At 39.9% G+C, this 121,896-nt stretch overlaps 7 protein-coding genes across 9 annotated transcripts; 4 read left to right on the top strand and 3 right to left on the bottom strand.

Annotated features, from left to right (window-relative positions):
• The first annotated feature begins 7,887 nt into the window (after positions 1–7,887).
• On the top strand, positions 7,888–32,896 carry si:dkey-234i14.6. The gene is made up of 5 exons (XM_017689626.2): positions 7,888–8,735; positions 17,918–18,094; positions 26,551–26,769; positions 30,377–30,590; positions 31,454–32,896. Exons 1-5 carry the CDS (start codon positions 8,262–8,264, stop codon positions 31,630–31,632), a joined length of 1,263 nt encoding a protein of 420 aa, XP_017545115.1. The 5' UTR covers positions 7,888–8,261; the 3' UTR covers positions 31,633–32,896.
• Positions 32,897–39,267: 6,371 nt separating this feature from the next.
• Positions 39,268–44,491, bottom strand: pdia3 (protein disulfide isomerase family A, member 3). The gene is made up of 13 exons (XM_017690190.2): positions 44,187–44,491; positions 42,756–42,834; positions 42,480–42,597; positions 42,114–42,221; positions 41,860–41,989; positions 41,523–41,639; positions 41,277–41,402; positions 40,876–41,058; positions 40,564–40,672; positions 40,352–40,480; positions 40,111–40,190; positions 39,958–40,015; positions 39,268–39,789 (listed from the first exon to the last, which is right to left on the bottom strand). The coding sequence occupies exons 1-13, from the start codon at positions 44,318–44,320 to the stop codon at positions 39,673–39,675; spliced, it is 1,488 nt and encodes a 495-aa protein (XP_017545679.1). The 5' UTR covers positions 44,321–44,491; the 3' UTR covers positions 39,268–39,672.
• Positions 44,492–52,246: 7,755 nt separating this feature from the next.
• ckmt1 (creatine kinase, mitochondrial 1) lies at positions 52,247–63,433 on the bottom strand. The gene is made up of 10 exons (XM_017690194.2): positions 63,341–63,433; positions 60,713–60,926; positions 59,848–60,046; positions 58,525–58,620; positions 58,125–58,346; positions 56,725–56,810; positions 54,548–54,671; positions 53,341–53,475; positions 53,095–53,220; positions 52,247–52,609 (listed from the first exon to the last, which is right to left on the bottom strand). The coding sequence occupies exons 2-10, from the start codon at positions 60,862–60,864 to the stop codon at positions 52,496–52,498; spliced, it is 1,254 nt and encodes a 417-aa protein (XP_017545683.1). The 5' UTR covers positions 60,865–60,926; positions 63,341–63,433; the 3' UTR covers positions 52,247–52,495.
• A 5,899-nt stretch (positions 63,434–69,332) lies between these two features.
• isg20 (interferon stimulated exonuclease gene) lies at positions 69,333–72,796 on the top strand. Its single transcript, XM_037540782.1, has 4 exons — positions 69,333–69,402; positions 69,892–70,599; positions 71,108–71,302; positions 71,420–72,796. The coding sequence occupies exons 2-4, from the start codon at positions 69,916–69,918 to the stop codon at positions 71,615–71,617; spliced, it is 1,077 nt and encodes a 358-aa protein (XP_037396679.1). The 5' UTR covers positions 69,333–69,402; positions 69,892–69,915; the 3' UTR covers positions 71,618–72,796.
• Positions 72,797–75,382: 2,586 nt separating this feature from the next.
• rlbp1b (retinaldehyde binding protein 1b) lies at positions 75,383–79,201 on the top strand. 2 transcript variants are annotated; one of them, XM_017689637.1, is made up of 9 exons: positions 75,383–75,447; positions 76,109–76,153; positions 76,682–76,810; positions 77,242–77,446; positions 77,644–77,822; positions 78,006–78,164; positions 78,436–78,546; positions 78,624–78,760; positions 78,988–79,201. In XM_017689637.1, exons 2-8 carry the CDS (start codon positions 76,142–76,144, stop codon positions 78,750–78,752), a joined length of 924 nt encoding a protein of 307 aa, XP_017545126.1. In that variant the 5' UTR covers positions 75,383–75,447; positions 76,109–76,141; the 3' UTR covers positions 78,753–78,760; positions 78,988–79,201. The 2 variants fall into 2 exon arrangements, with proteins under 2 accessions (XP_017545126.1, XP_017545122.1); XM_017689633.1 differs by having other exon boundaries at positions 78,624–79,201.
• Positions 79,202–79,487: 286 nt separating this feature from the next.
• Positions 79,488–92,130, bottom strand: abhd2b (abhydrolase domain containing 2, acylglycerol lipase b). Its single transcript, XM_017690195.2, has 11 exons — positions 91,891–92,130; positions 91,528–91,602; positions 90,442–90,667; positions 89,950–90,125; positions 88,710–88,877; positions 88,190–88,373; positions 87,092–87,184; positions 86,883–86,984; positions 86,465–86,534; positions 86,276–86,360; positions 79,488–81,605 (listed from the first exon to the last, which is right to left on the bottom strand). Exons 3-11 carry the CDS (start codon positions 90,651–90,653, stop codon positions 81,403–81,405), a joined length of 1,293 nt encoding a protein of 430 aa, XP_017545684.1. The 5' UTR covers positions 90,654–90,667; positions 91,528–91,602; positions 91,891–92,130; the 3' UTR covers positions 79,488–81,402.
• A 2,697-nt stretch (positions 92,131–94,827) lies between these two features.
• On the top strand, positions 94,828–116,059 carry mfge8b (milk fat globule EGF and factor V/VIII domain containing b). 2 transcript variants are annotated; one of them, XM_017690197.2, is made up of 10 exons: positions 94,828–95,007; positions 103,080–103,205; positions 103,336–103,467; positions 109,787–109,900; positions 110,263–110,444; positions 110,674–110,829; positions 111,051–111,195; positions 112,150–112,352; positions 113,633–113,788; positions 114,233–116,059. In XM_017690197.2, exons 1-10 carry the CDS (start codon positions 94,926–94,928, stop codon positions 114,374–114,376), a joined length of 1,440 nt encoding a protein of 479 aa, XP_017545686.1. In that variant the 5' UTR covers positions 94,828–94,925; the 3' UTR covers positions 114,377–116,059. The 2 variants fall into 2 exon arrangements, with proteins under 2 accessions (XP_017545686.1, XP_017545687.1); XM_017690198.2 differs by having other exon boundaries at positions 94,829–95,007; positions 112,168–112,352.
• The last annotated feature ends 5,837 nt before the right edge of the window (positions 116,060–121,896 follow it).

Below are 121,896 nucleotides of genomic sequence, written 5' to 3'. Positions count from 1 at the left end.
AGCATATGGTCTCACAAGGGGTCTGAGGATCTCATCTCGGTACATGATGGCAGTCAGGCTACCTCTGGCGAGCACATGGAGGGCTGTGTGGCCCTCCAAAGAAATGCCACCCCACACCATTACTGGCTCTGGCAGTGCTCCTCCTGTTCCTCCTTGCACAAAGGTGGAGGTAGCGGTCCTGCTGCTGGGTTGTTGCCCTCCTACGGCCTCCTCCACGTCTCCTGGTGTACTGGCCTGTCTCCTGGTAGCACCTCCAGCCTCTGGACGCTACGCTGACAGACACAGCAAATCTTCTTGCCACAGCTCGCATTGATGTGCCATCCTGGATGAGCTGCACTACCTGAGCCACTTGTGTGGGTTGTAGAGTCCGTCTCATGCTACCACGAGTGTGAAAGCACCACCAGCATTCAAAAGTGACCAAAACATCAGCCAGAAAGCAGAAAGGTACTGAGAAGTGGTCTGTGGTCCCCACCTGCAGAACCACTCCTTTATTGAGTGTGTCTTGCTAATCGCCAATAATTTCCACTTGTTGTCCGTTCCATTTGCATAACAGCATGTGAAATTGATTGTCAATCAGTGTTGCTTCCTAAGTGGACAGTTTGATTTCACAGAAGTTTGATTTACTTCGAGTTATATTGTGTTGTTTAAGTGTTCCGTTTATTTTTTAGTAGCAAAATACATAGGGGGACAGGGGGACACACATAACCCATGTAGAAAAAAACAAACAAACCCATGTATTTTTGTGTGTATGTGTGTGTGTGTGTGTGTGTGTGTGTGTGTGCGCCAGTACTGATTTTAGGTCTCACTTTGCCTCAGTGTGTTTTGCGTGAAGTTCCTAATTTTTTCCAGCAGGTGTTTGTTCTTCCTCTATTATCCTGTGCGTCCCTGCAAAAATAATTACCTCTCTGTGCTAATCAGCAGCTTTTGTTGTGATCTATTTCACTGTGATCCGTCTTTGTTCTAATGTCAACAGGAAGCCAGATTAGGTGATGCTGCCCCCTGAATACATTATTGTCATCTAAAGAAAGTAGCAGTAATTTCTATGCAAAGCTAGAATGACATGTTTGGTGTACAAACTGATATTCAGATTCACTGCCTCTCATAGACTCTCTCTCTCTCTCTCTCTCTCTCTCTCTCTCTCTCTCTCTCTCACTCTCTGCTTCAATGTGTTTGAAAGAGGCAGCTCCTTTTCTCTGGGTGTCAAAACTGCATTCAGTGAATGAAAGAATGAGCTGGGGAAGGAGAGAGAGAAAGATAGGATGGACAAGGGCGGGAATGAATGACCAATTTGATATAAACCTGCCTGTCCTCACTGGCAAAACATCATTTTACACCTTTTAAAAATGCCAGCTGCTCTTTACCTTTTGTTAATATTTCATTAAAAACAAACAAAAGAAATGTTGACAAAGAAGCCTTGAATTGATTCTTTTTTGTGATGTCACAAAATCCAGCACAATTACGTATCACTTATACAGTCTACATCAGTTTAGCCCCACCCATTCATGTTAAAATTATAAGAAGTGTTTCAACCCAGACTGTTTTTCAAATAAGGCACCACAATGTAGGGTAGCCAATCAGAGCAGAGGTCATTTACATAAATCAGTGTCAAAGGCATAGTAAAAAATAGCCTATTTAATTCAAAGAGCTCAAAATGGTTGGAAAATAGTCCTGTTAAAATGAATTATGACAATTTTTGGTGCATAAATCCACAAAAATGTCATAAATGGATCTTGTAGAAGACAATTTAGGATATGGCCCCTTTATGTTACATCAACTACCTTATTTCCCTTTTTTTCTCACCATTTTAAGGATTCGTTACAACTATGACACTGTCTATTACAGCATGCATGTATCATAACGTGTTGCTTTTTTATCCATATTTGCAGTAGTACTATGCATAGTACTATACTTGATTTCATACAAATGCACCTTGTGAATATTTGCCTCTGAATCTCACACATCATTACCTTAGGCCATTCTCCCCTCATCTCTCTACAGCTGCTGAATGATGATTAGCTTGGCTGGTAAAAGCTATTTCATTCTGCACCAACGACAGAGCATGGTTTACGTCCAGCTGCCCAGAGGCTAAATGAACGTGAAGGTCAAACCGTTAACGTGTGTGCCGTGTGTGACGCAGGGAGGAAGTATAAACCCTACTGTGTTGGAAATACAGATTCTTAGGACTGTGGTCAATATAACTAAGTCAGATTGGCTCTATTTATATTTTTTCAAAAACTGACATCATTTGAGTGACTGGACAAATTCCTGGCCTGTGCTTCAGTGTGCATGTGATTAACATCAGTGAAAGGATTTGACTCACTGAGCATAGCACTTAAAGAAATGTTAAAAGCTCTCTGTCAGTATAAAGTTTACAGTAGTAGCAGCCAATGAGCATATTTTTATTAACAGTAATGACAGATGAGACTGATGTGTGAGATTTAAGTACATTCAGTCACTCTTAAAAAGATGGTTCTTCAAGGGTTCTTTAGTAAAGACAATGGTTCCATACAGAACCATTTTGAAAGAAGTTCTATATAGCAATGAATAGAATTCTGCTATTGTTGCAAGCTTGACATTGTAAGAATAGCAGAAACCTTTTGGTGCTGTGTGAAATCATTGTCTTTGCTAAAGAACCCTTGAAGAACCACCTTTTTAAAGAGTGTACTTTATAAAAGTCCACCAGACATTTATTTCATTTCATATTCAAAATTGTTATTAAGTAAAAGTTATTTATTTCAGCATCAAGAAAAAAGAGAAAATATACTAAACAGAAAGTCTCAAATACTAATTATAATATCAATAATATTTTCAATACTGGGTCTGCTAGTGGGCTTTATTACAGTTGCCATTCTGTTTGTTAGGCTAGTTTTCAGTTTTTCAAAGAAATCTGCAGGGATATTTTTCCATAACCACCACATCTCAGTCTTATAAGTTGGTTGCATTTTCTGCTTCTTACAAAATAATCTCAGACACATTCAGTGAATGATGACTTCTTGACAGCTTCACATCCTTTCAGACTCATAGTGTAGAGTTGTCTTCTCACAGTGGATGGATGGACAGAAACATCTGTTGATTTTTTCAGATCTGAAGTAGGAGTCGAGCTTGATCTTCTCCAATGATCTCTCAAAGATGAAAGCCTGTCTGATTATCTGGTGACAACCATTTACCAGATCTTGAATGGTTTTCAGCCATCCCATTTTTAAACTCCAGTTGTTCATATATTCTTCTTTGACTTTCTCCCTTCTTTTGCACATGAATTATCTTATATCTAGTCTCCTTAGAAATAAGGCTTTTGAAACAGTGGACAAACAGTAATTAAATCTTGTTTTACAAGCATTGGATTATCTAAAGACACCATTACTTGGTTTGAGAATTCTTAATCTAGTAGAACACAGTGTATGCAGGCTGCAGGTTTTATGTTTACCCCTTGATGATGGCTAAGGGTGTGCCTCATGGATCAATTCTGGGGCCTCTGCTTTTTATTATGTATATTATTAGTCTTTGTCTTAATGTGGCAAATGCAGATTTTCATTATTATGCTGATGAGACATGTCTGGACTCTCCCTTAGAGATAGGGTGAGAAGTTCAGTCACCCGGGAGAGACTCGGAGTAGAGCCGCTGCTTCTTCACGTCGAGAGGAGCCAGCTGAGGTGGTTCGGGCATCTGGCTAGGAGGTGTCAGAGGCAAGTCCACCTGGGAGGAGACCCCGGGGAAGACCCAGGACATGCTGGCGTGACTATATCGCCCAGCTGGCCTGGGAGCGCCTCGGAATCCCCCTTGGAGAGCTAGTGGAAGTGGCTGGGGAAAGGGAGGTCTGGGCCTCATTGCTTAGGATGCTGCCCCGCGACCCGAACCCCGGAGAAATGGAAGATAATGGATGGATGGATGGATGGATCGATGGATGGATGGATGGATGCTGATGAGACAGTTATCTATTGTTCAGGGCCCAATCAAAGCAAAGCTCTGTGTCACCTGCAAGATTCTTTTAAAGACTTTATAGATTTAAACTTGTTTTAAATGCTAACAAAACCACAACAAGGTTGTTTACAAATACAAGGAAAATGTGTCCCCTTCCATCTGTCATCTATTTAATGGAAAATGTGTTTGAAAATGTGGCAACATATAAAAATCTTGGTTTAGTATTAGATAATTATTTGACAGTTAAGCATTATGCTTTTGGTAAAGCAAAACATTTTTTTACCAGCAATTGATTATGCAGATGTCATTTACATGCACGCACCTTTGTATTACTTATGCACATTAGATACTGTTGGTTTTATGGTGGTTAAAGATTTATTACTAATTGTCGTTCAATTACTCACCACTGTGTTCTTTATGGAAGAACAGCTTGGTCCTCACTGACGCTGATTCATTAGTGTATTTTAAATAATAAATCTGTACATGGTTTATTACCTTCCCATCTGGGTAATTGTATGTCTCATAAAGGAACTGGGAATTATGGTCTGCAATCTCAGTATGTGCATCTTCTTAAGATCCCCACTGTACAGGATGAATTAGGAAAACAAGCTTTTAGTTATGCTGCCCCATCTAATTGGAATCCAATCCTTCCCATTAGATTTAGAACTTCAGGATCTTGAAAAGTTCTAAAAACATTCTCTAAACAGTGGAAGCAAAAGTAAACTGCTTGTCAATGTTTTCGTTAATTGTTTGTGGGTTGTTGCTTTTTAATTTTTTTCAGTTTTCAAATTCAGATACAGATTCAAATGAACCATTTTACAGATCACTCTACTCAAACCAGAACCATAAACTTTGTTTGTCTCTGCTGTCTGTAATTCTGTAACAACACTGCAAAATGACTTGTTCTGTAGAGGAAGTGTGCTGAAGATAATGATGTGTCTAGCAATTGTGAATTATCTGAGTAATTCTAACCTTTAAATGTCATTTGAACTAGCATGCATGTATGTGAGAGAAAGTGTGTATATGTATGAATGTGGTTAAGAGACGTGTTAGTGTTTTAATTGCACTGAATTGCTAGGTTATTAAGTTACAGCAGGATACATCTATATTTCTGTAATCTTGTGGTTCTGCTGTGCAGTCACAGTGGCTGCTATGTTGTTATTTATTTTTAATGTTCATAAATTTCATAAATAATAAATTTGCCACAATTTTTTTATAGATGTACCGCAAGTCACTAAGTATTTTTGTTGAAAATACTTACCAAATTGGTTCACCTTGTTCACAGTTTCTGATTGTTGCCCTATCCAGCAGTTGAAAAGGACTACCACTGGACCCATTGGTGACCAGATATTATTAACTTGAGCAAAGCAGTAATACGGAAACTATAGTGGGATGTTCCAGTGCAGAATTCCATATACAAGGGCTGCAGATGTCATTAAGCTCAAAAATGAGCAGTCATCTTTTTACCACATCTGATTGTATCTCCACATTCCTCTCTCTACAGGTTTTAGTGTGTGTGTGTGTGTGTGCATGTGTGTCTCGTTCGTCCCTGATGCAGCTCCCTTGGGTGTGTGTGAGAACTCTGCAGTGTGTTTTTCATTGATCTAATGTAGAAATGGCAGCGAAACTGAAGGTATTTGTTCTGCGCCTCTCTGTTCTCTTAGCTCTGTGCTGATGAGACCTGCTCTGCGATCCTGTCATAGCCAAGCCCATCAGAGAGTGCAACAACCTCTCTGCTACTCAATCCAGTGCTATTTCATTTTTTGAGTGCTCCTTTCTATTGCTACTGCTACAAAGCACTCCAACTGCAATCAGTTTGAAGTCAAAGAGTGAGCCCATGGCAACAGTAGCTAAGAGAGAAAGCCCTCAGGTTGAAGATATCTGAGGTTGCACCTCAACGCCACTCAAAAATTCAGTTTGTGTGCAGGAAAGGCATTGGAGATTTCAATTAACCCCTTAAATGGCTGGGGGCCACCAGCGGGCACAAAGTTTTATTACACACTTCTATAGCTTAAGGATAAGGAAATGATATGCCTTATTATGTCATAAACCTGCAATTCATAGGGGTTAACCAATTAAAATTCATATGTGAAATATTACTTTTCCCTCAGTCTGTTTTGTCTTTGAGCTTCATCGAACCATACAGAGAAAAAGGGAGTTTTCAACCATTTTATTTATCAGGCTTTATTTGGACTTCATTCAGATGGGACTATGGATTTTTTACAAAACAACAGGATTTCTAAACCTGTGAGTATAGTGAATAAATGTATAAAAACGATAAAAAGATGTGTACTGTTAGGTGTTCATTGATGGTATAACTCCACAAATTTCATCATCATAGACCAATCAGATCAAGTTCTGTGACATGTTTCTTCATCATACCAAATTTATGTTGGACATGGGTTAATGGACAAAGTAGTAAAGTATTGAAGTAATTCCTGGGGAGAAATGTGATCTGTGATTAAAAACGTGTGTATTGATGTGTTGCTCAGAAAAAGAACTGGGTTTTTGATCATGATATGAAGGCCTCATCTTATATTTCAAAGATATGCACTTTCTACATGTAATTTAAAAACATTGGGTTGCTGGATAGCACTTATATGCTTAAATAAGGAGATTTTCACAACTTATTCATTGAGATGTAAAAACATAGATTTATTTGATGTAAAATGATTGATTGTAAAAAAAAAATTCTGTTCCTATTCTTTCCTATTTCATTACAGTGGATCATCTGATGTGTACAAATCAGGGGCCACAATGTTTTTTATTATTCAAAGTACAAACAACATAAATGTCCCCTTAAAGGTACAACAGTAGTTTTAAGGTCCAATTGTGTACCTTAAATTGCACTTCCCAATGAAAAGGTATGTATTTGCACCTTTTCATGACCTAGTGTTTTAAAACAGAACAGGAAAAAAGCCTGGAGATGAGATGCGGTGTGTGAAAATACGATTTCAATGGATTATGGTATATTTATGTTCCCTGCACTTATTATTTTTATTCTTAATCATGGTGAAATAGCGTAAAATCAAATGTTTGAAGACCAATTTGTCCTGCAATCATCTGCATGTGCCTCTGGATTTAAAGAAATAAACTGCAACCCAAAGGTTTGTGTCAAAACTATCGTAAAACAGTGCCACAGGAATCAGGCACTGTGTTCATTACCAGTCAATGTAATAACTTTCTGTGAGGGAGCTTTTAGAGGCATTAAGCACTTTGGGCGTCTGGTTCCTATCACCACTGCAGTGAACGATTCTGTTTAAATCTTAGTCAGGATATTATGGAGAACTTTTGAAAAATGGTTGGAATTCCCCTTTAACTCACATCTCTTGCCTACCAGCACCCCATAACTGCTTCATCAGTTTTGCACAGTCACTGGCAGGGCTCTAGTGGAGTATATATAGTATATATAGTTTCATCGACTTGACTCCTTTTGGCCCCTTAGATCAATAATTGCTGAAAATAGCTCTGAGAGGTATGTTTCTAAAGATACTTTTGGTTCATGTTGCAAGAGCCAGAGACCTCCTCATCGCCCTTGGATCTTGAGTGCTGAGTAATAGGCCACGGGCTTTAATGTGGGAAGACAATGCCGACAGTAGGTGCTGCACTGAGGACTGTTTATAGTCATTTCTTGGTCGTTCTAGCTTTAGGTAAGCTACAGTATGTATAACAGAATTACTGTAAAGCTGCCGGGGCGGACCACCATAGGTTTAGGAAGGGTGCCGTCTGTACGCGTTGTAGTTTTTTCCCCCACAAGTTTTCCTGTTCGATACCGCGAACCTAAACATAAAAAGCCCAAAGTCCTTTGTAGCGTCTCTCGTTGCTAAGCGACGCAGAGCGAGTTTTTTCCCCACCTATATCCCGACAAACTATCGTAAAACTGCTTCTGAATGTTATACGGCCTAGTAACCAATCGTTAAGCGGGTGGGCGGGGCCTGTTGGAATGCGGGTGGTGGAAAAGAAAACCACAACGTGTCCGGTCCCGATCGAGGCGAAAGAGCTCGCCTCTCAGTCAGCGCGCGCGCGCACACACACACACACACACACACACTCCCCCACGCTCTCACACGCTCTCACACTGACACGCTCACTCTCGCGCCACAGTCAGCTCAGCCCTTCCAGGAGCGCAGTACAGCGCGCGCGCCGCGCTTTCTCTTCGGTTTTGATGCATCAGGTGAATCCACGCGGTCAGGAGATCTGAGAGTTGTGGAAAGGTCCGTTTTGTTGTGTGCGCTTTTTGTTGTAGCCGGTCAGTGTCACCGCGCGCCTCCCTCCCGCTGCAGCGTGGTCACCGCGTGATGGAAATAGCGTATCTGTCGGGGGAGTGAAGGAGGCAGCCCGCGATGGACGGGGCGGACGGCGCGGCCCCGCGCACCAACTCGAGCGCGGACGGGCAGTACGGGAGCGCGTGCGACACGGCGCTTAGCACGCTGCTGGCCGTGGCCGTGTACGTGCTCGTCAAAGCGAGCCTGGACGGCATTCGGCAGTGGCGCGCGCGCATCTCCGTGCTGGTGGTGGGCTCGGGACCCATCGGGCTGACGGCGGCGCTAGTCGCTGTCCGCACGGGCAAAGTGCTGAAACTCACCGTGCTGGACGAGCGCTACAGGACGGCGCTGCTGTGCAGACCGCAGCAGATCGCGCTGGACCCGCGCAGCGTGCGCTTCCTGCTGGGCCTCGGCGTGGACTTCGACAACATGGAGGGCTGCTGGCACAACGAGCACTTCTTCACCAAGATTGGAGTGTTTCAGGAGTACCTGCTCAGCATACTGGAGCAGAAGAAGCAAAAAGTGGACGTGAAAGTGCACTTAGGCACAAAGGTTAGTGAGGTCATGCTTCTCTGTATTTTTAAGGAGGTAGGACTGGTGTGAGCCAGGGTGCTATATGTATATGAGTTAATCAGGGTGATATCATATGATACTAGAATGGATCATGGTGATATACTGTAATACTAGAGTGAACCAGGGTGATATAGTGTAATGCTGGAGTGGACTATAGTGATACAGTGTAAAACTAGAATTCACTAGGGTCATATAGTGCAATACTGCAGTTGACTAGGGTGATATAGTGTAATGCTGAATTGGATTAGGGGGGTATAGTGTAATGCTGGAGTGACCAGGGTGATATAATGTTGACTGGTTTAAGTTCCACACTGTATATATATATATATATATATATATATATATATATATATATATATATATATATATATATATATACACACACACACACACACACACACACACACACACACACTGTATTGCCAAAAGTCTGCCTTCACATGCATATGGGCTCTTCTGGGAAGGCTTTCCACAAGGTTTAGGAGTGTGTTTATGGGAATTTTTGACCATTCTTCCAGAACCGCATTTGTGAGGTCAGACATTGATGATGGAAGAGGAGGCCTGGCTCACAGTCTCCACTCTAATTCATCCCAAAAGTGTTCTATCAGATTGAGGTCAGGATTCTGTGCAGGCCAATCAAGTTCTTCCACACCAAACTCACTCATCCATGTTTTTATGGACCTTGCATTGGGCACTGGTGTGCAGTCATGTTGGAACAGGAAGGGGCCATCCCCAACCTGTTCCCACAAAGTTGGGAACATGAAATTGTCCAAAATCTCTTGGTTTTCTGAATCATTAAGAGTTCCTACAGTTCTCCTGGAAACCACCAAACCCAGGGTCATCTATTGGATTGCCAGATGGAGAAACGTGATTTGTCACTCCAGAGAACATGTCTCCACTACTCTAGAGTCCAGTAGTGACACTTTACACCACTGCATTCAACGCTTTGCATTATGCTTGGTGACGTAAGGTGTGAATGCAGCTGCTTTGCCATGGAAACCCGTTCCAGCTCTCTATGCAGTTATTCAGCTAACCTGAAGGCCACATGAAGTTTGGAGGTCTGTAGCGATTGACTCTGCAGAAAGTTGGCGACCTCTGCACGCTACGAGCCTCAGCATCTGCTTACCCCGCTCTGTCATTTTACGTGGTCTACCACTTCGTGGCTGAGGTGCTGTCATTCCTAATCGCTTCCACTTTGTTATAATACCACTGACAGTGGGCTGTGGAATATTTAGTAGAGAAGAAATTTCATGACTGGACTTGTTGCACAGGTAGCGTCCTATCACGGTACCAATTCACTGAGCTCCTGAGAGCGACCCATTCTTTCACTATTGCTTGTAGAAGCAGTCTGCAGGCCTAGGTGCTTGATTTTATATACCTTTGGCCATGGAAGTGATTAGAGCACTTGAATTCAATTATTTGGATAGGTGAGTGAATATTTTTGGAAATATAGTGCATTTGCATATGTATGTGTGTGTGTGTGTGTGTGTGTGTGTGTATGTGCATCCGTGTATACCTGTATAAAAAAGAAAGGTTTGCCCAGCGTGTCACACTAAATAAAAATTAATTTTTATATTTGTATTGATTCATTACAGTTATAATAGTAGAAATGGTAAAAAGAATACTTAAAAGAATGTAATTATCACTACAATTTGTTTACAGTGAAATACAATGGCAGGTGGAAACATTGTCTCCAGCAAACCAGTAGATCCAGAAATGATGTTATAAATTTAATTGCCCAGGATTGTGCAGGAGAACAGTCTGGGAGACTAAGGCTTCTGAAGGAAGTTCTGCTCATCCAGATAAAGCTTCTGAGTCTCTCTGGTAAAGCACCCAGCAGGACACCTGACAGAGCAGATCCAGCTCAGAGCACCAGAGGAGTGAAGATGAAAGTGACTGAACCTATTAAAGACTTTGGGCGCCTCTTGGCAGATTTAAAGGCAGCAGTAATCACATCAGCATGCATCCCACGGTGTTTGATTGGCTTGGAAAAGTTTCACATGAAATGTAGCCTCATGTTCTCTTTCGAGAAAGATTTGTAGATTTCTGGACGCCTGCCCACCTTCAAGGTGACAACTGGTTTTCATCTTGTGAGGAAGGAAAAAGAGAGACACATTGGGACAGAGAAAAAGGGCAGTGGAAGGAGGAGGTTAGAGGACGGAAAGCAAAAATACACTCTTAAAACTAAAGGAGCCAAAAGTGTAAGTTTGGAGCTATACCAAAGAGGAACCACTACAGGAATTTTCAGTGAGTGGTTCTTTTAAAGAACTATTTCGTAAATTAGATTTATGAGCATGAAGACCCTTTTCAAAATTTAAAGAACTTTGACGGAATTTTGATACCAATTAAAAATAGGATTTTAAAATAGTACAATATTTGGTTGGATGCTGCATGAACGTGCTGGTGCTGACTGTATTCTGCATAGTGTTGTGTGCAGGAAACAAGGGTTTGCATGTCAAGCAGTCGATTCACCCGTACATTGGCCCCTGCTATTCCACCCCGTTCTGTGGGATTGTTCTGTGCTATCATTAGAAAACAGCCACTGCCTCCGGAACAAGAGTGCAGAGGCACAGCAGTAAAAAAAAAAAAAAAAAACCTGAATGCACGAGTGAGATTGAACAGAGACAGCAGCCTTGAGCAACGCCACTGCCTGGCATGCAGAGGATTAGAATGTGAAGGATGTTCTAAGAGCAGGAGAGTTTTCCATTAAACCTGATGAAGAATGAAATGTTCCTTAAGGGGAAGCGGTAGGTATGGAACGTATGATGAGAAATGAATCTTCAAAGCGTTCCTCTGTGAGATTGGGGAAATGTTGGTTATTCTTCTTTGCAGTGGGAACTTCTACTGACAGACCGCAGAAGGCCAGGGGTCTGCTGCGTGTCTCCTCACAGGTCCATCACTATACAGCCTGCTTCAGGCTCGATTGCAGTCATTTAGGCAAAACTTGTTTTGAAGTTAATGTAGCTAATAAATAATGGAAGCATGTATATGCATATGCATGTATTTAATTTCTTTATTAAAGTACCTTTTTCAAGTATCTGTCTTTTTTCAAGTATTTCCATTTTTTTGACATTCTTTTACTTTCACTCCACTAATTTCTTTTTAACTCCATTACTTTATGCAATAAACTGTGAAGTAAAAACTAGACTTTCCAGAATACAATATACTTTTACAAATAAATTCAACCAATCATAGTATATCTTTCACTTAATGCCTCCCTTAATACCCAATGTCCAATAGGAGCTCAGCAACTGTAACTAGGCCCAGGCAGCTCTGCCAAGCTTTCAGAATGGCTGGAAATCATGTAAGGTTGTGTGGCATTTAAAGATCATTATCAGATACATGATATTGCAGGAGTTGGAAGTGAAATTCAAACCATTTCCTAAACTGAAGACCTGAAGTCTATTAAGTGACACAAGTGGCTGCTTCAGGACGCATGGCCACCAGGGGGCCTCCTAACAAATTCTGGTTTATTACTGTACTGTCATCTTGTCTTGCTGTTGTTGGCAATTGTGTGCCTTTGTTCCTAAGTGACTAATATTTTAATACAAGAATGGTGCTAAAATGATGTGTATGGAATATTTTCAAAGGCATCATTAATGATTTGTGTATTTGTCTGACTGTCCTTCTTTGACAGACCACTTTCAAGCCTTGCCTTGTTTTCTAGGCCCTCCAATCACTGCTTATCAACCATTTTATCTGCCTTTCACTCTTCAGTCTTCAGTTCAGCCAGATGCTAATGTAAATCTCTAGATATGCTGATAAAAATCATGTTGTTATCTACTTCCAAAGATAAAACAGAAATAAAAACATTGGATTAATCTGTGTGGTTGACATCACCATCAGCTGAACTTGCTTATCAACAGCAGTGTCTACTCAAAGATGAGTCATTTTATTGCTTCATTGATCATATGAGCTCATTTGACTGAATAATAATATATGTGTACAAAAATACTTTAGCTGGTACGCTAAAATAGTTAGTCTTCACTGAACCATCCAAATCACTTAAATGAGCTATTATAGCAATGTGTTGAAGGTGCAGTGTATAAAAGTATGAGGAGTCTAGCGGTGAAGCCAAAGCTTGCAACCAACTGAATGCCCACCCTTCCAAGCGTGTAGTAAAACCTGAGAAGGCTGCCATGTTTTTGCTTCTTTTAGGACAAGGATTCACTCTGCCTTGCTTTTTCTTGTGCTAAATAATACATATGAACCTACATTTGTCAAAGTTTGGGTTCTCAAGCTTCTCACACAAAATAGTTAGTCAGCACTGGCAGCAACCACTGATTCTTCCTCCTACGTAGTCTAGCCAGTGCTATAGCATCATCAAATTCAAGCTGCCACCTCAACATAAAAATGTGAAAAGCTCTCTCTAGAGTCAATGTTTGGCTGGTCTGTTCTGGGCGACTGTAGAAACATGGTGGTGCAAACTGGGGTCCTTAGTTGGAAGAGGACCCACTCCCTATGTTGATGAGAATGGCTCATTCTAAGCTAACAGAAACTTGTAGTTACAGGTGATTATACACTAATAAAAACATGGTTTGGTAAACTATATTCCGTTTCTGCTAATAGATAGCAGATCTAACAGATCCCAAATCTCACGTAGGCTGTGCAGTTACATCATTAAGTACATGAAGTACATTAGCTGATCAAACTCAAGCCTAGTAGAGCAGCAGAGTTAATGGCCTTCTTAACTTTCACTTTCACATTGACAGTGGAGTATTTTCTGGGATGGTTCTGTATGTTTTGCCATCAACTATTTTGGAAATACATTTCTGCTATATTCTGCCTTGCAGAAACAGGCTTAACTCACTTAGCCCATATGTTTGTTGTATATTTATGTTGCATATACTTTTATTTGACTACTTTTACTCAGGTACTAGCTTGGTGTATTTTGGCCATTACTGCCAATTAGCCTGGTGCTGCGGCATCCCACAGGAAAGAAAAATCTAAAAAGACATCTCCTTAATGTCCACCCAATATATCTTGGCTGAGTGACTGCATTTGGTTTAAGAGAAAAGAATAATGTAACTGATTTATTTTGCTTAGCTATTGCTTTAAATCTTCAAATCACAGTGTTTTGTAATCTCAGACTGTGAACAGCACTGAGTGATGTGTTGTGTGAACTGACTGAATTTGATGCTGCACTACCCGTGGCAGGCTTTACGTACAGGTGATTGCATTGAGAAGAGGCTGGGCAACAGTGCTGACACAGGAAGAAGGTGAGAGGGAGCAATAAAGCCTTTTAATAGATTCACTGTTCCCCTTTGGTTTTCCTCCCTACTTCTCGCACTTGCTTTATCTCTCTCTGTCTGTGTCTCAGATCAATGCCTGTGATTTGGAGCTGACCTGCTGCTCTCCTCCTCCCCATCTCATTCTTTTGTAAGGGCCAGTAGCTTTTCACTGCCCGCCGCAGGAGCATTCATTCCTGACTGGACATGAAGACGCGTTTATTTTTAGTCGTGACAGACTTTTGTTTGGGTTTCTTCAGCCTTGTTATCTGCACTGTGAGCCTCCTCAGGAGGAGCCCTAAGCAATCTCTGTAGACAATCTGAGACAATTCCTGTAGGGAGGGTCCTACTTGTTCAAGAATTTTAGCAAAAGATATGAGGTGATGATATTATTATGACAGCTACTGGTGTCATCATAAAATATCACATCTCCAAAATAAATCACTTTCTAGGAGAAGAAAAAATGCTGCACTGTAATGTATGTTAACACTTCTATTGATCCATTCCTCATGAAATGTTTACAAAAAAGAAAAAAAAAAGGTATGAGTTAAATGCTTATATGACAGCAATAAATGTTTCTCTGCAAAATTCAGTGACCAGCAGCATTCTGGTATAAAATGATGGTGCATTTGTATATTTACACAACGGTTTGTGTTAGTTGCTCATCCTGTAAACATCCAGTCGCATGCCAGAGAGTCTGCATTCAACCTGTCTCATTCGTACATTAAGCCGTATCTAGTCTTACCTATTTTAAGCCTGCACTGATGTAGCCGGACACACTGAGGGCCTCACATCTAATAAAGTAAACTAGAATTGAGTTTGATTTGATTTAGGGGTCTTTTAGTTGATGAGACGTCCGTCTGGCTCAGTGTGAGTGGGAAGCAATGGCCAAACATCCCACTGCAGTCGTGCTATCACGTCCTTATAATTATCTACACTTTAAACATGCTCCCTATCCTGTCTCTGAGCTGGACATTGATACATGATATAGCCTATATTAAGAATAATTGAATTGTAGATTTCTCATACGCCCACATTTCCTTGGCCTACTGAATTTTTTGTAGTTTTCTTTCATTCTTCTTTTCTTTCTTTAACCAAACTAGTAGTTCCTTACAATGTTGGCTTTGAGACAGAGTAATAAAGGCTGATGATCTTCATGGACATGGTATTTTTCCAACAGAGAACAGAGAACTCTAAATAAATTGTTTAAAAATAACATTTCTGGTAAATGTGTAGCATTACCCCTATCCTGAAGCTATCCCATTAAACCTATGTTTTTAGGTAAGGGGTCACATTACAGTCTGTTCAGTGTCAAATGGGCTGGACCAGAATAAATCTGTTTAGCAGGCCAAAAACACAACTGCTCATTAATGAGTTTGAGATCTGAACAGAACTGAAAAAAAACAAAACATTGAACAAACATCATCTACTAAACAAATGGACAGCCTGACTGAAACTGTGATATAAGATGCTTAGAATATCTCATCTTTTACACAATGTCTTCATGCAAATCTCAAAGAATGGATAGGTGTACGAGGGCATCAATATTTACCTTCAAAAAGAACATGTTAATTGCAAATGTGAGCATGGAATTTTCCTTTTTACTCTTAACTGCTTTAATAAACTGTCAATCATGTCTAAGGCCAAGCTAATAAAAGCTAACTTATCTGTAACATCCTTGTCCTTGTCTTTGTCTGTTAAATCTTGTTTACCTTCCCTCGTGTCTCAGCCAGACTATTTAAGCCCAAAGTCAAGAATATCCGGTAGGAAAAAAGCTGAGGGATCTTTGGGTTTATGTTAACTGAGAAATCCTGCTTTGTGAAAAGTCCCCCTGGCCATGTGCTTTTGATTCATTTTGGTTTTCCTGCCCTCATCTGGCTCCACCCTTTCTTCTTGCCCCTCACCTGTCAGGTCTACAGCCTTGCCTGATGTTTCTTGTTCATGTTCCCAAGTATTTATACCTCTTGTCTTGCTCTTTGCTTGGCATTGTTTGCTACTTGTAGCCCTGTTTGCTCTGTTAGCTTTGTTGGTCTGCAGTTTTCCAGTTTTCTTAGTGTACAGCATCAGTCTTATTTCTTCCTTTATTTTTTTCCCCATGGATTTTAACAAAACCAACTTCCACTTGGATCCTGCTTCCTCTCAAGTTCAATCAATGATATATTAGCTACTACCTTGTCTTAACATTTTTAATATTATTTATCATTAAGTATCATTTTAAACTGGATGTTAATAAATACAATAACTGTGACTGCAGGTTTTCACTCAAAACAAGCTGGAGCACGTCGGGATCCAGAGCTCCTCATCTTCAGCCCACAGACGATGTGGAAAAGCTTTACTAATTAATTCAAAGTTTTACTTTTAATTTCATCCATTTTCTAATTTAAAAGGAAAAGCACATAAAAAAATTGAAAAAACGTTCTTGCAAAAGTTAAAGAAAAGTGAAGAATCAATCTTGTCAGATGTAAAAACCAAACTTCAGCCGCAGCTTCGGTTCAAAGGAAAGAAAAGGCTTTCTTCATTTTTTAGTTCTAATGTGACAAAATGGCGCCCGAAAGCCAAAATGTACAGACACTTCAAAAACCATACATTTTATACCACTCTTGGGTGAGCTTATCACCCCTCCCGGGGGTGAGATCATCGCCCCCCACCTTTTTTTGATACATCCTGAAATCACCTTGGGTACCAATAGAACTGTTTTTTTCAAGCTTTCTTAGGAACCCTTATTTCCTAGGGATATCAACATATACATATATATATATATATATATATATATATACTTTTTTATATAATTCCTTTATCCTGGCACACTAGGTCACCAAGTGTTGGATGCTCTCCTCATTAATTTTGATTAACGGGCTAGTTGCTACTGGCTCTTATCTATTTCTCTCACTAGCGGCTGGCTTATTTTTGCTGAATGTGCAGCACTTCTCAGGCTCCTAGGCCAGGTGCACTTTACCATCAAAGATCTCTTTCATGGCCTACACTATCTGCTCCTGGAGCGGAAACTCCATATTTGGATGTGTTAAGCCTGCTGTTCAGGCAACTGGATCTGTTTGTCTCTGTTTAATGCTCATAACTCTGTCTTTAATCATTTCTAAGTTAATGATTATTACAAAACTTTTATTAAAAGGTGATTTAAGAACATATTTCTTCAAAAACCCCAACAAGCACACTTAATTCTTCTGGTTTAATCAGTTCGTCTTAGTCTTCAAACATTTCATCAGGAGACCTCCTGCTTTGTTGGAGTGAAAACCTGCAGTCTCACCGATTGGACACCCCTGCCTGTCTATTAAAAGTTCTGTCACTGAGCTGCCAGTCTGGAGAAGTGCTTAGAGATGGTTGTGAAGCAGTGATTGGTTGAGGTCCGTCCATACATGCATTCATTCTTAGCAACTGCTTGGACAAGCTTTTCAAAAGTGTAATTTAGCCTGATAAGAATTTATAGCACATGACTCAGTTTTTTACAGAACAACTACAAATGGACCACCACAATGTTTGGAATTGCTAGATAAGGTTAATGCTGTATTACTGGGATGCACTATGTTGTTGTGGCTAATCAAACAAGGCAGGTTTGAAAGGACACTGGCATTACATCTGCCACTATGCTAAACTTGATGGTCTGACAACAGCTATAGCAGATCTGTTGTACCCTCCAAGTCTCATCCATACAAAATATTTGTAGAACAAAATGATTCATTTATATGCATTAAAATGTTACCGTGTTTGAGTTGTGCTTTCTGATCTTGAATGGGATTTTTGCCAGTGCTCTGTAAAGCTAGGCAAACTTTGTAGTAGTTACAAAATAACACACTTGTGGAGGGACCACAAGTAGGTGAATTCCAACCACTGTGTCACTTAAAGCACTCTCTCTCTCTCTCTCTCTCTCTCTCTCTCTCTCTTTCTCTCTTTCTCTCTGTCTCTCTTTCTCTTTAGTTCACAGATGAGTATCTGAGGCGGATCCCGAGTGGAGAATGGCCCCGGGTGATTGTAGTAGCCGATGGCTCTTGTGGGGACTCCTGCTCTGTGCTGGGCATTAGCTCAGAGTACATTGTAGAGTCATGCCACGCCTATGGAGCGAATGCCACCATAGAGAGACTGGACCAGAGACAGGTCAGCTTTACAGACCATTAACTCCTCTAATACAACTGGACACCAGGGAAGTTGGACATACCAGCAGCCTAGGCCTGCTTTCCAAAAACTGCAAGCACATCTTTAAACACTCTCACAGTTAAAGTGACACTCTGGCCAAAATGAAAATGCAAACATCTGTTCTAAACAGGCCTGCTCACCTCCAGCAGAAGTGCAGCAGCAGTCTGTAGGGGGTGGTTTATCTATTTAAAGACTAGAAAAAACACTTCTGATCGTGTACCTTAAAGGTGAGAGAAATGTTTGAAAAACATTGATGTACGAAAACACAATGAGGATAAAAATACAATAAAGGCTGCAATTCTGCACTACAGAACGTTACATGATATGACAAACAGCATATTAAATGGTAGTTTTATGTTAGAATGCTCCTTTAAAATTACCTAAGATTTTAGGAAGCTGAACCAAGCATATAATCCAGTTAAAGGTATAGGTTGTATGAAAGCATCCAGATGTAGATGATATTACAGGAACAATATTGTCATTACATTACATTTCAATAAATGTAAGTATTGTTTTGTTTTTTTATTTTGTTTAAATCAACCAATTGTTCCAACTTCTGTTTCTTTTGTGGCTTTAGCATCCACCATGATTAGAATTATCCTGATATTACCAGCATTGTCATTGTTATCATTATTTAAATAATGGTTGTGTGAACAGGGTTTAGCCAACAAAGCTATAATGCAGAATAAATCAGAGAGAGACAGGCTGGACGCCCCATTATACACTCATATGCAAAAGTTCGGGCACCCCTGCTGACCGTGACTGATGATTAAGTGAAAATCAGATGTGTTACATTCTTGCACTGTTTACTTTCCTTTACCTTCCTCCTGTGCCTAGCCCTATGCTTTTTTGTTCTTTTTGCTCCTGCCATCTCCACTGTCTTGCCTCTTTGTTATCTGTCTCGCCTGTGTGTTGTCCATAGTCCCAACCCCTCAATAATGCCAAATGTTTCTTGTTTCCTCTTTGTGTATTTACACCCCTGTGTTTGCTCAGTCTTCCATTTCCTGCGTGACCTTTTGTTTGCTTTTGCCTGTAAGGTTAGTACTGTGTCACGTCTATTTGTTCTTCCCTTGTTTTATTGTTTCTGTTGTTTTACCACAGACCTTTCCATTCTACTCATGCACTTGTGTTCAACATTTGCAGAGGCTTGTAGACACTGCTCTTCCAAATTATCTTCTGGAATTAAAGGAATTATTAGGGGGTTCATCCCTTTTGCTACAGTAACAGCCTCTAGTCTTCAGGAGAGGCTTTACTCCCGATGTCAGAACACTGTTGTGAGGTTTTGATTGTAATCAGCCACAATAGCATTAGTGAAGTCAGACACAGATGTTTTGGATCACTCCAGATTATCCCGAAGGTATCTGATAAAACTTGATTACTGTAGGGAACACAGTTCCCTTTATACCCCTCTGTCTAATGCTTGACAATTGGCATGGTGACCTTGGGCTCATGCTAACATATGATTACTGCCTGCAAAAAGAACTTTCAGTTCATTTCCTCTGAGGCAGGCAGTGCCTTTCTTTAGAAAATACATCTAATCAACTCTGCAGATCTAAAAGTGAGTTCTTACCTTGATGCTAAATATACTTCAGTGGAGAGGCTGTGGCTGCATAGCTCTATCACTGCATCACTCATGTGGCTTTTTATTTTCATATCGTACTGCTTTAGTTAAATCCTGCATATCAGAGCTGTAGCTGTGAGACAAGTGATAAAAAAAATGCTCAGGCCAGCAAAGGTCAGACAGAAGGCAGATATGGTATCTGATGGAGACTGAATGAAAGGCAGACCAACTGTGGATGCCAGTTGCACTTATTTATTTAATAATCCAGAAACTGCAGCCTGCAGATTGAGTGCTTTTAGCAAGATAGGAGTGACAGCTTGACCAGCTGCCACTGCTGCTTATGAGCGTGGAGTGACTGAGAGATAAATGTAAGCTATTTAGTAGTCAGTGGGGGGTTTTCAGTGACAAATGGGGAGCAGATGGGTTCAAGGAAAGGTCTGCACAGGCTTGATCTTTTATACTCACAGTTAGGCAGCCATACACAACTACCACTACACTGAAGCCTACTGGACTACTACTACTATAACTAATACTACTACTACGGCCACTAGTTCTACTAATAATAATGATGAAAATAATAATGACATTGTATTGGAGACATGAGGGGGTGGGGGGAGGGGTGGTGGGCATGACAGGCTCTCTTTATTAATCACCAGGCAAAAAAACACATACAAACGCAATAGTAATGTGTCATTCATTGCTTGGCTCTTTTAAGTGAAAGTTGGGAGTTGACTTAAGGAGCCATTTTTTTTCTTTTCGTTTTTGTGAAATTAAGATAAAACAAATGCTTTTGTGTTATTTCTTAGCTGGTTCCCAGTGTGGCTCACTACTTATTGTGATTTTTGACTCTAACCTGCCTTGTTGGTGACTGGTTGATGGTTTTTCCTACATTTTTCCTGCCGCTTGAAATTCATACAGTAAATTTACTTATTAACATCTAAAACATTTTTATAACCAATATAATGCAATTTACGTTAATTAGAAATTAGACTAAGGTTTTATTGAAAAAAAAAAGTACTATTAATTTGACTAATCAAGAAATTTGACAGTGTATCTGAATAAAGGACTATTTGGGAACTGAAAGAGTCAACTTTTATTAAATGATCTGACTCACTGAAAATGATCTGACTTACTGAAAATGATCTGACTCACTGAAAAGAAAAACAATGTCTATCACTGAAACACAGGTCATCTCTAGCCATACTATTCCACCCCCTGGTAAACACAACCCACTCTAACTAAAACCACTCCCGAACACATAGCACATTCCTTTAACTGACAAACAACAATATAGACAATATTAATACCCCTTTTTTACTAGAAGCATGCACATTTCATGGCAGTATAGCTGAGCTAAAGCTTAAAGCAGAGCAAAATAAGTCTTGTGTTTTCGTTTGTGTTTGCGTTTTTTGTGTTTTTAGCCTATATTAGGACATTAGCACATACTGTGACATACTTACAGCCAAGATGGTGAAATGCTACTTCAATAAAACAGACATGAAATGTTGTGGCTCCCAAGGTGGTTAGATTTTTTGTTGAAACTTGACATAATGGCTCTTCTTAACATTTGGGTTGCCAATTCATGGTCTAGGCCTATAGATATAATTGCATTCCATATATAATTATAATGGTATCGTTCTAAAAGACGTTGCAATTGATTGAAAAGTAACAAGTAGCAGTCAAAGCGAAGGTGAAGGAGCTCCCTAAAGTTCTCAGGGAAAACATTATTACACACTTGAATGAAATAAACTGCAGAGCCTCAGGAAAGACCTTAAACAGTCTTTGCAGTTGTTCCAATAATATTCAGGTGGAAAGATGGAGCCATAACTGATTGTCCCCAGATAGGTGCACCATGGTGCTCTCAGATTAATGATAAGGAAGATAAGTGTGTGGCCGGCAGTCACTCGATAAACAGTTGCATGATGACCTGAAAGCAGGAACAGCAGTTACACAGAGAACAATAAGCAATGAACTGCACACCAATTGCACTATGTTTCCAAAAGTATTCGCTCAAATTTAGTGACATCCCATTCTTAATCCATAGGGTTTAATATGATGTTGGCCCACCCTTTGCAGCTATAACAGCTTCAACTCTTCTGGGAAGGCTTTCCACAAGGTTTAGGAGTGTGTTTATGGGAATTTTTGACCATTCTTCCAGAAGCCTAGAAGCACATTTGTGAGGTCAGACATTGATGTTGGACCAGAAGGCCTGGCTCACAGTCTCCACTCTAATTCATCCCAAAGGTGTTCTATCAGGTTGAGGTCAGGACTCTGTGCAGGCCAATCAAGTTCTTCCACACCAAACTCGCTCATCCATGCTTTGTGCGCTGTTGCGCAGTCATGTTGGAACAGGAAGGGGCCATCCCCAAACTGTTCCCACAAAGTTGGTAGCATGAAATTGTCCAGAATCTCTTGGTCTGCTGAAGCAGTGGCTGGTTAGTGTAGTGGTTAACACCTTTGCCTTCTACGCTGTAGACTGGGGTTCAGTCCCTGACCAGGGCAAGCACCCTACACTATACCAATAAGGGTCCTTGGGCAAGACTCCTAACACCACCTTGGCCTACCTGTGTAAAATGTTCAATTGCTCTGGATAAGAGCGTCAGCAAAATGCCATAAATGTAAGCAGTAAGAGTTCCTTTCACTGGAACCAAGGGGCCAAGCCCAACCCTGAAAAACAACCCCCACACCATAATCCCCCCTCCACCAAAACTTTACACTTGGCACAATGTAATCAGACAAGTACCGTTCTCCTGGCAACCACCAAACCCAGACTCGTCCATTGGATTGCCAAATGGAGAAGCATGATTCGTCACTCCAGAGAACATCTCCATTGCTCTAGATTCCAGTGGTGGCACTTTACACCACTGCATTTGACGCTTTGCATTGTGCTTGGTGATGTAAGGCTTGGATGCAGCTGTTCGGCCATGGAAACTCATTCCATGAAGCTCTCTATGCTGTTCTTGAGCTAATCTGAAGGCCACATGAAGTTTAGAGGTCTGTAGCGATCGAACGTGATTGGAACACCTGAATTCAATGATTTGGATGGGTGAATGAATAAGTTTGGAAATATAGTGTATCTCTGTTCATAAGCCCACAGCAAAACTCCTCTGCTGAAAAATGAGCATGGAGATCTAAAACATGCACATGATTTAGACAAATCAGAATTCCTTTCAAACCATATGACAAGACAATTCAGCTCACCTTGTTTTGAGAAAGAAGGTTTGCGCACATTAACCAAAGAATACCATCCCCACAGTGAAGTACCGGGGTGGTAGCATCATGATATGGAGCTGCTTTTCTACAAATAGTACTAGAACATTACAGGACATAAGGGAAGTACCAGAACATATTAGAGATTAATTTAATTTCATCAGCCAAGAAAGAAGTGAAGATGTTTCAACACAACAATGACCCCAAACAAAGTACATTTTTCTAAAAAAGAAGGAAAAGGTGCTTGCATGGCCTGGCCAATCCACGGACTATAATCCCATTAAAGATTTATAGAGGAAATTTTGAAATTAGAAAAGTCCCAAGTTCCAAGTGAAATGTGGCACAATTAAACCACAACGCTACAAAAACATTTAATATTTCTTTCCATAAATGTCTCCTATCTGTAGTTGCCAAAAACAGCTTTGCAACAAAGTATTATTGTTTTTAATTTGTATTTTGTCCCTACCACATCTTGGTTTATTCTTATACATACTAAAGTACAAAGTCAAAAGGACGTGTGTAAATGTTAAGTGGACATACGACAGTGTATTAAACAACAAAATCAAGTGTGAATCTTTCATCGCCCTCACTGCATACAGCACTTTTCATTTTAGTTACAAAATCATAAACTGCTTTACACAAGAAAAGAAGCAACACATAAGGATGAAACATCATGGTTGAAATGTTATGTGTTCCTGAGTTGTGTGTATGTTTTCCTGAAAGAGATTGGGGTCAACTGAGGCCAGGGGTTCATGCTCACTGAGTGTCATTTCTGAATCTTCATTTCAGCTGTAATAGAGACCAGTCATTTCCTTATATGACCTGGCTGGGTCACACTGTGCTAACATTTCTGCATTTATTAGAAAACAGTGCCTGCTCATCTAGTAGATTCTGCCTTACATAGGAAATATGATTATTCAGTCAAATTTCCTATCTTCATTGCATCAGTGTAATGTTTGATCGAGTCAGAAAGGGCGATGGTCAGTTTTTAGGCCACCGTTTGACAGAAATAGAAAAGGCAAAATGATGAGCTTTGTTTCATTCACAATAAATGAAAGGGAACTTCTTTACCTCTTACTTCTACAGCTGCATGAAACATGGTCATTTGTCATTGATCTGCTAATGAATAAATGTACCTAGCTGTTTGTGATCTAATTGCCAGGGTAATTTCTGCATTATTACACATGGAGATGAAACACACCAGCATTGTTGACGTCAGTGGAATGATGTTTACATCAGGGAATAATGAGTGCAGTGGAAAATGGTGATCATTCCACTTTAAAATCCAAGTGAAAGGAAGTCAACTTCCTGCGTCAACTAGGTCAGCAACCGGTTGACACTGTTAACACTTAACATTTACGTGCACACTGTAGCCTGACTAAATTCTTAGTCTAAGCAAAACCCGAAACATATAATGAGAAAAAGACTAGTTTATTTATAGTGCTGTTTACATGCACGGCAGCGGAGTCTGACTGACCAACATCAAACACCCCAGAGCACACTACCATGTCAAAATGCCTATGTTCCTTTTTATTCTTTCAACTAAATATCTCATCATCTCTGTTTCTGACAGAACATTTTAGAAGAGGAACATCTCCTCCCCAGGGCTGTTTCTTACTATAAGTGGTATAAACCATATGGGTCCCTTTGAGTATTGAGTCTGTAGTTTTATTATTATTATTACTGTAATATCATTGTTTATTTAATAATTTTCATTTACTACAATTACATTTAATTATATTTAATTGATCATTTTTCAAGGCGGCCCGATGGCGCGATGGGTAGCGCTGTTACCTCACAGTGAGGAGGGCCTCGGTTCGATTCCCTGGCTGGGTGACCGGCGGCCTCTCTGTGTGGAGTTCCTCCGTATCTGCATGGCTTTCCTCCCACAGTCCAAAGACATGCAGTGAGGCAAATTGGACATGTTATGCCTAGTTCACTCTACACGATTTTAGCCTGGTTTTTCAGTCGCCGACTGTTTTTTGTAGATCGCTGTGGTCGGAGGCAAATCGGTGATTACTTGGCGCTCGCTCAGTCGTGTAGTGTGAACGGCTGAAAGACGCTCGCCGAGCCGTCGCCGAGTGGTCGCCGACTAATCGCAGACGCCTGGCAAATATCTAGCATGTTTAATATCCAGCCCAGTCGGCGACTGTGAGTCAACAGCAGCGTCTAGCTACAGCCAATGGGAACGCGTAGAGAGAAGCGCGTCACCGTTGAAGATCTCTCTGCGCGCCAGTCGAGGAGGACACAAACAGAATAACGGCTACAAGAGGTTCTCGCTCTACTTGGACACAAGAAATGGAGGAACAGTTGATGTTCCTTTTTCTTCTTTCTTTTCTCACTACAAATCAGCGCAGTGCCAACTCGGATTACTTGTTTATTGACGTCCATTTTGGAAATGACCTATTTTCTACGTGGTATTGCAAGTTCTCACGAGAGTTTAGTTTTCGTGTGTTCTCTTGTTTTTGGACAGCAGCCAGATGAGTCTGCGATTCCCCAGGGTGATCAGTCATGTAGTGTGAAAGCCACAACAACCGAAAGACTCGCGATTACAGCACAACCAGTCATGTAGTGTGAACAGCCCAAAACCTGACGACTGAAAAAGTCGTGTAGTATGAACCAGGCATTAGGTGTGAATGTGTGAGTGATTGTGTATGTTTTGTCTGTCTGTCCTGCGATGGACTGGGGACTTGTATTCACACCTGTATCCTGCCTTCTGCCCGATGACTGCTGGGATAGGCTCCAGCACCCTCCCTGAGGGAGAAGCGGCTTAGACAATGTGTGTGTGTGTCCACTCACTATACACTCTGTTGGTCCAACTTGTAGACATGAAGTCTGAGAGGGCAACTCATCTGTTGCTGCACAATCTATGTTGGTCATCCTGTAGTCCTTCATCAGTGATTGCAGGACACTTTTGGCTAGATATTTTTGGTTGGTGGACTATTCTCAGTCCATCAGTGATGCTGAAGTGTTTAAAAACACAGCAGTACTACTGTGTCTGATCCACTCAGACCAGCACAAAACCAACACACCACCACCATGTTTATGTCACTGCAATACCTGCTTTGAGGTGGGCCGGTGGGGTCCTGAATATTGAAGAACAGGGTAAAAGGGAACTAGCAAAGCACACAGAGAAACAGATGGACTAAAGTCTATAATTGTAGAACTACAAAAGTGAACCTATATGGTAAGTGAAGCTGATAATATGGACAAAAAGTGTAGATACATGGATGTGTAACGCATGAAGTGGCCAGTCAGTGTACATACACAATATACACAATATATATGTAGTTGTTTTGTTCTGTTTACCTTAATGTTTGTTAATATTTTCTGGGTCAAAATGGATGATGTATTAAATCTTATTCATTCTTACATGCAAAATAATATCATTGAGATCACTGGGGAGCCTCCAAGTAGGATGCTGCTGCGGTGCAACCCTGCAGAAGAAAAAAAATATATATCAAAACTTTGCGAAATCGAAGGTAGATCTGTCCAAAATATATATTTATAGCATGCCAATATAGAAGCATGTATAAAATAGCAGGTTTACTGAGTTGCGTCTAATGTGACAGGGTGGTTAAGTGAATTGAGGATTTTTATGCTGTTTTGGACACTCAAAAGTTGTGTTATTCTCTGTTCACTGTAGGTCCCCACACCTGAGATCAGGGCACACAGCCTGTACTTTGACCTGTCAGCGTACGGCATTGACGCTATTAAAGAACCTCGCAGCTCCTCTCAGGCCTCAGCCAAACCCGGATTTCACCTGAAGATCTACGGAACATTCCGGAACCGATACATGGCCTTGGCCTGCACATCCGCCGACTCAAAGATGATGCGGTTCCTGCGCCACACAGCCAACTCCTCAGTAATACACTTACACTTGCTTCACTTTTATATAATATTGTATTTTATATAATATACTTTTATATAATATTGTTGCTGTTATTAAAAAACCTCTTTACACTGTTTTTTATTCAGCATTGTTTTTTTTTACACCAAAGCTGCTCTTTACATTAAGTGAACATTTCATAACAAATGGTTTAATCTGACTTTGAGTAACAAGTAAGTGTTTTTTCCCCACCTCCTGTAAAGTAACTACAAGGCTACAAGATTCTTGCATTAGTAACATTTTGTCCTTTTAGAAAATCTGTGATTCTCCACTATCTTCCTGAACCTCTCAACTTACATAAGAAATATATTTTCTAACTATTATATTTACCAAATTATATAATATGTTGCATTAAAAGTTATGTAAGCCATTGCCTCCTGATGACAGTCAGGCAGAGCTATGGAAGTGACAGGTTTCCCTGTTCTGGGAGCCGTGTGTGCTGGCCTGCAGTGGGGTTTTCCACATGAGTGGCTGAGAGGTCCGATGAAAGCTCTCTGATGCTTTGTGAGGCTCTCAAACCTGCTCTCCTGCTCCCTCAGGCTGAGAAAAGTACTGTAACCAACCGTACCTTCAGAGGAGTGTTTCAGAGAGAGTACAGCGGAGTAAATGTCTAATCACTCCTCCAGCTGTAGCCAGTGTGGTTGCAGTTGGGTTTATGTTCATCCTGGCAGCTGTAGACAGTGGTGCTGTCTCATACTTTTTCAGCGCATACATTTTTGGCAGCATATCCTAACAGTATGTGTTATATGTTCTGTAGTGAGTGTAGATCACAAACTTAATTGCTAAAAGTTAATTTACTGGATTTTTTGCTGTGCAACTACTGCCATAAAAGTACTTGCTGCTGTCGGGAGAGAGAGAGAGAGAGAGAGAGAGAGAGACAGAGTGACAGACATAAAGAAAGTGATTTAGTTGAGCACTAATTAAAACACATACTATCCTGCTAAAATCACATGCTGGCCCATGGGACATGCATGGATGAATAGATGGATGCATTTGTGGACACAGAAAAAAAGAATGGAAAGAACGAGTGAAAATAAAGGGCAAAGTTTGTGTCACTATAAAGAGCATATAGTCAAGAACAACAGTGAAATAAAGTAAGCAAGAGAGTGCAGGAGATACAGAGAAAGAGAGAGAGAGAGAGAAAGAAAGAGAGAGGAGGAAGAGAGAGAGACGGAGAAAGGGAGGAGATTTAATAAGACAGTGGCGTCACAGCGCTCAGCTGTTACTGTGACAGAGCACGTCATTCACACAGACACATGCTGTTACCTGGTTACAGCTAGAGAGAGTCTATGTGTGTGACGGGTGCAGAAGACAGGAGACGTTACCAAGACACCATGGCAGGAGGGCGGGGGGCAAGGATGTGAGTCAGTGGAGCATGTGGCATTTACTCACTTCTTTGTGTGTGTGTGTGTGCCTAGGAAATGTATGGTACATCATTTTTCACAGTTATCATAATTCCGAAACTAAATTTAGCTAAACGCAAGTTAGGTCAACTAGATACAGTAAGGGTAAAATAAGTATTCAGTCAGTTTTTTGTGATTTAATATCCTTTAAATGCATATATCCATTTCAGGTTGATACACAAATCTGCCCTTGTTCATCAAAGTTACATTGTCAAATCTGAATGTAAAACGAGGGCATGCAAACAGTTTTGTATTCATCGGTTTCATCTTTGGTATATCTGTAAAATAAACGTCATTTCTGGTAGAAGTGTGTTTTAATTTAAGTGTAATAATTTGAAAAATACTTGACTTGCAGTAAACTAACCAAATTATTATCAATATCATTTATAATACCAATAATAAGAATAAAAATAGAAAATACATTCATACTAGTAATGTGTGCACCTGGTGACCCAGTATAAAGGTGGATGTTCTTATTTTACCTACACACTGGTATAAACAAATGCTGCAAGTCTTTCATGTTCCATTTAAAGACATTACATTGTACTTTTGTGTTATACTACTGACACTGCCCAAAACTCTACTATCTTTAAAAAAACTGGGCCTTTTTTTTAAAACTCACATTTTATTCTTCTCAGACATCCTAATTTAATACTTTAAATTTTGGTCAGCAGGGGGGCAGTACACTCACTGCTCAACCTCAAACTCTGTCTATGAGCACAGCCATTGAATGCTGTCATTTTATTGGCTCCCTAACAAAATATCAGCATGAATTATGCTGTGCTTCAGGTAAATGATACGTAATTGCAGCACTGTGGCTGTTGCTTGATTTCATGCACTGAAGCTGATCCATCATTCATACTCAGATCTCTCCTTGTTCAGGCATCACATGAAAGTTTCATGAACCAGACACTTACATGGAAAGGACACTACAGTGTGATGACAATGACCTTAAACATCCCTGCCAGTACTACTGGTTTGATAATAAGCAAGTGGAAAGTCCAGGGAACCATAACTAATTCAGCTCACCATGTTTGGAGAAAGAAGGGTTGCACTTATATTCCCAAGAAAAACATCCCCACAGTGAAGTAGACATGGTAGCATCATTGCATCTCTGCAAATTGTATTGGGCACTACAGCATATCGAGGGAAACATAAATGGAGTGAAGAATCAAGACATATTATGGGAGAATTTAATGTCATTAACTAAGAAACTAAATCTGGGGAGAAGATTAACCTTTCAACAAGACAACAACCCTAAACATACAGGCAAAATAACTAAAAAAGAAGGTGAAGCTTCTAAAGCCCAGTCAATCTCCTTGAATGAACCCCATTGACAATTTTTAAATTCTTCATCAGGGAACCCTCGTAACCTTGTGGAATTGAAGACAAGGACAAATTTTACACCACAATACTGCCAAAAGCTATTTCCTTCTTATTGAAGCAATAATTGGCAACAACAGCTTTTCAATGTATTATTGTTATTAATTTGTGGTGTCTGAATATTCTTTCCCCATCAGTTTTTTAATGTTTTCCAGTTTTCTTCCTAATATAGTCATGTCCAATTCCATTGACTAGTTAGGACTCCCAAATCACAGAATACCACCAGAGAAACAGGAGCGAAGGCAAACACACTCTTCCATTAAATCATGTGAAGCCAACCACCACATTGTTTCAAACTGCCACTAACACAGCAGCATTGGACAGCTGAACATCCTTGGAGGAGAACACTAACATCCAGTACTGTTACATCAGCTAGCATCGCGCTGGATGCGGGAAAGGGGGCTATCATACCCACCCAAAGAGAATGACTATTCCACTCTCAGCCATGAATGGCTGTAGCATTACTGGGCATCAAACTCATGATATCCTGATGATATGGCCAACACTTAGATGGTTGTGCCACTCAGGAGCCGCCAATTCAAGACATCAAGTGTAGAAGTGAACACATGCGCTGGATGTGTCAGAAAATGTCATATAATGTCTGAATACTTTCTATATTTTACAGGACATGAGCATGCTTTTCTTTGGCTGTAACTATTATTGGATAATCTGAGGTTTAGAGCTTTTTGGTTATGATAAAAAGCACACAGACCTTCATAGAAGTGGTCCAGCATTTCTTTTGAACAAAATCTCATTACATTGACATTTACATTGTTGCCTTTTCTCTCCTGGTGTAGATCATGAAGAACATATTCCACCAGTCCTTCAACGCCTATAAGACGGACATTGAGCCTCGACTAAGTGAGCTGACCCTGCAGCGGATGCAGTGCAGCCGGAAGCTATTTGAGATTATGCTGTCCCACCGGCGGGTCTGCGCTGCTTACATTGAGGGGGATAATGTGGCTGTCACTGTGGAAGGAGAGGCTGCCCGCGTGCTCAACTTTGATACCGGTCAGTTTATGGGTTCAGACCACATATTTAACATGTGCTCATAGTAACAGAAGTCATGTTAGACAAAAGCACTGCAGAGTTTAATATCATACTTTTTTAAAACAAGTAACTCATCATTTAACAGCTAACTTACAGAGCCCTGTTGGGGACATCCCATATAAATAAAAATAATGCATGGCCACGACATATTAACACATGGGAACAAGATCCTAATGTGTGGCTATGACTTAATAAGATGTAGGAACAAGATCATATTACGCTGTGGTCAAGACTTAACTGACTCATTCCCATGCCTTATTAAGACAAGCATTAGGATCTCATTCCATGCTTTTACTCATGGCCACAATTTAATTATCTCATTCACACACCTTACTAAGCTGTGACCACACATTATTTTTTTATTTATACAGGATGTCACCTACAGTGCTCTGTACTAACTAGGAAAGTCTGAGTTGTTATAAATTCTAAATTTATATTTTCTTCTATTTAAGATGCTGTTATTGCAAATCCAATTAGGAAAGCATGATCATTTAGTAATGACACTTTTTAAAATGAGATGTGCAGTGTGCACTAGGTGTGCAGTGTCAAATTTCTATTATCCAGTTATGAACGTCATGACCATAACCTTTGCTGTAGACTTTACATTTGCCATTTTGGAGGCATCCTCAGCTGCCTGGCCCTTGATATTTTGAGATTTGGAGCTGTTTTTGGCCACTGTTGAGTACTAAATTATGCTGGGAGCTTTGGATAAAAAGGCTGTCAGACTGGCCATATAGTCAATGTATTACTTGTGACATTTTACATTATGTAGTTTCTGTTATGAGCTTCCCTTTTATGATATGGTATTAATGTTTGTCTGAAAGGTTGTGGTGTGAACCTGGGCCTGAGGGGCTTGGAGTCACTGGGCATATTCATCTACAGGACTGCCACTGCTCAGGACCAGAACGATGTGTTTGAGGCGCTTTCAGCCAAAATCCAGCACTCCAAACAAGTGGCTGAGACCTTCAGACAAACAGGACTGGCCACCACATTGTTTGAATGATTGTGTGTGCCAGAAGCAGATGAGCACACAACAACAAGCTGAGAAAGAAAGAGAGAGAGAAGAGAGCGAGAGAGAGAAGAGAGCGAGAGAGAGCGAGAGAGAGCGAGAGAGAGCGAGAGAGAGCGAGAGAGAGAGAGAGAGAGAGAGAGAGAGAGAGAGAGAGAGAGAGAAAATAAATGGTTTTGTCTCTAAAAGCTTACATGACTTCATGGTCACAGTTAAAGTGTAAAACTGTGTTGTTACAACTTTGTCGTACTTGGATTGTTGTTGATTAGTGTAAGTGCCAAAAAGGACCAAAGTTTGTGTACACGTTCTTGCTCTGTGAAGAATAGGATCTAGTTTAACTTTGGTCAAAGATGACTGTGTTCTTATGGACAGAGCAACCGTCCATGTGAAGTGAAGACTTAAAAGCTTGTGTTGATGTTCTGACACGCACAGTGTCGGTCAGTGTCACAGTGTCATTAGTGTAACAATGACTGCAGTCTGCGCAAAAAGAGAAATTCCACCAGTTTTTCATAATGTCTGTATAATTAAACCATTAAAATTGAAACAAAGTTGTTCAGAGTGGTCTGATGTGAAATGCTCCATTTAACAGAAACAGAATTGTTCACATCGGTGTGTCCGAATAGTGCATGCCTCTAAAAGTTATATGCATTGGTTATGAACATGCTGCTTGATGTCTTATGACAGTTCTGAGATTAAGTTTTGTCCTAAAATATATTTTTAAACACATGCAGGACTCTCTTTTCCAGGCTTACCACTATTTGTCCATTGTCACCCTTACATATAAAAACTCAGGTGTTATTGGTGTTGTAGACATCACTGGTTGCAATCACCTCTGCAAAAAAAATCCAGGTTGGAATTTCTCTCCAATGCACCATGTGCATCAGAAAATTCTGAATTGTTTACATCTCAACCGCTAAATTTTTACAGAAATTGAGAAAAAATCAGTTGAATTCTCATTTAACCCTGTTTTATCAAAAACCCTTTGGATACCTTCATTTTTATTCAAATGCCGATTTCACTGCTGCACACCATTTCTGTCTTGTTTAAGATCTGGTTTATTATTAGTGCGTGGGAGACGCTTTCAGACTGAAACCGTTCACAGCTGCTGTGGGAAGATATTAAGTTTCTTTATTATTGTTGTTGTTTTTATTTACAGACATGCCTGGATACACACAGGTTCTGCACTCAAGTATTTTCATTCTCTGCTATATTTTACACGTATAATGAAACATCTTTGGTTAATAAAATGAAATCTAAATGGCTGTAATTCTGACTTTTTTATGCCTGTAATGTGTTTTGTTGGGTTTGGGATAAAATCATTTTTTATTTTAACTTAAGTACAAAGCAGACAATTTCAGTAGCTTGTGATCATTTGAGTCCATTTTGAGGAAGCAGAAAATAAAAAATGCTAGTAATTAATATTCATACACCTTAAGAAACCCAGAAAACAGCATGTATTTGATTTTATTGCCACCTGGTGTTAACTTCTGAAGACTGAACTGGCAGGAGAGAGTTATTCAGACTGAAGTCCAAAAGGCCACACTTACACAGGACAAACAAGTTTCCCAGTGTACCAACTACATGCTTGTCCAAATGAAGAATCTGAAAATTCAACCACCTTCTAGATGATGCATATTTGCTGGTAAAATGACCCAAAATTTTAAATTTTTCATGCATTGTTCTTCCTCTGTGAGTTTACTGGAGGGATGTAAGACAGTAGGCTGATATGCTAACAAGGCCCAATCCCATTTTTACCCCTACCTCTTGTTTTCCAGTGTCACCTTGCTCCTTGGAACTGATTGACAAGGGGTAGTAGCTGATATATTGCGCTATGATTTGGGACAAACTTCAAATAAAAGAGCCTGAAGAGTTAACATAGTGCCATAAAATGATTAGCAGTGAGCAGGAGAGGCAGAATGGTAGAACATTCCACAAAACCGTGTCAGCTAATGTAGCTTCTAATCATCTGTTAAGCAAGCTGCATATTAGATAAAACCTGCATCCTGATTTCTTAAATGTACTGAATATCAAATAAATTAAGTGGATTTCTTTAAAAATGATCTAATAAAGCAATAAGCCATGAAAGGCTATGGATTACTGTGATTTTATCACGTGAAGTAACACCCAGACTGGTAGACTGGTATAGAAGTGGCTTATCACTTTCATAAAATAGTGGCTAACATGAAATATGATTAATCTCCCCCCTTCTCAGAAAATAATTTGTTATTTTTAGTAGTAATCAACATCAAAAAGTATTCCGCCAAGAAATATAGTTCCTTTAGTGTATGGTATTGTTGCTAAGCAACCATGGACCACTGAATGAGGAGAATGTTGGGTCACCCACCGCTGTATATTGTGGGTACTTCTTTGATTTTGTGTCACATAACCATAAACATATGATAACATAGCACTGTTTAAAGCAAAACCTTTTGCATTATAAGTACTTTTTGGTCACCAAGTTACCACCGCAAGTCTTATTTAGCGCCTGTCCAGCGGCGGCCCTCTTCTCATGCTGGGCCTGAATCTCAAATGGCTCCCTGCTCCCTAAGTAGTGCACTACGTAGGAATCAAAATATTGGATACCACACCCTAATGGTACAAAATACAGCTAATAAATAGTCATTCGGGCCATATCCATACTCAATACATCATGCACTGTTTGACTGTAGAGGCTAGAATTTCTAAACTTTCATAGCTAGCACACTATTAGGGAGTACAGAGCCATTTGGGATTCAGCCTGGGTTGGATGCTATATTAATCATACAGTAAGTACTTTAATTCCAGCCTGTTTAAACAAGATATGAGACTTCATCAATATACTCAGTGGTCCATAACAGCATAAGAGTCAAAGATTATTCCATTAACAGCACAAGGGTTTTTTTGTGTCGTGGGGTAGTAATACACAATACAGTTGTTTTGAAGCGGTCATAGGTGCAGGTATATTCTGGACTTTACAGGCTTCGAATGCGGCTCAGCCAATCAGATTTTAGGACCAGAACAATCCATTTCATAAGTTTCATTTATTTTGACATCAAGCTATGAAAAACATACTTCTATTAGGCTGTTATGGTACCATTTTTTTTCTGTACAGGTGCACAGGTGGGCACTGTACAAATCTCTCACTTGTCAAGAACACTAGTACAGAAGAGAGGTGACCAAGGTTTATTAAAAGTTAATGCAGAAAAAAGCTAACCCAACCTTTGTAGCCTAAGCTAGGAGGCTTACACAAGAAGTTCTCTAGCATTGCCAGCATCACGACCTAGCTTTCAGCATGCTGCCTGACTCCAAGCACAGTATAGTATATGTAGGGTTAGGTTGGGTTATACAATATGCAGGGTTAGGGACTGTGTTGTATGAAATTGTTTATCGATGTGACCTGTAAACTTTGAAATGTTGATTTATGACATACAGATTATGAAATACTACTACTACTACTACTACTACCGTGCACTTTGAGTGTTCTTGTTCTATATATAAGCAATGTCTTTACTAAAGAACCCTTTAAGAACCGTTTTAACAGTGTAGAAGTAGTTAGTAGTTGTAGTAGTTGTCATATTAGCTGCTGTAAAACACAATTCAGTTGGTTACAGGCTTTGTTTCCTCTGTAAACAGTTTTTTTATTATAAAACAAACATTGAGAGACACATTGAGATTTTATTAACATTTATTGATGTTTCTAAAATTCTAACCACAAATTCAGTCGTGAAATTTCCTCACTTCTAAATATTCCACAGGCAACTGTCAGTAGTATTATAACAAAGTTGAAGAGATTGGGAATATTTAGGAGATGGGGAGATGGCTCCATATTCGGGCCTTTGGCTGCAGGCCATATTTTGTCGAGTGTATCAGATGTATGAATTAATATTCCAGGATAAGGACTGAATATCCTACAGACTATTGATCACCCAATACAAATGAACTGAGTCTACAGGATGAGCACAACAGCTAAATCTTCACGCCGCATCAGCAACAGGGAACCTGTAAGGAGGAGCTGTCAGCCGGGACATTTCCAAGACGTTTCCCGTGAACTACAAAGCCAGCTGAATTCGTGAGAGTGTCATGCTGGAGATGCTGTTCACACAAAACGGAACGAGGAATGAATGATCCAAGCTGGCCTGGGTACGTTCGGTATTTAATATTAATCCATTTGCTGCGCACCTGTACCTACAAAGAGTGGCTATGCTAGTTCACTGGGGGGCTTTACTACTTCTAATTACATTGCTGGAGCACATTATTAACGTTAGTTCAGATTAACTCTGCCTTTCATTTTTCACACACTATCGCGCCTCATGGTTTCACAAATCAGATGCACTCCCGCAGGAAATGAAACTGCTGAGAGAAGCGCCGCCGTTATTCCACCTGAAGTAAAACAATTATCTAGGAACCAAAAAAGGAGCGCAGCATTTCACAGGGGCAGAGATAAAGCGCGCCACGTCGCTTTTCAGCTAATTTGCGTAAAGTTAAACTCGGCTGGACTGTGTCGCGTCGCTGACTCCGCCCACTTCGTGCGCATTGAAAATGAATGAGCTCCGGCCGCTTTGTCGCGTCCCGTCGCCGCCGGTCTGAATGCAGGAGGACTGCATTTGCTGCAATCAAATTCATAAAAAAATCAGTTTTATATGTTGTCTTTGTACTGTTTTTCAATGAAATATAGGGTTTAAAGTTTTTTTTAAAGGGTTTTGTTTTAACTTACACTTTGCGCAGCGTCCCAACTTTTTTGGTAGTTCTCTTGAGTATTTGAAAACACTGACACAGGTATTTGCCATATATTGTTGTTTACAGTAAGTTAATGTCAGTGTTGAGGTCATATAGCAATTTTATATCCCTCAATTTCTCAAGCTGTAGATGGAAGTTAAGAGGCAGTTAAAAATGGCTTACAAATTGTTTTTAAGGTTCTTTCAAATCTGAGTTTAATAAAATAATGTCTTACTAAACAGGAGAAAAGAGGTAGAAGCTGAAGCTGAAGGAGACTGACAGTAAGTAAAAGTAGTAGTAGTTGAAGTAGAAGTAGAAGTAATGATAGTAGTAGTAGTAAAAATCCTCCAAAATGCCAAAACGTGTAAGGAGACAACTCCATGTACTGTTGTTTTTTTTGTTTTTTTTGAGTAAGCTCAAATTAAATTGTTAAAGTGGACTGCAGTCTCTAAACATCAGCAGTGGATGAAGTACAAAAATCGTGTACTTGAGTTAAAGTGGAGATACCCAAGGTAAGATATCACCCCGGCAAAAGTAGACGTCCTCCCTTTAGACCTCCACTTGAGTAAAAGAACAAAAGTATTTGCCTTCAAATGTACTTAAGTATCAAAGGTAAAAGTACTTAGAGTAGTTATGACTGTAATGTCCTATTACCATTTTTGTAACAAGACTCTTGCTTTATCAAGTCATTTTACATGTAAATACTCCAGTGTCACTCTTGTAACACCAATCTTTTAATAGAATGTCATTAGTTAGTCTGAAACTGACGTCTATTGAAATGATCATAAGCACAAAACACTGAAGGCAAACAGTTTCCATCAGGTAGAACCGAGTGGCTCTGAAATCACTTTTTACACACAAGCAAAGTTTCAGTTTAGGATTTATTTGCAACTTAGTTACAAGTTTAAGTTTAATAAAAATTTAAAAACTCAGGATCACAAATGAGTTTCCTTTACTAAACTGCATCTGTAGGTCTCATAAACTAGCCAAAACAAATTTACTATAAAATGAAAGTGTTTGTATAAATTCAGAAAAAAAGACGCGTCAGTCATGACTGCATGTGCGTACATGTTTCTATATTGTGGTCTATTTGCACAATTTTACACATGTTACGTCTTTAAATACACATAAACCAAAATGAATGACAGATTTTGCAAAATGTAGTGGAGTAAAAAGTAAGATATTTGACTTTGAAATGTAGTGGAGTGAAAGTAAAAAGTCGCCCAAAATGAAAAAACTTCATTAAAGTACAGATACATGAAAAAAACCACTTAAGTACAGCAACAAATTACATTTCCTTTGTTACTGTCCAGCACTGCTAAACATACACCAATAAGGTAAGTGTGTCTGACAAAGTCTGTACTGTAAGACTTTTGCTGCTCACTTTTTTAACAGGCTAATAGTGATACTCTGTAGGTGACCCTGCCAGTCTGTTGTGAAAGCAGGAGAGGGTAAAGCTTAGCAACCTCGCAGCTGGCCTTAAGTCAAATTTGGGGCATCATATGAGGAGGGATGCACTTATTTATCGCCCACAATTTTTCTGTTATGTTTAACTGAAATCAACCATTTGCCAGCTTGTTAAAATTTACACGTAACTCACTACAACCACAATCGAAATTGCATCTGTGAAAGTGAAACTAGCTGAAGTACTGAACTAATCGGGATCTTGCAGACCTTAACAACAGTTAGTAAAGGATACTCACTTCATTCAGCCAAATAACAGCACATGTAGACTGATTAAACTCTGTTCATTTCTCCTGACCCTGTGGTGCTCAGAAGGGGCCTGAATGAAACTTTGTTCCAGAATACATTATTTTAAAATAAATTACGTTAAGTTTGCCATCTGCTGGAAGTCATTTGTGTTAGCTGTATCAGGGAAGTTGATAATTGTGTGGGGCTGGCTAATTAAAAGAAATTAAAGGTTCATGTCTGATTTTTTTTGACGCACCCCCCAACGTCCTTCAATGTACCACTTGGGGTACGCATACAGTTTGGGAACCACTACCTTATGCCCTAGGAAGACACGTCCTTCACGGAGTTCTCTTTAAATACAGTTTGCACTCAGATTCTTTGCGAGGGCCCATAGCACAAGTTGCAAAGTGTTCCTCTGCACATTGCATGCAATGTGCTATTTTCACCAAAGAGGTCTCCAGATCCCCATGACTTACACAGTGCAGCTTTAAACTAATCGCTTGTGAGAGAAGCAGAGGATTCCTACACATTTATTTGCCCACTATTCATTGTAATAATTCTGATAGTTCAATAAAATTCAGTTTATTACTTAAAACATCTAGTATTGACATTTTCATATGTTGATCAAGTCTCAAAAACAAACAAAAGATCAGAAATATTGATGTATCAGCATTAATCTGCACACATTTTGGTTGAAAGTTAACTACTGTCCTGACGGCATAAGGGCGAGCAATTTCTCATTCAAAAATGCTTCTCCATAAGATTTAGGGCAAAGAAAAAGTGTTTAAATTCAAGTGTTTTGTTAAATTATATGCAAGTTAAAATAATGATGCCTTTGAACTCTTGCCTTGACATAGGTTTTTGAATACCTTGGATGGCAAAGAAAACAAAAGGATCCTTGATCTAATCAGGCCTTACCCATCACTTGAAGCCCAGATAACCAAACTAAAGCGGAATCAACTAAAATCCTATTTTGGATGTACAATAAAAAGTATCAAGTCAATGAAAAAAAAAGACATTTGTGCTTGGAAACATTGAAGGTAAAAGAGGAAAAGGACAATCAGCAAAAGAGATGTATAAAGAATCTGAGGAATCATAAACAAGCTACTCAGAATCTTGAAAACCCATACAGAAGAGAGCATTCAAGAGAAATAGAACCCATATGGTCACCAGGAGTCAGAATCAACTCAACAGCACATTTCGAACACCACTAGGTTTTTGTAAAAGAGAATGCATCACAGCTCTTGGTTTAGTGGGGCTTTATTTCACACTCTTCCCAAATGTACAAAAACGAGATATGGTACAAAAAAAAAAAAAAAAAAAAAAAGGGGAAAAAGCCTAAATTCACCAAACCCCCTCCCCCCTTTTCCATGAGAAAGAAAATGTGACTGTAATTGGTCTCAAAACCAAAGTGCATCTCATTGCAGTACAGTGGGGGAAAAACAAAATAATCTCAATTTGACCACACTGTACCTCTTCCACATATCCTAAATCACATATCTGGCCTCCACAACCTCCACAGTGTCCCCAGAGCAGCTGGCCCAAGAGAGAGCCGACATTGTGTCAGAGCATTCTGTTGTTCACTAAAGTTGGAATATAATTTAGCTCCTCTACATGATTCCCTCCTTAGAATTATTGGTGCTTGTCTTATAACTCTGACTTCTTGCCCTTTGACTTCTTCTTCTTGTCTTCTTCCTTTACCACCAGTTCATTTGTTGCCTCTTTCTTCAGGTAGGAAATAAAGTCACTGACTTCACGGCCTCCCTGAAACCAAACAAAGGGATCGTTATTAGGTTAAAATCCATCAGGTGAGCAGTGCTCTGCTCACAGCACATGCAGGCAAACAGACAGTAAGCATGATGTACAACTGCAGTAACTATTAATGTTCTTGTTTACCAAGAGCAGTAAAACAAAAGGTAGCTAATAACAAACCTCATATCTCTTTGGACTCTGCTTCTGCCCAGCTGGAGAGAAATAGATGGTGGGGAACCTGAAACAAAAACAACAGCAAGCCAGGTCAGAAACATGTTCAAATCAAGAAAGAGTCAAGCTGTGATAAAGCTATAATGCTGTACTTATACATACCCTCTAACATCATATGGAGAAGGCACATCATTAGCTGTGGCATCCATCTTGGCAATGACAACGTTTGGATCATCGGCAAGCTGCAAGAGGGAGGAAACAGGTTAAAGCTACAAAACACAAACAATTCTAGTCTAAATACTTCTATAAATGCCTTAAAAAGAAAGCATAATGGCCTGGTCCCCTTGATTACTGAGGCAAAATTACAAACAGCACAAGCAGACCATGGAGACAGAACACTCACCTTCTCACCCAGTTCTTTGTACTTAGGCTCCAGGCTTTTGCAGTGTCCACACCAGGGGGCATAGAACTCAATGAGCACATCCTTGTTCTCATCATTCACAATGGAATCAAAGTTCTCAGCTACAACAACCTATACAACAAACAACATTAGAATACAACAGTTTTTCTGTACTCATGAAAAAGTAATAAACAAACATTTCTTTGCCAACTTACTTTGACTGGACCATCATTGCTCTCAGGAATGGGCTCGGACTTCAGGTAACGCTTCAGTTTTCCATCGAAGTAATCCTGCAGGAACCTTTCCAGGGCCTTCCCATCACGACTACATAAAACATTCAAAAGTTCTTCAACAGTGTACCATCTTATTAGTTTTCAGGGTCACATCTGTTTGGCAAAGCAGTTGCTACAAAATAAGGTCTTTCCATTCATTGATGGTGTAGTAAGGAAGTACTCATTTAGTATATTATGCCTAGACAGAACCTCAAATCATCGTCCTTTGTTTGGAGCCAATATTATAGCACTTACGAGAACTCCTCCTGCATGACGTATTTGTCTCCCTTGGCAGTTCGGATGCCAACGACAGGAAGCTCTCCACTGCTGGCATCCAAGCCCAGTTCGGACACATCATGACTGAAGGAATTCCTATTGGCCACAGCAAAGCTCAGAGTCTTTCCCTGGTCCAGGAAACTCTTGGCCACCTTCATGACCCTAACAAAAAAAGGAATACAAAGCAAAAGACAGTCAGATTCCACATTCCTGATTAAGAACCAAATCAATTTCTCATTTACAATGATCTTACTGACAGGAACAGATCTATGAATACATGTTTGCGAACACATTCCCTGGGTTACGATCACATTCTAAAGGAAACACCATTAGGACGCAAGTCATTGAAGTTCACTAACAAACTGAACAGAGAGCCCTACCTGTTCCTCCAGTAGTTGGAGCCCTTGGGGTTCTTTTCATAGTCCACATCATAATAGGCCACCAGCAGATCTTTGCCTTTCAGCTGGTCTTTGTTATCATCAGTCATGTGAGGGCAAATTCCAAAACTGCCACACAAAAGAAGAAATTTTTTTTTACTGGATACAGCTGCAACTAATAGTGAATGAGGCAACAATTACAAACTCATCACCTAAACAAATAAACGATATACAATTAAGGAGACTTACATGTTATCCTGAATGAACCTCTTGATCTTGGCATTGGTGAATTTCTCTTCACCAAACTTAACGCTGCTCTCTTCAAATTTGTTATTAAGGCGAGGAGGCCGGAACAAAACAACACCCCTGAAATAACAAAAGTTACTTGAGCAACACTTAATAGTAGACACATGGCTACACATATTTTAAGGTGTACTTATTTGAAAGTGTGCTGTCCTTGTAAAAAGCATTAGAGCAAGAATACAAAAGTATTGTACTTAAGCACTATTAGCCTCTAACCATTTGATAATGTGAGCAAAAGCAAAAGTGAAAGTAAAGAACAGGCGGAAAGGCAAACGCAACTTACTCTCCCTCAACGTTATGTTTCTTCAGAAGGTCTTCCAAGTTAGTGTGAGCAAAACGGTACGACTCTCTCAGGGCACTTGCTGACTTCAGGAACTCGCTTTGGGCAGCGCTTCCACCATCAGCAAAGAATCCTGAAGACATGATTGTGTTTTATCGCAGTGTTACTCAGACTGTATTTTTCTGCTGAAATGCCAAAGTAAAACAATGCCAATATTAGGTTTAATGGAGGGGAAAAGCTTTTCTGAATATGCTCACCCACAACACTGGCATCACGATCTCCAATGAATTTCCCAAAGTCTTCTACGGTTTTGAGCTCCACAGAAGCTGGGCCCGCTTGCTTTTTTAGGTGACTGACAATGCCATCTAAAGATGTAAGCAGACAGTGTGCAAGAGCTCAATATCGTGAGACCCACGGTTATATGTTCAGTTCTGACTGAAATGCAGTGGTTAAACAAGACTATTTTCTCTGCTTATTTCCTCATTCATTCATAAATAAAACAGGGGGTGTGGCTACTGATGGAGCAAGTTAAATTTTTTCATGATTTTTTGCAGGAAGCAAATGAAGGAGATTATTGCATATCTGAACAAAGCAAAAAGTGAAACAGGCAAACAAAGGCACACCTGCAGTTCTTGGACCATCATAACCCCCAGAGTCCTCTCCATCTCTGAAGATCTTCAGGGTTGGGTAGCCACTCACACCATACTTGCTGCACACATTGGAATTGGCAGTGCAGTCCACCTAAATCATATTAGTAACAACATTACCACAATGATTTGGCTTACACTCACTGGTCAAAAGAAAACTGGAGAGCCATCCTGCAGTACATTAAAATATTGGGAATAGTGGAAACAGCAGCCTGGTGGTGCTACATCCAGCATGAAGTTGAAGAGATTTACCTTAGCAAGTGGGACAATGCCCTTCAGGCGAGTAGCAGCTGCCTCATACTCCGGGGCAAGTTTTTTACAGTGGCCACACCTGAAAGGAAAAGTGATGTGGAGTTTGTACAGTTACACGTTTGTGACTCACATTGGACATTTCATCATTACAGCTCAAGTGGTCTTCAGTTAGTTCAACTCATTGGTAAGTCATGCTGGTCAAGTTGGTTCATCCTGCTGCTGCACTACGTGCTCACACAACATCCAATCAGAGACGGCCAACGAAACTTCCCTGACCAATCATGACATTACAACAGAGAGCGGCCACACCTCCAAACATCCTTCAGTAACGTTTCCGCCCTAAACCTCAAGTGAAAGGCTGCGATTTTAAACTTGTGACATGAGCAAGTTAGCTGGGTAAACGGTCATACCAAACTAAAGCACAAACGTGTCGAACGTGCAATGCTTTCTGAAAGTCTGGTGGTGAAATTGAGAGATAAGTCGCATATCAATTTAATAAACTCATCAAGGGACCGAGTCGCACGGCAGCTAGCAAGCAAAGTTCTGAGAGAGCATCAAACTGAACAGCACTGGAAAACCAGACGAGGTCCAGATTTAACTAACGCGAACTAACCACGCTGTAGCTATAACCACGACATGAACTCACAGCTTAACCTTTTGGGGGAAACCAGCTGTGGATAAACCGAGTCTGCCAGCTACGAACAGGAAGTAACCGATATAACTCAACCTGGCTATCTAGGTTAGCTAGTTAGCTAGCCAGCTAACGTTATCCAAGTTAACGTTAGTTAAAGCTTGTTTCCTTGTAATGGGGCATTGAACGTCACTACGCTATTAATCAGTTAGCTAAGCATATCCGAGCTACTCTTTTTACGGAGCCAACAGCAGGTCTGTATTAGTGCATAAGTCCAGCACAGGATAACGCGAAACGGCTAGCTAATGCTAACGCTATTCCTGCGCCGAGCGCATTCTCAGAAAGACAGGCAAAGCAGTTAATAGCTCTAGCTACGCGAGCTATTCAGGACTGAAACTGAAACTAAGCTTAGTCTGTAGGCCCAGCTTTAAAAACAACATGGCCTTTGCTAGTTAGCTAATAAAGTAACAATTCTCTAAACGGGCTTAAAAGAAGCTGAAGTCCGATTCCCATTCTCCTGCTTCTTGTTCGAATTTTCCCGTCCCACCTTAAATGGTGCAGCACTTAACTTACATTCTAGCACCAGAATGTAACCGCATATTAGGTGGGACGGGAAGATGCACAGAAGCAGCCGACTTCATCTTGGTGTCAGTTAAACGTTAACTAGCTTATTGTTAGTTAGCTAGGTTATCTTGGCTAACGTCAAGCGCAGGATGTCTATAACGCTAGATTGGTGTTTCTTCACGAAAGTATAAGTAACCGTTAACTTCCTGCATAAATCCAAAAAGCCTTAAACTTACCAGGGTGCAAAAAATTCAACGAGGATTAAATCGTGGTCTCCAATTCTGCTCTCAAAATCGTCATCCGTGAACTCGAGCACATCACTAGCCCGAGCAACTCCGGCGAGAAATGCGAAAAACAATAAAGTCAACATAATGGAGAGCGTGCAAGTGTGTTTGCAGCCAAAGCAGGTACTTATTGCAACAAAAGTGAAACCCTTATTGCTGGATACCTATCCGGACTGTTTGAGTTTAGGGCCCGGGGAAGCTGGTACCGCGCACACAAGGGAAAGAAAGCGCAAGCGGCGCGGATGTCCGAACCCGGAGCTCTTCAAGGGAACCAAAGTGTGGCAGCAAACCATTGGCCTTCCAGCAGCGTCATACCGGCCCGATCAGCCAATCAGAGCGCTGCACCTCCACATCTCTTCCAAGAGCTTTCCTCCCTCTGTCAATTATAAAAAAGGGATCGATTGGAAAGCTTGCCAAATGTTCCTAATATTATTTTTTATTTAATTTTTAAATCGGATATTTCATCCATGTTATTTTTCACAGTTTTTAAAGAGGACTGCCCCTAATATCACCCAGATTATATTGGAGCATTCCCATTATCCAGGCCTAAACTAGAAGAACCGTCTTTTTTCAGCTTATTAAAGTCTGCCGTGCAAGACAACAGAGCAGAGTGCCCTATATCCGCATATACTTAAAAGAAAATTCGATTAAACTCTGAGCAGTAAGAGATTTAGTCACTATCAATGTAAGTACCTGTCTCAGTATTACCAGCCGAGAGGGGCAAGTCCAACCAGGAGAGGTTGCTTCACAAAGTGGAGACAGTTCTGTCAAAACCTATTCAGAGCTTTTATCTGCTTGAGCAATTTGTGAGTTCAGACTATGCCTTCAACATGTGGTGGTAGTGTGAGAGAAGACTGATTGATGGAGGGGTAGAACTCTAAGAACTTGGGCTGGAGTTCTGGGCAGCTTCAGCCTGAAGCTAGAAGAACAGACCCCCCCATAGATGTAGTAGGACTGAGGAGCAGGGTGGGGATTGCGAACACTTTATCACAAGAACGGAAGGAGAGGATGTGAATTAGTGCCTTAGATTTGGAAGAAGGAGGGGTTTCAGGCATGTTCCTCCCCCAAATGTCAGTTATTTAGTTCCTCCCCCAAATGTCAGTTATTTAGTCAGTTAAGTCAGTTACCCCACTCATCCAGCACACACACTTTTTGTTCCGCTCCCCTCAGGTAGGAGGTTGCGGAGCATTAAGAGCAAAACAACCAGACTGAGGAACAGCTTCTTCCCCGAAGCCCTAAGACTCTTAAATTCCAATTAGACAATCACTGCAATGGCACTTCATGTCCACTTATTTATTGCTGCTGTACTGAATCAGTGCCTCCACTATATCATCCCTACACATGTCACTTTATACATTACCAGTATTAAGATGTACACCTTCTACCTCATACTCATACTGCTGTGGTCCATACTGCTGTTATTTGTCCACCCCCTTTATTTGCACTTTCTATTTAGTGTTTATTGTTTAATACTTTGGGAGTTAACTGGGCCATGAGTACAATGTTTCGTTCCACTTCATGTACCACATGTGATGTGAATGACAATAAAGCCTTATCTTATCTTATCTTATCTTATCTTATCTTATCTTATCTTATCTTATCTTATCTTATCTTATCTTATCTTATAACATAACTACATAAATTGTGTTGACCCATGGTTGGAGACGGTAAGACTTAAGATCTGTTGCTGCTCTGAGTAAAACATATTCCCCGAAGACCTCTTAAATATAGTATACAGGAGAGGACTTCACTTTCAGTCCTGGAGATGCAGCACCCAAATAATGTGCTTGTTCTGTTCCAGTGATGGACAGGACAGAGGGGGGCTTATAAATTGTGCAGCAACAGATGAGCTACGTTCTGCAATTGTAAATCTACAAAGCGCACATATAAAGTAGGTGTTGCCTATAAAAAAGGGCAATGAGTGTAGGTTATTAGGTGTACCTAATAAACTGGAAGTGCATATGTTATGAATATTGTGTCTTTTTAGGCCTGTCATCAAATCAAGTAGAGAAAAGCTAATCAAGGCTGAATTTGTGAGAGCATATTTGTTATCTTGTGCGTGCTTTCCTGTATGACTGTGTCTAATCTGAATGTCAGCTCTGTTTAACAAAACTTTTCTACATGTTCCAAACAACAAAATATTCATCTGCTTGGGAGGAAGGGATTCTCACCAGCTAGTGAGGTTTGAGATCTCTCCCCACAGGACAACTACCATCACTATGGGCAACCGCAGCCAGTGACGCCTGAAGAGCCGCCTTTCCAAACGCCCACCCTTTAACATGTTTGCACACCGGATCCTGGAGAGTATCCTCTAACATGTGTGATTCTGTTGAAAGCCTGATTAGAATAAACTGCCATGTTGCTTGTGGTTAATGCTTGATCTTCACACGTGGGCTGGAGCAGAAAGGGTTGTTGAATGTTAGATACTGGGTCATACTTCAACTGCATTATCCAGCTACTGACAATATTTCTAGAAAATAAAAAATGCATTGCCTTTAATCAATGTGCTCAGAAGTTTGTTCCCAAGTGTCAATGTCCTCCTAAACAATTTGAATGCTTGTCGTGCTTCGAGTCCAGAATGGTGAGGTCAAGATTTATTTTTCCAGCATAACCAAAATAAATGCAAATGATCTGTAAGCATGATGTACTACTTTGCAAAGTTCAGTTCAGTGAGTCTGCCTTTCAACTGCAAAATAATATTGATTTATTAATAAATAAATAGCATTTATTTATTATTTACCTTTTTGGAGTACATGTTTCTAGACCAGTTTCTACCTTTTGTAAATGGTGAACATAGTAACATGCTGAAAAATCTTTTTCAAAGGTACTGTTTGTAGAATAAAAGTTCTTTAATTGTGGAAACTTGCCCCTGAAGATCATAAGTGTAGAACTACTTGTGGCTTTTATTCTGGCAGACAACCTTATGGCCTGCTGTTTTATTTGTTCAGAGATTTTCAACAATATGAACCCAAGACTTCCCCAAGCTGATATTAGATATAGTGGACTGGTTCCTACTTATGCCTAGAATGTTATACAGAAATGGGTGGACAGCTTCTGGCTGTTTTGGAAAAATACATGCAACATCTTGGATTTTGCTGTCACTGTGGTGGTGATATCCATGAAACTGTGTCTCTGTTCTGTAAGTAGCTTTACAAGGAGGTCTGTTTCTAAGACACAGTTTACAATGTCGTGTGACCCATCTGTATTTAATGCCAGAAGTTATTAAAACTAGTTTTTTTATCTGCGCTCGCCCCACTGTTTGTATTTTGCTCTGCTAGTCTGTCCTCCCATAGATCATAAAGGCCTTCAGAGCAGCACAAACAGCATATCGTGGCTTTGTGGTGGTTCTCCACATCCTCTGCTCGTTGTTGGCTGTGGGCATCTCCTAAGCTTTTGAGGTTTGGAGTAACATGCAAATATGCAAATGCTATCCTATGCTTACTGAAAGTATCGTTTTTTAAATTTCTTACATAGACTATGATCTTTATCATCTCCTGCTTGTGTTTGCTTACTTTTACGCTGTGGTGGGTTCAATTCCAAATGCACTTGCTCTGATGCTGAGAAACCTGTTTACAAAGTCTCAAGCAATTCAGTCGTTCATTTTCACTCAGTATTTTAATGCTTTGGAGATTTGGAGATTTGATTGCAAGGCTGCCTGGCACAACACTTCCTTTTAAAATATATAGAGATGTTTTTCAATTTTGTGATAAATTGTCAAAATATTTACACCCAGTACAATAATTATTTGTGGTGAACAGCAGCAAAGTATGCAAACATATGAATGATTTATGGACCGATATTCGCTGCTTTTACTGACTGACTGTATACTTATATGAACCACTGTAGAATCAGTCATTCAGAAAATCATGTTTGCATGAACGAATATTTGCCTAGATCCTAGCACTGTTCAAATTTTCAGTGCTTCACAGTACATCACTCAGCACTTTGCCATTACACCATTCAATTAAAGCCATATCGATACCACAGGAAGCTATAGCAGATGACATTGCTTAAAATTTACACAGAGATCTCTTACCTTGCCTAACATTGCTCAAAAAAAAGTAAGCTTGAGGAGTGGTAATAAACTGATGTGAAGCATAGTTAATTATGTTGAAAGTTTTATTTAAGTTTTTATCTTAGTTTATATGAGCAGAGTGTAAATATGACCTTGAACCTGACATTCATCTGTGCTCTCACACTGCATGCTTTCTATAGCAGTGCTCTGCTCAGCGCCCTTTAGAATTAATCAGCTCAAAGACTTGAACATCTATAAAAATGACTAACTTAATGAAATAAATGAAGAAATGTTATCTCATCTTCAGGCCTTTCACTGCCCATTGTACACTGGGGCATCCAGGCTAGTCTATTCACAAGTGCAAGAACCAATCTTGTAAATATAAAATAAACCGCAAATAATGAAAACAATAATGAAACACCAATAATGAAAAGCCCTCAAAAATTGTGCAAGAAAACAGGACAATTTAATGAATAACCATAGCAATGGGAGCAAATGAAGTCAAACTCTAAACAAAGAAAAATACTGGTTGTATCCAGTGAAAGGCTTGTATGTCCGTTTGTAGACATTTTCAAAAGCATTACCAAGTGACACTGATCGCCTTTTAGCATGCAGAACAGAATCTATAACTGATTGTAAGTGTTGGAATAGCAGTGCTTCTAAGAGAAAAGCAAAGAAAGGCCAAGGGCTTCTAAAGACACTGCCCAGGGGCCTCATGAGACCACAATGTGTCGCAGCCTGGATTTTGTAGTCACTGGTGGGTATGACACTAGGTGTCCAATCAGTTACATGAGCAATTAACAAAATCCACAAACAGAAACTGGATTAGAGGTCTGAAGCTGTAGACCTCTATGTATTGCTAAAATTTCCACTTATGCAAAAAAAGGAATGCACCCATTCAACTCCTGCTGCATGACCATAGTGAATAGCTTCCAGGCTATAATTGATCTTTCCAAAGACGTACTGAGATCTATCCAAAGATAGAATTCAGAGAAAAAACTGACTTAATCAAGGCAGATACGATAAACAGGTGAGTGATGCGTTCATGCTGTCATTTTCTATTGATTAAAAACAATTTGCTGACGGAGCTGAACTATAAAGATGAACCACATATTGCTGTTGTCGGAAGAAAACCTTGTATCTCCAGAATGTTAACTTTACAAAAAAAGGGGGGAACACCTACTTTACCTAATGCAAGTCAACAGAATCAGACTTTATTTCAAGTCATTTTGGGCCAAATCTGCTAACCAAAACTCTTTTGAACCGCAGTGGGAAGCCATTAGAGATTTGTCTGTTTGGCCACTAGATGGCGCAGTCAACCAAAAAGAAATTCAGTTCTCTTCCAGTCGTTTGTCATGCCAAGGATCATGCTCGCGTCGATTCAACATCTCTTCAACATATTCTTTCCACATGTGAGCTTGTGCTGACAAACTAAACAGTCCAATACTTCTGTGTATTTTAAAGACGCTCATCAGTAGAGTAGAACTGTGAGGCTTAGTACTTTATGTCATGCAACATGGAAAACACATATGCATCTCACTTGGCTGGACTGGACTGGATAGAAATGTATTTGTGTACATACATTTGTGAAATGTATATGTACACCGGGTTCTGACCAGGCAAGCACAGTTTTACTTCACTATGGCTGGATCTTTGAAGGGTGAATCACTCTGCTGTGCCGTTCCCCATCCGTGGCCTCTATACAGCAGAAGCGGCTACTGGCAGGAGTCCATTCAGATCATTTCTTTGCCTGACACACAAAACAGACTTAGGGAATGATGTGAGGATAATGGGGTTGCCTATGGGGCTGTGCATTGAGTTTGGCATTCAAACCAACACAGGCCTGTGCTGGCAGTGTTTTGCTTGATAGCAAATGAGATCTGACCTCTGTAATCCAATGTCATTCAGGTAGATTACAGTAGTGATGTGATTATGTTTGCACAATATTACTAAGCATGTTGCAGCTAGATTACAATTGGCTTTCACTTATGATTTGCACATATTTTTGTGCATTTGTGGGGGTACTGTAAGCTAATAATGTATTAAACATTCAAGAGTAAAATCTTTCTAAGGTGTGTGCCTGCAATAGCTCTACCTGTGTTGTATTTTGTATTATATATAATTTATATATTGTCTTGTATTAAGTGAAATATATCTGTAGTATTATTTAATGCTTTGAAAAATGAAATCTGAGGACACCACACTCTGGAATTACACACAGCGGATTTGTTGCCTGTGCTGCTGACACCCCTTGCAGGAGTTCTTCCATAAGACATTTCCATGGCAACAGACCTCATTGTATTCTCAAGCTGAAAAGATTGAGAATAAGCTATTTCATTTGAATGAGCTATAATAAGAACAAATAAGCAACAGCAAGAAAAAAAGCTTATATATGCAGTAAATAGGTTACTAAATGCATACATGTTAGCACAGCATGCTAGAATTGAGATGCCCCTAGTCTGTTGTTCCACAGTAGATGGATCTCATTAGTGTATTGTGGGATAATGGCATTCGTATTTGGTCCCATGTCCTCACCAAAACTGGTTTCAGACTATTATTGAGTGAGAGATGTCAGGTTCATTGTGAATTGTTCTTTTTGGTGTGTTTTATCTGCATGGAATAAAGCACCTGAATACACCTGAATAGGCTCCTCTGGCCTGCTCTCCCTGAGGTCTTGCCCCATTTGCCTCTGTAAAACAGCCGTAACTGAAACCACTGCAAGTGACATACTTCCAAAAAAAAGTGAGTCTGAGGACAGGCTTCTCCAATGTCACCTTGGCAATAGAGTGTGTGTGTGTGTGTGTGTGTGTGGTAAGGAGAGAGCTCAGGGGACCTCTAACACAAAAGAATCTGCCTTTGGTCACATGGTAGCAACTTCAGACAAACTGAACTTTATCCTGGGCTAAATAGTTTACATTACCAACATGAGCAACATAGACCTTAGGGAAGGTGAGTTGACTGCTTTTTTCAGTTTCTGCAGCCTACACACCTTCGCAACATCTTGGGCATACAAGATAATGATGATTAAAAGGATGATGAAGGAAAAAGCTAATGTGGCTAAAAGAAGCTTAAAAATAAAATCTTTTGCATCAAGAAAAAGAAGCAAACTTCAGGCGCCAAACAAGAAGGGATGCACCAGAATTGTGGGCCAATGTGGTCCAACATTTTCATGTTTTTATCTGCCAATATTGATACATAAATATTCATAACATGTAGGAATTTCCAGACACGGAGCCTAAACCTAGAATAAAAAGACTTGAAAACTTGGCACTGCAATGTGACCCAAGACCAGGTTTAATTCATGCTTGGGAAATTAGCCCTACAACTGTATGCAAAAGTTTAGGGGCCTCTGGTCAAATGACGTTTTGTTGATTGTCTAAGTGAAAAAATATAGCACACCCTCTATAGAGAACGCACTTTTACATTTCATTGTGCAATTACTGTTTATTTGCTGAATTTAACATATTGGAGGAATAAGAAAACAAAGCATGTTTGGTCTGTGCAAAATTTATGGCATATTATTTTTGTTTTATTTATTTACAATTACAAATATGTTCTCTGCAGAGGATGTGTGAACTTAATTTCACTTTGAAAATCAATAATATAATCAAACATATACAAACTTTTTAGTAGTCGTAACCAGTTTCACCCGCTAGTTACGTCTCCTCCAACCTCCAATCACGCGATACCACCAGCACCAGGAGGGCAAGGGCAAACACATGCTTCCTCCAGGTCATGTGAAGCCAGCCACCGCATCTTTTAAAACTGCTACTAATGCAACGCAAGTGGAATCAACACACTTGGAGGAGAACACTAACCGCCAATACTGCTACTATGTCAGCTAACAGACACCTGCACTTGCTAGCATCGGGCTGAGTGATGGAGGGAAAGGCCGCCCTACCCACCCTGATGTAAGGCTAATTGTGCTCTCTTGGAATCCTGGCTGTTCAACTTTTGCATGCAACAAAAAAAAATTCTCATGATTTTGAGCAAATGATTCTCAGCAATGGTTATAAGACCTTTATTGCAACACAATCAGTTTTAGTGACAGTACTATGTGACAGAAGTATAATGCCACATGAACACAATCATGAAGTAAAGTACATTCACTCTGTTTGTACAACAGGAGTGGAGCTGCAAAGACACAACACACAAATGGCATGCTGCATGGGATGGATTTTAGAGTACCATAATTTCAGTATGTCATTATGGGGAGGAGTAGAGTAGGGATGAGGTTATGTTCAGTCTACTTAAACTGGCTGATGGCGGCAGGGATCTTGATGTCTTGGCCTTTCTCCAGCCTCTTCTCACACTCAATCAAGTAGTTCACACCATCAATGACCGTCTGAACCAACTGAACCTGAGCACACAAACACACATTATACTTTTGGTGGTGGGAAATATGACAGCATGTTATAGTTACTGTGATAAATTACATCACAATATGTTTTTTTATGAATATTATGTATATGATCAGTACTCCTACAACACTGGACAACCACAAAAACATCATGAAATATACATCAATTATAGAGGACCTGCAAACAACAACAGCAACAACAATCACCAGGTTATAGTAACAGTATGAACTGAAAAGTACCAAGTAGCTGATAAATTTCTTCTTCAACTTCTTCCTGTTCCTTCTTAGTTTATTTTCAAACACTGAATGTAAAAAATGATTGTGATCATTGTGTTTTTGAAATGTGGCACTATTATTTATCTGGTGCATTTTGTCTATTCCAACTTGTTTAGAAACCCCATAAAAACAAAATATCATAATACATTAATCATAATACAAAATACATTTAGCAGTAGACTTCCCAGCTCCTGGATTTTTCACTTTACCTCTGACTGGCCAAGCCTGTCCAGATTGGAGATGTCAAAAGTGCTGCCCACGGCTGCTGTGTCCACTCCTCCAGTGCCTCTTTTTTGCAGCCGCAGGTTATCAAGGATCTTGGGGAAGCGAGGGTCCTGTAGAAACAGAGATAAAAGTTAAACTCAGCAATGTTCCTAATCAAATACATTTAAAATAATGACTCTTCATTAGTCCAATGCAAGAGTTTTAGACCTTAACTAATCGCTATATAATACCTTACTGAGGCGAGGTAGTGTAATATGGACGCCAGCACGCAACCCTGTGCCCAGATTGGACGGGCAGGTGAGGACGTAACCCAAGCGCTCGTTCCACATGAATTCCCAGCCTTTCTCCTGAATCAGCCTTTCAACCTGAGCACAGCACATAACCATTTAGCAGCACACGATCACTGAGGAGGCTGGAGAAATTTCAGCCAGATATGTGCAAATTTGTCACTGAAAATGTTTAACAAAAATACATAAATGTATAGATGACAGCTATACGTGTTACTTAAGATATGGGGCAGATAAAGAGTTATAGTCTGTTAAAGGTACAGTTGGCAAAAAATCAAGTTTGCATAAATTTTCACTAATCCCAGATGTAGTTCATTAGCCAATAGATGTCTGATGTCCACTTTTTCCTTCTTTAGTTTTGGACTAGTGCTATGAGGTATGAACGCTGCTAAAAGACTAAAAGTCAATAATCACGGAAATCACGGAAAATCCATCCCTCAAAATTTCTCCCAGGCTGTTCAAACATCATGCAGGTCTTCACTATGGATGGGCAGACTTCTCACTGTGGTTTAGGACACAGTATCACTTACTATAAGGTGTAAAAATTAACAAAACCTCCCAGTTTAGCTAAACGCTACAGTCGGTTACTTTAACCATTGTCCTAAACCACACTGACAAGTCTGTGACAACTTAATGAAGAATTGGATGCAATTTAGAGCACACTGACAGAAATTAATGGTAAATATTTGGGTGACTATTGTCTTCTAGTGTTTGACAGCTACAATAACCTTAACACAAAACTAAAAAAACATTTCTGTTGGATTCTGTCCAAACCTGTCTTGGCTGATCAATTATATCTGGGGAAGGTTACATATATTTACATTGAGTATATTTGATTTTTTGCTGAACCAGACTTGGTAGGAAAGATCATTGTGAAATTTTAAAAGTACTTTCTCTACCTTTAACAGGTAGAGCTTAAACAACCTTAAAAAACATAAATACACTCTTTAAAATGCAGAGTCTGAACAAACACTCATACAGGGAATTATGCAGGAAAGTTTACAGCTACTGCATATCCACAAAAGGGCATTGCTCCCGGCTGCATTAAACACAGCTGCGCTGGCCGGCACGGAGCTCTGTTTAATAAATAATAGAAGCTTGTGTTGCTTTAGCACTGCCAGGGAGCCAGCAGGGCGACGGGTGAGCTCACCTCTTGGAGGCCCCTGCAGAAACGCTCAAAGACCCTCTTCATGTTGCCTCCTTTCTCCATGGAGATCACCCGAGTGTGGTCCTCCTCATTCACCCACACCAGGAACGTTTTCTCATTATTGTGCCTGGAAGATTCAGATGCACACAAAAATACGCAGTGAACAGCACAGCAGTTAAAGCCTGTGGCTAATAATAGGCACAAAGCTATTTAAGGAATATTCATTCGATATCAGATTGATTGGGCTGAACAACCTGCATCCTCACTTTGAAAAATAAAGATGACAAAAAGGAGTTCTTGGTGAAGCTTGGATGCCATAGAAGAACCACTTCTGGTGGTTTGGCGGTGTATTGTATATTTACTATAGATCCATATTCTTAAATTAATTAACAGAACATATGACATGTGACTGCCAGTTAAGCCTGATATGTTAATTGTTTTAAGATCTAAAGTTAAATTTTAAGGCAAGACACACAAATGACAATTCTGATCCCTTCCATTATTTTTTAGATATTTGGATAAATTACACTTATAACATGTCTGCTATTAAACTGTGATCATATACATGTCAAAGTCACTCACATATAACCGTATTTACCAAAAGTTGGCAACTTTAATGAAGGCTTAGTACTGCCTTCTCTCACAACCACTCACATCTATTTTAAATAGAAGGGTTCTACTGTTGTCACAATGTCGGGCTAATAACAATAGAAAAGATGTTCTGGTGCTATAAAGAACACTTTCCAAAAATGTTCTATGTAGTACCATCTACAGTTTACTCTCCATCAATCTGAGGAATCGTTTCATGATACAAAAAACCTTTAATCTGGGTCCTTTAAGTGTTCATGGTTCTATATAGAACCATTTTCTTCACTAAATAACCCTTTCATCTTCAAAGGAACATTTCATCACATTTCATGATCTTTTTAAGAATGTAGTATATCCAAATATGTCCATTTTATGTGTAATAATGGCAACCTTCATGCAAGCGTTGCATGTTTTCTGAGATCTCATTGGGTAATGCAGTTCCAAGGCTAAATTCCGAATTTTTCTCAAAATCAACCTTTCTCTACATTCAGAACCATTTTCCTGAAGACCATGTTCAGTCCTAACCTGAAGGATACTACAGAAGGATTTCTTCATATTTTGCTAAAATCTACATTTCAGCTAAATTTTATATTACAAAATATATGAAAATGCTCAAAATAACAGTGTATAATATTTAAAACCAATTTTGTCATTTTGTAAAATTTTTCATAAAGAAAAAAAGCACTGAAATTCTAACTATATCCAACGACTCGATTTTTAGAGTTTAAAAAAACATGTGAATGTATGCATATTTGATAAGACAAAATCTCATTTGCATATCCAACCTCAAAACAATACTGGTAAGAATGTCTGTAATCAACTGGAAAATCTTCACTGTGATTCTCTTGCTTTATAAAACTAACCCATCCATCTGTAGTGTCTCGCCTTAAAACTTAACATAATGTAAACATTCTATACCAGCTATTTTTTTTCCCCATAGAACTATATGTCAAAGCCAAGAACCTTTATGTTTAAGTGTAATTTGTTAATAAGCACTTTTCAGAAGGACTAGAATTCAAAGTAATAATTTATAATAACCTGTGTTATTACCTTACAATTTACTGAGAAGACTAACCCACAACTTCATTAAGAGCTAAAGCCTTCAGCACAATTACAGGCAACACGGTGGCTGTCCACAACTATTATTTTGTTATTAACTCCAGTCTGTTGTAATCATTTCTGACTCTCTCTCTAAGTCTTCTCTGCACTCTGCTGAGGTAATGGTGCCCTGTACCTTTGAAACCCATTTGATATTTAATTCAGCTAATTTACAACCTGAAGGCCAAGGGAGCCAAAGAGAAGCTGCCCCAGCAGGCAGAAAGCCGTAAAGAGTAAGAGGATTAATAATAGAGGAGAGGTTGCAGTCCTGAGGACGTGAGTGATCGATCTTGGACGAGCAAACAGAGGAAGTGGCTGCAGGATGCTATATCTGGGCCTGAAACTCATGCTGAGAGTGGGCAGCATCAACGACAAAAGCTGTCATTTCTGCAGCCTTTCAGGCTCGTACTCACTCTGCTGGTCTGAAAGCACTGCAAACATAGAACATATATGGAACATATTAATGTGTGAAATATTAATGACCACGTGCTCACCAGATGCCCCTGGCATCAGGCCAATCTCGTGCCATTCCTGCACACGTCAGAAGCGGTGACACAGGCTTATCAAACAGGAAATGATCCTGCAAGACCAAACGGAAAGGACAATTATGTCACTATAGAAACAGGAGACACTCATGTACTCTTGCAGATTTCCAAGCAGGTCACTTGGAAATAATAAAGAATGGGTTCATTCCTATTTGGCACACATTGGCACAGCTCATTAGCACTTAGAGTCATTAATATGTGAAAGCACCACTGAGGCACTGGGATTAAGGCTGAATTTGAAGGTTTGCCATATGTACCCAAGGATTTGCAATTGGTGTATTCTCAGAGAGAGTGGAAGTTGCTGTGCAGCATATGAGCCTATAGGACATTCACATTGTTGTCTATCAGAGCTGAGCTTAGTGTTCTCCTCTAAGCTCAACAAGGTGCATAATGCTGAGCTGTGGATGGTTGGCAAAGATGCCTATCCAATTGGAAATTGGCTAAATGGCTAAACGGGGGAAATGTGGTAAAAAAAAGTAAAGTTTGAAGGTATACATTCAAATGCTATCGTAGTCTCAAAACCAGAACCATTTGGTTAGTCTGACTTCCAGGCTAACAATATGCTGAATTTTATGTTAGGCAACAAAGCTTGTATATGCTGAGTTTATTTGATTTAATGGAAGTGTCGAATTATATTAAAATTGTAAAAATCTTTTTCCACTATCAGCCAAGACAACGTCAGATTTCAAATTTTGCTTCTTTAGTTTAGAACTGCAGCTACAAGGGTAACGTTGCTCTACAAACATTAAAACTCAATGGTCATGCAAATCTTATCCATAAATACATCCCAAAACTTCTTACATCTTGCAATCAGGTCTGCATTATGACTGCAGACTAACAACTGTGGTTTAGAGCAAACAAAACCTCACCACTCCAGGCAGTTATTTCATCAACACCAGTGCTGTTATGGATGACTGATCTTTGATCAGACTCCTCTGTATTTATGACCGCCAACATCAGAATGCGTCAAAAACCACACCAAGAAGAATGTATGACTTTAATAAACATCTGGCTGTAGGTTAAATAGGTTGAAAGAAGTTTTGGTGCTGCATTTTGGCAGAAATTATTTGGGCTATTTGGGTGACTATTGAGTTTTAGTGTTAATTAGCAATGTTATCCTTGCAGCTCCAGGTCTAAACTAAATAAGCAAAACATGGCCAGCGAATATGTCTTGGCCAATCAATTTTATCTGGGGTAAGTGAAACTTTGTGTAAATTGGATATTTTTCCCAAACCATCCCCTTTGGGCTTATATATTTCTGAGCATCATAATTATATAAACATGAATAATTCAGTACTGTCCATGTTGCAGGTCTGCTGTTTACACTGTTTTTCATGGAAGATACTCACATCAATGAGCTGCTGCTGCTCCTCTTCAGTCATCTGTGTAAGGCTGTAGTATTTTCCTGCTAGGTCACCCTGCAGGCCACCCAGAGCGTTGATGACAACCCGCTCCACCTCCCTGCGCTCCGCTCGTGTGCATGCTGGAGGCAGACTCAGGCCCCGTATACTGCGGCCCGTCCGCACACGTGACGACAGTACATACTTTTCATCAAACAGGCCGGACCGTATCTGACAGGAAAAACAAAATAAAAAGCTATATGAAGGAGTGTACTTTTTCTAATCCATCTAATGGATCCAAATACATTTAAAAATTCACGTTTAAATTATTTTCCCTCCTGTACACTATATTTTACTGAGTTATTACTGGAAGAGACATGTGGTGAGAGCAATTTACAATTCAATTCACCTTGCTGGCGTCAAGGTCAGTGGGATGTTTCATCTTGCGTGGGTCATATCCGTTGTGTCTCTCCATGATGACAGGGTCAAAAAGATCAGCAAACACCTGCCAGGAAACAAAATATGTTGGCTATGTCATTTTGCAGTTTCCAGCAACAGCTTCTCAGTTGACTAATAGTCTATACTAACTATTTTATAAACTAGAGCTCAGGGCTGTCCAATCTTATTCTCCAAGGGCCACTGTGGCTTTTCATTCCAAACAAGCAGGAGCACACCTGATTCCACTAGTTCAAACAATTGCTCAGCCTTCAAACAAATGATCATGTGATCTCCTGCTTTGTCGGAATGAAAACCTGCAGCCACAGCAGCACCTTTGCAGATAAGATTGGACAGCCTTGCTATAGCTTATAGATTACACTGGTAAATTCTTCTGTGAACAAGAAGAATTATATACAGTGGAATGCAAATTCTATACAGTGGAATGCAAAAGTTGGGTGCCCCTGGTCAAATTAGATGTTTTGTAGATTTTCTAAGTGAAAATAAATTTGCACATACTATACAGCAGTGGTCTCCAACACTGGTCCTGCAGAGTTTAGTTCCAACCTATATCCAATAGGCTGCCCGGCCCTTATGTAACTTTTTTTATTTAACATTTTATTTAACATTTGAGCTAGCCAATCAGGGACATGGGAAGAGATTGATTAGCTGGAGCAGATGTGGTTGGAACTAGGTTCTGCAGGAAGATGGCTCTCCAAGACCAGGGTTGGAGACTAGCACACTACAGAACACAGTTTAGCATATTCTAATGGACAATTACTGTTTATTTGACATGTTGGATAGAATTGTATAGAACAGAAGAATAGAATCTTTCTCAAATCTTATATAGACTGATGTGTTGTTTTGGACCATGTTTGACCATAAGGTAGTATCTTGTCTAAATAGACAGATTCTATTGATAATAGATCTTAAAGGGCCCATATCTTACACTTTTCCTGTATTATATCTTTTAACATACATTTGTACCAAAAACAGTTGTGATTCATATTTTACTGCACCTTTAAAACACATCTAAGATTGGAAAAGGTGTATATATGTAAATGTGTTGGTTTTTGTGGCATCACAAAAACACAGCATTTAAAACGAGCTATTTTCACAGCTTAGTTTCTGAATATTGACTGACGGGCATGTTTTGAAACATTAATAATATACCGCATCAAACTCATCTTAAAAAAGCATGGAAAATTCATTTTTTTGTGGTAGGGGCCCTTTAAATAACAGTTTAACTTCTCCAGACTATCTGAGGTGAGGTTTATTGATTAGAATGATCTCTGACCTCGTACGTTTCCTCATCTCCCGCCACCATTCCTACAGTCTTGATGAAGGGATGGCCTGGGTTGTCCACGCCAGTCTGAATGGCTTGGTCCAGTGTGTATCCATTTGGAGTGGCTTTGTCACACAGCTTGGCATACACGGCAGGTGTCAGGTGACTGGCCATGCAGTTGTTGTGTTTTCGTAAATCTGGATATTCTGCACTGTTGGGGAAAAGAATGTTCTGGTTTCAGAGAAAATGTGATATAAGGGCGTGAAGAGGCTGCATATGACTCTACCAGGCCATAACATATAGTGCCTGCGGGGCTGCAGGCAGGAATAAAGGCACAATACAAACAACGGTCACACAAAAAATAGCAGCATTGTACTGTGTATGTGCCATATTGTAGGCAAAAATAAAACATTCTCTTTGTTTAACATCCCTCTGTACCAGCAGAGGCGGATTAAAGGCGTGCAGACACAGGCCATATGACATACTACTCAAATCATAGCGTAGGTTTGAGACGCCGTGACATCAGCGTGGTGCAGTATGGAGTCCTCCAAGACCACAGAGGAATTTGCATTGGATCTGAGACATACGATGGATGATTCTATATAGACCAGGGAGACGCCAAACAGCATCCTCGTCTCCTTCACTGTTCTGCATCCAAACCACGGGTTTACAGTTACGCGCATATGGCAGAAAGGAACATGCATTTTCTGCAGTAACAGCATTTTGGTGTAGCATTTTAGTTTCGTGGTAACTACAACTAACGAAGGGCATTAAACAGCTACACAACTGTGTTTAGTAGAAAAATCTTTAGCCGATCAGTGACGCATGTGACCGTTAGCTGATACTGCGGAGACGCGCGCTGGCTGAAGTTGCTCACCTGGGAGGATACACTCTCCGGACCTGCGCCCCTGCGCTGACATGCTGCTCTCTGTTCAGGAGGAAACCCACCGTAAGAGAGCCAGCACCCACCAGAGACAGGATGCCCACATTCCTCTTAGAGGACAAAATCCTGGCGAAGCTGCTTGCCATTATATTCCCACAGTTCGATGGAAAAAGAAGGCTGGAAAAGCTTCTCCTTGTACACGGTCCGTCTGAAAGAATGGAAACAGCGAAAGGAGGGAGGGTGTTTCTTTTCCCACCAGTTTTCAGAAAAGCCCCGCCTTCTGCGCTTGGATTGGCTGGAGTGGTTGTGAGTATAAACCGCTAGCCAGGAGGCCAGACACTGCTATCCGATCACAGCGAATATATTCTACTGTAAAATTACAGAAGAATACTGGATACGAGCTGTTTTACTTTCATAGTAATTTACTATGAATTTACATAGTAATTTACTATAATGTACAACATTAACAGCGAATAACTGTAAAATATCATCTTTATACCGCAAGATTACTGAGAAGTAGCTATATTCTTTATTTCTATACTGTATTTTTACTGTATTATTTTTTATTTACTGTAGATTTACTTATGTTGCGTATCAACAAAGACAAACCGTTACTCTCAGGTTCTTAGTGGACTGTCCTCGGTGCAGCTCCGCATTAAAGACGTACACGAGATGTGCATCTTATTTATATAAAAAAAGAAATGCTGGAATTAAATAAGAAACACAGATCTAACAGCCAATCCCAGCGCAGGAGGCGGGGCTTGTCGGAATACGGGTGGGAAAAGAGAAGAAAAGCGAGCGTAGAGTGCTGGAGGATGCGGAGAATGTCTGTGGTGGGTTTGAAAACCGAGAGCTGCTTGGCAAGTCAGTTCAGCGATCCTACGTGCAGCTTCTCACTCCCCGCTCTTAATCCAGCACCAAACCCAGCTGAACAGACCGAGATGGAAAACGTGAACACTACAACTAAACGAGCTCTCAGCAAAACTGACCTTACAGATTGATTCCACGTGTTCACAGCAGAACGAAAGCAGATGTTTTCACTGGGTCTATGACGCTAACTGCTAGCTATGTGGGACGTTTATACGCCAGTAAGGAGGATCAGATCTACAGACAAGCCCTGGATGTTTACAAAAAATGGCACACCCAGTTCCACAGATTTGGAACAGGTCGCGGTTATGAGTGAGATCAGCTGAACCTACTGGAAGCTCTTCTGGGAGAATATAAAATGGAAAAGGAAAACCAGCACTCAGATCATTCATCGTTCAGTCACAACATCATCGGTTTAGGTACCACATTTACAGTGCAGTTGATAAGCTGTAGAAGAACCGTTCAATTAACTGTTTTCTGAAGCAGCAGTAATGACCTCCAGGCTCCACTAGCATGGCGGCGTTGAAAGTTGCTTGCTGCGCATGCGCAGAAGAGCAGAAAGCCTCAAATACGAATTGGGAAGTTGTTGAAATGATTGTTGAAATGGTTATAACTATCTTATCATTTACATATGTTGGATTTTCTGAATGGCAATACATTTTGACATTTGTGAGGCATCTACCTTTTTCAGTTCTGTATTAATCACCCATATTTACGTCCTAATTCCTTGTTTGGGGTTTTATTTTTAGGCTCTACAGGTTCAATACCTGGACTGCTCTGCCTCTCATTTTCAAGCTTTAGCATGTTATTCCACACTGAAATAAACTTTTATGACCTCTTTTTTGTAAGTTCCTTTTGGCAGCTGCTTTTTTAAAATTTGAGTGAATTTTTTAATTGAATTGAAGTAAAACACTTGTACCTCCTGTATGTTGTTTTTTGGGTTACTATCTCTGAATGTATTACTGTATTTCTGGGAAAATGTTGCGGTTGTGCAGCCAAGGTCAGAGTGACACAGAGTGACAAAGTCAAACAGTGTTTGACTTTGACTTAAATTCTGCCTTCAGTCTTAAACATTGTGCATATGCATACACTGCACAACCTATGCTGAAGTACCCTGTGATCCTTATGCATTTAGGCACATTCATGGTCCTTGGTCATAAGGAGAAATTCTCCAGATACAGATTAGATTAAACCGGGATTAACTAAATCTGTAAGTAGTACTTCTCCATTGATAAAGCTTTATAACCCAGGACCAGTCTATAACAATCCTGAAATCCTGGCTTAACTTACACATAAGCAGAACACAGCAATCATGCATAAAAATATTAGACTTAGTGAAGGGAAAAACTCACTGAGATCTTTAAGTTAAAGCTTCTAGGCCATAGTGCTGTGCTTAATGGATGAAAGCAGGAAATCCACAAATGAGTGGTTTGCTGATCAAAGGTCATGTATGCACACTGCAGTGACTATGTATTTCTTTGGAAGTGTATGAGTAAAGTTAGGCTAGATCTGTTGTTACTTTAGTTGCAGAAATTTGATCACTTTGTAATTATTTTAAGGGAAAATTTGGGCAGTTTTCTGAGAGGCATTTACCACACAAGGCCCTGAACAAAGGACGAAAACAGAAACAAAATAGCTGTGCAAGGATGAACACAAGAATTAATGAGATATACGTACAGCAGAATGTTTTCTAATGGAGTTATAAAGACTGTAATTTTATAGAAATGCAACTTCATAGAAACTTTCTGAACTTACTGTCTGATGAGGCCGGCCTTATCTCCTGAAGCAGCCACCAGGTACCAGTGAGAACCTGCCTTGAGTGAATGCGTGGAGGGCAGAAGGTGTGACTTCACTTTATCATGACTTTGAAAGGCTCAATAGTAATTTAACCCTTGAAATACTAATGGGTCATTTTAGTCCAAGCATTTTAGCTTCCATTTGTTCTAGACTGTCTGCAATTAAAATGCTATGTTAAAAAAACAGCTAAAATTGAAGCATTCTATCAGAAATATGCAGATACAAAGAAGCATACAAAAACAGTAACAAATTACATGGAGGGGTCAAATATCATATTATTAACTTATCCCAATATTTAACTCTTAAAAAGTGACATTTTTTGATTAAATATGTGCATATGGAAGCCATATTCTTCTTTTAATGAGCACTAAACACAGCTTAAAGCAATGGGAGAATGCATTAAAGAATCATATTGTACTCTTTATCTCTCCATCTGCAGAGGCTTTTCTTCTGAGAAAGACAAAGCAGGCCTTCAGACCACCCTGTCTGTTCCGTAGTTCCTAACCCATGCTGGCTGCTCCTGATAGTTGGTCTTCTCCGTTTCTCGACCTTCTTATTAGAAATGTATTGTTTAAACATCATTTACCAGCAAAAAATATAACTGTTCTGAAGGGAAAAGTGGTATCTTAAGGGTTAATGTTGATGTCTTAAGTGTTTGTTCTGACATGTGGAGGGTTTTGGTTGGTATCTTAAGGGTTAATGTTCACACCTTAAGGGTTAACACTAGCATATTAAGGGTTAAGGCTGGGATATTAAGGGTTGATGCTGGCATATTAAGGATTGATGCTGGCATATTAAGGGTTGATGCTGGCATATTAAGGGTTAATGTCGATACCTCAAGGGTTAAAACTGGCATATTAAGGGTTGTTGCTGGCATATTAAGGGTTAAGGCTGGCATATTAAGGGTTGATGCTGGCATATTAAGGGTTGATACTGGTATATTAAGGATTAAGGCTAGCATATTAAGGGTTGATGCTGGTATATTAAAGGTTAATGTCAGTATCCTAAGGGTTAAGGTCCTACAAGACACCTTGTATGGTAATTGGCTTAGCCACCTCCATATCATGAAGAAAAACCTTGTCTTAGTGTGTAACTATGATACTTGATAGTCACCATTTACTGGATGTCATACATTTCCTGTTAATAAAAAAACTGTAAGTCTTATCTGCACAGTCCAATGTTAGAACTGCCATAAAACAGGGCGACTGCTTTACACACCCTCTCCTGCTCAAAGGTAAATAAGAGCACTGCTTGCACTGCACGTAGGCCGCTGAGAGAATACTCTACCTTCAAAATATGCAATAGCATTAATACAGTCAGCATAATTATATGTCTGATTAGCTGAATTAATTCAATCCATTATCTCCTGTAAACAGCAATAAAAGCTTAATTGGTATCTTAAAGGATACATTTTTGGCTCACAAAAATCCTTGGAAGTAATCAGTGGGAGCAGGGCAAACACTAATTTGTATAGTGTAGGTGTACACATGGCACAGGATTGGGTAGGGAGCCAGTGTGGGAGTTGGTCATCTTCAGTATTGCATCAACAAATCTGAATTTCTAAGCAGTAATTCATCAAACCTGTGACTTGCTGACAGCTCCCCCTGTTGGATATGTTTAGTAATGCATCAGTAAATCGGCACCAAGCCAAAATGGTCATGTCCTCAAACCATATTGATTTCAATAAGCAGTGTTTATTATGTGTGTGTGTGGGTGTGTGTGTGTGTGTGTGTGTGTGTGTGTGTGTGTGTGTATTGCTCCAGTGCCCTAGAGGAACTGTTGTTGGTTCCCTAGAGAACCTTTTAATTACATAGTTTCAAGTGAGTTTCATCCATTCAAAAGTGCTTAAAGGAACCAAATGTAATTCTTCTAAGACATCGCTGCAAAGATCCCTTTTTGGTGGCTTTATTTATTTTATTTATTTAAGAATTAGTGTTTGCATGTTGATGGCTGTTTGAACCTGGATGCATTCCTACACATCAGGACTTTCCACTCTCCTCCCTCTCAGAAACAGGGACACAGGCATTTGTCTTATTGGCTACTGTAATGCAGTATCTAAAATGTTTCTGGAAAACAAATTACATGCACACAGTACAGAAAGCCCTTCACAACCTGACTCCAGGATTGTCCAGAAGGGCAGATCTGCTCTAAAATAGCTGAGAGAAGGTTGACTAATCTATCAGTCTCCCAAACCAATACAAATCACCAAATGAGTACAAACATGAGCATAAAAAATACTATAATGAAGCATATTTATTCTATAGTGAAGCTGTTGCAATTCTGTAGTAAAGCACACTGGCCTTAAAACTGAGGACTATATTGATTACTAGAGTAGCATAAAGACATAAGCAACTTTATCCCTCCATCAAACATCTCACAGAGAGTGAAATCCACAGACATCTAGAACACTTTCTGACTGAAACCGGACAAAGACTATTGGCTAAATGGTACTGTTACATACATATACAGATGAAGGAATACTGAGTACTGGATGGATCTAATGAACTCTGTGAGCCTGTCTTTACATCTTCACCTAAACCAACCTAAATACAAAATAATAAACCTTTTTGAAAATGGTTCTCTAGATTGGCAAAAAAAGTGTTCTTCTGTGGTGATGATGTCAAGGTTGTAACAATAGAAGAATACACTTTGGTTCTATATAGAACCATCTACAGCACATTTTCCATCAATCTGAAGAATAATTTTACCATGCAACCAATTAACCTTTAATCATGCAAAGGGTCCTTTGAGTGCTGATAGTTCTATGTAGAATCATTTCCTTTACTACAGAACCCTTGAAGAACCATGTACATCCTGGTGTCTTATGAGTTCTGCAGCAGGAAGAGTAGATCATTAGTCATCATCTATGCATGTAAACTGTAGATTTTTGAAACTGCAATATATTTTCCACAGTGATAAAAAGACAAATTGAGTTTTTTTAAGTAATGGAAGATAAAGGTTTAGCAGGATAGCAGGAAACATTAATTACTTAGGTGGATTATTTTGACAAACCTCCCTTGTAGGTGTCTTTTCCAGAGAACATCTATATCCAGTTCTAAGGATAATTCTGGGAAATTCTGTAGCAGAAAATGACCACATTCCTGTGTTATTTACTTTCATAAAGAGTGAGGTTCCCTATAGAGAATGCACTTTCCTCAGCACTATTTTGTGCCATTGATTCAGCAATAAAAGTCAGACTCTCCATCTTTGTTATTGATCCAGTCGTTTATGGTGAGATCTGATATGATGCATTCGTTTTTAGTAAAATGGTGAATAAACACTGGACATTCTGCCAGAGTCCAGAGACATTATAAGGATCGTTCTGCAGAAACGTCCATTTTTATGTCCCCAGCGTTTACAGATATATTACCCTTGAAAAACATGTTAGAAAAACATGTCTTGCTGTGAGGCAACAGCGCAGCCCACTGCACCACTGTGCTGCCTTAAAAACACTAATTATTGAATGTAAACACTTTTATTTAGCTCTGAAGCATAGCGTATGAGGCAGGTGAGGCTCTGGCCTGCAGGACCTATGGAAACACTACAAGACTGCTTCGAGTGCACGGACTGGGACATGTTCAAAGCAGCAGCCACCGAAATTCATCACACAGGGGTGAATGAGTATACTGAGTCTGTGTCTGCATACATCCAGAAGTGCATGGAGGATGTGAATGTGATTAAAAACATCTTCACACGGGCCAACGAGAAACCTTGGATGACCAGTGAGTTACGTGTGAGGCTGAAAGCATGAAATACTGCTTTTAAATCCACTGATGTGGTGGCGCTCAGAACAGCTCAGAACAAACCTGAACAGAGTCGCAAAGCGTGCTCGTGGTTGAAAAGCACAGGATTTCTTCCAGGATCCCTCGAACACAAGATGAATGTGGCAAGGCATTCAGACAATCACAGACTATAAAGCTACTCCTCCCCCCCTGTGAGAATAACTTTCTCAACAAAATAAATAAATATTTTGGAAGGTTTGAGGCACTGAATACCACTCCTGAGGTGAAATCTACTCCTTGCCCTGTCGTGCAGATTGTCTGGATGCGGCAGATGACCGAAGAACCCTAGGGAGATTGGACACTTGGTAAGCAGCAGGCCCCGATAACATACCAGGACGGGTAGTTAAGGAATGTGCTGATCAGCTAGCTGGGGCTCTTTTGGACTTTTTCAACACCTCGCTGATACAGGCTGCCATACCATCATGCCTAAAGACTGCCACAATCATACCGGTGCTCAAAAAACCCACAATCTCCTCCCTCAATGATTACAGCCTTATAGCATTCACCCCCATCATGATGAAGTGTTTCGAGAGGCTGGTAAAGGACCACATTACCTCCAAACTCCCTCCCACATTCAACTCGTACCAGTTTGCTTACCGTCCAAATCTCTCCACAGAAGATGCCATCTCCTCTGCACTTCACCTGAGCTTAGAACACCTGGAAGGAAAGAATACACATGCGCACATGCTGTTTCTGGACTTCAGCTCAGCATTTAACATGATCATCCCACAACATCTGTTAAGCAAACTGGCCCCCTTGACTTCAGCACTCACCTGTGTAACTGGCTGCTGGACATTCTAAAAATAGACCTCAGTCTGTGCGGGTGTACAATAACATCTCCAGTGTCATCTCTATGAGCACCAGCTCCCCTCAGGGCTGCGTCCTGAGCCCGCTGCTGTTCACCCAGATGACCCAAGACTGCTGTGCCAGGTGACACGACAGTAGTGGGCCTAATCCAGGATGACAATGACCTACGGAGAGGAGGTGAGGCATCTGGTTGACTGGTGAGAAACCAGCAACCTGGTCCTGAATGCTGAGAAAACCAATGAGATCATTGTCGACTTCAGGAGGAGCCAACCCAACCACACACCACTCCTCATCAAGGACACAGCAATGGAGATTAAAACCAATCTCAAGTCCACTCACACTAAAGCTCTGGTCAAAAGAGCTCAGCAGCACATACACTTCCTGAGACGGATGAAAAGAGCACACCTTCTCCCTCCGATTGTCACCACCTTCTACAGAGGCACTGTAGAGAGCATACTGACCAGCTGCATCTCTGTCTGGGCAGGAGCCTGGAGCACCTCTGACTGGAAGTCCCTGCAGAGGGTGGTGAGGACAGCAGAGAAAATTATAGGGACCTCAGTCCCTCCCATACAGGACATTGCAACAACATCATTTTTATCCATTTCTGATTATAATACATGCATTAACAACAGAAAACTACTTCATTTAGCCATATATAACAGCCTGCTGTTTTCCCTTTTTTACATAAATGTGTAGCCCTTTCTGAGTTTCATCAGCACATCCCATACAGAAATGTGATATGTGACAGTATATGGATTTCAAATTTATGACATTTTTATTTACAGCTTAAATTGGAGAGACATTTGAACTTATTTCATATAGTCCATTTTCAAAATCATGGGACATACATTACTGCCATATATCAACATATATAAACATATATGTGTAGCATATATTAACATATATAGCATATATTTAACATAATAGAAAAAAAAGATTCTTAAACAGTAGGTATGTATTACTCTTATATGCTTCATGTTATAGCCCTGGAATAGACTGGCCCACTACTGTACTGTGTACTTGTGTCTTCCCCTTCCATCTCCCATTTCGTGCCATGTTATTTCCCCTCTCCCCCTAGCTACATCTGAGGGGAACGTGACAGAGGCGTATGGAAGTAAGGAAGTAAAAGTATAGGGTGAATAACGTTTAAGCCGTTCTCATACTTCTATATTTGAATGATCTGCTCTGTCCGAATGAATGAACGGTCATATTTGTTCAGATGAACTCCGTTTACTTTAAGCTCGAAATATTTTGGCGCGTTCAATGTGATTGGAACGAGGTGACGCTAATGGTAGCAGCCAATCGGAGCTTGATGCGGTCGCAGCGACGGCAGGCAGGTTCGACCAATAGCGTTGAAGGAAGGAGAGCTTGCCCGGACATGTTCCTCCAGACTCTTCCTCTGTCTACCGACTCCACGTGTCTGCCGTGTGGGTGAGTTTTCAGTCCGTCTTACCAGTGCATTAAATGTTATAACACGTATTCGACGTGTATCACTGTTTTGGATGATGAACATTCACGTGTTTATGATTTGTGTTTTATCACGCGACGTGTAGCAATGTAAGCTAGCGCTTATTCGTTTTAACGGCTAATAAAAGCCGTTTGGGCAGCGTTATTGGCTGTTTAACGGTAGCCTGTTCTTGCTGAGTCTCATCAGTATGTTTTAAATATTTTAAATAAGTATTTTTCACCGTTTTACTTAAGTGTTAATCGTCAAATTCTGCCACGGTGTTAAGGAAGCTAACGCTAGCTTCTCATCTTTCATTTGCTGGTGCCTCACGGTGTAGCTAGCTAGGCTAACTAGTTAACGCTAAGTCTCAATAATGGAGCTTCCAACAGTCCTACTCAGCTGTACAGTTTAGCTGTGTTTTTTCCCTCTTTTGCAGCTTCCTTGTCAGTGTCTCATTATTTTCTTTGTTCCAGGTGTAGCTTCACACGCTGGCAGAAATGTCTGCTCCAGGCCCTCTGAGTAATGGTGGGGCTGCCCAAAGTGTTTGGGGACCACTCAACATTCAGTCACCTACTCTTTCTTCTGTACTAGGAAATGGATCTATATGGAGGAGACGGAGAAAAAAGAAGCACAGAAAGGAAAAGTGTGTTGTGGAATGTCGAGAAACGTGTAAACTCGAAAAACCTAAGAAAAGAAAATCCAGTGACTCCCTGAAGGAGCAGGGCAGTGAAGTCGGCTCGTCTGACAATTCTGACTGCAGGCGTGAATCACCTTCAGACAGCTCATTGGACAGCACACAATCTGTGAAAGCCAAAAGGGCCAAAATAACCACTCACTCAGCCGTAGGTACAGCCAAGACTTCTTCCTCGCTTAGTGACACCTGGGAGGTTGACAGTGGCTTTTCTTCAGAGACCAGCCCTCCCACCAGTGGCCGGAGTTCACCTTGCATTGGAATTAACCCCTCAATGCTGGTGGCTATGGACTGTGAAATGGTGGGGACTGGCCCTAAAGGACACCGTAGTGAATTAGCCCGATGTAGTATATTAAATTATTCTGGAACTGTAATTTATGATAAGTATATCATGCCTTGCAATCCAGTTACAAACTACCGAACACGGTGGAGTGGAATCAAGGAGGAGCACTTGAAACAGGCATTGCCTTATGAGGAAGCAAAGAAAGAGGTGAGTGAGACTATTGAAGCCTTCTGTATTATTGGTAATGCTTTATTTGGAAAGTCCACTTTTAGATGCATTTATTTTCAAGTTGCGTTCAACTAAATTTCTACTAAATTGACCATGACTTTCTTGAACTCTAAACCTGCTCTAATCCTAACCTTAACCCAAAACCTAAACCCAACCATCACCCTGGTCCTAACCTACAGATAGTTTAACAATTTGAACATCTGTAGATCATCTATAGGGGGATATAGAGCACTATCCAAATAGTGAGACTATTATTTACATGTTTTATTTTTCTTCATAATGATTAGCATTTTTTTTATTAATAGTTGAATGTTTTAATGACATCAGCTATGCAGAGTTTGTATATACCATAAGTTGTGGGTACTAACATTGCAGCCCTTCATATTTCATGTGTTCCATTTGGTGCCATTCTTGGTACAAATTGAACGAGCTTATTGCTTTTATATATTGGCTATAAACAACTTGCACCGTTTTTGTTTTTAAATAGATCCTCCATGTGCTTAAAGGAAAGATAATAATTGGCCATGCCTTGCATAATGACTTCAATGTCCTGGGCATTGCTGTACCACGTAGCAGGACTAGGGATACTTTCTCCTTGGGTCTGCTGCGACAGCTGTATGGTACTCAACAGTGTGTCTCGCTGAAGAAGCTGGCCCAAAAGCTTCTCAATAGGAATATACAAGTATGTATATTTAGTTTAGAAGATAATTATTTTTGAAGCATTTTATTAAAAACACCCATTAAGTGTGAGATGGTTTTAAAGGCTTATGATTACATCTTCTATTCCTTTCCCACTTAGGTTGGCAGAGCTGGTCACTGCTCTGTAGAAGATGCTCTTGCTGCTTTGGACCTCTACAAGCTGGTAGAAGAAGAGTGGGAAAAGTCCATACAGGCCCACCTCCAGAACTCTGAGTTAATCTCCGAACACACTGCCTCCATGGAACACTACATGCAGGACGAGTATTGGCCCGAGAGTTTGACGGACTGCAACCAATGAGATTGTAGCCATGTACACTTAAACAGTGTATGGAACAATGTCACCCCTTTGTATGCAAAAAAAGCTGATGGCAGCTTTTTCTACAGGGTTTTCCCTTTTTGATGCAAATGACCCAGGTCATTGTTTGCCCAGGTCCTACAAGGGTCCATTATGGTGGACATGTAGTAACTACAGATCAAGTACTCCCTTATACACTTTAGAACCCACTCTGCTGCAGCTTTATTCATTGGTTGAAGTTGTGTGCAGGGAAAAAATTACTTAATTCCCCACTTCAAGACTGCTATTTTTTTAACCTGTTTGGGAAGTACCTGTCCCTCCAGTTGCAAGGTCATGTTGTAGTTTTTCAAATGAATTTGAGTAGTTCTGTGCCTGAAATACAAAGGGTAACTACAGATTTAAACTGTAAATGTTAACAGATTTGGTAGAGAAATTATTCTGTGCCACTTTGCTTCACAAAGATTAGGATATTTTAAATTCGGAAATAACATTTGGGGCTCCTAAAGCTATCAATGTAGGGTCACACTAAAGTAATTAAGCCTATATATGGTTTTGACATTAATAATGTATTGAACATTTTTAGCTGAACAATCAGTGTTGATCATACTTGTTCATAACTGCTGAACAGTTTTGCAAGCTGCAGTTAAAGATAATACAACTAAAGTCAGCATTGTAACCTGAATTACAATACAGAGATTGTCAGTACCTGAGCCTTTATGGATTTTTGCCTGTTGGTTTGTGTAATCAGTGCTGCTCAGTTATATTTTTTCAAAAGTCCCTTTTTTTTGAAGGTACATATTTAGATTTGGTAATTACATGTCAGTGTCTTTTCCGGTATTTGAATCTGTTAGTCAAAAAAGAGATTGAAATAACTGCTGAGCAGAGAGTACACTTTAACCCTATGGGTGACTGTCATAACTAATATGGTGCTATAACACAACCTACTTGAACTGTACATACCAGTTGATGTTAAACTAGAAATGTTTATTGGTTGATCTTTTTAAAGGTCTGTTCAGTATTTATTATAACTTGCTGGATGCGTATGCATGTACAAATATACATACATACATGTGTATGTATAATGTTAAATGTATGCATGATTTTCTTGTAACATCAACTGTACAGTTTTCAGTTTTAAAAATGTGATCTGTTGGTTATTTGAGTAAAGTGTGGAGCAAAAGATTTTTTTGTTTGTTTTTGATTTTTTTTTTTTTTTTTTTTTTTTTTTTTTTTTTTGTCTTAAGTTTGAACACTGGAATCTAAACTTGGTTACATTCTTACTAAATCTTACACCCTTCAGATATATCAGATGCTTTATATAAGCATGAACAATTGTTTACAGCCTGAAACCTTTAACCACATAAACCTGAAAAATTTGCCTTACCTCATGGGGTCACCAGAGGTGAAAGAGGTTTGTTATATAATTGCTCATTGTAGCCTTCCAACTGTGGTCTTGTAGGCTTTTTTTTCTTTTTTTAGAGAGGCTAAAGGGTTTGAGTTGTTCTGCTCTGAGTACGCAATAGTGCAGATAATCTGCATTTTTAGCACAGTAACAGTTTTAATTGAGCTTATTTTGATTTGAATAGGCCAGTGTTATCTTCGCAATTCCCAATTGTCTTGTTGCTTTTCTTATTGAATTATGGTAATTACTTGGTTGACGTTCATTCAGCTAGTCTCTATAACATGCAGACATGTTATGAGACCCACAGCTACAGCTAAAATTCAGTTTTTAGGTTTGTGTTGTCCGTTTGACTGTTCTATTTTTGTCCCTATTCGCCTCTGAGACACAAGATGGATGCCACACTTAGTGCTAAAGTATCACAGTGTGCTCTTGACTTCATAGCGATGTGCATTATTATTGTTTTATTACATTGTTCCACTGTCACCAATAGTTGGGCAAAATTGGTGATCCGTAACAGAAGAACCTCTAATGCTTCTTTTGTAGCCAGTTTTAGCATCACTTGGTTTTAATTAGGGTTTTGATGATGCCCTTACCTACCAAGTGACTGCCCTCATAAGACTTCAAGACATGGTTTAAGCTTCTTTCTACACACAGAGTGCTTTTAGTGGAGAACCTCAGCTTACCGTATAATCACAGGTGGTGTTCTTGTGGAAGTAACAGGTTTTCTGCTGGTTTGTAAAGTGTCTCGTGTGTACCCGCACTCAGGCAGCAGTGGTCTTGACCCTAGCTGGGGCCAAGGAGTCCTGCACACATTCACAGAGCACAGAGGCCAACATTGTCCTGCCAATCCCACTGCCTTAGGCATACAGACCCCCTCTTTGATGGGCTAAATCCCGATTTAGGGTATTACGGCTCTGTTCCCTGTTGCGTCAGAAGGGAAATGTTCCTCGGTGATGTGAGAGAATGAAAAAAAGAGTGGAAAGATTGTTTTGGCTACTCTAAACACTGTTGGATTAAGCTTTAGTGAGAGGTGACGTCATGACTAATGCAATCAAAAGTTCTCTGTATAGCTTAATATATATATATAGCATATTAATTTCTTTAAGGCTGTTTTTTTTAAAGAAAGCCTTTTGTCTTGGTCATGTAATGCAGTTCACTCACATACAATCATAAGGTTATGAAGTGCTAAATTTAAAGTGGTGGGTTGTTTAGAAGGTTTAATGCTGACATTTAAAGCACTTTTGTCCATATTAATCTGTATCTAACGTGTACTGTGCATACACGTCAAGGATAAGGTGGACTGACAAGTTGAAATTCTTTTGATGCACTAGCGTCACAGGAGCTAGCAATAGCTACTGTTCACATTGCAGTTTGACTAAACCCAGGGGATGTGGGTAGAGTAATGTAAAACCATACTTAAGAAAAAACCTGAGTACTGAGGTCTCTAGTTTATTCAGCATTTGCAGTGAGTGGAAGTATCTTCATTAAAGAAGTGGTCAGAGAGGCACATGGCCATCAAAAATTGTCCTTAATTACATCCAACGTGTAGGGAAAATGGAGAATTCCACAAATGTTCAAAATTTCTGAATATTTTAATCCTCAAGATATGAAGTCATTAAGAGTGATTTAGAGAAACTGACAGACTTGATTTCTTTAGTGGACGTGAACCAGGTATCACCATGTGTACAATACAAATATAGCCATTTTATGTACCATCCAAGTGAACCTATATGTGTCTCCTGGGTTTTTACATGTAATGTTGATGGTGGTAAAAGTGATAAATCAGAAAGCATAAGTTTTCTTTGGGATCTATTTTGCCTCCACCATAAAGGGATTGTAACAAATGGATCAAAATACATTTTAAGCTAAATCTTTTATTACAAAACTACCATGAATAATGTATTACACATCAGGCAGCATGTTTCTAACCACTTTATGTAAAAACTTGCTTTCAAAGCATTAAACTCTTCCAATGTCTCACTTTGTGTATTTGGACACTTCAACCATTTAACCATTGGTAAACTTCAATGAAGTTCTTTTAGGTTACTTCATAACATGTTTAATAAAATTGTATTAGCTGTTAAATCACTTTTAGCGTAACAAATGTGTGAAAACGATTGAGGCCACTGCATCATCTGTAACTTGTGCTTTGTGATGACCTGGAATGAGTTTTTCACTTTCATCATTGATGGTTCACATAAGCTGCATATTTGCATGCAGCATATTTGTGCATGACTATTGGTCAATATTCTCATTCCTTTTTCCTCCCAATTATTTTTGTGCTGATTAACGTTAAATCTGCTCTGTGTAATCCTGTGTGACGGTGTTAATCCAGAGGCGGGGGGAACCACTACAAATGATTGAAGAGGGCAACTCCTCTCTTCACTACAGTTCTGGTGACGGACCCCTCAGCTGCACACCACCCTGTCGGGTAAGTCATGGCTAGCTTGGCCTGGGAGAAGCCTGTTCTGTGCCTCTTAATGATCTTTACAGAGTTTAGGCGCTGAGAAAAGCCTTCAGAAGCTTTCTGCCTTAGAAATTGCATTTTAATTGTGGTTCATTTGTCCTGGATTTTGCTTCTGCACTGTAGTGGAATTTTACTGATTTCAACAAGGAATTAGTTGCTTGGTGTAGCTAGCGAATCACCCAGTTCTTGGAGGAAAGCATATGTTAATGATGTAATGAGCAGAAGTTGGTAACCTGAAGACTGGCCTGTTTAAGTTTTTCTCTGAAGTTGAATTTGCTGGGAGTTCAAAGGTGCTGTATTAAAATTTTCTTGACAATTTCTGAATTGTAATTCTTTTTCAGCATTGTAAAGTGCTTGAGAATTTATTACAAACTTGCATGGGTCTTTTTACGCCGGTCATTATGGTCTTGAAGTTAATCTGCCCCCAAAAGACTCATGTGGTAAGGGGAGTACATATTGATGCTTAGGAAAATGGACTAGATAGGGACTGAACTACTCTAGATAGGTTTGTTTAGAACAGTGTTTGATTATTTAGTCCAAGTCATAGGCATCCACAGGATCAATAAGAGCATTCTTCATGTGTTTTCATTAAGCTGTGTTGGTGATATAATCCCTCTGTTTCCAGCTTTTCTCAAGACTGCACTGAATATCTGAAGCAATGGCTGTTGTGGTAAGTACATGCAAGCTTCATTTTTACATAGTTTTTTTTAGTGTACTATGCTTTTCACCTAACTAATATGGGGTTTTGTCTGATATTAGGGCCGGTCTCACCTTTTTGATCTAATCAAAACTTGCCTCAACTTGCCTCTTTTTTTTAACTAAAATCAGCCATATCTCATAGCGTTGAAATATTTTCTGTCCCAAGAATCACATGAAGCTCCACTGTGTCTGCTCAGATTCCTCCAAACCTCCACTCACACACAGTGTAGTCAACAAACTTTCCCAGAACAAGGCAGCTCTCAGTACAGGTCTGGGGCTGCTAGCGTTAGCTGCTAATCTCTCCTCTCAGACAAAGGTTTCCTATTTTTTCCTTCTTTTTTTAAAACCAGGCTTTACTGTATTCATGTGAGACAGCTTAGCATTTGCTCACACTAGGCCCCATTGAGTGGGCTTGCGTCAGGAGGGGTAAGAGTTGTGGATTAGTGTTTTCGAACAGCTCATTCAGGGTTGTTCTGATGCCATTGCTGTCTGTTTGCAGAGCGGAACGTACCGTATGGTGTCAGAGGAGGAGCAGGCCCTCAGAGCCAAGCTGGAGCATCTCACGATCAAAGACCATGGGGCGGTGTTCGGACCCTGCGCCAAGCTGCCTGACCACACCATACAGAAGGTGTTTACAAACCATCCAAGGACATAATAATAGGGGCACACATACATTCATAACAACCAGTGTTTTGATCCGTTTTGTAAGTAGGATCTTTAGGAGGATCTGTTTTATAAAATAAATAAATAAATAAATAAATTACAAGTTATCATAGCTACTCTGAGTCAGTAAAATTGCAAGTAGTGAAATAAAGGGTCCAATTGAGATGTTTAGGGGGCCTGGTTGCCACTGCTCCTTAGACGTATTATGAAGATTAGATGTTTACTTTGCATTCAGCATCAATTATACATATGAAAGGTATTTCAAGACAGATTCCGCTGTTGTTGTCATACTGTGCTAATGCTAGTCTTCTTAACCATTTCAATGGTCAATACAACATCTTCCACCTTTTTTAAACCATGTCTGGGTTTCAATGTAGTTTCTACTGGTCATTGCAGGCAAAAGATGAGCTAAATGAGACGGAAGAGAAAAAAGCATCAGCTGTGACGGAGCTGAGGGGCATCATAAAGGAAAAAGCAGGAAGTGGAGATGACCTGGCCAAGGCAGTGCAGGACACTTTTGGAGAAAAACCTGATGGTGTGCTTGTGAGGTTCATTCGGGCCAGAAAATATGATGTGTACAGGGCTTTTGACCTCATGAAGGGTGAGTGGATAATAGTGTTTGTGCTCTTCACAACAATTTTATGTAAGATTGATAGGAGTGTGCGTCTTCTGTGCTTTTACCCAATGTGTAATGGTGGTTACAAAGCCAGTAATGATGGAGCAAAAACACAATGTCTACATGAATGCACTCTTAATCCCAAAACTCAACGGGTAAATTGAATCATTCCTTTGCCATAGGTTACGTCCGCTTCAGGCGAGATTACCCGGAGCTGTTTGAAAACCTAAGCCCGGAGGCTGTACGCAGCACCATCGAAGCTGGTTACCCAGGAATCCTGTCCAGCAGAGACAAATATGGCCGTGTGGTGCTGCTCTTCAACATTGAGAACTGGGACTATGAAGAGATCACCTTTGATGAGGTGATAAAAAATAAGATTTAAATAGGAGTTAAAAGAATAAATCTTAGTTTTCTTAGTTTTCTACTTTCTAACTGAAGTTTTGAGGTTGTTTTGTCTAATCAATGAAAAGTTTTACAGACCTACTTTAGAAACTTTTGTGAGTTCTGTTTGGGAAAAGTCACAATTTGATTTTTTTTTTTCCAGATCCTTAGGGCCTATTGTGTGATCCTGGAGAAGCTGCTAGAGAATGAAGAGACCCAGATCAATGGCTTCTGCATCATTGAGAACTTTAAGGGCTTCACCATGCAGCAGGCCTCAGGCATCAAGCCCACAGAGCTGAAGAAGATGGTGGACATGTTGCAGGTAATGTTCTGCATGAGCTACATATTCACACAACTTAGGGTTGCAGCTAGCTTACTGACTACCATTAATAAATGAAGCTAATACATAGGTTGTGTACTTATGAGAGTGATTGAGGGATTCTAGATCCATTCACATGTTTGTAGCACAGATTGCTCTGGCATTTGCACGTCTATCACTTATGAGGTGACACTTATACTTTCAAAGGAAATGAGAATCATAGTCAAATTTTCACCATCATTATCCTAATTCTCTTTCTTTTTTCCTGGGGTAGGACTCTTTCCCTGCTCGTTTCAAAGCTGTACACTTCATCCACCAACCCTGGTACTTCACCACCACCTACAATGTGGTCAAGCCCTTTTTGAAGAGCAAACTCCTGGAGAGGGTGAGCCAACAGCCTGTTGGATACTATATAAGCACTGCATTAGACAGTCTGACTGAGCATGTTTTATGTATCCTTAGGTGTTTGTCCATGGAGATGAGTTGGACACCTACTACAACGAGTTTGATCCTGAGATCTTGCCATCAGAGTTTGATGGCAAAGGCTCCAAATATGATGGCAAGGCAACAGCAGCGAAACTTTTTGACTGAGGAACATGGTAACCATTATGAAATAGTTCATGATGTAATTCTAGTTGTTTGTGTCGTGGCATATTGAAATGCTGGTATACGTTTGTGACGATGATGAACTTGAATAAAGCCTGCAGCACTGTTCAGTTCAATTCTGCAAGCATGCCAAATGAACACTTGAAAAAAATGATGACTGAAAAACAATAAGTATTTAATGAGCTCATGGCACTGAAACATGGCCATTCTCTGTGTTAAGTTTTCTAGGAGCTTTTCTTCTGGCCTGGGAAGCCCCACAGCCCCGTATTTAAGGTACCTTTCTTAAGAGAGAGAAACAACAGACGTGTCATCTTTCAGAAAGTGCTTGTTTCTGTTTGCTGTACTTTTATTTAGCTGAGTGCACCAAAATATGAGAAAATAAATGTCTGTAATGTTATCCCTAAATGATGTGTACAATAAAATATATAAAGATGCCTGTTTGCTTCTATTTTTGTTTTTAAGTCCACAATGAAAATGCAACTTTGATCTTTGCTCTTCGCTTGAGAATCTTTTTTACTTATTAAATGTAAATGTTTCATGAAATGACATGTCATATGTATTCATGCTCAAGTGCAATAGTGATGTAATTTTGGCTAAAAATAATGATTACATAAAACGTCCTATGTACATAACACACTGCTGAAGTAAATGTGTGTGTGGGCCTGTGATAAAGAAGGTAATGTACTGAAAGAATGCATATAATGAAATGAGGACAAAATGTTACAAAAAATAGTTTATTTTGCACCTTGCACATACAATTTTCCTGTGTTCACAACATAGACCTGCATGTGTTGTACACATATGGGACCATGACATCCACTAGGCTTGTTTCACAGAACAATAAGGGATTAACAGTTTGAACTGCAAACAGAAAAGCTGTTGCTATTATTAGATCCACATTTTGGAATTAGCTAATTTTACTACATAATGGAAACTACTGTGCAGTCTTATGACACACTAGTCAAAATCCAGATCTCCTTATTCCCCATGCTTTCCCACCAAGTGGACTGCTGTGTTGCATTGCTGTGCTGTAGTATTTGTCCTACTGAGCTTAACTATCAAACATCAACACTTCATGTGTAGGACAGGAAAGTTAAAGGGAAATTTATTTGCATATCTGCATAGTTCAATCAGTGAGATGTAAACAAAGAGAAACTTACAGACTCTGATTTCTTCATAGTGGTGACAGGAAACAGGTGTCATAATGTCTACACTGCAAATACAGCCATTTTATTTACTCTCCAAAATAATCAGTGAACCTGCATGTCTTCTAAGTTTTCACATGGAATATGTTAATATGTTGAGAATAGTAAAATAGTGGTAAAAGAATAGAAAGAATAGTTTCATCAAGTATGATTTTGCCTTATAAGGCTTTGCATTTACATGTCCACCATTAATATATTTTTAAAAATATGTTTTAGGCTAAAAGCTTATGTTAAAACTATCATAAAAGGAATGTCTCAGGCATCAGTCAGGGTACATTTCATATAATGACCTGCTGTGTGGTAGCTTGTACAGAGGTATTCACTTCAGATGTCTGGTTCCCATCACCACTGCTGTGAACAATTCTGCATCTTAAGTTTCTCTAGAACGGAGCATTTTGCACTAAACCACATTGAATGACATTGTTTACATCTTAAAGATTTAATTACGCAGACATTTTGAAACTACAGGCTGCTTGATACATTTAATTTTATGATGATCACAACAAATGATGTTGGTTATCACATTAAAGAAAGCAGAAGTAGCCTGTTGTCACATGATTTTCTTTAAAGCTCCTTTTTCGGGATTAACATCTGGGATTAACACTTTAACTAATGATGCAAACAGCAGCACAATATTCATAGACATAAACACAGCAGTAAACTCAGCACTAATAATCAACATGGCAAAATGAACCGCTATGTTATTGCTTTATAAACACATGTACATACACACCCAGATTTCTCATTTAATCCTCAACTGCTTGGTCATGAATGTGTTCTTATAATCCACGTTTCCTGTTTTTCAGACCTTTAATAAAATAAAATCCTTTACTTTTAGCCAGCAGGGGGCAGCAGTGTCACACAGAGGAAATCAACTAAAACTAAAGGGTTTCTTGTTCGTCTACTTGATTGTTGTTTTACTTCCCTTATAAGCATTGCCCATCAGCAGCTAGCACAAACCTACTGCCCACAACAGGAGTGTCTGGGCTTAAGACATTCTTAGGACATCAGAATAAACTGAAACCAAGATTCAACAATTCCTTTTCCCTTGGAAATGACCTGACTATACTGCTGCGGAAGTTTCACATCTCACAAAGAACATGTTCAAATGCTGGAACATGTGCCCTTTCCCTTCTCACTAAATGCCCATTAATCAACTGGCCTAAAGAGGCATATCACTAACAGCCTATATGCCCTCGGAGACCTCCTTTCATAAACTGCATTATCATTTATCATTTATTTCAGCCCACTGTGTATGTTTTATTGACTTTGTGCTGAAAGATTTGATATTAATGAGCTGAAAACCGGCTGTAGTTATGGAGATATGTGAATGTGTAAGACTTCCTTTCATCAGTATACACCCAGGTAATGCATCAGGCATTGGATGCGCTTGAGTTACTCTTTAGAGTGAACAGGCCATTGGAGAAGTGTTAAGCTTTGCCTTTGAGTTCTGTGCAGTCTGTTGCTTGGTGGCATTGTGGCTGCTGCTTCTGCCACTGGCAGATAGCATTAGCATAACTGACAATAACTTTATCCATCCAGGTGAGAGGCTGAGGGAAGAGCACAGCACCTTCAAAGAAGCCTAGGTGCCCTCCATGCAGCGTCAGCACGAAGATTACATTCTCTTTCTTTTCTGTGGAGAAGTAAGGAGGATCCATGTTAGGCTGCATGAAATTGTGTGATACCAAAGTACTGCATGAATGGATAATCATTTTTTCTTTTTTCTGCTTTTGAGCAATCCTTAGAAGTTGGCTATAACAGCAGAACATTGTAACATTATATTGTTATGTAATATTGTTATAATGTATATAATATTATTATAATACATATAATGTTATTCGACCACGGTGCCCAAATCTGCATAAACAACTGCATACTTGTCACTCACGGGTTAATGAAACTTGTGCAGAGATTCTGTTGAAAATGCAGATTATTTTGTATTTGTTATGATTTAAATTTGATGAAAAGTTATTGTTGTGCCTAGTGTCTTGTTTTGCAGAGAAAAAAAAATCATCATTTTTTTTCTGATGTATTTTCTTATATTTGACATTTTTGGTTGGAAGCATAGACTCGAACCTGCCAATAAAGAATGTAAATTGAAGGCAAATCATTTTGTGCCCATGCAATTAATTATGTAATCATTTATCAAGAGTACAGACAGGGCTTTGTTAAAGTAGCCATTTCTTGTTTATAAGCAGTATAAGCAGCCACAAGGGGCCCTGTAAGTTGGGGTTTTCTAGCCATAATGCATTATATTGACAGAAAATGTCTTAATTTGGTTTCTAAAAAGATCAAGGCAACAGAAATGCATAAATCATTCAGTTTTAGTTTATTATTTATTAATAAAGTCCATTTTCTATTTACATCTGTATTCCTGAGCATTAGTAATTATCGTTTTATCATTGTCCATTAGCATTTATCATTCTTGCATATAAAATAATGTGATTGGTTGAGCGGGAGCTCCCAAGGGGATTTCACTTATGGCCCTCAAATGCCAAATGTTTCGAAGGGCCTCTGAGTGTAGCTAAATCATTCTGGAAGGAAAGCAGACACAGACTCTGATACAGTAAAAACTTCAAAACCACTCATCTCCATCTCAGGTCCCAGATGTTCCGTCCGTCTATGTCACATTACCGCTTTTCTACCTTTCTCTTTCTGACACCCTACATGCCAAGGCCCTTCCTGTCTTTCACCCTGGTGCCCTACAGTGAGAGGCCTATCACAGGTCTAGTCAGTCAACCTCAAACCTTGGAGTCAAATGAATGAAGTTAGCTGTGCGATTACGTTGAGGTTACAGCCTTGGAAAGCAGCTATCTGTTGTCAGGACTTGGATTGTCCGTTGCTTGTCTATCACAGCTGTCCTCAATATGGAAAGGGGGTTAGCGGAAAAGCAATGACACCTGACATGTGACTACAGGGCCATATATGGAAGCCCTGCCCACACTGCGCTGAGCTAGAGACAAGAGCTACACTGTGACATATGGCCCCGAGCTGGAAGCACCAGCTCTGTTGAGTCCCGTCATCCCTCTACTACTACTGAGTCTACTAGACACTACTGAGTCTACACCAGGCAGAGGCTACAAACTGTAATGGACCAGAGCCTGAGACCTAAAAATGAATGCTGGAGATAAGGGGGCTGCAACAGGCATTAATTCTAGCCATGCACTTGAACAACACTCAAATAACAACATCCAAGTTCACTAAACTAGCTGAAGTTTCCTTCTGTAGTTTTGCACTTGTGCTGCAAGGCTAATGTCAGTAAGTAATTTGAAGCTAACAGCCCCACCACATAGCATCATGCATGCTACAAACCTAAATGATCACACATTTCTTTTAAACTGCATTGAGTTGTTAAGTAATCTTCACTTTTATATTCGTCATATATGAACATTAAGAATGACAAAATGCAGAGTTCAAAGTGCTACTACTGTTTATGTGATGTCCTTTTGTCAGAGAACATGTTAGTTTGAGAAGATTTAACATCTCTGTGTAGTTTCAGGAAAGTGTGTGACAAAAGTCCAAGACCCTATTTTCATTTATTTTATTTCTAGTCAAACCAAGTGTTTTTCAATGCCAGGATTTTTTTTTCTTCAGGAGGCTTGCTTTCAGTTTTTTTAATAAATCTACAGGGATATTTTTCCACACCTATAAAGGTTGGTTGCATTTTCTGCTTCTCAACATCCAAGTAATCCCAAACACATGGACAGAAACAAACGTTCAAGATCTGAAACATAAGTGGGCCTTTAAATCTTTAAATGCTGTTTATCTGATGGTGACAGTTTTGGTGGTCTACTAGGTCGTGGACAGTTGTAAACCAGTTCCATTTTCTCTGTATCTTTTAATATACAATACATTGCCATTTTTGGCCATTTATTTTGCCAAGTTTTTTCACTTATTTTCCTTTGACTTTCCCTTTGTAATGCAAGTAGATTATCTAATATCTAATCTCTTCAGAAACATCTTCAGGAAAATGAGTACTTAATTGTCCCCCCCCCCCCACTTTTCCCCAATTTTTCCCTAATTTAGTCATGTCCAATTCCACCCGCTAGTTAGGTCTCCCACAATCACACAATACTAACAATGCTAGGAGGGCGAAGGCTAACACAGGCTTCCTCCAAGACCTGTAAAGTCAGCTCTTAATTGTTGTTTTAACTGGAAATAAATTAAGGAAGTTATCTGACTTTTGCACAGTACTGTCGACATGTATTTTGCATGACACTAACTGGTGGGGTACAGGCTTTGATTACTTGTTAGCTACTTTAGACTTTTAGTTCTAGTGCAAAACTAATGAAACAAACTTCAGACACCAAACATGTTTCAGCTGATCAATTACATTTAAGATATAAGGGAAAACAGTGTATTTTATTTATTGATAAACTGCACCAGCTGAGCTCTATTTAGGTACACAGCCACCAAAATAGACTCTTAAAACAGACTCAAAACTAACATTACAACAACACAAGCTCTTCAACTGAACTGCTATTAATTCCACCCTGCTCTGCTTAGTGGAAACTGTTGTAAGTCTGTCAAATGGTTTTATGGAGCTTTTGCGTTTATATTGTGGCCAAAGAAAAAATGAAAGGAGAGTTAGAGGGTGTTTCTCTGTGACATGCAACAGAGGGATAATCTGGTCCCACTGCCCAGACTGATAAGCTGGTGCCTGAAGAGGCCTCGATCCGCTGCAGCTGAGTGAAGTGAGTACATTGCTCTGATAAATATTCACACAGGGCCAAATAGATCACATGGCCCTGAAAAATTCAGCACCAGGGTCTTGAGCACAGAGCTCATGCAGCACACTGAAGCAGCACTAATGGAGCAAGGTAATGGTGTGCATTAAGTTTATTATTACTGACAACTTTGACTAAAATAAATATTCTGTTCTTTCATGATTACTAATCCTCAATCTGGGACAGAGGCCGTAAAAGCTTACGAGAAAGAGATTTGCAATGGTTTTATCTACAGCTTTAGAAACAAAAACATGGATTGTATTCTGCATTCATGGATTTTACCACTATAATACCCTTTACCTTCAGCAGATCTGTTCGAAGATAACATTTTTTTATATGACATTCACCGGAGACACATACTCTGAGTTGCCAGGGTCTATTAGGTTGTATCTTGTATCTATGCTCATTGTATCCGATATATCTAACCATAAAGGTGCACTTTGAAGGTTTACAGTTGCTAACTGTAGCTCACCTGTTACTGCACATCTGTTACCCCCCTCTGATGGAAAGAGACATCCATAGGACAATCGCTGACCAGATATTATTAACACTGCATGACAGCATGTGCTGTACTGGTATGAGTTTATCAGAAACCGCAGCTTTGCTGATTTTTTTTTTACACTTTATCCTCACTTTGTACATAATGTAGGCTGGCAGATCTCAAAACCATTTAACCTAAGGCTTGCTTTTTGATAATAATTGCCACTGTATCCTGCTTTGGTGACCCCACCTTCCTGTCCCCCACTCCGATCATGAATTTTATTTAACAAATGTAAACCATGTCTCACCAGATTTCTGCCTATTTAACTAGCTAATGTTGATTTGAACACAGAGACACAGCCCTGACCACAGAGACATGACCCTATTCTATGTGGAATATCGACTGACTGGTGTGTATTTTATTTTCATTGTTTAAAGACACATACTATTTTTAAAGAATCACATTTTAGATACTGTATATCTGAAGCAGATTTAAAGTAGAGACATAATTGCTTAGATTTTTCTATGGCTTCCTTGATGCTCCCCAGGGGGCCAAAGCCTGCAGACTGAGAAATGCATGCTAATTATTGGGACTGTTTATATATTTGGTATTAGTAAAGTAAAAAGTAAAATATTCTCAATATCCCTCCTGGACACTACATACTTATATCTGTGCGTAGAAGAGAATATTTAATATGTTTTTGTTTAAATTTATGGAGGATTATTAATCAGCTCTACTAAGCTTAGCCTGTTTTTATTCATGTCATTCAATTGTCACAGAGAATACATCCTAAAAAGTGAAACTTCAGTTGGGACGGTGCCAAGAAAGTTTCATAATGCCAAAAAGTCCACAAGCCAAATAATATTTGATTAGTAGTCATCCTTTTATTCTCTGTTTCCTTTAATGAATAATGAATGGGGTAGAGAGGGTGGCTGACACATGCTGAAGCAGATGGGCTTCAGTCAGTAACTGTAAACCTACAAAATTCACCAACACTGTAGGTGTTTCTGATAAAATGACCATTGGGTGTAGATATAGGTAGATGTTCCTAATAAACTGTCAACCAATAAACTGTTAAATTCTAGGTCAAAATACCTGCTAGTGTCCGAGGTATGGTTAGTAGGGATTCATGGACTAGAGGGTCATCTGATGAGTTCACCAAGAGGAGAGGAACATTCACCTGAAAGAGGACAAAGGACGAACAACATGACTAAACTTATCATTACTAGTTAGATGTTCGTGTAACTAACAATCCCGTTTTAATACGGTTTCAGACTTACTTACATTGTGAATGTAATGTACACAGCTTTCCTTTTCATAATATTCTTTTAAAGAGTCATGACCATGAAACTTTCTGAGGAAAGACAGATGGACAGAGAGTTGCATACAAAACCTACAGGATACACTTTGAGCCACTAAAGGCCATCAACGCTGATTTGCACGTTAACAGTGGATCGTTTGATTAATTCCAACCAATCAAATCAGCAAACACAGTTTTGCTTGTTTCTGAATGCTTTAGTAGATCGGCCCCTTACTGTAAAGATGTTCCTGCGGAAGACTAACTTCAAATATTCTGTACAGCTACAATCGACACAAACAAACAATTATAACACTTCACTTTTGGAGACAGAAAGACACAGAACACTCAAAATGTATTTGCGTAAATTGAGAGCTCTGATTAAGTTGATTTGACAAATAATACCTCATAATGTTGTCATCTATCTGCATCAGAGATGTGGCTGTATACAGGCGACTTAGGTCCATTATCTCCATTTTTCTGGACCGTGTGCCAAACAGGCTTCCTCTGCAGAGGGAGCACAATGACATTACTCTTACTCATGCATATGAATCATACTCCCTGACCACGACAGTCACAGTTAACACTTATTACACTTCATTATTAGTGCTTACCTGTGGGATAGGATGATCTTTTTCATGTTGTCTGCCATGAGAAAGTTATAAAGCCTCCTGCACCTGTCCCACTGTAGAAAAGTCTCCTGAGCTCTTAAATTAAAACAACAGAAATACAAAATAATCTCAGTTAACCAACTGAAACCATAGGTTTATTATTTAGCTATTAATCTTAAAATTTATTCAGGCACTACTACAGATTATTCGGTAGCAAAGAACACAAGTAATGTATTTATGAGAGTGAGGAACTGAAGTGTAGCTATACTTATAATCTACATTACAAAAGCTAGGCTGCAGTCTTGGTGGGCTGCTTATCGAGACCACTACGTCATTGAAAGCTGTTCCAATCAGAAGCATCCTTCGAAGACAAACAAGAAGTGGTGCCTATATTCTGACAATATTAAAGGAAGCTATCAGAGAATTTCTCAGGGTTTTTTGTTGTCCATAATTCAAGAGAAAACCTGGCATATTAAATCACTGTGTGAAATGTAAGTTGCTAATATAAGCTTTCAATTAATTAAATTAAATTTATTTATTTTAGTCGTTAGCTTAATAAAGTGTATAATTATGGATTAAGAAAAAACAGTCTGTGTTTATAACAAAGGTTATCTACACTATTTACCCACTGAACAGCCAATACTAATGATAGAAGTGCTACTGCAAATTGTTCTACACATGGTTTAAAAGGCAAGTAACATTTACAGTAAAATATACAGTATATTATTGTTCTTTTTTTAGTTGTAAACTGAATGCAGGGTGAGAAATGCACCTGCTTTCTGTGAGCCTAGCTCTTGGAATGCACCTATAGGGCCTTAAGAGTTTGAGAGGATAAACAGTAGTCTCAATCAAAACCACACCGAACCACACTGTCCCATTAACAGTGTATTTTTGCTGTTATGAGAAAACCTCTGAGCTCCATTTATATTTTATTATCTTTCTAACAAACTTTTCAACCATTTCAAATGGAGCAATATAAAGTATCTAAATTACTTGAAACAAAATATCATAAATGAATAACAGCTGTTACACATGTTTTTTTCCTTCTTCTACAATATCACTATTTTCTTATGACAGCACAATCTAAGAATTTATACTGACCTTAGCGCACTATAGCCTTGACAGACACTCACACAGCACAGCACCTTTTCCTGATTGGCCTGGTTCTCCCCCAAGAACTTACACACAATGTTCCCACCTAGACTGAAGCCCACCACTATGAGCCGAGTCTGGGGGAATGCCCGTTTGATGTAGCTCACCATGGCTGAAAATTCCCAGGTACAGCCTGTAGCAGAGAGCACAGCACAGAATATAAGATCTTGGAGGAATGCTAAGCCATGGGAGTACACCACTGAAATGAGGTCCAGTGTTTATTTTGGCTACATTTTGGATTTTCTTCTCAATGTGATATACAAGGTGACACAAACAGAGTCCACTAGCCTGGTTACCAGAGTGTTACATCATAAGCAGTTGCACTACCTATCCAAACATTTTGGACAGTGATACTGTTTATCAAAAAGTCAGGCAAAAATAATGCAGTTTCACCAGTGTGGTGATGAAATACTTGCCAAACACTTATTTCCCATGGGCAAAATTTTCATTACACAAACAATGGTCTTACCATAGGTGAACATCCGTGGGGATGTGAGTTCAATGTTTGGAAGAGCCCCCAGGTGGTTTAGAACAGCACATCTGTAGCCCTGTTTCTGGGAGTAACCCACAAAGGTGCGAATGTAATGCTTCTCACTGTGGTTACCAATCCCAGGGCAAATCACCATGGTTATATCATCTGTGAACAGACACCACACAGGCACTTACAGTTATGTACTGCACAGGTACACATTTTGTTGCTCGCTTTTCCCTCCAGCAAGCCTAAGACAGGTGATTTTCAGTTTACAGCCCTTGACAATCTGGGTCAGATGTGTTGGGAGCCAGTATAAAACAAAATGTGGACCAGATGGGGTGTCAGGACATTTGATGAAGAACATCTGAGTCAGAGGGCCAAAATGAGGATGGAATTACACACATTTTTCTGCATTGTTCAATGGCTGTGATGCAAATGAAGTCATTCAGAGTGTTGGTGATGGCAACCATGGGCTGTGATATCTACAATGCAAATATAGCCATTTTATAACTGAAAATGTTGATAATTAAAATAGTGATTAAATATAGGAAAATATATTTTCGGGTACTGTTGTGTTACAACACTCTATCATGAATGGATTTGAAAAAATATGTTTTAGGCCAAAGTCTTCTTGAATGACTTTGTTGACATTGTAACCACTGAATTAAGCAGAATTTTTGAAGCGTCAATGGATTTCCCCCTTTAACTAAACAGAATGCAGAACTAATAAGGTTTGAATAGACCTTTGTTTTAGCAATAAATCAATGTGGGTCAGTATATATTTACACAACAGATTCATAGCAGATACTGAATTATTCACATCAAGAAGTGCCTGGGTTCAATTCTCTGACCAGGGTCTTTTCTATGTGGAGTTTGCATGTTCTCCTCATGCGGGTTTCCTCCAGGTGCTCCGGTTTCCTCCCTCAGTCCAAAGACATGCAGTCAGGTGAACTGCTAAATTGCCCCTAGGTGTGAATGTATATGTCTGTCTTTCGGCCCTGTGATGGACTGACGGCCTGTCCAGAGTGTCCTGCCTTGTGCCCAGTGGCCACTGGGATAGGCTTCAGCACCCTCCACGATCCAAAAAGACAAGTGGCTTATAAAGATTAGATTATAAATGACTACTGACTATTACTATTTACTATAATAATATTATTATTAATAATAATAATTAATAATAATATTGTTAACCAGGCTTAGATTAATGTTTTCAATTTTGAATAAATGACACACTCACCACCAGTTAGATGGTCACCAAGAGGCTCAAAAAGGTCAAACGTAGCTGTAGCTCCATCTTGCATGGGAAGATACAAGCGCATGCCACATGGGTGAGGAGAGCTCACTCTGCCCATCTTTCCATAGAGCGCAGTTTGAAAATGCCCACTCTTACCCCACAACAATGGTGGAATATACCTGAAAACACACAAGCATGCAGGAAGGATCGGTTTGCAGGTAATTGTAGCCGAGTGGTGACAAAGCTTGACTGAGCTGTCTAAAGGTCAAGGGTTTGATTCCAGCTGATAGTATGACTATGACCTAACCATTTAACCCCAAGTTGCTCTGATTGCTTCAACTGCTGTCTGAAAGTTGGCTTGAACAGAAGCATCAACTAAATGACATTCTACATAAAGCTTAGTTCATATAAAAGTACATGCACATTCCTAAAGCATTCAGTTCTTCTCACTACTAAACACTTAACACTATTGCAATCGCAAGTGTCCGGACTTACTCTTTGGTTAAGATGGAGCAGGACTTGAGCAGGTAGCGGTTAAGCGCGGTATCCTGACAGGTGATTTCTGGGGCAGCTGTGGGACTCTTCAGGTTGAGGCAGCGCACTATGATGTAGAGCACAGTGGCCACTGCAGCCAACTTCATGCCATCAAACATGGCTGGCATGTCAGGGCTGACGGTCTGGGCATTTTTCTCCACATGGCCACTCATGGTGGGCCGCTGAGCTGGCAAACATATTTTACCATTTCAACATTCAGCTACTGACTGAACTACTACTGACAGTTACTGACTGAAGAATGAACACTCAGGTTACTTAGAAAATCTATTTAATAAAACATGTGTACACTCTTAAAATGATGGTTCTTCAAGGGTTCTTTAGTAAAGGAAATGGTTCTATTTAAAACCATGAGTTATGTTTAGAACAATGCCACATTTAAAGGGTTCTTTGCATGGTGAAATGGTTCCTTAGATTGATAGACAATGTGCTGTACATAGTTATGAAAAAATATGGTTCTTCAGGGGTTCTTTAGTAAAGGAAATGTATATTGAACTATGAACTCACAGAGAACCCTTTGCATAATTTGGGGGTCTTTGCATCGAGAAAAGGCTCTTCAGATTGATGAAGAGTGCATTTTTATGGTTCTATGTAGCACCAAAAAGGGTTCCTCTATAGTTACAGGCTTGACACTGTAACAATAGAACCCTTTTTGATGCTATACAAACCCTTTTTAAAAAGGCTATATATAGAACCATGTAGAGCACATTCTCTATCACTCTGATGAACCATTTAATGATGCAAAGCGTTCTCTCTAAGTTCGTGGTTCTATTTAGAAACATTTTCTTTACTAAAGAACCCTTGAAGAACCATCACCTGCAAGAGTGTATACAGAACCTTTTGAAAATGCTCCAGAAAGGGTTCTTCTACTGTTATGATGTCAGGCATGTAATTATAGAAGAACCCTTTCGATGCACAACTATATATTGGCCCCATGGTTCCAAATAGAGCCATTCCTTTTACTAAAGAACCCTTGAAGAACCATTAAAAGTGAAGATATATAACTTTATTTATATAACATAAAAGTACCTCAGTAAATCTGATATTTGTGAATATGTCCTAGGCCATCCACTGCAGCTTCTGAATGGTAGCTAGTCTTGAGTCCTGAAAAGAATGACCATAGTAAGTGGCCCATGTACTCCAACCCTGAAACTCACAAGGCTACAAGTGATCTGCCAATCCTGCACGTCTGGAAGTGCACAGCAACACTACATCTACTGAAGTCGCTGAGTCAGTCAGCAAAGCAGAGCGGGTCATTAGGCTAAACCGGGGTAGCCTGAGTTACAGAGAAAAAACCTCGCGTTCAAACATCTGCCTTGCTAACCCCGCAGCTCACAGCACTGAGGCGGTGGGCTGCGTCACAAGATGTGGGTGCATGAAAACACTACGCACCGTTTCTAGCGTGCGGAGCTTCGCACTGCCAGGTCTTCAAAGTCTCCCTTTGCCAATTTTACCACAGGACTCCTCTTTTCTACGGCAGGACACAAGCTGCACGCAAACAGCAGAACAGCAGAGGCGCATTCACACCCAGCAACTGGTTTTGCTAAAATGAAGGCAGCTTCATCCGCCAAATCCCATTGGTGTAGAGCTGCGTTACGTCACTGTCCAGGGCGGGCACTCTGCCATTGAGCTTTTTGAGCCGCGATAGATACGAGACGCTCGTCACACTACAGACACATCACTGATTAATCAATCACTGTCAGGAGATTTTTACTTCACCCTTGAGTATGATAGTCTACACACTACAGACTACTGGAAGATAAAGTCTGCGCAAGGTGATAACGTCAAGCTTGCGTTCAGTTTGCGGAGCTGAATATCGCTGCGATGCTAAACTCCATTACAGTTAAACACACGTGCTAAATGACCCAGACAGCACGGGCACGTCGCCAAGACGTTTATGCGATGATCACAGCAACATCCTTAAAGGGGAACTCCCACCAATTTTTCAGAATTGAAATGCTTAAGATGCAAACAAAGTCATTCAGAGTGGTTTAATGCGAAACGCTCCATTCTAGAGAATCTTGCCAGGCCGAAATTGTGCACAGGAACCTGACGTCTGAAGAGTTGAATGCCTCTGAAAGCTCCTTCACAGAAAGTTATAGCATGCAATGGTTAGACATATACTGACTGTCTGACACAGTGTTTCATGATAGTTGTGTGATAAGGGGAAAATTGGTGGAATTCCCCTTTAAGGCATGTAGGGCAGGTTGGCACGGCGTCGCAGAGGCATCGTTACCTAATATTCAAGCGAAGCCCATCTGCTTTACAGATGACGCTCCTCAGCAGCAACATGAAAATGAGCTCTGAGTAATTGTTTATTATTGACTGGCATTAAAGAAAGACAATGCTACCAATTTTTCGAAATTGCATAATAAAAAAAGTGAGATCTCACGAGTCTTCTGGAGTATATACGTAAACATACTGCCCCCCAACCCCAAAAGCCAAGCTGCCATAGAAGGCCGGGAGGTGTGGCTATGCAAACTAGCATGTATTAATATTGATTAATATTTAAAATCGTGTTTTTAATTTCGATTGACTGAAATAATGGATTAAAATACATTTTAAGCCAAAACCTTATTACACATCATAAAATAACGTGTCAGACATCAGGCAGCATATATCTAACCCTTTAATGTAATAACTTTCTCTGAGGGAGCTTTCAGGGGCTAATCTCTTCAGACGTTTGGTTCCTATCACGACCGCTGTAAACAATTCTGACTCGGTAAGTTTTTGTAAAACGGAGCATTTCATACCACCCTGAATGACTTTGTTTGCAAAGTCTCAACCATTCAATTATGCAGAATTTTTGGACTTTCTTTTTCAGATGACTGCGGTGTATGAAAGCTGCAACATAAATAAACTTCCCTTGCCTTACCCCTTCTCCTACTGGACAGGCTTTTATCCACATTAAAGAAATCATGTAATGTATGTGTAGCAATGGCAGTGGGCTAGTGTTGTCATTTTCTGCTGCTTGCATTAACAGATAATGCCCACGAGGTGGCGACAAACAGCTGAAATACCTCACCAGCGCTTAAACAGTTGTTTACAATTTTCCCCTCAGCTACAAGTGCTCCTGTCCATAAGTGTGTTCGCTAAAATGCAACAGAGCATGGCTGTCGTCGTCGATTATATTTGTAATTTATGCTACTTGTGTTTGCAAATGAAACCCAGATTCCATCTGTAAGACATTATCACACTTACACGGTCCCTTTTACACGTTAAATCCTTTCCAGTCCTACATGACTGACAACAAGCTCCAGGTCCGGGATTTCCCGCTAGCCAACATCCATTAGGCTATTGGTGATTATAGCCTCCGTTGGAGAAAAATCAGCCCCACTTCATAGTCAATCAAATCAAACGAGGTTGGCTGAAATGACTGAGGACGGGTATTTAGAGACCGGATCTTACGGGCCCTCAGCCAGAGAGCCTGGAGAGACATTAATGAGCCATTTTTCATTTTGTACCAAATGGAGTGTAGCGCAGCCGTGCATGTACAACTGGCCTCTCCTTGTCTTAAAATGTCTTGGCTTTATGGGGCTCAGTTAACTTGACAGTATTTTTCTGGCAGTTTGTAGCACGGCTGCTTCACTCCCCGCACACCAGAGATGGAGGCGCACAAGCAAGCAATCAGGACACACAGAGAAGAGGCAGAATATGAGCCTCATTTCTTTTCACAATTAAGATCACTGAACGTCACCTAAACAATTTATCAAACGCCCACAGTATGAATCAACATGCAAGCCCACACTTACAGGATCTTTGCCCAGCACTCCTACTACCGTGACCTCAACCAGCCCATTCCCTTTGCCTTTTGCATCAAAGTGTATGCATAATTTCCTCCTGTGACCACAATCAGATCTGCCCTCCAGTTAACCTGCGTCGTTTAAGCGCTCAAGTATTTGTGGAAAGCAGAGAGAAGCGTGTTAAAACAGCTCTGATTGAACGCTGTGGTTTTTCACCCAATTATCACATTCGCTTTTATACAAGTCATTAGGCTACAGTTGACACCATTATCACATTTGAACTCATAAAGTCATTAGACTTCAATTTATACATTGAATAAATGTGAGTTTATTAGTTTATAACCCGGTTTTTTTTAGCAGTGAGTGAATCTATCACAAAAAAAAATCTACAAAAAAATCTTTCTCTTTTCAGCCTGCTTTTGTTTACTGTATCATGCCTGTGTGGCGGTCGTGGGCAGCAGAGCTGCAGAGCCGTCCCCTGTGACCCCTCCCACATGGGCGTGGTCGCGTGCTTAACTCGGCACGTGATTGGGCGAAAGCACAAACACACGTGCGAGCGCACATATCGCGGCCTTCCCCCTCTGTGCTTTTTTAATCTTGACCGTAGGCACCGCGGCATCCAGCTTCGCGTCGACTCACAGAAACGCGGTTACAAAGAGTTGGGAAGAGCTTCGAAGGAGCACCATGAAAACTTGCACGGCCTCCTCACTTTCTTTCCCACTTTTTGCCGCCTGTCTTTTCCTTCTTTGCGTCTCTGCAGAGAGCGGTGAGTAGTTTTTTTTTCCGTCCAGCAGACCCTCATAGTTGCTTACAGCACCGAAGTCGAAAGAATGGCACAAATCTACTAATCCCTGTGGCTAAGCTAGCCAGCAGAGCTGACCAATGAGGGCTTGTTTTCTGACCAGTGTGAAGGAAATTAGGAGCCAGTTGTTGATAAGTGGGGTGGGCTAATGTACTCCCATATTTCTACTTATTGTATCCTGTTTACAGCCTGATATATTGTGTGCTTCAGTGCAGCGTTTATGTTCTGAGGTAGACCAAAAGTATAACGTAAACACTAACTTATTAGTTTGACTGGATGGGTTCAACCAGCCATGGGCCAGAAAAACAGTGCCAGATTCTTTTCCCTTCAATAAACTCTACTGCCTTAGCCATAATGATGTATAATGTACTTGGCTACATTTGATAAGAAAGGACTCCTTTCATAAATACATCAATGTCATGTCTGGGAACGTCTGTCAGGGAACTAAAGAATCTCGCAGTGCTTTTGTGTGTGCCCATACATGTACATAAACGCTTTTGGCATATGGCTTTGTTGCTGCGTGGACGTTTGAGTGCTGAGGATGTCCTGATTCCAGTGACCTGAAGGCAAGAAGAGCCCTCCTGGCCTGTTTAGGCTGTAGTGGAGGAGACTTATTTGTTTGTGTCAGTTCCTTTATGGTTTGCTTTATTAGTCTGGCAAGGTACAGAGAGTGGCCCCATTTTCAGTTCTACCTTTTTTTTACTGCTGGTGATTGATTTTTGCTTGTCCTTTGTAAAAAGTGAGACAGTCTTTTTATAACTGTGTGTTATTTCTGTTAAACTATTTTAGGCCATTTTAAGGAGTTTGCATTTGTTGTAGAAGTGTTGTTGTGCCTGAGGCCATGGCTTGGCTGCAGTTTGTAGGTGTGGCTCAGTGAGTGAAACACTGAGTCACATCCCATGGCTGTGGCCACTGAAACTTCTAGCAGAGCCCGGCAAAGCCTGGGCACTTCCTGCCACTAATGACCAGTGCAGCAGGGCCGACCTGCACTTACTGTGCCCTTCCAGCGCCATTGCCAGCGCAGGCTCACTTTCCTCTCAGATTTGGTGTTTTTGGCAAGTGCTGCCCCATAAAGCAGCATCCGGCTGACACCTTGATAAAGTATTAGATATGTGGCTGTTGACCAAGAGAGTACGCCTTGGAGGAGGACATCCGTCTTGCTGCTTTCTTTTTCTTCATTTGCTTCACACTTGAGGTGAGAGAAGTGCCCCTCTACTCCATGCTGTTGCACTGTGTGCAAAGACTGGATGGGAGGCTCACACAAACACTTGATAAATCAGTGAGGGTAGAATTTTCCATATATTCAGATCCAAGAGCTCTACTTCTTCATCCAAACTCTTAACCTCTGCTTTTGTTGGGAGAGGAATGGCAAAAGAGTTTCTCTCATCAGAGTCCCATCTTCCTCCAGTGCCAAAGAAACAAACGCAGGCCTCTCTGGCCAGCCAAGGGAGTGAACTCTAAATATAGCGACCATACGGCCTCTCACGCCTCTCTTTTGTAACAATTCGAAAGCTGTCGCGTGGCCTTTGCCATCTGGCAGGGGGGTCTTTTCCTCAGGGGACGAGCTCATTTGCTCTAATGACTTTACTTCTAATGCCAAACCCAGTCAGGCCTTCTTCCTCCCAGATTAATTTTCGATATGGCCTAATCAATGTTTCATTTTTAGCCATCGCAACATGGCATTTTTCATTTGGGTCCCCTCTGTCTCTGTCTCTTGCCCCACTTTCCAATCTGCTATGTTAAATTTTTAAAACGATTATTCCCATGCACCCAACACTCTCCCAACTTTGGTGACAATCCTCTTTCTTTTGATCATTTACCAAGGTATACATAATTTATTCATATTTTATTATTTTTGGGTTCCATTCTAGTGTAAAAGGAGTCAGATTCTTATGTCTTGGTGTTGGTATAGGTAAGTAAGGTAATGTTAGCTCCTGTTTGTGTGTTGCCTGGAGAATAGTTGGTTTCTCTGTACGTCATAGAGTATTTTTAGTTGTTGTGGTTTATTTTTGAGAGCAGATGGCTGTGCTGTTCTGGAGAAGTGCCTGAATATTACTGAAATCTCACCTGCAGATGTAGCGCTGTAATGCTCACCTTTTTATTTTGTTATTTATTTATCTATTTATTAATTTTTATTTTAGCTTTGCTTACTTGTTTATGCATGCGTAAAACGTGAAAAATTGTGTGCATGCCAGTTTTTCTGTGGGCAGTTGGTAATAGGGGCACTGTGGGACTGAATCTTGAAGGCATTTTGTGTGCGCTCTACTTCTTTAGTTCTTTTTTTGTTTTGGGACACTGAACTCCACAGGGCAGTGTGTTGGGCATGTCAGGATGTTAAGTGGTGTGTGAATGACCGTGGAGTTAAGCAAGCACACTGCTCAGCCTTTGGGACTTGCATATATGAGCGTGCACACACATATACCAAGTACATATACCAAGAATAGAGTGGACTGGTGATATAAATCAGCATTCTTGCATGGGGAAAAACTGCATATGCAAATCCCAAGAGACTTTTTAAATCTAACCAGTTGGTGGATTCAGTCAGTTTAGTCCAACTTGTTGTTGTCCGTTTAGTCTGACTGTACACTTTTGCATCTCCTCCCATTTCCTGTCATCAAAGGGGAATTTTTCAATATTTTATTCAGAGTGGCTTGAGGTCATATGCACCATTCTAGAGAAACTTAGAGTCAGAGTTGTTCACAGCTGTGGTGATAGGAACAAGACCTCTGAAGTGGTTAAAACCATCCACAGAGGAAGCTATTATATGAAAGGGTTCTAAATATGTTGAGAGATAGAGAATATTAAAGACAAAATAGGACCTCAGGATTTTTTCCAGATGTGCCACTGTTATACCATTTTCAATATTATATATAAAACTCAAACATGTAGGTTCACTGATATTTTTGGAAAGGACATTGAATGGCTATATGATCCCTGGTTCCTATCACCACAAATATAAAAAGTAGAAATCTGGGTTGGCAAGTTGCTCTACAGTGAGCCATTTCACATCAAATGACTGTGAATGCCTTTATTTACATTGTTTGAAATATGGAGAAAATGAAGTGTTTAGTCTGTCCCAAGCAGTCAGGCGATCCCATACATTCCCAATGCTTGAGGTGTTTGTGCTGCTCTCCACAATCTGTTGTTGTTTTCCACTTGTCACTAATATGACTGTTGAAGGTTTTCTGTTGGCCAAAACATGCGTGATGCCCTCAAGAGATTACTGATGACAGACTTCAAGACTCTTTGTGCGAAGACTCACATGTGGTTAAAGAAGAAGCTCAACTGGATATGTTAATGTTGCTAACAATGAATATAAGCCAGTAACAATCAATTAGCGTTATGTAATTTGCGTAATGCTAATCTTTGGCTATTCACTTTCATTCACTGTAAACTATGCTTTTCAACAGCTTTGGAAAGTGTTCTACTTCTGCATTCCACTGATTGTAGCAAGGTAGTGGTAGTAGGTGCTTTCTATGATCATAGCATAAAATGATATATAACTGCCATAGACCTCATAGTTTCATTGTTTTGATCCTGTGTCATTTTCTGTTATAGTTATTTGGATTCATTTGTTATGTGTATCTGAGCAGCAACATTAAGTAGCATTGTGTGTATTTGTCACAGGAATGTTTACTTTGACTTCTTTGGATCTGTGCGTTTTCTGGGGCCACTCCATCAGGGGCAGTGATTTATGAGTCATATGGCATGAAAGGGCTTGGTACCATAATTGGATACAATAAGAACGTATTACTCATCATCTCTGCTGGCTCAAAAAACAGCCTTGTGATCTTTTGGATGACACTTTTGTGTCCGTGAACTCCATTGTAGCCTTTTTATCCTACCTTGAATTCCATGTCTATGGGAAGAAAAAAAATGCAAACACACCTATGTAATTCATGACACAGCTTGCCAATGCTTGTTTAGTGTATGCCAATATGAGCGGAAAAAGCTCCCTGTGGGAGTTATCCAGTCTTCCTCTTGCCTGACTGCTGCTGCAGCTGCTGATCAAAAGGGCAGTTCAGCTGATGAGATGCTGATCAGATGTTTCACTTGATCAAACAGATTTTACAGCTGATGCATCCTCTTTCTGTGTGGTGTGCTACAGAGCGAAGGAAGTGAAGAAATAAATGAGGAAAACGGAAACTAATCAAGACTTAAAAAGCGATATGAACAGCATCCAGAGGAAGTTAAATAACAAATCAAATGGCTTTCTTTTTATAGGAGCATGTAGAGGTGCGGGAAAAACATGATTCTTGCATGCATCGTGATGCGGACGTGAACGATTCTGAATCGATTCATAAACGTCAAAAATCGATTTTCTAAACATTTAATTTATACCAAAATGTTGACAGAACGTAAAAAGCGGAACTTGGAAGTGGGTAAGGACAGCACCTGGACAGTCTGTGGCAGCACATAACAAAAAACACAACTGGATGATCGAGAAATCCGGTGAATGCCAGAAAACTTTTCCTCAGAAGAAGAGCAGCTTATTGTAAAATGTCTCTCAACGTTTGACTGTTTTATGAAGATGAAGTCCTCTTGTTCGAATTTTCCCGCTCCACCTTAAATTCTGCCTGAGGTGCCGAATGTAGCTGCTGCACCATTTAAGGTGGAACGGGGAAATATGGAAGAGAAGCGACTTCATCTTCGCAACTTTATGGTTTCGCAGTCTCTCGTTGCAGATGTAACATTCCAGGAAACCAACTGCGCTGCTTGTAAATGTGACCATTCGCCTTCAAATGTTCCTCTTAAATCTCTCTGCCTTTTTCATAGCTAGTAGTCTACATTTCTCAGTCGTTGAGAACCAGGGCTTTTGCACAATGCTGCAGACTTTGGAGCCGAGATTCAGTGTTTAGTCTCGAATATATTTTACTGACACATTGACCCCTGGCTCTCTACAACGAGACAAAAACCGAAGTTATAAAATCACTGAATTAAATGGGCAGGACAGCTGTAACATGTGCTGCGTGGACTGGATCTTATGTCACCCTAACAGCGCATTTTATCGCAGATAAATAGTAGCAGCATCTCAAACAAGAGCAGTAAATGAGTGCCTTCTAGATCACTCCCGTTTGATGTATTAATAAAAAATATTGGAAGTAAATTCATTATGGATCATTACAAATACTTTGCTTTAAAACTACCAAGTCCTCACACAGTGAGAAAATACAAACCCTGTATAGAGAAAAAAGATAATAGTTTTATAATCGCATCGCAGCCCTCTGAACCATAATCGAATTATGAGGTGCCTAAAGATTCCCACCCCTAGTAGCGTGTGTTCACGTTCTTGATGTTTTGAAATGGGAGGTACTAATTATTGGTCTTTAAAATGTAGCTAAAAGCAGTTTCATGATGCATCTGTTTGTGTGGCATTCTCCTTATATACTCATGTGTTGAAATAATATTCAGTATGACCTTATCCTTATTAAGAGTATCCTCTTGTATGTAAACTAGTGAAAGTTAATAAAACAGTTTTACAGTATTGTTTGGAAGTGAAAGAAGAAGTGAATTTAGCTGCTTCAAGTGCTCTGTTATGAATTATCAGCAATGTACCACACTTCCCCTTTTGTTTAATGAAACCATTCAGCAGACGCCCCTTATGTTTCATTAGAAACGATTCTTTGAGGTCATCATTTTTAAAGAAGAGCCTGCTTTGGTTATTACAGAAGGTTCATGTGCTTAACAGGAGGTTTTCAAGGTAATTTATGGTGTCAGGCTGGCTGACCTGCCAAATGCTTTCGCAGATGCCGCAGTTTTTTTTGTAACATTTACAGATCACAGGATGTTCTGTGTTGGTTCGAGATAAAGCTAAACATGAACCTTTGAGATCCTGCTAATTAGTTCTGATTTAGTAGATTTACAAAACCGTTTCTTGGATGAATTAGTTTTGTGCAGTTTTTTGAGTGTGAAGGAGTGGGAGTAGGAATGTACCCTAGCTGTCTGGTGTGATGATGCATTCCAAGCCATAGATAAATACGCAAGACATTTGGATAAGGATGTTGTGTCTTTTCAGGCCATGGCCACATCATTCCTGCAGAAGCAATAACATCTCATGAATGTTGTGGACCTGCAACCCAGTGAAGAAAACAAGGATCCTCAAAGAACATCTGATAGTGTAAATCTTTTAGTCCTACTGCAACACTATTTTAATAAAGCCTGCATGTACTTTTTTAGATTAACAACCAGTTCAGCAGGACTTTACCCTGAACCAACCGCGCCTTCCAGTCCTTATGTTTTGAAATGGGGCCAAGGGAGGACAGGAAATTGAGAGTCTTTTACTGAAGTGTCACTTTCATGGTGGATTTGTGGGATCGCGGGCTAGACGCCTGCAAGTTATAAGTCACACTAAGGGTCTGCACTTAGGGGTCTAAATTTACCTCCCTGCCCTTGCCTGGAGATGATGGTACCCATTTTACAGAGCCACAGTGTCTGCAGATGGTTTTTGCTCCATTTGATTTAGGAGCATTAACAAAATAATGCTAGACATACTTTTCTTCAGCACAGGAAAGGCTAAACACATTTTCTGTGGCACATTTTTTGTAACATTTTTTTGCCCCCGATAAACATACCTAGATTTTGACTAACCAGCTGACCCGTGCACACAATACTGTGGCCTTCATAGAAGCATCTAGCACTTGTGTCATGCATGAGCCTCGTCAGCACTCTGGGTCAGTGCAGACACACACAGTGGTCTCGGTCCAGCCTGAGCAACGCTAGGCTTCATTGTGGTGTCCAGTGTTGATTCCACTTCTCTTTTCAGAGCAAACACAAAGTTCTTAGCCACAATTAATAGCTAATAAAAAGTTAATAACCCTCTGTAAATTTAAGTTACTTCAGTTTCAAGCTTAAATGGCTTTTAGTTGTTGGTGCTTTCTATTTTTCAGTGATGAGTTAAATCAAACAACCCAATAATTTCAATTAGTTGAGCAGGCAGTACTCTGCTTTTTCGAGTTCTATTTACTCTCAAGGTTTATATCTCATTTAATTGTGTTTGCTGTAAATATTCATCTATGTTCAATGCACTGGTATCAAATCTGAAAACACTATTATTTTAAATGGTTGCTTCATATAATAATGAACAAATGACTACAAATGGGCTCATCCATTTTTAATACCTTAATGAAGAAATGGATAAGACAAAATTCCGCCATTTCTGAGCACTCAAATCTGAAGCTTTTGGGGCAGTAGACTTTTCAGTCTGTAGGAATTGATCTTAGCTAGATTTACCTAAGAAACAAAGGATTATACAAGAAGTAGTACAAAATGTACAGACCCTTTTTTTTTAGATTTATTGTAGAACGTGTAACAGAAAGGAAAGGGAACCAAACAATTTTAAGTTAGTGCAATTGTTATGTTTTGCAGTCCATATAAACCATAAATATTGTTTATTCCCACATCCTGGGAGAAAATCCAGTGCATTTAAATCAAATCTGGAACAGGTTCACATGTGGAAAGGAAGCTTGGTGGATGCGCCGATATGACAATTTCGTGCTGATGTTGACATCCGATATTTTTTAATGCCGATACCAGTACCGCTGCTGATGCTTAAACATTTACGATAACGATATGATTCTGATATTCTAATATCCTTAGCTGGTGATGCTTTTAGACAATTATGATATTTTAAGACATTTCCATGATACAATATGTATCACATTATTTAATTTTTCCAAGCTTATAAAGCAAAACAATTGGTAAAAGGTAAATTGATAAAATATTATATTGTAACATAACATCCCATCAGCTTCTTTTTATACTGTAGTTAATGCGCTTGCTACTGGTGGTTTTTGTTGTGTACTGTACATGTTTGTCTTTTGAAGGTCCTGTTTTGGTACATGATGGTGGATATTTAGTGTTCTGAAAGCACTGATGATGCCCCTGATATATTCAGAAAAGTGTATTTAGCATGATATATTGCCCCTTTTCTGTGGAAATGGATAGCATCAGTACTTTTAGAACACTTAACAAATGCATGCAGCATTAAAAAATCTTAATTCTTTTGGTGAATATGTGTAATGTTTTCTTTTTCTCAGGTGATAACTGTGAAGTAAACGTGTGTCAAAATGGAGGAACATGTTTGACAGGAGCAGGGAAGGATCGCTTTAGGTGTATCTGCTCAGATGGCTTCACAGGAGAGACCTGCAATGAGACTGACACTGGTAATGCACTTAGCTGTCTCCTGCTGTGCACAGAAGCAGTGGTTCCACTTTTAAGCTAACTGAACAGTTTCAGTGGTGTTATTTAGTGTGTGATGTCTGTTCTTACCTTTATTTTGACCTTTGATCACAGGGCCCTGTCATTCAAACCCCTGCAAAAATGATGCCATTTGTGAAGTCATTGCCAGCTCGACTAGAGGGGACGTCTTTAGCGGCTATGTGTGCAGGTGCCAAAAAGGCTTTGAGGGCATTCACTGCCAGAACAGTAAGAAGCACTTTAAATCTCTTTACAGACCATATGATATCATTTTCCTGAAAAACCATAATATGCCTACACAGCCTGATAATGATAAGCTTGCAGTTGTGGCTATGATGCAACAAGCAGAGACTTCGTATCAGTCCAACTGAGTATTTACACAGTAACTAGGACAGAGGATCAGATGCAGCTGTTGTTGAACAGAGCGTTTGACTGGCTCAGTGAAATACTGAGGCCTGCTTTAGCCCCAGAAGTTCTCAGGATGTTCCAGGGGCAGATGGCAAATTCTCTGGCAGCAGTGGCACTTCCTTCTCCGCACTCTGACTCACTGTTTGTTATTATTGCTGGCTTTGGGGCAACGCAGGGGCAAACTGAGCTGCTGTCGTCAGCAGGAATCATCACAGCTCGCAAACTGCACAGTCATGTGCATGCACACAGCCCTGTGGCCTCAAACACATTGGGATGAAGCTACTGATATTGTCCAGAAATGCGTCATCAGAAATGTAACCATAAAGCTAGTCCATCATTTTTTATATATATATATATATATATATATAACACCCTACACTATACCAATAAGAGTCCCTGGGCAAGACTCCTAACACTGCCTTGGCCTACCTGTGTAAAATGATCAAATTGTAAGTCGCTCTGGATAAAAGCATTTGCTAAATGCCGTAAATATAAAATGTAAATTACAGAACTTGGATATACGCATTTATTTTCCTATATCATCACTTTATTTCCATGTGTACAGTAATGTGTGAAACTCCCAAGCATGTTTGGGAAACATTTGGCCAATATTGCAATTGAAGTGAAAATGTGATTATTTTCTATAAATGATAAAAAAAAATTTAGTGGGTTATGCTGCCAGTTCACAGCTCTGCATTATTAGGTTAAACGGCGAGCCTCGTCTTTAGATTGTGGTTGGAGACGGTGGTCAAGGATCACGGAGGCTTTGGAACTCTGAGGCGAATATTTAGAAGCCTTGGAGACAGAGGAGAGAAGCGTTTGAATCTTGTTCGCCTTCAGGATCAGATAGGAATGAGTACAACGTGTGTGAGCAGACACTCAGAAACAGACTGCATACTTTGAGACAAACTTGGTGGCAGTGCAAATTTAAATAAGCACACACGCATCCACATTGGAACAACACACGCACGCACCGACGTCTCCTGGTTGTCCAGCCAACAGGGAGAGGTCTACACACACCCACGCCAGCGCACACTCGCCTTGTTGCTGGGGTAAAATGGAGTTGGAGGCGGAAGAGTGAATTAAGTCAACTCTGACACTGTCACAGTCTTTCCTCTTGGCTGATGGGAGTGTTACACTGCCAGTGTGAAATTGCTCTGAAAGCTCTGCGAGAGACCATGAAATCTGTGTCAAAAGCTTTTACGTGCTGAAGTATTAGCCACATTAACTCGGCTGACTGAAATAGTATGGAGTTCACAGCAGAGGTTCACCAAAGCACTAAAACCTCCTTTTTTGGAAGTGGGAATGTGTCGAAGGAGCAGTCAGTGTTCGTGTATGAGAGAATAAGTCAGAATAAGGTACATGGTTGAGTGGAAACAGAACACTATATTTTTGCTTAAATAAGTTGCTAAACGCATCTGTTATGTGACACTTTGACTGAATTGGACGTTTTTCAAGAGGGCTTCAAGCTTTGTTTTCCCTCACGGTCTGTCTCACTAAATTTCTTTCTCAGATTCTCTGAGAGTATTTTCTCTTTCTCTCTCTCTCTCTCTCTCTCTCTCTCTCTCTCTCTCTCTCTCTCTCTCTCTCTGTCTCTCTCTCTCTCTCTCTCTCTCTCTCTGTCTCTCTCTCTCTCACTGTTTTTTCTCACATCCTTTCTCCTCTTGTGTTATTATTTTCTTTTTGCTTTGATATTTGAAGGGAACAAGATACAGTCTTTGAAATAGATGTTGTGGAAACACCAAGGGAATAAAAATGTATCCAATCCAGGCAGTATTTAGTTTTATTTATTTATTTATTTTTGATAAGTTGGACAAGAAAAAAATCCCCTGAAGGCGCACATTTAAATAAAATGAATGCGCTGACTTTTATTCAATGTTTCACATACTAAATTGCACAAAGTCCAATTAAACAAACCTAATTGTGGTCTCTGTGTAACAGATGTCATTTTCTCTAATTAGTTTGAGTGATAACTGACTGTAATTAGCCTGTAATTAATTGTTAACTGCAAGCCTAAAATCAAGAACATAACCTCTCAAGGTATTTATTGTAAAACTAGTTACCACTCATTCTAACCCAAGTTTAAAACAAACTTGAATACCATGACTCTTTAAGTAATGACGGTAACCATTTGTTCAGAAAAAACGTATTGTAACGTAATTTATCACAATCACGAAAATTGTGTTACTCACAACTACAAATAAACTGTTCCCAAAGTGAAGCTAATTATCTCTTTTGCACAATTTTGTCTTATCACGATAGTGACTAACAAATGATATATCGTGCAGCCCTCGTCTCAACACTTCACTCTCAAATGAACAGAAACATCTTCATGACAATAATTTGTACAGTTTACATTAGTCTCTGTTCATTAGCTTGCTTTGGAAATTGAGCAGTGAAGTATCCAGAGTTTTATTACAGATGAGTCTCCCTGTGTGAACTCGGCGCACACATCTTAAAGCACGTCCCTGAGGGGCACCTTCGCTACAGTCAGCCAGACTCTCTTTAATCTTGTTACAGATACTGCTGCCAGGGGTCTCTTTGCATGACTAGCAATCACAAGACGTTATGGTGGCGGCGAACTCTGGAGGGATTTAAAAGCTTCCCTCTGTTGAGCCCCATCCTGCTGCTGCATGGCCATTCTCTCAGATGCTCCACTCCCTCAGTTATAAGCAGCAGCCTGCTCAGCAGCATCATTCCCTCTAACGTTCCTCTGCCTCAGCCAAATGCTGAAGCCTGCTGACCTTGCTTTGTATCGATCAGGGTCACAGTGCAACTGTCATGAGAACTGTATCGGCTTTCATGCAGCAGCCAACATTTCCTATTGATGTTCACTCATATTATACCACACTGAATATTTTTGAGTGAAACAGCTGTTCTCTCTCTCTCTCTCTCTCTCTCTCTCTCTCTGTCTCTTTCTCTTTCATTCTCTCTCTTTCTTGCTCTGCAACCTAGGCAACCTGCCTTAAAGATGGTACATGTTCTATCACGATCACTGTATTTACATGTCACTAGATGACCAAGCACTAGTCCACAGTTCTGTTTTGCAAGGCCCCTCTTGTTCTTCTTAAGAATCATGATTATAATAGGAACAGACCCATAAGAACATTATAGCTGGCCTCTCCACAAAGGGTCAAATTTAGAATAGAATGACTACAGTAGTCTCTCCACCACTGATCCCCTTCCTAGAAGGTGATTTTTAACTGTTAAAGCTGTACTTAAAATTTTTGTTAAAATTGAAAGAAGGAGCACGGCTGATTCAGAAAAAAACTGCTAAATATGGTGTTCCTGCACTTAGCAAGTCAAATAGTAAATTAAAAGGTCAGATTTTGCAGGAAGTTTTTGGATCCTGACATACGTCTGCATGTATTAATGTAACACACACCGTGTGTTACACACACTGTGAAAGGTGAATTTCCAACCTGATTAGTTGCCACACCTGGCTAATTAGCCAGAACCATATAGTCCAGCTATAACATTATTAGGCTTGTGCTGATTTAATTTAATATCATGACAGTTGTCAAACCTTCCATCGTGGTTTAAGAAAACACTAATTTGGTGGCAGTTATACATTTTGGGCATTTCTGTCTTTGATAGAAACATCTCTCATAGCACTTGGTGTAGTGAAAGTCATCATTTATTTCTTAAATTATTTATTAATTTTATGTTATCATTTATTTATTCATTTTTGTCAAATTCGTAATGGGCATGATGTCTTTGCCGTAGATTATTTAGTTTGGATAGTACACTTTTGCTACTGTAAATAGCACACTGAACATGAAATAGCACTGCAAGACTGGTTGGGGCTGGAGGTTAGGGAACTGGCCCTGTGACCGGAAAGTAGCCAGTTTGATCCCAAGCGCCAGCAGTCCATGACTGAGGTGTCCTTGAGCAAGACACCTAACCCCTAATTGCTCTCCGGGCACCGTGGATAGGGCTGCCCAATGCTCTGGGTAATTGTGCTCACTGCCCCCTAGTGTGTGTGTGTGTGTGTGTGTGTGTGTGTGTGCTCACTAGTGTGCATGTGGTGTTTCACTTCACGGATGGGTTAAATGTGGAGGTGAAATATGTGTGTTGAACGCTGCACTGTATTTATTATTAAGTATCACAAAAAGTCTTTTGGAAATTCAGTGACTTTAAACATAGATCAATACAATACAATTTAGGTTGAGTGTAATTTTTGCCAGCCTCAGACAGTAGCTATGAAAGAACACATTTGTAGGTGGAGCATGGATGTCTCATTTAAACTTAAACTTAAGAGACCCTTATTAGTCCCACAACGGGGAAATTTCACCTCCGCATTTAACCCATCTGTGAAGTGAAACACCACATACACTCTAGTGAGCACAGACACACACTAGGGGGCAGTGAGCACACTTGCCCAGAGCGGAGGGCAGCCCAATCTGCAGCGCCCGGGGAGCAGTTGGGGGTTAGGTGTCTTGCTCAAGGACACCTCAGTCATGTGCTGTCGGCTCTGGGGATACGAACCAGCAACCTTCCGGTCACAAGGCTGGATCCCTAACCTCCAGCCCACGGCTGCCCCATTTCCTAATTTCTCATTTCTAATCATCCAATTCTCATTTCCTCAATTCCTCATTTCATTTCCATTCTCATCAGGATTTCTTCCTACTTTTCTCAGCGTGATCACTTTCTAAAGAAGTTGAAATATATATATACTATGAGAAACACTGGAGTGTGATATCTCTGGGATTCTCTTACTATGTTTGTGTTTCTTAAAGTAATACTTAATACAATGTGAGAGTGGTGCTGATATCCAGTGAACCTGCGGTCTGACCTGCGTATAGCCACCTGTTCAGTGCAGTGGTTTGTAGTCAAAATGGTTACATAAACGGGAGTTCTGCCTGAACTCTGGAGTTTGGCCATGTTTCAGTTTCTCATTACTGTTTTGGCTTACAGAGGCCGTGACCAGTCACACACTCCATCTGCACACACAATCGCATAATCCTCTGATTTCCTCCATTTTTTTTCTAAAAGTTTCCATTACCAGCTTTACTTGGCCTGACAGCGGAGTCACGGGTGCTGCTGTTATCAGTGTGGGTTTGTTAGAGTGGCTTGTTGCTGTGCTGGATGAATGTTGCCGCAGTGTTTTGTATTGCAGGTCTCTGGTTTTAAAAAAATAATCTCTCCATCTTTGAGTCACTCTCCTGATCATCAGGCTTTAGGCATTTTATGGCTCTAGTGATTTGAGCAATGTTTTGTATATATGCATTTCAGTGACTTTAGTCTGTGTATAGCATTTCCAGGATGAGGTCTTTGCTCTTTTACTCAGTAAGTGGATTAAGAACCACATTACAACTGCTGTCTGCTATCTTTTCAGAGGCTCTATCCTCTTTAGAATAGAATAGAATTCAACTTTATTGTCATTGCGTATGTCGCAGGTACAAAGCAACGAAATGCAGTTTGCATCCATCCAGAAGTGCTTAGCAGAAATATAAATATGTATGTTACAATGTACAGTAAGTATAGTATGTACAGGTTAAAAATATGAGGAGGTATAGACATGAAGGGGGTTATACAGGTTATAAACAAGAATGTACAGGTTATAAATATGAAGGGGTATAAAGTACTATGAACTATGAATAAATATGAAGGGGTATAAAGTACTAATTGCTTTTAGTATAAATAAATAAATAACTTTATTTACAGGGCCACAGTTAAATGAGGGCCTGCTTGAGTCTAGGTTTATAGTGCACCCTGCCTGTGTTTATTTTTCAGTCTTTCATGGAGTGGATTCTCTTCAGGTTGCTTTGAAGACAAGCCAGTGCAGTTCAAAATTCCATAGGGGCTCTTTATGATAAGAGATAAGAAAGATCCTTCGATTAGGTGTGCTCAAACGAGGTCTAAACCTCTCAATCAGACTTTTTGCAGGCCTTCATAATACTTTAAGAAGGCTGACATAGGACCGAAAGCATAATCTGAACATAAGTCTAATGATAATGATTTTGGGCGATGTTTATTGGTGTGATGGATTACTGAAGACTAGAGTGCCATCTCTAGGTCATATAGAGAACTGCAGCAAGGCAATGAGTACAGAACTATCTGATTTTGCAAAGAAATATTAAGAGATGTACAAAATTTACTGATATACAGTATTAACTGATTCATCTGCTGTTTACAGATGTGGACGACTGTGCAGGTCAGCCATGCCAAAATGGGGGTCAGTGCCGAGACCTTGATGGAGATTTTACCTGCAAATGCCCATCACCTTATGTCGGAAAGCATTGCCAACTGCGTGAGTGGAACAACGCAGTTTTTTTCTTTAGTACTGGGTCACTTTTATTTTAATGTTTTAAATTTAAGATATATTATGTTGCTGCATGTTCCACTTTCTTCAAATTTAAATATTCTTTCTAATTTCAAATATGCTCTATTCTCTATAGAGTTACTAAGCTCTGTTTCTAGGCTCCATTTCTTACTCCATTTCCATTTCTTACTAAAGGCTCCATTTTTCTTGATGACATTGCTATCTATCCATGGTTTTATGTGTATGTCACCCCATGAGCATGGTCTTCACACTGTTAGTCCATCTGCCTGCCTTGCTGTCTGTCTCCTGCACACGTGGACAGGCTGATAATGTGTCATTTTGTCTTGCAGGCTGCATCTCTCTGTTGGGGATGGAGGGTGGTGGCATAGCCGAGTCTCAAATCACTGCTTCTTCTGTCCACTATGGCATGTTGGGATTGCAGCGCTGGGGGCCTGAGCTGGCTCGTCTCAACAATAAAGGCCTAGTGAATGCCTGGACTTCAGCCTCACACGACAAGAAACCCTGGATCGAGGTGTGCTTTCTCTTAACGTGTACCTAAACTCACTGACCATTTTATCAAGTACATGTACCATATAGTTGCACTCCAACCTGTCCATCTGTACTACTGTAGACGCATTGCTCACCAGATATTATTTGAGTGATAAACTGGCAACATAGTACAAACAATGCAGTCATACACACTTGACGGTCCAACTACAGTCTGTGTTGTTCATCTTGTCTGATTTGGTCTGTATGTGTAGATCAACATGGAAAGGAAGATGCGTTTCACTGGCATCATCACCCAGGGTGCTAGCCGTATGGGCACTGCTGAGTATATCAAATCCTTCAAGGTGGCCTCCAGTTTGGATGGACGTACATACACCATCTACAAAGCTGAGGACCAGAAGGCAGACACAGTGAGTTAAATGTTCTGACACAATTTTGTACTCAATAATGCTCCAGATCAGGTCATCAGTTTTGCTTATGGAGGGCCGGACTGCCTGGACCTTCAGCACTAAATTGATAATGTGGTATTCAACATGGGTGTTTAATAAGCATTTGTATTTATTTAATATGAATTGAATTTCCTCTTCATCTTTCATCTTTAATATGAATTGAATTTCATCTTCTCCACCAGGTTTTTGTGGGAAATGTGGACAATGATGGCACAAAGACCAACCTGTTTGACCCACCCATAATAGCTCAGTACATCCGCATTTTGCCCTTGGTGTGCCGTAAAGCCTGCACCCTGAGAATGGAGCTAGTGGGCTGCGAACTTAACGGTAAACACTGAAACACTATCCAGTTTAACAGAATAGTAGTGGAGATGTAATTATCCAAGATACTCTGGCCTTCCTTAAGTAACTGTCAGGAAATGATATGAATTATTACTTATTTAAATGGATCCAAAGGCATCATGGAGATACACAACACAATTATAGTAAATAGAATGACAGACTTCCACATATGGCATTGTGACTGTGTGTGTTAAATCAAAAATCTGTACTGCTTGTGGAGCCAAGTCAAAGGCTGAGACTCTGTCCTACCTGGGACCTAAGCCAACTAATGTTCTATGTGCACAAAACTTCGGAAACATTGGCTCTATTTAGAACACCCAACCAAAAATTGCAACAGAACCAGTATGTGCTAACAATGAATCAAGTCAATGAATGTGAAGCATTGTCCATTCTAAGAACTTAGATATTTTCATTTGTTGCTAGAGTCTGCTCAGAAGCACCAGTAGTAGCAGAGATGTTTAGATGTTTGGTTATTATGGAGATTGGATATGATTGAAACATGTTCAATGTGTTCAATTGTTCTCAGGCCTTTGGGAGCAGTGTGTGTGCTGTGTTAATGATGTAAAGCTGAGCTTTACCACGTCTCACTGTGAATGTGTATCTCTCAGGCCGATCCATCTCACCCGCATGCATACATCACACACTGGCAGCACTTGTGTGCATGTGCTTCTCACACACCCCATCTCACACACACGCTACCGACACTGCATGAGGCCTGCACTCGTACCACTTCAGGTCGAGCCAGCTCCCATCCGGTTTGTGCTGCTTGTGCTGATACGCTTCCCATTTCTTTATCACTCCTTCCTTCTTTCTCTTTTTTCTCGCTCCTCTGGCGCTTTGTGCATCTCTCTCGCTCTCTTGTGCTCGCTCTCTCTCTCTCTCTTTCTCTATCTCTCTCTCTCTCTCTCGCCCTTTCTCTCCCTGTGTCTCACTCCACAGTGTATTTGAACACGACAGGTTGCTCAGAGCCACTGGGTTTCAAGTCGCGGCTCATTGGTGACAGTCAGCTGACAAGCTCCAGTTCCTTCCGCACGTGGGGCATCGAGGCCTTCACCTGGCACCCGCACTACGCACGTCTGGACAAGCAGGGCAAGACTAATGCCTGGACTGCTGCCACCAACAGTAGATCTGAGTGGCTACAGGTGACTGTCACTCTTTTCATAAGCAAAAGGAACCATTTGTAAAAAAAAAAAAAGTCCTCAAAAATATGACATCATCTGGTTGAGTCATTGTTGTACATTAGAGGAGAAAGCATGTTATTATGACACAAATGAATGATTTAATCACAGAGCTGCAAGGGAAGGGTTAAAGTAGGAGCCCTAAATTATAATTTAAACCAAGCTTCGCCTCTAAACTCCAGGCTTATTATTCATTAATTAATTTCAAGGCTTTAAAAAGTTTTTTTAACTGCTGTAAATTATTAAATAACTAATCTGAAATTTAAGTGTAAGCTGAAAAATAACATATTTAAAATATAAAAAAATTAAAAGAAGAATAAAGTAAACGTTTAAAGAGTTGTCCCTGAGTTATCCTGAGTTCTATCCCCAGTGATGTCATAGCAGTCTGTGGCTGGGAGTCCAAGACCGCAGTATAGGCCTTGCTTTCTCTGGGTGGGTACAATACTCCCCAAAATGTGTGCGTCTGTTATCCGATGTAACAGCAGTTCAAAAAGAAAGATGCATTAATGAGGTCAAGTACTGATGTTGGATGATTAGTTCTAGACCACAAAATCCACTCCAGCTCATCCCAAAGGCATTGGTTGGAGCACCATGACTCCAGAGAACACACTTCCGCTGCTCCAAAGCCCAGTACTGCCGGGGTCTTTATACCTCTCTAGTTGATGCTTGGCAGTGGGCATTGATACCTTAGGTTCATGTGTGGCTACTCCAGAGTGCCTCATTATACTGATCATTCTTTTCCAAGGAAATGAAACAAGCTCTGTGTATGCATTTGTATGCCTGTGTCAACAAAGTGTGCACCTGAAAGTATTCATTTTATTTCACTTATTAGTAATACGGGTGTCCACATACTTTTGGATACATACTGTATATAGTAGTGAGGAATTGTGTGGGACTCCATACAGGCCCTTCTAGTTTAAGGGGTTATAATGGTTTACTAGGCTTAAACAGAAAGTTTTTTAGTAGTAAAAATGATATGAGATGATTTTTGAGACAATGTATTCCTTTAAACAGTTTTGAATAACAAGGTTTTAAATACTTTTTATCAGTATGACCTTCTAAACATTAAAGTTTATAATATCAGAGTTATTACTGGTCAAAATGATGACTGGTGATGACTTTTCTGAGACACTGATATTTTTTTTTTTTTTTTAAACAGAACACAGAGGAATACTTTGTTCTAGCTGTCCATAATTTTCTGTCCTTAGGTTTCTAACTCCTTTTCTTTTTCATCATTGCTTTAGGTGGACTTGCTATCACCTAAGCGGATCACAGGAATCATCACGCAGGGGGCTAAAGACTTTGGGAATGTGCAGTTTGTTTCAGCCTACAGAGTGTCTTACAGTGACGACGGCAAGCACTGGACCGTGGTGAAAGATGACAAAACAAAGAGCGATAAGGTCAGCGACTCGTTTGTATATCATCCCTGCCCACTTCTGTCCTGAGATGTAAAACTTTCGTGTTTGTTCTGTGTCTGTAGGATAGTTTACCCAGCGCAAATTTAGCTTCAAATAAACACAGCATATGAAGTCTTAAAAGATGGACCAAGATACTGGGCATGTTTTTCCATAGACTGAAAGAAATAAGGAAGAAAGGAGGAGAAACATTTGATGAGTTTCCAACTTGGAACTCTTTGGAGTATCTCTTGCTTTGAAGTCTAGAAAACAGAACTATGGAAAGTAACAGAGCCCTAATCCAGACGGGCGGACATACTGTACACACACACACACGTGCCTGTTTTTTCCAAGCGAGCTTGTGGTCCTGCTGTTGCTTTGTGATGTTTAAAGCTACAGATCAGTGTTCACTAACTTTGCTCTCTTTTTCCTCCCTACTTCTACCTGCAGATCTTCCCCGGCAACAGCGATAACAACGTGCACAAAAAGAACGTGTTTGAGCCGCCCTTCTACGGCCGATTCGTCCGCATCCTCCCGTGGGCGTGGCATGAGCGCATCACTGTGCGAATGGAGCTGCTGGGCTGTGCTGAGTAAAGCCCTAAGTCCCCCGCTCTCTCGCTTTCTTACTCCTCCTTTACCTCCCTCCGTCCCCTCCTTCCTGAGACACATATGCACTGCCTCGGTCCCAGCACCAGAGGGCGCTAACACCACACAACCCCAAACAGCAGGGAACTGAGCTTACAGGGAGCTTCAGGGATATCCCATGGTTTATTAAAAAAAAAAAAAAAAAAAAAAAAAAACAATACCAAAAGCTGCATCGCTAGCTCAGAACAACACAGCAAGATTTTGCCACAATAAGTAGTTGGTGCAAACTGAAATCCAGAATCGCTTACTGTTATGTGATTAGCAGTAGAATGGTCTGTTCCTTTGAGACTGAAGTGCTCTACAGAGATACTATTACTATTAATGATACCATTGCAGTGTGCTCATTTAGCTAGGCTAGAATGATGTACAAAAAGTGGCCCATTTTTAAAGTGAAGAAATATATGGATAAATTGTATTTTGTTAAAAGGAAAAATGTACATAACAAATGGGTCATTAAATAGTCATGTTTGTGTTAGTTAATTAGTTGTAAATGCATTGTCCACTTGTAAGATTTTAAGTTGGTGAAGTTTGTGAGTAGTTCATAGCAAGATAACTAACTGGTTGTGAGCATGACTTTTCAAAAGGCTGTATATTTTTTTGGTTTCCATTTTTGTAATTATTATTCAGTTTTATACCTTTTGAATCCATGTTCAACCATACCTTGAAGTATAACAAAGAAATAGCAGGTATCTATCAGTTACTCAGTATTATAAAACCTTAATGCTTTGGCCCAACACTGCCACGGATCTTTCTCAGGTAGAGTTGAATCAATTGCAATGTGCTACTGATTTTTAACACATTATTCCAAAATAAACCATAACCTTTTGAATATCCTCAGTTCAGAAGCCAAAGTGATCTGTTTCTTCCATGTTAATCTGGTGCCCCTGCTTTGGGTGTTCAACCAAATACATTATGTCTAATATATTCAGTGATAAGCTGGGTCAAGGATGTTTGAATTTTTTTTAGGTTCTTAGAGCTGCTTATAAAAAACCATATGCAGTTCCCCCAGTAAGGGGGTGAAAATCTAATTTAGGATGATTTCTACGGTTGCACTGAAGCTCTGACATAACCCACCCCAATCTACATAATGCTCTCACGGTGCTGTGTTGTGAGCCCCCTCCCTTGTGACCCGCCTATGAATTATGAATTTTGGGCTTGTGCAATATGATGTGAGTATTAATATTAATGAAAAATATTAATGGAACATGCTTAGAAAAAAAATGGGCAGTATTTTTCTCTATTGCTTTAAGATGAAGATTTAGAAGTACTGATTGATGGTAAGAAACACTGACCATATGTTTTGACAATTCAAAATGGATGTGTATTTAGAGGCCGCATGCATTTTAAAAATTCTCATCTTTCATCACCATTGTCAGCATATGATTTTTATCAGAGATTTTTTACTTCACCACAAGCACACAGCAAGTTTTTTTACTTCTATTCAGTATCTTCTTTGTTCTGTCTTGTTTTCCCTGATAATTAATGTGCTTTTTATGTTTCATACTATAGGGCAGATTTCCAGGCCTGGATAACATGCTTAGATTTGATTAATTTCCTGAGTGTATCTCTCTCTCTCTGATTATTTCTTCATGTTCTTAATAAACGAAAACATAAATAAAGTGTTAAAATAGATCATGCTGGCCTTTGAGTACTCAATTACCATATATTGACCTTCTTTTTCCATTAGCACCACACACAGTTGAGTGGGCTGAAAAGGTCTCATCTCATGGTGTCATTCTTTTTTCCAAGCCTGTGTCATTGCCCTCATTGTCTTCGCTTGTTGTGGAGAATCATGAACCAAACAGGATATAAAGATGTCTTTGTGTGCATGGTGCCAATGCCCAAAGAAGCACTGTTCCATTAACACCGTATCCTCTGTTGATTAAGTAGGTGCAGTATATAGAAGTCATATCCAGTGGCAGAAGCAGGAAAGCTGTAGGGGGCGCCTGGTGTTATTTGGAAGAATGGCAGGAAAACTTCAGTACCTGTGTGCCACCTCCAGGAAGGATTAATTCCTGGAATAACAAAGTTATTTTGGATGAGGTATGGGGCAAATGTTTTAGCTGCAGAGTCACTCAACCTCTGTACAAACACATCTATCAAAGATAATCCGTTGTTTGTGTGGACAGTTACGCCATTTGGCATTTCGAAACATAACCCACAATGCACTCAGTGGCTTAAGGCAGTAAATAACTTTTACTGGATGTTGTCCATTATACAGATCTGGCACATTTGTCAGGCTCTCCTTCAGATTTTAAAGGTTGCCTTCCGTATGTGACAACTACTGGCACAGACCCAGTGGTCAGTACAAAAGCACCTCATATACCATATGCACAGTATGCCTCATATTTTCTTTTCAGAAAACAATCTCCAGGAAAAACAAGGAAAAACGTTGGGAAAGTCTTGCAGTCTGTCGCTCTAAATGCTTGTAAAAAATACTTAAGTAATAAGCAGTGCTGGACGACATAAGACTTAAGTAGTTCAGTACTGCTATGTCTGATCCACTTGTACCAGCATGACACACATTAACACACCACCATGTCATGGTGATCTGCCAGCCAGATGATACCTGCTCTGAGGGGGCCTGGCCATTGAAGAACAAGATAAAAGAGGACTGACAAAGTACACAGAGAAACAGATGGACTACTGTCTGTAATCGTAGAACTACAAAGTGCATCTATATAGTAAGAGAAGTTGATAAAAAGGACAATGAATGTAGATACAAGGGGGTGTTCCTGATAAAGTGCTCAGTTAGTGTACTGCACGTGTAAGCCACTGCATGTCAGAGACTACACTTCATTTTTCAAAATTCCAGTACAAGTTGTTAATTTTTCAGTGACCGATAAAAGCAGAAAACATATTTAACAGAAAACCAGAAGCCTTAAAAACTAAATATAAGATTTTTGTCATTATTGCAGCTTTTATCTTTTTAGCAGACTTCAGTTTTTCAAAAAATCTGCAGGCATATTTTTTCCCACCTTCAAAGTTCAGTCTTAGAATTTGGTTGAATTCTGTTTCTCACAATCCTAACAATTCCAACATTACACATTCAATAATGTTGAGGTCTGGGGTGGTCGGGGCATTTTTCTCAGAACACCAGCAGCTTCTTTGCTTGATCTGCAATTTTTTTTCTTTTTGTCTGTTTCCTTTGCTCAGTAAGAGCTTCTTAACAGCTGCACATCCTTTCAGACTCATAGCATTGAGTTGTCTTCACACAGTGGAAGGATGGATTTCTTAGATCTAAAGCATATTTTCTCCTCTCTGTTAGAGACGAAAGCTTTAAGTGCAGTTTTGGTGGTCCACTAAGTCTTGCATGGTTCTTAGGAATCAAATTTTCTCTGTATCTTTTAATAATTATTTGAACTCCCCTTCCATGCACTCCTCAGAAATACCTTCTGTAAAATCAACAACTTGTACTTAATAGTTGTTTTAATTGTAAATGAAAAAACAAAGGGTGGTCCCTGACTTTTGTGCAGTACTGTATGAAGATCAACGTGGAGACAAGACTTCAACTTGATTTTAATGTTGTGATATCACTGGGGGTTTGCTGGGCCGTCAGTGTATTATAAGAATTAAATGAAAGATTTGCTATAAGGGAATCAAAGGCAACAATAATATCAAAGGGCACTTCTTAAACCAGAGCATGCAGTAGTTTAGCCCACTTCAAGCATTTCCCTCACAGAGGTGTAATTACTATGACAAAAAATTATCTCTGCCTTCATTCCACTTCCTGCTAAATGAAGACTTCTAATCTTCTCTTATTCATCATCAGGGTCTAAATCTGAACTCCTCCAGTTATATTTATGCCTCTTTTATATGTGGCTGTGAAATCTGCAGTGGATTTCATGGCTGTATAATTCAGCTCATTTGTGTTTAGTTTAAAAGTCCTTGTAGGCTTTGAATTTAAAGCATGAAAACTGTTTGGCTAATTTTTATCACACATTTATCTACTAAGCTTGTTGAAGTTGAAGATGCACTTGCTTTTAGAACTGTGTAATGTATACAGTTTTTTGGAGAGATTTTCCAGCCACTGATGAAAGGGGAATTGCACCAAATTTCAAAAATTCCATATAATTTAATTGTTGAGGTGTAAACAAATACTTTCAGTGTGTTTTGCCTTGAAATAATGCACTGTAAAAACTTGCAAAACCTGACTTCTTCACAATGGTGGTGATGGAAACCAGTGGTCACAACATCTACAAATCAAACATAGCCATTTTATTCACCAACCAATGCAACCAGTGCAAACATGAGCTCTATTGAACCCTATCATGCCTAAGTGGCTCTTTGCATGGTGAAATGTTTCTTCAGATTGATGGAGAATGTGTTGTATGTGATTCTATATAGCACTAAAAACAGTTCTTTTGTTACATTGTCAAGCTTGTAACACTTAAAGAACCCTTTTTGGTGCTATATAGAACCTTTGCATTTAAAGAACCTCTTTTTAAAGTGTGCGTTGCAAAACATTGTCTCAGGCTTCAAGCAGCTTTTAATAGCTATTAAACACTTCAGATGTCTGGTTCCTATCAGTAACAGTGATTACCCCTTTAATCCCCATTGTTAATGTTCAACGTTATTGAGGATACTGAAAGTGTGCTTTTTCTCCTGGCGTAGGCATTATTGGTGTTTGGGAAAGCTAATGCACCAGAAAATCTGCCCCAAGCAGATTCATTTGAATTCATTCCTCAGCTCCTGTTAGATTGACTGAGAAGGCCAGCTTAGTTTTCTCTGTGTCTCTCAGGTTGCAGTAACTAAAACTGACAAGGGCTTAAGGAAAACCTGGAGCCTTTACATACAGACATTCTGGACCTTTTCATTTTGACCAAACAATTAGTGCACAATGCTCTCTTGGCCTGATGTTAGCAGCCAAAATTATGCTCCACCTCAGCCCCCTGCTATTCACTGGCTATTGGCATTCCTTGCCCTAGGCGAGTGCTTTCATCTTAGCTTTGGGAACAAACTGGCTGGGATCTTCAAACACGTCAATAATGGGTCTCCATATCTGGGAAAGCAGCAAGGTAACTCTCTCTCCCTCTCTCTCTCACTCACTCATTCTCTCTCTTGCTGTCTGTCTGTATGGGTCAAAAGCATGGTGGTACAAACCCGAGTAGAGGTGATAGTAGAGGTCATGATACTGAGTGATGATGTTAGCTCAACATCCTGCTCCCACAAAAGGCCGCTGAGCAGCCCTTCCCTTTCCACAGCCACTGGTGAGTTGAAGTAACTGTCACTGATACTAAAATAACACCTTCATCAGACAGGGAAGGTCACATTTCAGAGGAGCTGCTGACGATTACTGGACCTCCTGCTCCTGGTGTTTGCTGGACAGAAATGGAGGGTCACGGAAAACCGTTCTCACACATCCCGAGTGCCTGTAATCATGTGAGAGAGAGGGAAAATCCCATCATCGTTAGGATACCTTTACCATCCTCAGCTATTGACTTTGGAACATTAACCTGTTTTACGTGCCTCTGAGGAGAAGTGGAATTCTGGTTTCAGCTTTTTCCAACACTGGCTGTATTTCTGACATTGCTGCCAGTCGGAGTTCAGTATGTTTTGGGGTATGCCTATAGCGTCACATCACATGTGCATTGAAAAATTTAGCCTGCAAAAATGTGATTTGATAGAGCACAATTATGAGTTTGCTTTCAGAATGCCTTTCATAAGACAATAATGATTTTGTATGATTGTTACTTTGCTACACTGACAGAAAAGACTTCAATTTGGCCTATGTGGCCTGCAATAGTGACGTTTTTATAATTAAATAGAGCTGAGTACAGTTTTTATGATGTGAAATTTCCATCTTTAAAGTCTCTTATAGTCATAGACCACAATGGATATCAGGTTTTCTAAAAACCTATGTAATGTCAACATTTCAATGTTAAACAATAAACCTCAATCTAAGCACATAAACAGTAGACTCACTTGGTAGAAAGTTGCCAGACCAAAGACCGAGCAATGCACCTGTTGTAGCTATGGTGTTTAAAGTGACCAAATGGCACTTTAGTCATCCTTAGAGATTACGATTAAAGTGCTCTTCTCAGGAGAAATGTATAGAGCCAGAATTGTTCACAGAGGTCATAATAGGAACCAGGTGTCCAAAATGCTTAATGCCTCTAAAAGCTACAACACAGAAATGGTTATGATTATGTTGCCTGATGCCTGAGACATTTGTTTTACAATGGTTTTGAGATAAGATGACCTAAAATGTATTGATCTAAGTGTGGTGCACAGGATGCAGGTCATAAATAGCACACTTGCTTATTCATATGTACCGCTATTTCAGCATTATCAGCATTATATATAAAAACTCAGAAGACACGTGTAGGTTCATCTGTGGTTCTGGATAGTATGTAAAGTGTCATGAACAAATTTAATGTTTAGAATGCAATGTAGAGAGTACCAGATACTAAAGGAAAATACTAGAGGTCAGTTAAGTGAGTTTGATGAATCAGTTTGTGAGAACTAACTTCTAAAGTTTGATTTACAAACAGAACACTGACAGACAGCTGCCCTATTGTGTGTGGCACTTTTGTGTATTTTAGCTCTGTGATCATTTGATTCATCAAACAGAAGTTAGCCTGAATCAACATGGGCTGAACATGTGAGCGGTCTTTTGCTGATTATGTTGTTACATTTTTCCACAATGTTAACATATTTGACTCTTGCTGCAGCCTGTAGACCACCGGTCTGACTCACTTCTGTGAACTGTCATTCATTTATGGTTCACCATCTGGCAGTTCCAGTTTAAAATTAATCACACCCATGACTTTCAGATAGTTTGTGAATGAAAATGCTCATCCTGAAAACCATTCTGTTATTTATGATCAAAGTGTTGTGAAATTGCGAAAGGGAGTAAGTTACAACTCTCTATTTCATTCTGTATAAAGACTCGTGTCAACAGTGTCTGATTCTGAAAATAAAATGAAATGATTCTTTAATGGGTTAGTTTAAGTAATCAATTCCAAACTGTGGCAAGACCTGGTAAATAGCAGAACTCATATTTCCAGGAACTATTTTATTACTCCACACATGTCTGACTGTTGTGAGTAATCATGCATTTCTCTGTGTGATTGGTTTCCATTTTATTCCCTAATACAGTCTATTAAGGGCAATTCAACCAAATTTTAAACAGTCTGCATAAATGGTTAAGATGTAAACAAAGTTATTCTGAGTAATTTGATATAAAATGCTCCACTCTAGAGAAATTTACGGAGTCAGAGTTGTTCACAGTGGTGGAACTAGACATCTGTAGAATTCAATGCCTTTAAAAGCTCCCTCTCAGAAAGCTATTAAATAACATGGCTATACCAGAGACGTTGCTTTGCGGGAGCTTTTAGAGAAAATTTTGGTTACAAACAATTCATGACAAAGAGCTTTCAAAGCATTCTTTAGATGTACCACTATTTTACCATGATCAACACTACATAGAGAACTCAGAAGGCTTGTAAATTTCTGCTGGTTTTGAA

The sequence above is a fragment of the Pygocentrus nattereri genome, chromosome 8, assembly GCF_015220715.1.
Source record: "Pygocentrus nattereri isolate fPygNat1 chromosome 8, fPygNat1.pri, whole genome shotgun sequence".
NCBI classification, from domain to species: domain Eukaryota; kingdom Metazoa; phylum Chordata; class Actinopteri; order Characiformes; family Serrasalmidae; genus Pygocentrus; species Pygocentrus nattereri.
This window is presented reverse-complemented; position numbering and strand designations above follow the sequence as displayed.

Excerpts from the sequence above, each read along its gene's own strand:
- si:dkey-234i14.6 (XM_017689626.2), top strand. The coding sequence starts at position 8,262 with ATGGACGGGGCGGACGGCGCGGCCCCGCGCACCAACTCGAGCGCGGAC. Across the intron at positions 18,095-26,550 it reads AGAGACTGGACCAGAGACAG|GTCCCCACACCTGAGATCAG; the intron begins GTCAGCTTTACA and ends TGTTCACTGTAG. Across the intron at positions 26,770-30,376 it reads GCCACACAGCCAACTCCTCA|ATCATGAAGAACATATTCCA; the intron begins GTAATACACTTA and ends CTCCTGGTGTAG.
- pdia3 (XM_017690190.2), bottom strand. The coding sequence starts at position 44,320 with ATGTTGACTTTATTGTTTTTCGCATTTCTCGCCGGAGTTGCTCGGGCT. Across the intron at positions 40,191-40,351 it reads ACAAAGAACTGGGTGAGAAG|CTTGCCGATGATCCAAACGT; the intron begins GTGAGTGTTCTG and ends TCCCTCTTGCAG. Across the intron at positions 39,790-39,957 it reads AGAGTCCAAAGAGATATGAG|GGAGGCCGTGAAGTCAGTGA; the intron begins GTTTGTTATTAG and ends GTTTGGTTTCAG.
- ckmt1 (XM_017690194.2), bottom strand. The coding sequence starts at position 60,864 with ATGGCAAGCAGCTTCGCCAGGATTTTGTCCTCTAAGAGGAATGTGGGC. Across the intron at positions 60,047-60,712 it reads CGGAGAGTGTATCCTCCCAG|TGCAGAATATCCAGATTTAC; the intron begins GTGAGCAACTTC and ends TTTCCCCAACAG. Across the intron at positions 58,347-58,524 it reads CTGACCTTGACGCCAGCAAG|ATACGGTCCGGCCTGTTTGA; the intron begins GTGAATTGAATT and ends TTTTCCTGTCAG.
- isg20 (XM_037540782.1), top strand. The coding sequence starts at position 69,916 with ATGTCTGCTCCAGGCCCTCTGAGTAATGGTGGGGCTGCCCAAAGTGTT. Across the intron at positions 70,600-71,107 it reads ATGAGGAAGCAAAGAAAGAG|ATCCTCCATGTGCTTAAAGG; the intron begins GTGAGTGAGACT and ends GTTTTTAAATAG. Across the intron at positions 71,303-71,419 it reads TTCTCAATAGGAATATACAA|GTTGGCAGAGCTGGTCACTG; the intron begins GTATGTATATTT and ends TTTCCCACTTAG.
- rlbp1b (XM_017689637.1), top strand. Across the intron at positions 77,447-77,643 it reads GGCTTTTGACCTCATGAAGG|GTTACGTCCGCTTCAGGCGA; the intron begins GTGAGTGGATAA and ends CCTTTGCCATAG. Across the intron at positions 78,547-78,623 it reads AGAGCAAACTCCTGGAGAGG|GTGTTTGTCCATGGAGATGA; the intron begins GTGAGCCAACAG and ends ATGTATCCTTAG.
- abhd2b (XM_017690195.2), bottom strand. The coding sequence starts at position 90,653 with ATGAGTGGCCATGTGGAGAAAAATGCCCAGACCGTCAGCCCTGACATG. Across the intron at positions 90,126-90,441 it reads TGCTCCATCTTAACCAAAGA|GTATATTCCACCATTGTTGT; the intron begins GTAAGTCCGGAC and ends GTGTGTTTTCAG. Across the intron at positions 81,606-86,275 it reads CATACCTCGGACACTAGCAG|AAAAGAAAGAGAATGTAATC; the intron begins GTATTTTGACCT and ends ACTTCTCCACAG.
- mfge8b (XM_017690197.2), top strand. The coding sequence starts at position 94,926 with ATGAAAACTTGCACGGCCTCCTCACTTTCTTTCCCACTTTTTGCCGCC. Across the intron at positions 109,901-110,262 it reads CGGAAAGCATTGCCAACTGC|GCTGCATCTCTCTGTTGGGG; the intron begins GTGAGTGGAACA and ends TTTGTCTTGCAG. Across the intron at positions 110,830-111,050 it reads AGGACCAGAAGGCAGACACA|GTTTTTGTGGGAAATGTGGA; the intron begins GTGAGTTAAATG and ends CTTCTCCACCAG.